This window comes from Pongo pygmaeus, chromosome 8, assembly GCF_028885625.2.
Source record: "Pongo pygmaeus isolate AG05252 chromosome 8, NHGRI_mPonPyg2-v2.0_pri, whole genome shotgun sequence".
NCBI classification, from domain to species: Eukaryota; Metazoa; Chordata; class Mammalia; order Primates; family Hominidae; genus Pongo; species Pongo pygmaeus.
In genome coordinates this window covers 31,321,524-31,443,354 of record NC_072381.2, presented here as the reverse complement: position 1 = coordinate 31,443,354, position 121,831 = coordinate 31,321,524, and the positions used below count along the sequence as shown (strand labels likewise).

The window sequence follows — 121,831 nt, the reverse complement described above, 5'->3', positions numbered from 1 at the left end:
CAGGCTGGGGTGCAATGGAGCAATCTGGGCTCACCACAACCTCCGCCTTCCTGGTTCAAGCGATTCTCCTGCCTCAGCCTCCCGAGTAGCTGGGTTTACAGGCATGCGCCACCACGCCCGGCTAATTTTGTATTTTTAGTAGAGATGGGGTTTCTCCATGTTGGTCAGGCTGGTCTCAAACTCCCGACCTCAGGTGATTCGCCCGCCTTGGCCTCCCAAAGTGCTGGGATTACAGGCGTGAGCCACCGCGGCCGACCAAAAATAAAATTAAAAAAAAAAATTTGCCTTGGACCTTCTCTAGAGCCCTCCACATTTCTGCTATGGAAAATGAATTACAATTCCAACCCGAGGATGTATTGAGAGAATTGCTGGAGGAGATTGGTTAGCTGAGGTGACAAGCCAGGGGCTTTTTGCAGGACCTTAACTCACAGACAACAAGCCCAGGTAGCAAATCCAACGTCGAGGGCCGATTGACTGACTGGGCACTGTCATCCCTCAAGTTATTTTAAATACGAGAGCGATTTAATTTATATTCATTCACCTCATGAAGCAGGGCGTTTGCCATTCCCTCTAAATATCCAGGCAGTCCCTTGCACCTAGAGGAGAACCCCTTCCTGAAGCCTCCACCTTTCTGATCTTGGAGGGAGGGAAGGCAGCTTCCACCAACCCGGCAGCACTGACCCGGCAGAAGCAGCCTGCGCCGAGGTTGGGGAGGAGAAGCCCCGCTCGCTTGCGCGCCGGATGGGTGGAATTTGGCATTGGCTCAAGCGGGTTATCCCAGTCTCAGCTGAAGCCGAAGTTATCAGTACACTTTTGGCCTTTTCGCTGAAAACCAGGTTAGCACAAGTTGTTACCTCTGATTGTAAACGTGAGAAACAGAGACGTCTCTTTCTCTACTGCCGTGTTTAGACAACAAAGGAAGATCTTTACACGAGTTTTAAAAATAGAACCATGGAACCACTCCCCTCCCCCGCCCCGCCTTGAGTGAGCTCATTAAAACCACACCTAATCTTCTGGGAACTGCATTATTAGCCTTACTTCCTACATAGAAGTCTCCCAAATATAGCTGCATTTTAGGGAGCTGGTGAAATGGCTGGTCTAGCAGGGTTCTCTCTTGCTTCTGGCTTAAGCCAGAGCAGGTTCATCTGTTGGGGTAAATTAGAAGGTTTTACTTGAAAACATTTGTAAAGTTTTTAACAAAGAGACCAAAAGGGAGAGAGCAACTGAAAAGAAAGAAAAAGTTTGTGGACTCCCTGTATGTATGTATGTATGTATGTATGTATGTATGTATGTATGTATTTGAGACAGGTTCTGGATCTGTCGCCCTGGCTGGAGTGCAGTGGGGCGATCTCAGCTCACTGCAACCTCCACCTCCCTGGCTCAAGTGATCCTCCCACCTCAGCCTCCCAGAAAGCTGGAACTACGGGCGCATGCTACCACACTCGGCTAATTTTTGTATTTTGGGTAGGGTTAGAGATGCGGTTTTGCCATGTTGCCCAGGCTGGTCTCAAATTTCTGAGCTCAAGCGATCTGCCCGCCTCAGCCTCCCAAAGTACTGGGATTACGGGCGTGAGCCACCTTACCTGGACTCTTTGCATTTTTCTGGTCTGGCTTTTCGTTTTCTATGCAGGCTTACAAAAACAATCCTGGTCTTCTAGGGGCAAGCTAAGTGAGTTTTAAACCTACCAATGAGAAGTCCCTTGAGCCACAGTGCACACAACCATAGAGGGTTATTCTAGAAGTGATCCTAAAGCACATTACGAAACAGCTCTCTAGAAGCTGATTGAAGCAAGCAAAATGCATTTGCAAATGAGGTTGTAACCAATTGCAGTTTACCTGAAGAGGCTTGCTCCAACTCACAGGTTGGGACATTAATGGGTTTGTAATTTGTAGTTTGGAAATCCAAATTATTTTACTCACAGAAACAAAATTATTAACAATGGGTAGGTAACCCTGTTGGCCCATTAACCGATGTAACCATAATTGTGCTCTAGACTAATTAATATGATATGGGGCATTGTTTCTCAGTTTTTTGTATTCATAAAATATGGAATTTTGTGAATAAAATAACTGCAATAAATTGGGAGCATAGCTATAGGTCACTTGCTGAAAATATGTTGATTTTTGTAAAAAAAAAAACCCAATAAAATACAAAGTATTGAAGGTAGATAATTTGAATAAAGCTTTAAATGAGATATTTTTAAAGTTAAGAGGAACTTGAGCCTGATTTCATGATCATAACTTTTTCTTTATGGTTTCATGTTGAAACAGCTATACAGATTAAGATGTTTCCATAACAACTTCTTTATACTTTTGATAATAACTTTCAGGTGAGAAGCTGTACAGACATATAGGTAATAAATTTACAACTATTATTACTGTCTTAAATTGTAAACAATTTGAAATTGGATTTTAAAAATCCAGTATCTTTTTTTTTTCATTGATCTGTGTAAGTTTCTTATGATAATGTGAGTGGATTTCAGATATAATTGAAGTTTTTCTGGCCAGGCGTGGTGGCTCATGCCTGTAAGCCCAACACTTTGCGAGGCGAGGCAGGTGGGAACACCTGAGGTCGGGAGTTCGAGACCAGCCTGACCAACATGGTGAAACCCCGTCACTACTAAAAATACAAAAACTAGCCGGGTGTGGTGGCTCATGCCTGTACTCCCACCTACTTGGGAGGCTGAGGCAGGAGACTCACTTGAACCTGGGAGGCAGAGGTTGCAGTGAGCTGAGATCGTGCCATTGCACTTCAGCCTCGGTGACAAGAGCGAAACTCCATTTCAAAAATAAAAAATAAAATAAAAATAATTAAAGTTTTTCTGGTGTTTTTTTTTCCTTTTCTTTCTTTTTTTTCCAGACACAGTCTCACTCTGTCGCCCAGGCTGGAGTGCAGTGGCACGATCTCAGCTCACTGCAAGATCTGCCTCCCAGGTTCAAGGATTCTCCTGCCTCAGCCTCCTGAGGAGCTGAGATTACAGGTGCATGCCACCATGCCAGGCTAATTTTTGTATTTTTAGTAGAGATGGGGTTTCACCGTGTTGGCCAGGCTGGTCTCAAACTCCTGACCTCAAGTGATCCACCCACGTCAGCCTCCCAAAGTGCTGAGATTACAGGTGTGAGCCACCACACCCGGCAAATTGTTTCATATTAATGGTTTCAAGCAGGACATGGTGGCTCACACCTGTAATCCCAGCACTTTTGGGGGCCAGGGGAGGATTTCTTGAGCCCAGGAGTTCAAGACCAGGTTGGGCAACATGGCAAAATCCTCTCTTTACAAAAAAAAAATTAAAAAATTAACTGGGCATGGTGGCACACACCTGTAGTCCAAGCTACTCGGAAGGCTGAGGTGAGGCAGAAATTTAAAAATAAATATGCATTCATTCACTGTAAGAAAAGTAACAGGCAAGGCAAAGGTTAAAAAGAAAAGAACAAGTTTTAAGTTTCCTCTGCCTAGCAAGCTCACTTCAAGGACAGTTATAAGATAATGCTGTCCACAAAGCCAAGGACAAAGGAATGGGCTCCAGACAACACCCCCCTCCAGAGAAAGGTTGAAGGAAAAAAAAAAAAGAAGAAAAAGACAAATTCTTTTACTGTTACTCCTTTCCCTGGTTTCTTAAGCATGATTATGTTTTACAAATCTCTGTATTTAGCCAGTTCTTATTTTTCTTTTGACGCAGCTATAAGGTCACTAGCTATGCAAGGCTACAAGTTATGCTAAGTCAACAGTTATGCTATAGATTATGTGACCTGTCACTGTATGATTAATTGCTTTTGTTTGGCTTTTGTAGGTTTGCTTATAAAAACCCCACTCAGTCTTTGTTCAATGCTCAGCTTTTTGGATGTGAATCCACTGAGCCAGTGCATACCTAAAATAAACAATCCTCCTGTTCTCCATATCGGTCTCTCTGGTCCTCAGTTTCTTGAGCCCAGGATGTTGAGGCTGCAGTGAGCTATGATCATGTCACTGGCTGCAGCCTAAGTGACAGAGTGAGACTCTGTCTCAAAAAAAAAAAAAAAAAAAAAGGAGGGGCGGGATTTTCAAAATGACAAAGTAACAGGCAGAAAATGCATGCCTCCTTAGAGCAGTTAGCTTGGATACCACTGAAAAGGCACATTGGCCCGAAGAATGAAGGATCCAATGGAGGTAGAGATTTAGGGTTGCCTTTTCCACTGTGGGAACCAACAGCTCCACCCCATGCCCCACCCCTGCCACTGACTGCTCCTTGGACTATGGCCATCTGCTCCAATACCTAAAACATAAACTCCTTCCTCTAGCACAGGCTAGGCCCTCTATTCATGACCATGCAGTCATGAGAATCTGTTCAGCCTCAGTTAGCATCTTGAGGTGGAGCAGAGCCATCCATCAGACCTGTGGGGACCACAGGGTGCTTCATTAGATTCTGCTGTCCCCCAGCAGCCCTCTAAGACAACCCAGGTGAGACTGGAAAGACACCAGGCCCTGGAGCCGCAGGCCCACCTGCCTGCCTTAAGGAATAGAGATGAGTATCTATAATGCATTCATGGTACAGCAATAGGCAAGGCTATGCCCTCAGCTCTTACAACCCTCTTCCCTTCCCATCCACCTTAGGACTATGGGAGAGGAATGCAGACAAGGTTGAAAGGGACAGTCTTCTCCATCCTCCTCCTTCCGTTTTCTTTCTCCTCCCCTTTGGGAGGTAGCTCACCAGCTTTTGCCTTTACTGTGTAAAGTGAAAATAGCAACTGAGCAAGGGAAATGGGGCCCCAGGCAGAGATGAGGTCCTCCCATGGGGGAAGGGGAGAGAAGTCCCCGGTAACCCTGGGAAGGGAAGGGGAGTTCCTAAATTCACTCAGCTGTGGCTGTTGTTTATCTTGAAGGCTGGGTGTAAATTGGGCCTGTATATGAACCAAGACCATCTGTTCTCATGTGCAGAAAACTAAAATGTAGGTCTCTCAAAGGGCCTAAATAGCATTATTCTGTATGCTAAGTGTTAAGAATTTTATTACTTACTTAGTGTTGTGGCTTCTCCAGATTTGAGGTTCTTGAACTGCACTGTAAAAACAGAACTATTGGTCTGTGCTCCTCTGTTCCACCTCCCAAATGGAAACTCCTTGTGCAGTGTTTCTTGATCGTGGCCTTCCGAAATGACCACACGGCATAGGACTGCTAGCACCCAGAACTGTGCAAGGCTGTGTCCTCATGTGCGTGCAGTAGCTTTCACTTGCCACACTTTTTTTTTTCTGAGACAGAGTCTTGCTCTGTCATCCAGGCTGGAGTGCAGTGGTGTGATCTCAGCTCACTGCAACCTCTGCCCCCCAAGTTTCAAGCGATTATCCTGCCTCAGCCTCCCGAGTAGCTGAGATTACAGGTATGTGCCACCACGCCTGGCTAATTTTTTGTGTTTTTAGTAGAGATGGGGTTTCACCAAGTTGGCCAGGTTGGTCTCGAACTCCTGACCTCAAATGATCCGCTTGCCTCGGCCTCCCAAAGTGCTAGGATTACAGGCATGAGCCACAATACCTGGCCTCACTTGCTAAACTTTTAAAGGGGGAGAAAGGCTCAGCAATCATGCTCCCTGCAACTCCCTATCTCCTTAAACTGCCTATGGCTAAATACTATGGTGTAGCCCCAATTGAGTTGGTGGAGATTTCCCATATGCAATCTTAAGTGCCTCCTCTCACTCCTTTACATATTAACCTCACAGTCCTCTCTCCCCCCAGTACAATGCAGGGCCTGAAAATACTGCATGCGAAGGCTCTGCCTGTGAAGGGAGGGAGCTACTGTCAACATGTTGTTTGGGCAGGGGGAGGAATTGGTTAAAAATATAGATATATACAGTCTGATCCCCATCCTGCACATGCAAGTATAAATGCATAAAAAAAGAAAAAAAGGGCTGGGCATGGTGGCTCACCCTGTAATCTCACAGTTTGGGAGGCTGAGCTGGGAGAATTACCTGAGCCCAGGAGACCAGCCTGGGCGACATAGTGACACCCCACCTCTAAAAAAAATTTGTTTTTTAATTAGCCTATGTGGTGGGGGTGCCTGTACTCCCATCTAATCAAGAGGTTGAGGTGAGAGGAGTGATTGAGCTGAGGAGGTCGAGACTGCAGTGAGCTGTGATCAGGCCACTGCACTCCAGCTTGGGTGACAGAGCAGGACTCTGTCCTAAAAAAAAAGAACATGCGTGACCAGGTGTGATGGCTCATACCTGTAATCCCAGCACTTTGGGAGACTGAGGCAGGCAGATCACTTGAGGTCAGGAGTTTAAGACCAGCCTGGCCAACACAGTGAAACCCTGTCTTTACTAAAAATATAAAAATTAGCCGGGTGTGGGGGTGTGCGCCTGTAATCCCAGCTGCTTGGGAGGCTGAGGAAAGAGAATTGCTTGAACCTGGGAGGCAGAGGTTGCAGTGAGCCAAGATTACACCACTGCATTTCAGTCTGGGCAACAGAATAAGACTCTATCAAAAAAAAAAAAAAAAAAAAAGAACAAAATAAAAGTAGAATATTATACCCTTCAAAAATAATTTATTAGTCTTTTTGAAATGGTGTTTTCCCCATGCAATGGCTTGGGAAATGGATTTTAAAGGTTGTGGCGTGCTTATCTTCATGTGAGACTTTGTTTTAAGCTGAGCTAAACACATTTTGTTCCTTGGCTTTTCCTTTCTTAGTCCCTTTTTGTGCTGCTATAACAAAATACCTGAGACTAGGTAATTTATAAAGAGGAGAATGTATAAAGAACAGTTCTAGAGGCAGGGAAGTACAAGATCAGGGCACTGGCAGGTTGGGCATATTTGGTTGTCTGGTGATGGCTGCTCTCCCCTGCCGTGATGGTGCCTTGTTGCATGATGGAATGTCAAAGGGCAATGGAGTCACTGCTCCCTGAAGCCTCTTTTATAAGGGCTTTAATCCCATTCCCAAAGGAAGAGCCCTCATGGCTTAATCACCTCTTAAAGGTCCCACCTCTTAATCCTGTTGTCAGAAGCTTTTGAACCAGAGCGACTCCATCTTGAATACAGCTGGGTAAAATAATGCTGAGACCTACTGGGCTACATTCACAGGTTAGGCATTCTAAGTTCCAGGATGAGATAGGAGGTCAGCACAAGACCTTGCTGATAAAATAGGTTGCAATAATGAAGCTGAATAAAATCCACCAAAACCAAGATGGTGACAAAAGTGACCTCTAGTCGTCCTCACCGCTCATTATATGCAAATTATGCATTCACATGTTAAGAGCACCATGTGACCAGCACCGTGACAGTTTACAGATGCCATGGCAATGGCAGGAAGTTATCCTATATGATCTAAATGGCAGAGGAACCCTCAGTTATGGAATTGCCCACCCCTTTCCCCGAAAACTCATGAATAATCCACCCCTTGTTTACCATATAATCAAGAAATAACTATAGGTATCCTTTGCAGAGCCCCTACCCTGCCTATGGAGTAGCCATTCTTTATTTCTTTATTTTTTATTTTTATTTTTTTTTTGAGACAGAGTCTCATCCTCCAGGCTGGGGTGCAGTGACGTGATCTCAATTCACTGCAACCTCTGCCTCCCAGGTTCAAGCGATTCTCGTGCCTCAGCCTCCAGAGTAGTTGGGATTACAGTCATGCATCACCATGCCAGGCTAATTTTTGTATTTTTAGTGGAGACAGGTTTCACCATGTTGGCCAGGCTGGTCTTGAACTCCTGACCTCAGATGATCCGTCCACCTCGACCTCCCAAAGTGCTGGGATTACTGACGTGAGCCACCATGCCTGGCCCCTTTACTTTCTTAATAAACTTGCTTTCGCTTTACTCTATGAACTTGTCCCGAATTCTTTCTTGCATGAGATCCAACAACCCTCTCTTGGGGTCTGGACTGGGACCTCTTTCCAGCAACACTATCACATTGGCAACACCTGAATCTTGGAGGGGACATATCCAAACCATAGCAGTTATGCTGCAGTACTAAAAGCAATTGCCAGCAAATTCAGTTTCTTTAGTGTGGTGAGGGGAGATTGCTTGCCTTTTTAAATTAAATCTATGGAGTAATGCCCATCAGAACTTTTTTCCTTTTTAAAACAATATTTTAAATTTTTATTTTATTTTTTAAAGACAGGGGTCTCACTATGTTGGCTAGGCTGGTCTGGAACTCCCAGCCTCTGGCAATCCTCCTGCTTGGCCTCCCAAAATGCTGAGATTTCAGCCATGAGCCACCCTGCACCCAGCCCAGAAGGATTTTTTCCTTAATACTTAGATGCTTTGATTGATCAATTTCGTAATAATGAAGCATCATCATACACTCTGACTGTATTAGAAACAATATTAAGTCTGGACGTGGTAGCTCATGCCTGTAATCCCAGCACTTTGGGAGGCCCAGGTGGGCGGATCCCCTGAGGTCAGGAGTTTGAGACCAGCCTGGCTAACATGGTGAAACCCCATCTCTACTAAAAACACAAAAATTAGCCGGGTGTGGTGCAGGCGCCTGTAATCCCAGCTACTCAAGAGGCTGAGGCAAGAGAATCGCTTGAACCCAAGAGGCAGAGGTTATAGTGAGCTGAGATTGCATCATTGCACTTCAGCCTGGGCAACAAGAGTGAGACTCCATCTAAAAAATAAATAAATAAATACAATTTTTTTGAAAACCATTAATAACAACTGCATTTTGAGCACATACTATGTTCCAGGGACTCTGCTAAGCCCTGTAGATGGATTATCTCCTTTGACTGTCACGACAGTCCTGAGGTGGGTCCTATTCTCTCCATTTACGCGTGGGATTTACATGAGTTTAAAGAGGTTAAGTGTCCAGGGAAACCCGATTCTAATCCATGTCTGGCTGACTCTAAACTCAAATAAACAACTTCCTGCATCTACAGGCAGGGGCTCTGCCTCCTGCAGCAAAGGCAACTCTGTGTGCAGCTGGTGTTTGTTGGTGCCCGTTGGAGGAAAACAGGGTTGCCATGCGCCGGTTGTGAAATGCCTCAGCCTGCTCTCCCAGCCCAGCTTCTTTCCTATGCGGGCTGAAGACGTGAATGAGTTTCAGGCAGTTTGCAGGTCTAATGTTTTAATCTTTGATCTCTAATTCAGGGGAGGGGCTGTCAAGGAATTTCAGCTATTTCCTGGGAGTAGGGATGTGAGGCAGGGCTGAGCTCAAGACACCTTCGAAATAGGACACTAGTTTGCTCACCCTTAAAGTAGTTCTGCCTTAATTTCTCCAGGTTTGCAGGAACACAGAGAGACGTGCTGCCTCCTCTCATCCAGAGATGCTGAAGAAGTTCTGGATGGGACAATAGGAGGTGGGAGGAGGTATTGCTGGGGCTTCAGGCCTGTTTCTACAGTGTTCCCAAGAATGTTTGAGGGAGAGGGAGGCATCTTTCCCATTTGCCCAGCCAGCTCTAGCACAAATCCCAGTCTTCCAGGCCAACACTTTCCCTACAACAACAGTTCCCTGCCCAGAGACTCCTAAAGGCAGTGGCCTGCTGCAATCCCTTGTTAAGGCCTTAACCAAAGCCAGCATTAAACTTTTCAGGGAACTGTGAGAACGAGTTGTTAAACATAGCCATTATTAAAAATAAAATTCCTGGCTGGGTGCACTTTGGGAGGCGAAGGTGGGTGGATCACTTGAGCTCAGGAGTTTGAGACCAGCCTGGGCAACATGGTGAAAACCCGTCTTTACAAAAAATACAAAAATTAGCCAGGCGTGGTGGCTCATGCCTATGGTCCCAGCTACTTGGAAGGCTAAGGTAAGAGGATTGCTTGAGCCCAGGAGGCAGAGGTTGCAGTAAGCTGAGATCTCACCACTGCACTCCAGCGTGGGCAACACGGTGAGAACCCGTCTCAGAAATAAATAAAATAAAATTTAAAAATTCCGAGAAAGTAAAGTATATATTAAAGACAAAGATAATAAATACAAAAAACTCACCACTTCCTGATAATTGTGTTACATTTGCCCCTTCTTGAGGCTCTCCAGGTTAGTTAGGTCTGTCATATCTGTGTGGTGGAAACACTGCATAATGATGTACTTCTCTTTCCAACATTGCATTCTGCAGCCTCGCATTGGTAACTTGAAATATGTCGTGGTGGGAGAATTTACATCACAGAAATCAGCAAATACTACACATCGGGGCAGGGCTTTCAGAAAGCTGATTCTTAAATATTTACTAGCACACTACTGCCAATGGGCAGAGTTTGTATTTTCTAGTACTTTTGACTTACTTTATGTTTTCTAATATTTATTTATTTATTTATTTATTTATTTATTTAAGACAAGGCCTCACTCTGTCACCCAGACTGGAGTGCTGTGGTGATCATAGCTCACTGCAGCCTGAAACTCCTGGGCTTAAGCAATCAGCTGTCTTCAGCCTCCCAAGCAGCTAGGACTACTGGCACGTACCACCACGCTCTGCTATTTTTTTTTTTTTTTTTACAGTTTTTTTACAGAAGAGGATCTCACTCCATTGCCCAGTCTTGTCTCAAACTCCTGGCCTCAAGCGCTCCTCCTGCCTCCCAAAGCGTGGCCCTTTTTTTTGAGACAGAAAAAAAAAGTGTGATCTCGGTTCATGGCAACCTCCGCCTTCTGGATTCAAGCAATTCTCCTGCCTTAACCTCCCAAGTAGCTGGGATTACAGGCGCCCGCCGCCATGTCCGACTAATTTTTGTATTTTTTGTTTTAGTAGAGATGGGATTTCACCATGTTGGCCAGGCTGGTCTCAAACTCCTGACCTCATGATCCACCCACCTTGGCCTTCCAAAGTGTTGGGATTACAGGCATGAGCCACCGCACCCGGTTAATTTTTGTATTTTTAGTAGAGACGGAGTTTCACCATGTTGGCCAGGCTGGTCTCCAATTCCTGACCTCAGGTGATCCATCTGCCTTAGCCTCCAGAAGTGCTGGGATTACAGGCGTGAGCTACCATGCCCAGCCACCTGGCCCTTTTCTAATGTTTAATAGCACATCTGTCTATCTTACTTCTATCTGTGTAGCAAAATCACAGGCAATAAATGGTGACTGTGGCCTCAATTCATTAGCTGTTACTGTAGCTCCATCCTTATTCCAACAACATAATCAAGGGAAGAGGAGATTATCTGTCACCTGTCTTGAGGGGCAGGCTGTCGCCTTAGGATAGTCCCTCATGGGCATGGCCAGCCTGTCACGGGGGGTCAGTGAAGGGGCACATTCACTCAGAAGCTTGAAACTCCATGCTGATGATGGCTTGGTTTTAGGACCAGTGATTCCCATTTGCCTTATAAGTATCACCTAGGAAATTCTCATTCAGTAGGGGTAGGCTTGGGCCCCTGAAATCTGAACTTCAGAAAGCAAGAAGGGACTGTTCCTGGGAAATACTAACCAAGTGAAAAGAACACTTTTTAAATTCAAATCTCTGCTTCCCCATTTTCTGTCCATGTGACCTTGGGCAAGTCACTTAAACTCATAGAGCTTTGGTTTCTTTATTATATAACGGAAAAAAGAAAAGCTATCTTGTTTTCATTTTACTTTTCATAATATCAAAACCTCTTAACCTACAGCTCTAACCATAGGAGAAAAGTGAAATCATGCATTGCATGTATTTATACTGTACTAAAATGTTTTTGAAAAACATACTTTCATTTACTCAGTTAATATCCCTGATGCAGTGACCCTGAAAGTTGCTGTTACAAGGCTTGTTTTGTATTTGAGGGATCTGAAATTTGGAGATTAGTAACTTGTCCAAGATCGCTCAGATAATACACATGGCCAAAATTCTAACTCAAATATATTGCCTTCAAAATTATATAGCCATTAGGTTATTATATTCTTGGACTTCGCAGGTGCTAAGTCACCCACTCACTCAAGAGACACTTATGCACGTCAGTGGGCCCAAGGGATTGCTATAGGTATTGGAGGTACAGCCCACATTATTCGGCTGCTGTCAACCATGAAGCCACTGGCCAGCCCTCCTCACTTCTGCATGCAGCCCTCAGTTGACACCAGGTTGCCTCCCACATCCTTGTTTGTCTGAAACCCATCACCATGAGTGGTTCTAGCTAAGTAAACTGCTGCCCAGTCGGATCCCCCAGTTTTATCCCTCAGATCCAAGATTCACAGAGCATCGTCTGGGTGCAGAGACATCCTGGCAGAAGGAGATACTGGAATATTGAGATGTATCTTCTTGGCTCTAGTTCAAGCAATTCTCCTGCCTTAGCCTCCCAAGTAGCTGGGATTACAGGCGTCTGCCACCACATCCAGCTAATTTTTGTATATTTATTTATTTATTTTTATTTAATTTGGGGAAACTTCAGATGCTTCCCATCCTGATGCACAGATTATAGCTCTAACTGCTCTCAGAAGAACAGCAAATTAGAGAGCATACCAAGAGTTTATACTTTTTAAAAGCTTAAATCTGATTTCAAAACAATTCCTGTTTGCTAAAGACTTGCTAGAAAATAGGGATAATGAAATTTACCCACCAATCCCAACACTCAGATCAACAATAATTGCTGTCAACATTTTAGTGAACATCGTTCTCATTTTGTAAAGCACAGATATTAAGATTTTGTAACCTTTATCTCTGGCACCTGCTTCTAAAATCAGCTTTGCAAGTGAGAAGAAAAGAATAACCACTATATCGTTTTAAAGACAATTCTGCTCCTTTATCCATTCATTCAACAAATATTTGAGTGTGTAGTATATGCCAGTCACAGTTTTAGGTGCTGGGGAGCAGCAGTGCACAAAACTCAATGGACTTCATGGAGTCTAGAGTTTAGTCAGGGAGAGAGAGAGAGACACTGGACAAATAAATAAATACACATAAGTGCACAATTTATGACACGTTTCAAGAGGAAATGAACAAGGTGAAGGAAGTGAATGGGATGGGGAGAGATACTTTGGGACTATAACTTACTTAGGTCAGGGAGAATATTTCTGAGACTGTGACGCTCACATAAGCATAATGTTCTGGATTATAGCAACCTGGTATAAGTCAAAAGTCACTGTGGATGAATAAACATTTGTCACTTAAGTCCGTGTTTCAATTTTGTTATTAATTGATATGGATATATCTTGCCCCTGCATTCTAGCCTGGGCAACAGAGCAAGACTCGGTCTCAAAAAAAAAAGAAAAGAAAAGAATATTATAAAGAAATGTTGCTTTGCATAGTTCCCATAAATACACCATAATCAAATACAATCAATTCCACAGTATTTGAACCTGTTTTAGTCCAAATATAATCAATTACACAGTATTTGAACCTGTTTTAGTCCCTGGTGGAAAGTCTGAGGTAAAAGAAAAAAATATGGGCTTTAGTGTTATATAACATCCAGATGCCAATTTTTTTCTTTTTTGCCCTGATACTAGCTGTTGATTTAGAAAAGCTATTTAATCCCTTTGAGCTTTACTTTCCTTGATTATAGGAAAAAAAAAAAAAGGCATAAATAGAGTGAAAAAAATTAACCTCCTTGATGCCAGAGAAATAGAGTAGCGCTTGGTGGTGGATGGGTTTTTCTTTCAACTCAATAGGGCTCTGTTAGTAACAGAAACCCCGCATGGAGGTTTCTCCAGTTCCTGGAGAAACCTGGGTAACCGACTCAGCAGGTTGAAGCCTTATCACTGTGGCTTTTCTTTTTAAGATATGGAAACTTCCGGTTTCCTTCTGTGCCTCTTTTATTTCACTTACTTCATTGCATCACAAGCTATGTGGCAGTGGTTTCATTTTTACCATGTGAACTGGATTATCCCACTGCAAATCTCCCTTGAGTTCTTGGAAAAATATCTAACATTGATAAGAAACAGGAAAATTTTAAGAAAATACCCAACTAAGGAACTATTGAATGTTTGACATAGTTTGCAGAGGCTTTAGGAGATCTTAACAGGTTCTTTTTTTTTTCTTTTCTTTTCTTTTGGGACAGGGTCTCCCTCTGTCATCCAGGCTGGAGTGTAGTGGCACAATCCCGGGTCACTGCAACCTCCAGCTCCAGGGTTCAAGTGATTCTCCCGCCTCAGCCTCCTGAGTAGCTGAAATTACAGGTGTGCGCCACCACAGCCTGGCTAATTCTTGTACTTTTAGTAGAGACCGGGTTTCACCATTTTGGTCAGGCTGATCTCAAACTGCTGACCTCAGGTGATCTGCCTGCCTTGGCCTCCCAAAGTGCTGGGATTACAGGCCTGAGTCACCTCCCCTGGCAACAGTTTCTTTCTTTCTTTCTTTTCTTTCTTTCTTTCTTTCTTTCTTTCTTTCTTTCTTTCTTTCTTTCTTTCTTTCTTTCTTTCTTTCTTTCTTTCTTTCTTTCTTTCTTTCTCTTTCTTTCTTTTTCTTTCTTTCCTTCCTTCCTTCCTTCCTTCCTTCCTCTTTCTTTTCTTCTCTCTTTCTTTCCCTCCCTCTCTTCCTTCCTTCCTTCCTTCTTTTTTTTTTTGAGACAGAGTTTAGCTCTGTCACCCAGGTTGGAGTGCAGTGGTGTGATCTTGGCTCACTGCACCTTCTGGATTCAAGCAATTCTCCTACCTCAGCCTCCTGAGTAGCTCGGATTGCATGCGCCTGCCACCATGCCCCGCTAATTTTTTTTTTTTTTTTTTTTTTTTTTTTAGTAGAGATGGGGTTTCACCATGTTGGACAGGTTGGTCTTGGACTCCTGACCTCTGGTGATCCGCCTGTCTCGGCCTCCCAAAGTGCTGGAATTACAGGTGTGAGCCACCGTGCCCAGCTAACAGTTTCTTAAGAAAGGTCAGTTTAAAGGCCTGTTTTTGTGTCTTAGGGAACTACATGGAGTGTTCGTTTTTTAATACACTGGGACAAAGAAGAGCAAGCCTAGTGTTTAATGTCCTGAGCCTTTAGCTATGCGGCTGCCCAGGTGGACTTTTCTTTCCCTAACCCAGCTGGTTGCCATAAACCAACGAGAAGTAGCTTGACCCAGGAAGAAAACATGGGTTCTATCCCCAGGAGTGGAGTCAGAGTATTTCCCAGATGCTGGTCCCCATCTAACTAGAGGCTGTTTCCTCTGCCTTGCAACCACTGGCAGGTACAGGCACTTCTGCCCGCAAGACAGTCTGGCAGCAGTAGCATTTCCTAAGGGAGCCAGTGACAGATGGCTCTGACAGGGTACAACAGCCTGCAGAGGAAAGAAACATGGGACTGCAATCTCTCTTCACTCATGTCTCTTCCAAGGACACTTCCTTTCTTCCTTTCTTATTTTGAAGAAAAGAAGACATGAGTTAGTATTAAATGTGGCAGGAATAGTGGGCCAGGCATGGTGGCTCACTCCTGTAGTCCCAGCACTTTGAGAGGCCAAGAGGGGGAGGATTGCTTGAGCCCAGGAGTTCAAGACCAGCCTGGGCAACATAGGGAGATGCTGTATCTATAAATAAATAAATAAATAAAATTAGCTGGGCACGGTGGCGCCCACCTGTAGTGCCAACTACTCTTGAGACCGAGATGAGGGGATCACTTAAGCCTGGGAGTTCCAGACTGCACTGCACTCCATCCAGCCTGGGCAACAGAGTCAGACCCCAACTCAAACAAACAAAATAATAGAAATGAGTAATGCTGTACTTGTACGGGTGACTGTGCATCTGAACTCATGGAATTATTGGGGTCTAAGTTCATAGAACTCATTATTAAAGAGGGGATCACAGTTGAAAATCACATGTAAGTAAATTAATAAAACTCTCTGAAACCTAAGTCAAAAATTAATATGGAAGCAAACATAGATAAAAAGCATTCACTTGGTCTGCATGGAGAAAAGTGCTTAACTCTAGCAATAACTGGATTTGATGAGATGTTTTTCATGTGATAAAACATACTCTTTAGCACTGTGCGTTATGGCTCATGCCTGTAATTTTAGCACATTGGGAGGCTGAGGCAGAAAGGTCCCTTGAGCCCAGGAGTTCGAGACCAGCCTGGGCAACATAGGTAGACCTTGTCTCTATAAAAATAAAATAATAAAATAAAATGAAATAAAATGAAAAAAGAAAACCACATCCTTTTCAGAAAATTAAATACAAAGAGTGGGCGTAGTGGATCATGCCTATAATCCCAGCACTTTGGGAAGCCAAGACTGGAAGATCTCTTGAGCTCTAGAGTTTGATACCAGCCTGGGAAACGTGGAGACAATCTGTCTCCACATAAAATACAAAAATTAGCCAGGCATGGAGGCTTGCTACTTGGGAGGCTGACGGGGGAGGACCGCTTGAACCCATGAGTTCAAAGCTGCAGTGAGCTGTGTTCACACCACTGCACTCCAGCCTGGGTGACAGAGTGAAACTCTGTTTCAAAAAAAGAAAGAAAGAAAAGTAAATTAAAAAGTAAATCTAGAATTCCATGAATTATTGGCACACATCTAGTGATGGTCTTCAGTAATGGTTCTCATGCTTTAGCTAAAACCATTTATAAATGCTAAACCTTGTTTTTAAAAAAATACAGATTCCTGAATCCCACTTCTAGATATTCTGATGAAGTAATTCTAAGGGTGCAGCCCAGAATCTATATTTTGGTAAGCTCACCAAATACTTCTGACTCACGAATCAGTTCCCTGGACCAACTTTAGAAACTATAGTCTCCCAAAAACAGAAAGAAAACTTACTTGGGAATATGGAAAGCCAAACTGCAAGAACATTAGTGTCAGATTCCAAAATCCAATGTTCACACTTTAAAACATTTGCCTATGGGCACTGGTACATGACTTTCAGTCTCACTGATCCTTCCTGATCTCCATAGCAACAATGGCTTAGAAAAAGAAATCACAGAGGAAATAAGAAAATTGTTAATGCTACTTCTTTTTTTTTTTTTTTGAGATGGAGTCTCGCTCTGTCGCCCAAGCTGGAGTGCAGTGGCATGATCTTGGTTCACTGCAACCTCCGCCTCCTGGGTTTAAGTGATTCTCGTGCCTCAGACTCCCAAGTAGCTGGGATTACAGGTGTGTACCACCACACCTGGCTAATTTTTGTATTTTCAGTACAGACAGGGTTTTGCCATGTTGGCCAGGCTGGTCTCGAACTCCTGGCCTCAAGTGATCCCCCTGGCTTAGCCTCCCAAAGTGCTGAGATTACAGACAGGTGTGAGCCACCACACCTGGTCAAAATAATGAAGTGTTTCATAATGATGATTTCTTACACTAGATAAAATATTCTATTAATACCTGTATCCTAGGGTTTTGTGGGTGTTAACTGAGCCAATATACCTAAAATGCTTAGACTATAAGTGGCTAATATTAATAACTTAATAAATGTAATATGTTAGCTGGGCATGGTGGCATGTATGTAGTTCCAGCTACTCTGGAGGCTATGGCGGGAGGATCAGTTAAGCCCAAGAGTCTTAGGCCACAGTGACCTATGATTGTGCTTGTAAACAACCACTGCACTCCAGCCTGGGCATCATAGTAGACCCTGTCTCTAAAATATATATATGTGTGTGTGTGTGTTTGTGTGTGTGTGTATATATGTATGTATACATATGTGTGTATATATGTATGTATACATGTATGTGTGTATGTATGTATGCATGTATGTGTGTACATATGTATGCATGCATGTATGTGTGTATATGTATGTATGCATGTATGTGTGTATATATGTATGCATGCATGTATGTGTGTATATGTATGTATGCATGTATGTGTGTATATATGTATGTATGCATGTATGTGTGTATATATGTATGCATGCATGTATGTGTGTATATGTATGCATGCATGTATGTGTGTATATATGTATGCATGCATGTATGTGTGTATATGTATGTATGCATGTATGTGTGTATATATGTATGTATGCATGTATGTGTGTATATATGTATGCATGCATGTATGTGTATATATGTATGCATGCATGTGTGTATATATGTATGCATGCATGTATGTGTGTATATGTATGTATGCATGTATGTGTGTATATGTATGTATGCATGTATGTGTGTATATGTATGTATGCATGTATGTGTGTATATGTATGTATGCATGTATGTGTGTATATGTATGTATACACGTATGTGTGATATATGTATAAACAGATCTCTTCAATATGTTACGTACAATGTAATATTATATATGTGTTATATATAATATACATGTTCACATATTACACATGTTTATATATTGTTACATAAAATATATATCAGATGTAACATATAAATATGATATAACATGTAACATAGAAATATGATATATACATACGATATATACATATATGTAACATATATAGAGATCTATATTTATATATATTACATATAAATTATATTATATAATATAAATATGTAGTATAATACATACATATAATACATATATAACATGTAATATAAATTATATGTAACGTGTATAAATAGAGATCTATATTTATAATCTATGAGTATTCTAATCTGTGGATAGATTACAAATTAGCTAGTCCCCTCCTCACATTGAAACTGTAGATTGCTTCTAACTTTCCTACATGTACGGCATTGAATATTCCTGTATGTACCTTCATGTGCGTCTCTAATTCAGATAGATTTCTAGTAAAGGAATTACTAGATCAAAAAGAATGAACAAGTTTAAGGGATGGACCTATAATCATAATGATTAGCAAGTCAGTCAAATCTGTGTTGGAATCACCACTTATTCTATGACCTTAGTCATTTTGTTTAATTTTCTCAATTTTCATGTCCATAAAATGGGGATAATAACAACATTCACAGGCATATTGTGATGTAATTAGACAAAACACAATACTGTCACACAGTATGTTCAAAGTAAATGTAAGCTATTTTTATGAGGACATTTGAAACAGCAGGGCATTGCTTCATCCTAGCATTGGGTGAGAAAGCATTGGACAGTTTTCAACAGTGACTCCATGTGGCCGTAATAGAAATAGCAGTGGCAGAAAACACGTGTTGTCAGAAATCACCAGATTTATCAGTTCTTTCTTTGGTGTTTGTTTACAGGACTGTCCATTTGAATGGCCAAAGCCTGTGCCTGAGATTCTTTTTTTTTTTTTTTTTTTTTTTTGACACGGAGTTTTGCTCTTGTCACCCGGCCTGGAGTGCAACAGTGAAATCTCGGCTCACCTCAACTTCTGCCTCCCAGGTTCAAGCGATTCTCCTGCGTCAGCCTCCCAAGTAGCTGGGATTACAGGCATGCACCATCACACCTGGCTAATTTTGTATTTTTAGTAGAGATGGGGTTTCTCCATGTTGGTCAGGCTGGTTGCCAACCCCCAACCTCAGGTGATCCGCCTGCCCTGGCCTCCTAAAGTGCTGGGATTACAGGTGTGAGCCACCTTGACAGGCCATGAGATTCTTGAATAATCTGATACAGACAAAGTTCAGGAAAGAGATAATGGGCCCTGCCAATCTTTTTTTTTTTTTTTTTTGAGATGGGTCTCTTTCTGTTGCCCAGGCTGGAGTGCAGTGGTGTGATTTCAGCTCACTACAAACTTTGCCTTCCATTTTCAAGCGATTCTCTTGCCTCAGCCTCCCAAGTAGCTGGGATTACAGGCGCTCGCCACCACACATGGCTAATTTTTGTATTTTTAGTAGAGATGGGGTTTCGCCATGTTGGCCAGGCTGGTCTTGAACTCCTGACCTCAGGTGATCCACCCGCCTCAGCCTCCCAAAGTGCTGGGATTACAGCATGAGCCACAGTGACTGACCTGTATCTTTTAATATATTGCATATATAATATATTGCACATGTAATATATTGTGACACACACACAAATGAAGCAGCTTGTAATGATTTCTAAGGAAACAACATAAGAACAGTTTATCTCTCTGCATGATATAACCATGAGGAGTCACTTTGGCAATTTTATTTGTATCTTATATTTTCCAGCAAAATCTAAGAGTGAATCTTAGTGAATGGTTGGGATTGGCATCCTGATGTAGTTCATGAGATGTAGTTCATGAAAGGCCTCCTGGCTTGACCTGCTAGAGAAGTTAGGAGGCCCAGAATTTAGAAATACAACCAGAAGTGATTACATAACAAGTATGTTGAATATATTAAACAACTGGCTTGTCAGATGATGAATATACACATTTCACTCATTTTAGTTCAGAAAACATGTCAATCTTAAGCAATTCCATGGTTTCTACAATCCACTCATAAAGATTAAATGAAAGAAAATATGATTTTAAAATAAGCTTTTGGCTAGGCATGGTGCCTTCTGCTTATAATTCCACCACTTTGGGAGGCCGAGGCAGGTGGACTGCTTGAGGCCAGGAGTTCCAGACCAGCCTGGCCAACATGGTGAAACCCTGCCTTTACTAAAAATGCAAAAATTAGCTAGGTGTGATGGTGCACACCTGTAGTCCAGGTATTTGGGTGGCTGAGGGACGAGAATCACTTGAGCCCAGGGAGCAGGGGTTACAGTGAGCCGAGATTGTGCCACTGCACTCCAGCCTGGGCAACAGAGCATGACACCATCTCAAAAAAAAAGAAAGAAAAAAGAAAAATACATTAAATTTCTTTCCTAATGACAGGTGGTAGGCTCCTAGTAGAGGAAGGACTAGAACCCAGTTCTTCCGATTCCCTTCTTCTGATTCCCAAGCCAGTGCCTTTTATACTATACCTTGAAGATCCTCGATCTTTACTTAATACTTAGGGATTATCCTTTTTCAAGATGCTAGGCTGAGCCACAAGGAACAGAACTATGAAATTTTCTCCTTGGACTTAAGCAATGAATAAATGAATGCAATTAATATAAACATATATTTTGGCTTCCCTAATATATGAGTAAATCTTTCTACATGTATTTATCTAAAGCCAGTGAAAGAAGTTTGTGAGCTTTCCTTTTAAGTGTGAACTGAATGGCTGTGTGAAGTCAACTGTTTGGTTACTAAGGGCAATTCATCCATAGGAGTTTCTCCTTATTTAGACAACATAATGTTCATGGAAGTTGATCATACAAATTGGATCATCCTTGTCACATCCAATTAAGGGTGGAGAAGCAAGGAATAAAAAAGCACTCAGGTTACAAAACATTGCTCCAAGAATGCAATTCTCTGCAGACCTGGCTGCTGTAACTGCCTGTTTTTCAAATTGAAGGCCAACCCGGTCTGTGTGCTCGAATTGCAATTTTTGCTTCCCAAATAAGACTTTTTAAATGTAGAAATTCATCTCTATATTTTATTTGACTTTGACATGTTCAATCATTCATTGAACACTCAGGCATTTGACAAAGGAGATCAAGAAGTCCTGGCTGGGTGCGGTGACTCATGCCTCTAGTCCCAGCCCTGTGGGAGGCCGAGGATGGCGTTCGAGACCAGCCTGACCAACATGGTGAAACCCCATCTCTACTAAAAATACAAAAATTAGCTGGGTGTGGTGGCATGCACCTGTAATCCCAGCTACTTGGGAGGCTGAGGCAGGAGAACTGCTTGAACCCGGGAGGCAGAGGTTGCAGTGAGCCAAGATCGAGCCATTGCATTCCAGCCTGAGTGACAAGAGCAAAAATCTGTCTAAAAACAAAAACAAAAACAAAATAGAAGAAGCCCCCAGCAGTAGAGCTGTGCATCTCACATAAGAGCTTAGAAATCTCTGGCAGTCAGGGCTGGGGGAAGGCACAAGAGTGGAGGACTTTCAATTTTACTCAGCCAATTTGAGGAGAAACGTAAAGTAATTTAACTGTATAGTTAGGGAAAGTGTCATTGTTATACTGTAACAAACATAGAAGTAATGGAGAAAATGCAAAACTTTCATGATTTTAAAAATAAAAGACACAGTTTCATAGAATTTGCAAGATTGTGATAGTTCATGTGTTTCAAAACTGTCCTGTAGCTGGGACGACAGGCATGTGCCACCACTCCTGGCTAATTTTTGTCTTTTTTGTAGAAAGACGAGGTTTTCCCATGTTGCCCAGCCTGATCTCAAACTCCTGGGCCCAAGCAATTGACCTGCTTTTGCCTCCCAAAGTGCTGGGATTACAGGCGTGAGCTACTATGCCTGGCCCAATATATTTACTTATTTATGTATTTAGCTTTTATTTTTATTTATTTATTTTGGAGACAGGGCCTCACTCTGTCATCCAGGCTGGAGTGCAGTGGCTCAATCTCAGCTCACTGCAACCTTCGCCTCTGGGGCTCAAGTGATTCTCCTGTCTCAGCCTCCCAAGTAGCTTAGACTACAGATGTGTGCCACCACACCTGGCTAATTTTTGCATTTTCAATAGAGATGAGGTTTCACCATGTTGACCAAGCTGGGCTCAAACTCTTGACCTGAAGTGATCTGCCTGCCTCAGCCTCCCAAAGTGTTGGGATTGCAGGCATGAGCCACTGCACCTGGCCCAATATATTTATGTATTTATTTATTTTTGTTTTTGAGGCAGAGTCTTGCTGTGTTGCCCAGGCTGTAGTGCAGTGGCACGACCTCAGCTCACTGCAACCTCCATCTTCCGGGTTCAAGCGATTCTCCCGCCTCAGCCTCCTGAGTAGCTGGGATTACAGGCACATGCCACGATGCCCAGCTATTTTTTGTATTTTTAGTAGATACAGAGTTTCACCATGTTGGCCAGGCTGGTTTCAAACTCCTGACCTCAAGTGATCCACCCTCCTCTGCGTCCCAAAGTGCCGGGATTCCAGCTGTGAGCCACTGCGTCCGGCCTTATATTTATTTTTAATGGCAAAAATATACTGATACATGCTCATTATAAAATATTTATAATTCAGACTTATATGGAGTAAAAAATTTAAAGTCTTCCCACACCACAAGTACTCTCTAGACAAGTGCATCCCTCCTTAGAATAGGGAAGAGAGTTCTGTAATATGTCTTTATGAAAGTTTATGTAGTGAATCACTTATGTTTAAGTTGTTTCCATTCTTCTGCCATCACAAAAAAATGCTGCAGTGAACATCCTTCTACATGTGACATTGCATGCTTGCGAAAGTCTGTCTATAAGGTGAATTCCTAGAAATGGAAATGTTAGATAAAAGGCATGAATATGCATTTAAAATTTATACGATTTAGAGGCCGGGTGAGGTGGCTCACACCTGTAATCTCAGCACCTTCGGAGGCCGAGATGGGAGGATTGCTTGAGCCCAGGAGTTCAAGACCAGCCTGGACAACGTGGGCGAAACCCCATCTTTACCAAAAATGCGAAAATTAGCCAGATGTGGTGGCCTGTGCCTGTAGTCCCAGCTACTCAGGAGGCTGAAGTGGGAGGATCACTTGAGTCCGGGTTGGGGAGGTTGTAGTGAGCCGAGATTGTGCCGCTGCACTTCAGCCTGGGGACAGAGGCAGACCCTGTCTTAAAAAAAAACCTAGCTGAGCGTGGTGGCAGGCACCTGTAATCCCAGCTACTTGGGAGGCTGAGGCAGGAGAATTGCTTGAACCCAGGAGGAGAAGGTTGCAGTGAGCCAAGATTGTGCCGCTGCACTCCAGCCTGGGTGACAGAGCAAAACACTCTCAAAAAAACAAAACAAAAACAAAATTTACATGATTTTCAGTTGGCTTCCTAGTATATCACATTAAAAATGGTCCCGAGTAGGCCATGCGCAATGGCTCATGCCTGTAATCCCAGCATTCTGGGAGGCTGAGGCGGGTGGATCACCGGAGGTCAGGAGTTCGAGACCAGCCTGGCCAACATGGTGAAACTCCATCTATACTAAAAATACAAAAATTAGCTGGGCATGGTGGCAGGTGCCTGTAATACCAGCTACTTGGGAGGCTGAGGCAGGATAATTGCTTGAACCCAGGAGGTGGAGGTTGCATGAGCCAAGATCACACCACTGCACTCCAGCCTGGGCAACAGAGCAAGACACCGTCTCAAAAAAAAAAAAAAAATGGTCCCAAGTAAAATAACCATTGCAATAGTCTTCATGGAATCATAGCAAGTCAGCAGTTGAACCTGAACTTTAATTTTTTATTATAGACTACAACCCTGTTGAGTATGTGCCATACAAAAACGGACTCTGTTTAAAAAGAAGATGAGGGGAAGTCCTATGATGCTATGCCATCAGGTGGAATTTCCTTGGGCAAATACTTTACTATTATGATGAACTGTCAGTGATTCATTTAACAAATATACCACCTGCCTACATCATCCCATTTAGGCCTTATACCAAGTCCATTTCCTCTACTTGGGAACTAGACTCCATCCCTCTCCAAGACTTACACAAGGACATAGCTCAGCAGCTTTCTCTTCTCTTTTCCATATCACTTATTTTCTGTGTATCCTGGATAATTTTGATCAACATACAAACATGGTGTTTCTTCACACCCCATTTCTCTATTCACTTTTATAGTAAAATCCCTAAAATCATTTTCAGTGCTCTGTTTTAATTTCTGTCCTTTCATTTGTATTTGAATCTACTCCAGTAAGGTTTAAATGCCTATTTCTCCATTGAAAGTTCTTATTAAGAACATCGCATCCAGGAACTGACTCAGAGCAAGAGGACAGCTTCAATTCCCTATGATTTCATCTCCTACTTAGCCAATCAGCACTCCTGGCCCGCTGGCTTCCCCCCACCCAGCAAGTTGCCCTTAAAATCTCTGATCCCCAAATGCTCGGGGAGACTGATTTGAGTAATAATAAAACTTCAGTCTCCTGCACAACAAAAACAAACAAACAAACAAAACATCAGAGGCTGCGGGTGGTGGCTCATAACTGTAATCCCAGCACTTCGGGAGGCTGAGGCGGGAAGATCACCTGAAGCCAGGAGTTGGAGACCAGCCTGGGCAACATGGTGAGACCCATCTCTACAAAAAATTTATTTATCTTTTAAAAAGAACATCAGTGACCTCTATATTTCTTTTTTTTCAGATAAATTTTATTGTGTATATTTAAAGTTTACAACATGATGTTATAGGATACATATAGACAGTGAAATGGTTACTATAGTGAAGCAAATTAACATACCTACCATCTCACAGTTACTTTTTTTGTGACAAGAGCAGCTAAAATCTGCTTATTTAACAAAAGTCCCTAATACAATACAATTTTACTAACTGCAGTGTTTGTTGTACATTAGATCTCTAGTTCATCCTACATATCTGCTTGTTTGTATCTTTTTTTTTTTTTTTTTTTTTGAGATGGAGTCTTTTTCTCTGTCGCCCAGGCTGGAGTGCAGTGGTGCAATCTCGGCTCACGGCAACCTCCACCTCCTGGGTTCAAGCGATTCTCCTGCCTCAGTCTCCCAAGTAACTGGGACTACAGGCACATGCCACCATGCCTGGCTAATTTTTTGTATTTTTAGTCAAGACGGGGTTTCACCAGTTGACCAGGCTGGTCTTGAACTCCTCACTTCAAGTGATCCACCCACCTCAGCTTTCCAAAGTTCTGGGATTACAGGCATTAGCCACTGCCCCCCCGGCCTGCTTGTTTGTATCTTTTGACCTACATCTCCCCATTTCCTCCCCACCCCAATCTCTACATTTCTTGCATCAATTTCTCTATAGCACTTATCACTACTGACATACTATATATTTTACTTGGATTTGTTTATTGAATTTCTCTCTTCACTATAGGTTAAGTTCTATAAAAGGAAGGATTTTATTGTTTTTTTTTTTTTTTGTCATCATTGTATTCCCAGAATCTACAGCATTGCCAATAGTAATAAATTTGTCATTGTTGTTGAGACAGGGTCTCGCCCTGTTGCCCAGGCTGAAGCGCAGTTCCGTGATCTTGTCTCACTGCAACCTTCACCTTCCTGGCTCAAGTGATTTTCTTGCCTCAGCTTCCTGAGTAGCTGGGACCAGAAGTGTGCACCATCATGCTGGGCTAATTTTTGTAGTTTTGATAGAGACGAGGTTTCATCACCATGTTGCCCAGGCCAGTCTCAAACACCTGGGCTCAAGTGATCTACCCAATGTGGCTTCCCAAAGTGCCTGGGTTACAGGCATAAGCCACCATGCCTGGCTTATAAATGAGTAATAGTTGTCCAATATATAGTTAAATGAATTAATTTATGCTTATATTCTACTTGAGGAAAGACAAACTAAAGAGCTTCTGCACAGCAAAAGAAACTACCATCAGAGTGAACAGGCAACCTACAGAATGGGAGAAAATTTTTGCAATCTACTCATCTGACAAAGGGCTAATATCCAGAATCTACAATGAACTCAGACAAATTTACAAGAAAAAAACAAACAACCCCATCAAAAAGTGGGCAAAGGATATGAACAGACACTTCTCAAAAGAAGACATTTATGCAGCCAACAGACACATGAAAAAATGCTCATCATCACTGGCCATCAGAGAAATGCAAATCAAAACCACAATGAGATACCATCTCACACCAGTTAGAATGGTGATCATTAAAAAGTCAGGAAACAACAGGTGTTGGAGAGGATGTGGAGAAATAGGAACACTTTTACACTGTTGGTGGGACTGTAAACTAGTTCAACCCTTGTGGAAGTCAGTGTGGCGATTCCTCAGGGATCTAGAACTAGAAATTCCATTTGACCCAGCCATCCCATTACTAGGTACATACCCAAAGGACTATAAATCATGCTGCTATAAAGACACATGCACATGTATGTTTATTGTGGCAGTATTCACAATAGCAAAGACTTGGAACCAACCCAAATGTCTAGCAATGATAGACTGGATTAAGAAAATGTGGCACATATACACCATGGAATACTATGCAGCCATAAAAAATGATAGTTCATGTCCTTTGTAGGGACATGGATGAAGCTGGAAACCATCATTCTCAGCAAACTATCACAAGGACAAAAAAACCAAACACTGCATGTTCTCACTCATAGGTGGGAATTGAACAATGAGAACACATGGACACAGGAAGGGGAACATCACACACCGGGGCCTGTTGTGGGGTGGGGGGAAGGGGGAGGGATAGCAATAGGAGATATACTTAATGTTAAATGACAAGTTACTGGGTGCAGCACACCAACATGGCACATGTATACATATGTAACTGACCTGCACGTTGTGCACATGTACCCTAAAACTTAAAGTATAATAATAATAAAAAATATATATATATATAGAATGTCATAGTAACACATTCTATGGAAAAAGAACAGTTAGGAGAATGGAGAATATCATGCCATGCTTAGAGGTAAAAGGGTTGCTATTTTATAGGGTGATCAGAAAATGCTTCTCTAATAAGGCAACATTTGAACAGAAGCCTGAAGGAAGAAAGGGAGTAAGCCATATAGGAGAGTACACGTCCAGGAAGGGAATACAGTAAGTGCTAATATCCTGACATGGAAATTTTCTTGGATGTTTGAGAAATAGAAAGGAGATTAGTATAGCAAAAGCAAAGTAGTTGAGGCAGACAGTGCCAGGAAACGTGCTAGAAAGGACATAGGAAGCGTGTTCACATTTGGTCTTGCAAGCATTTAGCTTTTAAGCCTGGGTAACATGACAAGACCCCATCTCTACAAAAAATTCAAAAATTAGCTGAGTGTGGTGGTGCACATCTGTAGTTCCAGCTACTCGGGAGGCTGAGGTGGGAGAATTGCATGAGCCCAGTAGCTGGAGGCTGCAGTGAGCCAAGATTGCACCGCTGCACTCCAGCTTGGGTGACAGGGGGAAACACTGTCTCAAAAAAGTATATATATAGAATTTATCTTTTACTCAAGTGGGGAAGAAGCCCCTGGAAGGTATGAAAAAGAAGTGTGGCATGATCACAACACTCTAGCCAGTGTGCTGAGACTAGAATGTAAGGAGTTTGGAATAGAGATGCAAACCAGTTAAGAGGTTATGGCAAAAGTATAAGTAAGCTGAATGCAGCAACATATAAAAAGGTCATATATCATAACCAATTGGGATTAATCCCAGGAAGGCAAGGTTGGTTTAACATCTGAAAATTAACCAATATAATACATTTTATTAACAGAATAAAGGACAAAACCATATGATCATCTCAATGTAAGTTGAAAATATTGACAAAATTTCATGATAAAAATTCTTAACAAACAGAATGGAAGGAACTTCTTCAACCTGGCAAAGGGCATCTACAGATCATCCCAGCTAACATTATGCATAATGGTGAAAGGCTGAATGCTTTTCTTTTAAGGTCAGGTACAATACAAGGAGCTGCATTCCAACCACTTCTATTCAACATTGTACTAGAGGTCCTAGCCAAGGTAATTAGGCAAGAAAGTGAAACAAAAGCTTCCAGATTAGAAAAGAAAAAATAAAACTATCTTTATTTGCAGATGACATGATCATTGTATTAGTCCGTTCTCATGCTGCTTATAAAGACATACCCAAGACTGGATAATTTATAAAGGAAAGAGGTTTGACTCACAGTTCCCCATGGCTGGGGAGGCCTCACAATCATGGAGGAAGAGCAAGAAGCATCTCACATGGTGTCAGGCAAGAAAAGAATGAGAGCCACGCCAGAGGGAAACCCGTTATAAAATCATCAGATCTCGAGAGACTTCTTCACTACCAGGAGAACAGTATGGAGGAAACGCCCTTATGATTCAATTATCTCCCACCGTGTTCCTCCCACAACACATGGGAATTATGGGAGCTACAATTCAAGATGAGATTTGGGTGGAGACACAGCCAAACCATATCAATCTTTTTTTTCTTATTCTTTTTTTTTTTTTTTTGAGATGGAGTCCCACTCTGTTATCTAGGCTGGAGTGCAGTGGTGTGTGATCTCGGCCCACTGCAACGTCAGACTCCTGAATAGCTGAAATTACAGGCACTTGCCACTATGCCTGGCAAATTTTTTTTTTTTTTTTTTTTTTGAGACAGAGTCTCTCTCTGTCGCCCAGGCTGGAGTGCAGTGGCGTGATCTTGGCTCACTGCAAACTCCGCCTCCCGGGTTCAAGCCATTCTCCTGCCTCAGCCTCCCGAGTAGCTGGGACTACAGGCGCCCACCACCACGCCCGGCTAATTTTTTGTATTTTTAGTAGAGACGGGGTTTCACCGTGTTAGCCAGGATGGTCTCAATCTCCTGACCTCGTGATCCACCCACCTCGGCCTCCCAAAGTGCTGGGATTACAGGCGTGAGCCACTATGCCCAACCATATCAATCTTGTATATAGAAAAACCTAAGGAATCTACAAAAAAAAAACCCTATTAGAACTAATATAATAATAATCAGCAAGGTTGTAGACTATGAGATCAATATACAAAAATTAACTCAATTTCTTTACATGTACAATGAATAACCCCAAAACAAAACTGGAAATATAATTCTATTTAAAATAGTATCACAAAGAATGACAATACTTAGAAACAAATGATGAGCACTAGCCTGCACTCCTGCCCTGCCTGTGCGCTGCCCGAGTGTGGAGCTGCTGTGCTGCGAAGGCTCGAGGACCCGCAGCCGCCAGGGGATCAGCGCGTCCTGCAGAGCTTGCTCCCCTTGGAGTAGCGCTACCTGCACTGCGCCTCCTACTTCCAGTGCGTGCAAAGAGAGAGCAAGCCGCACATGCGGAAGATGCTGGTTTACTGGATGCTGGAGGTGTGAGAGGAGCAGTGCTGTGAGGAGGAGCAGTGCTGTGAGGAGGAAGTCTTTCCCCTTGCCATGAACCACCTACATGCTACCTGTCCCGCGTCCCCACCCACCCCAAAGGCACAGTTGCAGCTCTTGGTTGCGGTCTCCATGCGGCTGGCCTCCAAGCTGCCTAAGACTGGGCCCATGACCGTTGAGAAAATGTGCATCTACACCGACCACGCTGTCTCTCCCTGCCAGTTGCGGGACTGGGAGGTGATGGTCCTGGGGAAGCTCAAATGGGACTTGGCCGCTGTGATTGCTCATGACTTCTTGGCCCTAATTCTGCACCTACAGACAGGCCTTGGTCAAAAAGCATGCCAAGATCATTTTGGCTCTCTGTGCTACAGATTACACCTTTGCCATGTACCCACCATCCAGTTTTGAAAACAACCCAAATGCCTGTTAACTGATGAACAGATAACCATATGTGATATATATCAATACAATGGAATATGGCCTGGCATGCTGGCTGATGCCTGTAATCCTGCACTTTGGGAGGCCAAAGTGGGAGGATCACTTGAGCCCAGGAGTTCAAGGCCAGCCTGGGTGACAAAGTGAGACTCCTTCTAAAAAAAATAAAATAAAATAAAAAATAAAAACAATGGAATATTATTCAGCCATAGAAAGGAATAAAGTACTAAACACACTATAACATGGATGAACCTTGAAACTATTATGCTAAATGAAAGACGCCAATCATGAACGACCACATATGGTATGATTTCAATTATATGAGATGTCCAAAATAGGTAATTCCATGGAGACAGAGAGTAGATAAGCAGTTGCTCAGGGCTGGAGGGAATGGGGTCATTGTGGGTGGGTGGTAACAGCTAAAGGACACAGGGTTTCTTTTGGAGTTGTTGAAAATGTCTTAAAAATGATTGTGGTGGCTTTTGCACAACTCTGAATATACTAAAAACCACTGCATGTAGTACACCTGGGGACCCTGGTTCTCTGCCCTTTGTCTGGCCACTCCTTCCCTGTGTGCCATCCCTCCTGCAGTCTGCAGCCTCTGCTGCTCCTCAGTCCACTGTTCTTGGCCATCTCTTCCACCTGTGACCACTCTCTCCTCATTCCCTCTGGGATGAGCTCACTCCTTCCTTTGGTACCAATTACTGTCTATGGCAGTGGATCTTGACTTTGGACAGACCCTCTAGAGACTCTGAGTGATTGGTCTGGGTGCAGCCTGGCCATAGAGCATTCTGAAAGCTCCTCAGGGCATTCTAATATAGACCACTGGACAGTAAAGCATTAGTTTGCTCAGCAGCCTTGGGTCACTCCAACCCTGCACATTCCAAAAAAACGACTGGCCCTTGACCACCTCTGGGGAGATAACTTCTGAGCACTTCGAATCTTCTGCCTTCATTTTTATTTTTTCTGAGGTGGAGTCTTGCTCTATCGCCCAGGCTGGAGTGCAGTGGCACGATCTCAGCTCACTGCAACCTCCGCCTCCCTGGTTCAAGTGACTCTCCTGCCTCAGCCTCCCGAGTAGCTGGGATTACAGGCACCCGCCACCACTCCCAGCTAATTTTTCTCTATTTTCAGTAGAGATGGGCTTTTGCCATGTTGGCCAGGCTGGTCTCAAACTCCTGACCTCAGTTGATCCACCCGCCTCGGCCTCCCAAAGTGCTGGGATTACAGGCATGAGCTGCTGCTCCTGGCCAAATATTCTGCCTTGTAAGAATGTTTTTGTATGCCTGAGGCTTTGGGCTTTGCTGTATCAATATGACCTCTCTAGGGACTGAAGCCTGAGTAGCTGGGGTCAATCACCTAGGAGCTGCATGCCTGCACGACTGACCCCCAAGAAAAACCCTGAGCACTAAGGGTTGCTTGGGTGGGCTTCCCTGGTAGAAAACCCTTAGCATGTGCTGCCACACATCATTGCTGGGAGAATTAACCACTGCATTTCCAACTCCAGATTGGAGGCCTTCCTTTAGCATTTCTTGTAGCACAGGTCTGGTGTTGATGAAATCCCCCAACTTTTGTTCGTCTGGGAAACTCTTTATTTCTCCTTTAGGTATGAAGGGTATTTTTGCTGGATATATTATTCTAGGGTAAAAGATTTTTTTCTTCAGCACTCAAAATATGTTATGACACTCTCTCCTGGCCTGTAAGGTTTCCACTGAAAGTCTGCTGCGAGACATATTAGAGCTCCATTGTATGTTATTTGTTGCTTTTCTCCTGCTGCTTTAGGACCCTTTCTTTATACTTGACCTTTGGGAGCTTGAGTATTAAATGCCTTGAGGTAGTTTTCTTTAGGTTAAATCTGCTTGGTGTTCTATAACCTTCTTGTACTTGAATATTTATATCTTTCTCCAGGTTTGAAAAGTTCTCTGTTATCCCTTTGAATAAACTTTCTACCTCTATTTCTGTACTTTCTCTTTAAGGCCAATAACTTTTAGCTTTGCCCTTTTGGGGCTATTTTCTAGATCTCATAGGCATGCTTCATTCTTTTTTAATTTTTTTGTCTCCTCTAACTGTGTATTTTCAAATAGCTTGTCTTCAAGCTCACTAATTTTTTCTTCTGCTTGATCAATTTCACTATTAAGAGACTCTGATGCATTCTTCATTATGTCATTTGCATTTTTCAACTACAGAATTTCTGCTTGATTCTAAATATTTCAATCTTGTTGTTAAATTTATCTGATAGAATTTTGAATCCTTTCTCTGTGTTATCTTGAATTTCTTTGAGTTTCCTCAAAACCACTATTTTGAATTCTCTGTCTGGAAGGTTTCATATCTCTGTTTCTCTAGGGTTGGTCCCTGGTGCCTTAATTAGTTTGTTTGATGAGGTCACATTTTCCTGGATGGGCTCGATGCTTGTGGATGTTCTTTAGTGCCTGGGCATTGAAGAGTTAGGTATTTATTGTAGTCTTCTCAGTCTGGGCTTGTTTGTACTCATCCTTGGGAAGGTTTTCCAGGTATTTGAAAGGATGTGGGTGTTGTGATCTAAACTGTATCTGATTAGGGGACACTCCAAGCCCAGTGATGCTGTGGTGCTTGCAGACTCATAGAGGTACTGCCTTGGCGGTCTTAGATAATATCTGGAAGAATTCGCTGGACTATGAGGCAGAGACTTTTACTCTTTACCTGTAATTTCTCCCAAACAGTCTCAGTCTCTCTTTTTGTTTTTCTCTCTCTCTCTCTCTGTGCTGAGCCACTTGGAGGTGCAGGTGGGCTGACACAACATCCCTATGGCTACCACCACTTAGACTACACTGGGTCAGACCTAAAGCCAGCAAAGCACTGGGTCTCATTCAAGGCCCCCTGTAAACATTACCTGGCTATCACCGATGTTCATTCAAGGCCCTAGGGCTCTGCAGTCTGCAGGTGGCAAAGCCAGCCAGGCTTGTGTCTTTCCCTTCAGGGCAACAAGTTTCTTCAGGCGCTAGCAGGTCCAGAGATGCTGTGTGGGAGCCAGGGACTGGAGTAAAAATCCTTAGAAATTTACCTGATGCTTTATTCTAAGGCAGCTGAGCTGACACTGAAACCATGAGACAAAGTCCTTTCCACTCTGCCTTTCCCTTTCCACAGGCAGAGGAAACTCACCCTGTGGCCACCACCACAGGCCCACAGGGAATATTGCCACGCTATGGTCGATGTTCATTTAGGGCCCAAGGGCTCTTAAATCACTTGTGGTGACTGTTTCCAGGCCTGGGACTCACCCTTTAGGGCAGTGGGCTCCCCTTTGGCCCAGGGCATGTGCACATCCAGAAATGCTATCTAAGAGCCAAGGCCTAGAATCAGTGACCACAAGAGCCCATTTGGTGCTCTACCCCATGGTAGCCAGGCAGGTACCTAAGCTGCATGACAAAGTCCCTTTTACCTTTCCTGCTGCTTTTCTGAAGCAGAAGAAGTCTCTCACCACAGCCACCATAGCTGGGAATGTGCTGGATCTCATCTGAAGCCAGCATGTCTCAGTTTCAGAATCTTACTCCAGGCCCATAGCATACTACCTGGGTATCACTGTTGGCTATTCAGGGCCCAAGGGCTCTTGAGTCAGCAGGTGATGAATCCTGCCAGGACTGTGTTCTTTTCTTTAAGGCAGCAGATTCCCTTCTGGCCCAGGGTATATCTAGAAATGACATTCAAGAGCTAGATCCTGGAATGGGGGTTTCTTGACTCTGACTGGTGCTCTATCCTGCTGTGGCTGAGCTGGTATCCAAGATGTAAGACAAAGTCCTCTTTACTCTTTCCTCTCCTCTCCTCAAGCAAAAGGAAGAAGCCACTTTTGTTGCTGCATGCTGCACTGCTTGGGTTGGGAAAGGGGTGGTGCAAACACTCCCTTGGCTGCCCTGCCTGCTGTCTCTCTAGGTCGTGTGCCCCCTGAGTCCACTGGCTCTAAGCCTAGCATGGCATTAGGACTTGTCTGGGAATTGAAGTCTTTATGGTCTAGACTGCCTTTCAAGTTTACTTACAGCCCCAGAGCACAATAGCTTGCCATGGCAAGGCTTATCAAAACTCAAGCCTCAAGCCTTCTAACTGCTAGAATGGATAAACCCCTCTGGGTAGGGCTGGTTTAAATGCTCCCTCTATGGGCAGGTGTCATCTGAGTTCCCCCTGGTTTTGCTTTCTGCTGTGACAGGGCAGTACTGAGTTCAATGCAAAGTCCCACAATCGCTGCACTCTCCTTCCCCCAAATGCACAGATTCTCTCTCAGCACCACAGTGGCCACTGCTGGGGGATGGGAGAGGAGTGACCTTGGTGTTTCAAGACTGTCTTTCCTATCCTCCTCAGTGCCTCTTTCAGTGTTATGAAGTTAGAGCCAGGTACTATGAGTCCTCACCTGATTTTTGATTCTTATGGAGATGGCTTTTTGGTGTAGAGAGTTGTTAAATTTGATTTTCCTGCAAGGAGAATCATTGATGGAGGCTGCTATTCAGCCATCTTGCTCTGCCCCTCCTACCTCACTTAACTTTAATTATCTCCTAAGAGTCCTATTTCAAAATGCAATCACATAAGGGATTAGGGCTCCAACATATGAATTTGGGGGAGACACAATTCAGTCCATAGCATTTGGACTTGGGGAGAGGGAGAAACAGAACATTCAGAGGAAGGACTCAGTGCAAGCAACAGCTTGGAGGTGGGAAAGTTCAGCTCATGGATAGAAAAAATTGATCCAGTTTGGCAGGGCCCACGGGAAGATGTGGCGGAGTGGTGAGAGGTGGGCTACATCAGAAAGAACCTTGAATGCCAGGCTGAGGTTGGAGACATTTCCTGTTGTGTAGAAGGTGCCATGAGGTGGTGGGGAGAGTAACATGATGAAAAGGATATTTGGGAGGATGGATCTGGCATCAGTGATGGGTAGGGGTAAGGAGTGAACAAAGCTGGAGGCCAGGAAACTGGACACACAGCCCAGAGTTCAGGTTTAGGCTGTTCAAAGGCAGTTTCCACACTGAGTTCCAATGTGGATCAAAGCATGCAGGGGGTGGATGATTTGGAAAAGCAAAACCATCTCTCTGCATTACCACACAATTTCCCAGCTGAGATCATCACCAGAGTCCTACAAATCAGACAGTCAACTTGCCCCAAACTCTGTTCCTTGAAGCTGTGACCCAGAGGGAGCCCTTGTCCAGCTATAGCCCAGGGACACTGCACCCTGGAGAGGACTGCACCTGTTCCCTCCCAGGAGCCTCATCTCTGTCTGGCCTGGCTTTGGCTTCAAATACCCTCAGCTTTGGAGCTTTGGCTTCAAAATCTGTTGGATCAGATTCATGAGAGCTCTGGCCTTCTTTGGTTTAGGAATTTTAAAATAGTTTTTTCAGCAGGCAGTAGATGAACTCAGCTTGCTTACCTCTAAGAACTGGCTAGAACTCACAGAAAACTGTTTTACTCACAGTTATGGCTTGATTATAGGGAAAATACATAGATTAAAATCAGCTAGGGGAAGAAAGGCATAGGGCTGAGTCCAGGAGGTCACCAGACATGGAATGTCCATTATCCCTTCCCCATGCAGTCAGAGTGCATTACCCTCCTGGCTTCGATATGTGCCAATACACATGGAGTATTCCAGCCAATGAGGCTCCCTCAAGCCTCAGTGTTCAGGGTTTTTACTGGAACTTCATCACGGAAGCATGCTTGATTGTCCATGTGGCTGCTCTCAGTTTCCAGTCTCCAGTCCTTTCAGGGGTGACCTAAAGCCAGGACTCTAAATCACATAGTTGGTTTTCCTGGCCTGGCTAGTCCCCACCCTAAATCTTATTATTAGACTATCCATCCTGACCCAAGATCCCCAGGCAAAAATATTCCTATCAGGCATTACGTGTAGGAGATAAGGAGTCAAGGACAAAGGCCAGACCTCTTTTTGGTCGTTAATTTTTTTTTTTTTTTTTTTTTACTATACAACATGCCATCATTCTGTTATCCTTCCTTTCTGTTTTATCTTCAAAATAACCCTAATTGATGGGTAAGGATGTTTATTATTATAAATGAGATCTCAAAAGGAAAGGCACTTGGGCAAAGTTGCATAGTCTATCTTTGACTCGTGGTGCAATACTCTTTCCACTCTCTGAGAACCCTGAGTCCTGAGAAGAAGATGGAAGGTGTGTATATGTGTGTGTGTACGTGTGTGTGTGTGTAAATGTATATCTGATAAGTATGTGTAGATGTGTATATGTCTCTTTGTGTTTGTGTATACATGTGGATGTCTGGGTGTCTGTATTCATGTTTGTGTGTATGTGTACACATGCTCAGGGGTAAGGTTAAAGAGAAAATCAGCAGGGTGCTGTGGTGCACACCTGTAACGCCAGCTACACAGGAAGCAGATGGGGGAGGATCACTTGAGCCTGGCAGTTTGAGAAAGAGAGAAAATTTCAATAATCTTCCTCTTGCAGTTAGAAGGAAAAACCTGGGGCTGGGCATAAAGAGAAATAAAGCACAGCATAGAGAGGCAGAAAAATGTCTAATGAAAAACAAGTGGCCAAGAATCTAAAAAGAAATATAGCACATTAGCAGCAGAATAAAACTGGGAGATAATTTCCTCTAGAACCCTGATAATCTTTGTGAGAAAACTGTTGGTCACATATGTTAACTGCTGAAACTTGCAGGACCCTGTGCAACAGAACTGGCAAGTAAAACCATGTTTCTTAAACTCAGTATGCTACAACTGTCATTCAACTCTTTCGCAACGAAGGTTTCACAAACCTATCTCCAGCTTCCGGATGGTGAGGGAAAGTGGGATGAGATTTTATGATAAATTGTGCCCGTCTCTGAGTCCCTCTTCTCCTATTGAAGAGAAGGAAAATGAGGCTAGCACATTACAGCCCTGCCTGACAAAAGTCACAAGATAAGCAAATAATTATTATTTAAAACTGGAGTGTCCTATCATGTATTCATGAATGCCACACATTCTATATTGGATCGTCCATTTCAATTTACTTATATTCTTTGAAGCAAATTTATAAGATTTGAATTATTCAGAAAATGCCCCCAAGCTAATAGAAGAAAATACTTTAACCACATGAAGTATCATGCTACACAGTATGGTGTGGTGGTGATGTGTGCAAGCTCTAAAACAAGAAAACACAGTTTCAAGTCCTGGCCCTACCCCCTTGGGAAAGTTACGTGGTCTCTCTCTGCCTCAATTTCCCCATCTAAAGTGTGGGGATGACAATAATACTATCTATTTCACGGGGTTGTTTTGAGGAAAAGAATATATGTAAAGCACTTTGAACAGCAATTAGTGCTATGTAAGTGTTTGTTATTCTTATTTTAACATTTCAGATTATAAATATCTACCTGTTATTCAGATGGCAAGCATCCCTAAGCTGATAACATGATGAAGAGCTTTTTGGTTCCTCGATTTTCCATCAGCTTTGTGAGGAAAAAAATACCACATGAAGAAGAGCAACTGAAGCAGGTGTGAGAAGGAAACTTGGCTTAAGATTGGGGGGCTTGGGTTTATTAGGCTTCTGTCTTCTAAAAATTTCCTGAGCTCCATTGAGAAGAAGATTTTTAATATCAATCTAGCTAAAAAGGACCAATAGACCCCACAAGACACTGAGTTAGATATAAAAATAAAAGGGTAATATATAGCCGGGTGCAATGGCTCATGCCTGTAATCCCAGCACTTTGAGAGGCCGAGGCGGGTGAATCATGAGGTCAGGAGTTCGGCCAGCATGGTGAAACTCCATCTCTACTAAAAATACAAAAATTAGCTGGGCATGCTGGCACACACCTGTAATCCCAGCTACTCAGGAGGCTGAGGCAGGAGAATTGCTTGACCCTAGGTGGTGGAGGCTGCAGTGAGCCGAGATCGTGCCACTGCATTCCAGCCTGGGTGACAGAGAGAGACTCTGTCTCAAAAAAAAAAAAAAAAAAAAAAAGGAAAGAAAGAAAAAAAGGGTAAGAAATGAAATATGGAATACTACACAACCAGAAAAATAAACAACTACAGTACCCAAAACATGGTTAAATCTCATAGGATTATGTTAAATGAAAGAAGGCAGCCACAAACGTGCACATACTGTATGAATCCATTTATATTCATAATTAATCCAGGGTGACAGAGGTCAGGATCGTGGTTAACTTTGAGGAGGACAGCAACTGAGAAGGGGCAAGAGGGAGCCCTCTGTGGTGATGGAAGCATTCTGTATCTTGAGCTGAGTGGTGGACACACGACTGTGCACATATGTAAATAGTATGGGGTTGTAATTTAAGGTATATGCACCTCACTGTATGTAAGGTACTGTCTTAGTCCATTCGTGCTGCTATAACAAAATATCTGAGACTGGGTAATGTGTAAAGAACAAAAATTTATTCCTCACAGTTCTGGTAGGTGGGAAGTCCAAGATCAAGGTGCCAGCAAGTTTGTAGTCTAGTGAGGGCTGCTGTCTGCTTCCAAGATGGCACTTTAAATGCTGAGTCCTCCAGAGATGAGGAATGCTGTGTCCCAACATGGTGGAAAGGACAGAAAAGCAAAAGAAGGAAACCGAGCTAGGCAGCTCCCTCAAGCCCTTTCATAAGGTCACTAATCCCATTCAAGAGGGGGCTCTTCCCTCATGACTTAATTATCTCCTAAAGACTCTACCTGGGCCAGGCGCAGTGGCTCATGCCTGTAATCCCAGCACTTTGGGAGGCCAAGGCAGGCAGATCATGAGGTCAGGAGATTGAGACCATCCTGGCCAACAAGGTGAAACCCCGTCTCTACTAAAATACAAAAAATCAGCTGGGTGTGGCACACCTGTAGTCCCAGCTACTCGGGAGGCTGAGGCAGGGGAATCTCTTGAACCCGGGAGGCAGAGGCTGCAGTGAGTCGAAATCATGCCACTGCACTCCAACAGCCTGGCAACAGAGCAAGACTCCGTCTCAAAAAAAAAAAAAAAAAAAAGACTCCACTTCTTAACACTATCACATTGGGGTTTGATTTCCAACATGAATTTTGGAGGACACACAAGCATTCCAACCATAGCAAATTTACTTTATTAAAAAAGAAAAAAAAAAGGAAAATCCTGTCTCTAAACATGGTATTTTAAGAGTTTATATATTTACAGCCCAATTTTCCACTTGCTTACATACATATTTGTGATGATCATTCTTAGCTGAGAAAAGTTTCAGTAAATTAAAAAAAAATCTCATATTATCTATTAATATCTTATTCAGATAAGATCAAATTTCTAACCTAGATTTTAGGTTAAGACATAGTCATTTGTTGTAATGTGAGAATGACAGAGAGAGAGAGATATTAACTAGCAGAATCCAACTATAAAAATAAATTTAAGGGCACAATTCTCTACTAGTGACTCCCCCAGACAAATCATTACTTGGATAGCAATGAATCAACTAAAAATGGAAGCGAGAACAGTTTGAGTCCTTTTTGCAATGGATGGATGTTTATGAGACTATTAAGTGAAGAGGGTTCAGAAACAAGGGGATAAATGGCACGCTAATTTGGGGTTGAATGGAGTAATGGGATGATCTTGGAAATATAAGAATCTTGCTTAATGGGGCTTGTCTACTTGCAATTCAATAAACTAATATATGTAAATTAAAAGTGATAAAGGACATGAGCACTCAGAACAAAATTACAGGAATGAATTTAGCAAAGAGGCACCAAAGTTGAGAGAAGGGCCACTGTTCCATGTCCGACATCTTTAATTCTTGAGTCATGGGGATGGTAAGCCAGGGAACAGATTCTTCTGTCTGGAAGCTAAAACCAGCCTTTGGGGTGGCTTCAGAGAGACTGTTCAGACTCAAGATGCAAAAGTAGATGTTGCATGGTCGAAAATATCCCGAATGCAAAGGCATTTTCAAAGACAATGGTGCGCAGGGAAAAAAATGCTGTGTGTTTTAAAAGGAAAAAAAAATTAAAAGAAAGAATGGAAACAAGAAAGAAGAAGTGACCAGAGGGTGCGGTGACCATATGTTCTGGTTTGCAAAGCACAGGTAAGGTTATGTCTGCTGTCCCAGTGCAATTATAATAGTGCCCCTTTCACTCTCTGAATGTCCGTATTTGGAGGATAAATCATATGACCACCCTACCAAAGAGAGGAAATTAGCCAGAAGACCCATATGTCGATTTCAAACGGTGTAGACTGATCCGCAGCCACGCTCATGCCGCTGCCCAGCTGAGCGGTGTGCACCATCTCTGCCTCGCCCTACCTCGCCCTACCTCGCCCTGCCTGGGTGAGTCTCCGGGAAGGCTAGAGCGGAACCCTCGGCTCCCACGTTGCTCTGGTGCCACCTGCAGGTTATATGGGGGAACTGCTTCTCTCTACCCCACTACCCACCACCCCGCCTCCCCACCCTGATCCTGGACAGCCTTGGACTTGGCCAAAAGACATTCAGAGCACGCGAAGCCCTGGGTGGGGAATGGGCTGGTCCCCGCAGTGAAGCCTGCGTTACAGAATCAGACGGGCCCAGCTTAAACCAACAAAGCCAAGCTCTTCCTCTTCCTACTCACTCCTGTCCTGTCTCATTTTGTAGAGAGGAAACTGAAGCCTAATTCAGAATTTTCATTGGTAGGATTGTGAAGCATACAGCTGGAACCTCCCAGGTGCCATTCCCCACATCTCTGTCTTTCCCCTAATACATTAGGATAGTGGGGAAGCAAGAGAACTTAAGTTTACTAAGCTCCTACTGTGTACTGGGGAGAGTAGGCACTTTTATCTCCAGTCTCACAATTGATGGGAAATAGGTGATTATACAACCGGGATATAGGATCAGAGTGGGCTAGTGATGTGCTCACAGTATCTCAGCTGAAATTGGAAACTAGGGGTCTTTGACTCTAAAGCTAGTGCTCTTTTTGGGTCTCCAGTTTGAGCAATAGTTGCAAAATGCAAAGAACACCATGAAAATCTTATATTGATCCATATAAGACTGTATTGCAAACAAAAACATGGAGTGTCTTCGTGGGGGTGACGGTGAGGCAGGGAGATTATCTCAATTCTATGCAACCTGGGAACTCTCTGAGGAAAATGAAAGAAGCCCGACTGAGTGCAATTTTTCTGATAAACAAAATCTGTCAGAATGTGGGGCCTTGTGGGTGCTAAGTGAAGGTAAGAAACCATGGTGCTGGACATTTTCTAAGGTGTTCTTTATGAAATTACTCAGGGCCTCAGTGCCTTCACCTTCGTCATGACCCTAGGCAGTTTCCCCATCTGTCTTCATCCTACTGCCTGACATCCTATCTATCAAACTGCTTTTGGAGTTATGACCCAATAAAATAAAAATCATGGTGGGAGTCATTTACACCCTAGTGAGAGTCATCTAAAATTCCCTTTTCTTCTCAGAACTTTTAGCTGAAGTTGGTTATGAGAGAGGTTGGGGAGTAGGAAAAGGGTTGGGGCGAGCAATCTTGGAGCTTGCACTGTTTCTTGCGGACGACCTGGCACAGTGTGAAAATGTCAATCTAAAAGGAGAGTTCTATGCATGTTCCTCTCTATTCCCTTTGTCACCAATACCAATCCCCAAAGCAGAGCCCTGGGAGGGCTGGACTGAAAAACCTGGAGGTAATAGAAAATGCTTGGCTTTTGATTTCAGGTCAAGTTCTTCCAGTGACTTGCTGTGTAAGATTAGACAAGTCAGTTCACCTCTTTGCACTTCAGTGACCTCATCTGTAAAAGGCTGGTCTGGACTAGATTAAAGATTTTCTTTAGGTTTTGCAATTTTTTTTGTTGTTGTTGATGGGGGGGTGTGTGTGTGTGTTTAAACAGAGTCTCACTCTGTTGCCCAGTTGGAGTGCAGTGGCGTGAACTCGGCTTACTGCAAATTCTCCTGCCTCAGCCTCCCGAGTAGCTAGGATTACAGATGTGCGCCACCACACCCAGATAACTTTTGTATTTTTCGTAGTGATGGGGTTTCACCATTTTGGCCAGGCTGGTCTTGAACTCCCGACCTCAGGTGATCTGCCTGCCTCAGCCTCCCAAAGTGCTGGGATTACAGACGTGAGCCACTGCACCCGGCCTGCAATTGTTTTTTGTTTTAATGTGATATTCAATTCTTCCTCCATCTTTATTAAAGTATAATTGATAAATAAAAATTGTGTATATTTACAGTGTTCAATGTGATGTTTTGATATATGCATACATTATGAAATGATTAAATCAAGTTAATTAACATTTTCATCATCTCACATACTTTTATTATTATTATTATTATTATTATTATTGTGGTAAGAATATATAAGATCTATTTGCTTAGAGTAGTGTTTACTAGAGGAGAGGAAGGGTAAGGGGGAGGGGGTAGCCAAAGGTTGGTTAACAGGTTAACAGATACAAGAGTACATGGCTGAGTTTGGTGGCTCACACCTGTAATCCTAGCACTTTAGGAGACTGAGGTGGGAGGATCACTTGAACTCAGGAGTTTGAGGCCAGCCTGGGCAACATAGGGAGACCCCATCTCTTTAAAAAATTTTAAAAATTAGCCAGGCATGTTGGTGCATGCCTGCGGTCCCAGCTACTCTGGAGGCTGAGGTGGGAGGATTGCTTGGGTCTGAGAGGTCAAGAGTGCAGTGAGTTGTGATTGTACCACTGCACTTTAGCCTGGGGGGCAGAGTGAGACCCTGCCTGGAAATAAAACAAAACAGCTAAATAGGAGGAGTAGTTCTAGTGTTATTTAGCATTATAGGGTGATGATAATTTATGACGATTTATTATATATTTTCAAATAGCTAGAAGAGTGCATTTTGAATACTCCCAGAACAAAGAAAAGATAAATGTTTGAGGTGGTGGAGATGCTAATTACCCTGATTGGTTCATTACACATTGTATAAAAATATTATACTGTACCCCAAAAATATGGACAATTCTTGTGTCAATTAAAAATAATAATAAAAGCAAAAAAATCTCTCTTAGCAATTTTCAAGTATACATTATTATTAACTGTAGTCATCATTCAGTACAACAGATCTCCAGAACTTATAACATATTTAATTCTGATCAAAGTACTAGACACACAGAGTTAAGAACAAAATGGTATCTGGAGCAAGAAATCCTCAGTAAGACAAAAAAAAAGAAGAAAAAAAGAACAAAATGGTAACGAAAGGCTTATATCAGAGAGCATTTCCTCTGCCCTTTCCTTTCTTGCCTTTGAGTCCTAATTCCCAGAGGCCATCACTTTAAACTCATTTTGCTACTTCCTCTGGTATAATCATATTTCTAAATAATGCTTATGTTGCTATTTCTTGATTTGTTTTCCTTAGTATCTGTCGACTTCCTGGCATAACAGAGTATAGGGCTTACCTCCCTTACAAGTGAGGGAGCCTCCATTCTACCAATTTGACTAGATCACATCTTATGAAATCAAATGCATTTACACTCTTGTAGATATCTAAATTTTGTTTCCTAAGCCAAGTCCTGCACTGAAATTGTTTCATTTGTTTCCTTTTTTTCCCCTGGAGTTGATCATTGCTTCAGATTTTTTCCTTTCATTTGTTTATATGTTTTTGTATCTATTAACGACCTTTTTTTTCCCCCAGATGCTCCAACTGATCTATGAAATGCCTAGTAATAATTATCCAAAAACTAAGATACACCAGCTACTCTATCAGCCCTGTTATTTTCCAGGAGGCATCCCTTTCTCCCTTGCCCCTCCATCCTTATGCTCCAAACTGGACTCAGATCTCTCAGCCCATGGCATGGCTGGCATCCTGGCATTTCTCTGAATTTTCTGCTGCCTCTTCTGTGTGCATCTCCTGTTCCCTGGCCCCGTATCTTCTTTTTCCTTGGTTTACCCTTGCATCGTGTTGCAATACATGTTCCAGTGACTTCCTGAGAATGAGTGAATGGAAGCCAAGCTTTCTGACCCCCACATACTTTAAAATGTCATTATTCTATCCCAACTCCTGATTAATAGTTTGGCTGGATATAAAGCTCTAATTTAAATGTAACTTCTCCTCACATTGGGAAATATTGCTCTATTATTTTCCAGCTCCCAGTGTTGCTGGGAAGAAGGCAGAGTCATGCAGAGTCTTGGCTCTTTATATATGACCTGTCTTTTCTCTCTGGAAGATTTTAGGATTTTCTCTCTATCCTTGGTTTTCTGGAATTTCCCAGTGATGTGCCTTGTTGTAGGTCTTTCTTCGTTCACTGTGCTTGTCACTTGATAGACTCTTTTGAACTAGAAAATTATGTCCTTCTATTATGGGAAGCCACTAGCAGGTTTGTATGAGCTGGGTAATCACATTCTTTTCTTCCAAGGACAGAGGTATCAAGGCCCTGGGAACCTCATAAGTGGATTAGGGGTAAGGAGGCCTGAGGTGAACCCAACAAAGCTGCAGCACCACCTGAGCTCATGTCCCAGGGCTAGGCTGTGCCTGAGGACAATAGACATGGGTGATACCTACTTCCTGCCCGGTCCCATGGTGGGGCTCAGAACACACATGGTCTAGGAGGACCATGTAGTCTCGGGCTACATTTACATGCACCTACCTGTTTGTAGCATTCAGTGAGCAACAGGACAACTTAGGGGAAGGGGCAGCTCCAGAGAGCAGGATAGGAGGGAGGTAAATAAACATGGGGTAGGGAGTGGCCTTGTGGGGAAGGGGCAAAGGCAGGGCTGTGTGTGTGTGTGTGTGTGTGTGTTATGTATTGGGGGAAATGGGGAGAGCATCTATAGTTTCATCTGCCCCCTTTTCTGGCCACTGCATCCCTTTTTTCGTGAATAGTTTTTCTTCCCATCATGGACTGAATGTCTCTGTCTCCTCCAAATTCATATGTTGAAGCCCTAAACATCTGTGTGGCTGTATTTGGAGATGAGGCCTCTCAGGGAATCATTAAGGTTAAATGAGGTCCTAAGGGTGGGGACCTGATTCCATAGAATTAGTGTCCTTATAAGAGGAGACACCAGAGAGTGCACTCACTCTCTCTCTGCACAAATACAAAGAAGAAGTCATGTGAGCACACAATATGGCAGCCACCTACAGGCCAAGAGAAGAGGCCTCAGAATGAAACCTACCTTGGTGGCAATTTGATCTTGGATTTCCCAGCCTCCAGAACTGTGAGAAATAAATATTTGTGGTTTAAGCCACCCAGTCTGTAGTATTTTGGCATGGCACCCTGAACTGACTAATACATCTCCCCACCTTACTTCAACCACATGCCGCTAGAGGGCTTGGCAGGTTTAGTGTCCCAGCTACCCAGCCAACCCAGACCAGACCAAGCAGAAGCTTTCTTCTGGAATTTTCCAAATAGGAACTAATGGAGGGGAGCCCCATCCTTTCTTGGGGGCAAAGCCAGGAAGACGGAAGCCTCGTGCTGCCAACAGTCTGATTCCAACCTTGTGGGGAAAGTTACTCTGAGAGCACAAAACTGATCTGCAGGCTGAGATGGAGACAGAGACAAGGGAAGGAGCCTGCAAATCCTGACAGTGTTGGTGACCCTGAGTCCAGGTATTCCTGAGGCTCAACTGTTCCGTGCCCTGCCTGTGGCTAACTTAATGACCAATGAACTTCCCTTCTTGCCTAAGCCAACTCGAGTGAATTTTCTGTTACTCACCCTAAAGAGCCCTGACTGCAATGGCAGGGCATGACGGGGCTGGGCTGGCTGGGGCAGAGGACGGTGTGGGTGAAATCAGCTATGACAGGAAATGCAGTTATTGAGTGGCCTCCATGAGGTCTTCCTCCAGCCCCGACTGTGAGCAAGGCTGGGCTTATATGTTCAGTGGGTCAGAGTGAGGGATTTAGTCAGAGGTGCCATGCTCAGGGCCATCTCTCTATGGGCCAGACTCTTCAGCATCAAAGGCTTTGCCATCAGAGACAGTTTTAATTACATCTTGGATTCATTTGATCAATTGCTCTTCTCCTACTTTCAGGATCTTTACACTAGACTGCCCCACATAGGTGTTAGGAAGCCATAGGCATCCTGGCCAGAAGCCCAGACCACAAAAAGGGCTTCTGCCAGCCTGCCCAGGGTTCCAGAGGGTAGGACCGAGGGGTAGTGGGAAGAGCTCAGCTTGGGCAGCCATGGCATGTACACCACTCTTGATCTGTCTCCTGGAACTTTTCAGCCCTCAAGTTTGGGCCCCAGTGGGGCACACATGGGAAAAACAATGAATGCCCATGTCTCTGACTAGTTTCCCCATCAGAAGTGGTCATTGCATCAAGCACCCTCCTCCATTAAAACTGGACAGACCAAGGGCCACTTTCCTAATGGTTGGATCTTATTGGTCCATCTCATGTTCCCAACAGAGCTCCCTCCCTGAGATGGGAATGTGCCATTCCAGGAGAGCCCTTTTGACCCTGTCTCCAGCCAAAGCCAGTCCCCCTGCTTTCTCAAAAGCAGGTGAATGAGACCCTTTCTCAAAAACAAAACAAGAAAAGTGTTGTTATAATGGCACCAACTGCATATGAAGTTCCTGAAATTCTGAGTTCCACTAATATTATTTGTATGATTTAAAAAAAAATACATACTTAAAAGCAACACCCCAATAGAGGCAAGCAAACCATGTTTTGCACAAAACAACTATCAATGGTGATAGCACGTGGATCTCCCCTTTCAGAACCCTGAGATTCTCAGTGCCCTTACTCTAAGGGCTTTCTGCAGACAAGGTAACTATCAGAAACACATAGAGAAGATCAGAGCGTGGAAGAAAACTTGAGATTTTTTGAGATAGGGTCTTGCTCTGTCACCCAGGCTGGAGTGTAGTGGTGTGATCTCTGATCTCGGCTCACTGCAAGCTCTGCCTCCTGGATTCACACCATTCTCTTGTCTCAGCCTCCTGAGTAGCTGGGACTACAGGTGCCTGCCACCACACCCAGCTAATTTTTTTGTATTTTTAGTAGAGACAGGATTTCACCATATTAGCCAGGATGGTCTTGATCTCACGACCTTGTGATCTGCCTGCCTCAGCCTCCCAAAGTGCTGGGATTACAGGCGTGAGCCACCATACCCGGCCAAGAATTTTTTATTTCAACCTTCTTCATTTTACACAGAGACAAAACTGAAATTCAGAGACTTCTGGTTTCTCAAGGCACACCACTAGTCAATAAACACACAGAGCCAGAAGCTAGATCTAGCTCAGTGTTCTTTTAAAACCTTCAAAATTCCCCTCTGCTAGTAAAGCTTACAACCTGACAATAACTTAATATATACACACAAATACAGCTATTTCCAAAATAGATTGGTGGGGGGCACAGATGCTGCAGTTTTACAACTTATTTTATATTTTTAAGAATTGCAAAATATGTCTCCAGTACTCATAACAGGATGTCATTAACCCATTCCCATAGTGGGTTGGACATCTAGGTTGTTTCCAACTATTTGCTTTTATAATTATCCATTATAATGGTGAAAAATTGGAAACAACCTAAATGTCCAACAATACAGGCATTAATTCTCTATAAAGTGAATATCAAATAGCCATAGAAAAGACATTAAAGACCCAAAAGTTTTGCTAATTGAGCAAAAATACACCATTTCAGGTCAGATGCAGTGGCTCACACCTGTAATCTCAGCCCTTTGGGAGGCTGAAGCGGGCAGATCATTTGAGTCCAGGAGTTTGAGACCAGCCTGGCCAACATGGCAAAACCACATTATAAGGAACATGGATGTGCTTCGGTCAAGGAATAGACCAAGGCGTATATCCAAGCTTGTGTGACTCATGAGTTTGGCGGGCAAGCGCACACCTCCACTTGTAATATAACCTGTTTGTGTAAGTTCATACTTGGCTTTATGCCACTATTGTCTCTAAAAGGTATAACTGCCCTGTTGATGCCGTGCATAAGATATATGGCTTTTGGGGGCTCGGCTCGGCTCCACTCCACATGGTTTGACATGTGGGTGCACTGGCGCCCAGAGAAAGAGAGAGGGAGCCAAAGCTGTCCATCTTGCAGGTGAAAGGGAGGGACCCAGGACACAGCTGGGCTTGCTCATGCCCAGAGAGAGAAAGAGTTAAGCTGCTGACCCTGAAGGCAAGGGAGAGCCAGCTGCGCAGCTATGTCGGGGGGCAGCTAGCTCAGACAGCCGATACACGGTGAACAGTGGAAGAGTAAGCTGCTAATAAGAAAACCAGTGTAAGAAAGTTGTTAATGAGAGCTGCTGCTGAATAAAGCTGTCTTTCATCTGCCTATGGCCCCCGAGTGTTCTTTCTGATCACCCACCCACTCCCCTCAGACTTCAGCATGGGCTGGACCTGGACCCTGGGACCTGACACACATCTCTACCAAAACTACAAGAATTAGCCAGTGTGGTCGCACATGCCTGTAATTCCAGCTACTAGGGTGGCTGAGGCATGATGATCACTTGAACCCAGGAGGCAGAGGTTGCAGTGAGCCAAGACCGCACCACTGCACTCCAGCCTGTGCAACAGAGCGTGACCCTGTCTCAAAAAAAAAGAAAAAAAAATTAAAGACCATTTGTCCAGTATAAACTCTTTCAAAATATATATTAAAGCATGGAAAAGTCTAGAAATGTCATCAATGGTAATTTCAGGGAAGAATTCTAAGGTGACTTTTTTTGGTTATCTACATTTTTTTTTCTTTTTCTTTTTTGAGATAGGGTCTTGGTCTGTCACCCAGGCTGGAGTGCAGTGATGCGATCAGGGCTCACTGCAGCCTCAACCTCCCAGGCTTAAGTGATCTTCCCACCTCAGTCTCCTGAGTAGCTGAGACTACAGGTGCACACCACCACACCTGCTTAATTTCTGTATTATTGTATTTTTTGCAAAGATGGGGTTTTGCCACATTGCCCAAGCTGTTCTTAAGCGATCTGCCTACCTCGGCCTCGCAGAGTGCTGGGATTACAAGTGTGAGCCATGTGTGTCGGGCCTACATTTTCTTTTCTATAATGACCATGACCATGGATTTCATGTACCAACATTTTTCTAACAATAATACTTACAAAGTATACTATGAAAAATATTCAGAGAAAATGAAGAATACAAAATTGTAAAAATCTTATATAACTAGTTTTTTTTTTCTTTTTTTTTTAAAGGCAAGAAAGAAACAAAGTAGTTTGTCCAGGAAGATAGTTTTTTCCCTTTATATTTCTCTGGTGAACTCATTAGGAATTCTAAAAAGTTCCAGGAGTAGAATCATGGGGTCAAAGTACCCTGGCTTTAACTTCTGGTTCAGAGAATCCTAACAACTTACATTGTCACCAGCAAGGTCTTTGACTACATAAGCAACTCTCACCTTAAAGCAATTCTCATCTGACATTAGCTGTTCAGCTTTCTGCTGATACGTTGACTCCAGGAGGCTCCTTGAGTTCTGTGTGTTTGGCTGGGCTCCGGTGGCCCCATTATTATTTTCTGCCAGGTAAAGGTCAGTCACCCGCACACGGATCTCATCACTCACGATATGCTGCAGCTGGAATCAAACAAAGGCAAGCTGTTAGTGAACACAGAAAACATTTCTCCATTATACAGTCAACGTTCCTTTGATCCAATCACTCAACTCAAAAAAGATTTTGTTTTCTTTTTTTTTGGCTGGCAATTTTATAAAATTAATCACACAAACCACTGTATCATTTCCTTGGAGAATAATCAAGCCAAGATTTTCAACCGTATCAGTGGTCCATCGTAAAACTTTCATATCTATTTAAAATAAAAACCATAGAGAACTCAGGTTAATGTACTGTGTATTTAAAATTCTAAGGATCTTTAAATAATTTTTCATGGGCCATATTTTTATTGCATTTTAAAATCATTTAAAATCTGCTTTCACACATATCCTCCCTCATTTGATCTGCACAACTGCCCTTGGAAGCCGGTTGGAGAGAGAGTTGGGGACTGTTAGGAGACAAATTTACACAATGCATAAGAAGGCTCACAGTGAGCTGGGGTGAGAAAGGGAGGCTTGGAGAATCATGAATGCATGATTGTCTATATTCCCAGCCCAACTACAAAGTCTGAAACTCATTAGGTATTTAAGAAATAGCTGCTGAATTACTGTCTAGGGGTGCTCAGCTGAAGAAACAGGGTTGGGACCAACAGTCAAGCTTCCTGACTCCTAGCCCAATACTTTTCCAAACACACCACCTATTTTTCTATATCTGATAGAAAGTATATGCATACGTTGTACGTAATGTCAACTCACTTTCAATACAGGCCAATCATGATTGACTACCGTAGCTTTTGTGAAAATCTTAGGAAACTAATGACTAGAAAGTTGAACCTTTCAGAGTTCCCATTCTCATGTCATACGCTGTTTCTATTTTGAAATAAAAACCCTTCCAAATGAAATTTTATCCATCAAAATGACAGAGAAGTGAAGAATAGATACAAGAAGAAAGCAAAATGTTAATTTCAATATCAATTTATCTATTTATCTTTAAAATTATCTTAACCACCAAGTCATTCTATTTTTAGGAAGACACATTCTTTTTGAAATGTTAGGAACTATGATAACTATTTATTCTTAACTTTAACTCCTAAATGACCAGTATGTGTATTAGCAGATAACTGGACACAGAGCAAGGTCAGTCAAGGTGACTGAGTGTGGCAGAAAGGGCAGTATCTCCAGCAACTGCAGATGGATAAATGATAATGAGTCCAGATAATAGATTCTGATACAACTGTTAAAATAATGCTTATGAGTACTTAATAACATAGGGAAAAGCTTAAGATACAGTGTTTTAGACAGAAAAAAGGCAAAGTGGAAAAAAATATATGGAAAGCATGACTTCAATCATGCATACAGATGCTTCCACTTTATACTTTTTTTTTTTTTTGAGACAAGGTCTTGCTCTGTCACTCAGACTGGAGTGCAGCGGCATCGTGATCTTAGCTCACTGCAGCCTCGACTTCCTGGGTTCAAGCAATCCTCCCACCTCAGCCTCCTAAGTAGCTGGGACTACAGGTATGTGCCACCACGCCCAGCTAATTTTTTGTATTTTTAGTAGAGATGGGGTTTTGCCATGTTGCCCAGTCTGGTCTCGAACTCCTGAGCTCAAGTGATCCACCCACTTGGGTTTCCTAAAGTGCTGGGATTATAGGTGTGAGCCACCGCCTCTACTTTATACTTTCTTGTTGAAGTAGACTGTATTACTGATTCCCAACCCATACCCTCTTTTTGGATATCCGGCCCCTCCTCGAGTCTTTGGAAAGGGCAGCACTACAAATCCAGGGACAACCAGGGAACTCCCACCTCTGCTGCTAGACAGATCAGATTCTCTATCCTGCTAATTGGAAATGACACAGAGAGTGTTTGATAGATTTTTTTGCGGAGGAGCATGTGTAAGGAAAGGTCCAGTAACACTGGGACCACGGGTACTGCCAGGGCAGGCCAAAGCCTCAGAGACTGGAGAAGCCTGGAGCACATGCTGAACGTCCATCTGCAGAGCAAAGCACAAGCATGGAGCAGAAGTCCAGAGTGAAGCCATGCAGGAGAGAAAAATCACCTTCCAGCCCAGTCCTTCCATGGTGGGGTCATATTTTGAGTTCTGTTCTTAGATGTCTGTGAGATTGCCTATTGTATTCTTAATACAAATCTCTCATAAGCCAGCCTAGAACAGGTTAAGATACATGTAATGACTTGACTTGGCTGGAGTGCAGTGCAGCGATCATGGCTCACTGCAGCCTCAACTTCCTGGGCTCAGGTGATCCTCTCACTTCAGCCTCCCAAGTAGCTGAGACTACAGGCATGAGCCACCATGCCCAGCTAATTTTTTGTATTTTTTATCACAAAAATATTATATTTTTCAAAAGAAATATTATATATAATACATTGAAAATCACTGATTGCTTTTTCTTCATCTTTTTTTCTGTGAATGTGTAGGTATTTGAGTCTCTTGTATTTCTTCTTTTACACAGGATATGGGCTGTTTGAAAACTATTTCATTATCTTCATCATCATCATTCATTTCAGCCACTTCAGATTTTCATCTCTTCAAAAACGTTGATTTACAAACCGGTGTGGGGCCCTGGCTATCCACAGTCTTCTCAGGAGTGTCAGGAGGGCCTAAAACCTTTTTCTTCTTCTTATGTAAAACCTGGCCTTTTGTAGACATCGATGATTCATTTTTGAAATATTTTCCATTTTCTGTAAAATCAAAGAAGGAATATCATAGTCAATTCCTTTTTAAGCTAATTTCTTCCCGAGTAATCTTTCTTTCTTTCTTTCTTTCTTTCTTTTAAATCGCTCCTCCATCCGTAGTTTTTGTGTAAGTGCCGATTCTGATTATACCGTTTCACTGATGGATATGATGGCTGCTTAAATGGAATATTCCAGTCTTTAAAAGAGTTCTTTCTGTACTTTTTCAGGTGGCATAAAATGACACTCCAAGAGTCTTTCACCAAATAGGTAGTTGTTCATTGTTTCAGCAACTATCTTTGCAACATCCTCAGACTCAAACTCCACAAATTCATAGCCTTTGCTATTTCCAGTCCTTTTCTTTCTGGACAGTCTGAACCTTGTAACAGTGCCACACTGGGAGAAATAGGAAAGGATCTGGGTTTCATTAAGTAGATTAGGTAGGTGGCGCACATAGACTACTCCAGGAGAAAGTTGTTCTTGTTTTTTTTCCACCTGGTTATGCGCTTGTGAACCTGAGCCACTTCCTTCTTCAACTGGGCATCTTCCTGCGGTTTCAGAGACAGGATTGGCTGAGCCAGGCCGGAAAAGGCCACCATGCCAAAAGGGGCCCACCAACTCCCGGTGGCGCTCCCAGGAACTCCCAATTTTTTGTATTTTTAATACAAAGAGGGTTTCGCCATGTTGCCCAGGCTGGTCTAGAACTCCTGGACTCAAGCGATCTGCCTGCCCTGGACTCTCAAAGTGCTGGGATTATAGGCGTGAGCCACTGCACCCAGCCTTGACTTTGAAATATATGTTGTACATCCCAGTCAGCAGTGAACTCGGGGGAACACCAAAGATGAGGAGAATGAGAGAAGAGATACCTCCAATTAAAAGAGTTCAGATGAGATGCTTGAACTTATGTTTTAAAAAGTCCTTTCAGGCCGGGCACAGTGGCTCATGCCTGTAGTCACAGCACTTTTGGAGGCTGAAGTGAGCGAACGGCTTGAGCCTAGAAGTTTGAGACCAGCCTGGGCAACATGGCAAAACCCCATCTCTACAAAAAATGCAATAAATTAGCTGGGCGCGGTGGTGCCTGTGGTCCCAGCTACTCCGGAGGCTGAGGTGGGAGGTCAAGGCTTCAGTAAGGTGAGATCTACCACTCCACTCCAGCCTGGGTGACAGAGTGAGACCCTGCCTTACCAAAAAAAAAAAAAAAAAAAGTCACTGTTTTGGGGTTTTCTGGATGAAAACTTTGTTTCCATAAAAAAACAAAGGTGGAGACAATATGTATTACTGATTCAAAATTATAACCAGATGCTTAGAGTAAATAATTGTATCTATTGTTTCAAAAACCAACCTCAGGATTATTAAAAGTTAGTTTTATTGGATTTTTTTTTTAAGCAGTCCTGATTCACTCAGGTCTGTCACTTCCAAGCCCATGTTTTACTACTTTGTAACCCTATTTGGAAGGAAAATTGCAACTAAGATTATGATCCATCCTGAGATGAAAAGTTTCACACATATACACCACACATACCCCCCACCACAGTATGATGACGCAGTGACCTGACCTTAGGCAAAAGGGTACCACTGCCAGCAAATGCATTTTTTAATTTATTTCTTCTAAAAGCAGCATATGCATTTAACATTTCATTGAGATTCTCAACAGCTGCCATTTGGTTTGTTTAGCAAATTGTTTACAAAGTAACCTTTTTCCATTTTTGATATTTTAATGAAAATTATGTTCTTCAGTTTTAAAGTCCTGTCCCTGTCCCAAAGAAAGATTAATAACTAACTACCAAGTAATGATTATTTAGGAAAATAACAAAAGCAAAAACAGCTTTTAAACACTTGTGAAACAGGGGTAAGGTTCGAATCAAGACCTTCTGGGCACACTGGAGATGCTAGACTGCCTCAGGACACCATCAGCACCTCACCATCCACAACATCCTCAACAGCTGGGAGCCAAACGCAGACCCGGGGTTGGGGGGGGTGGGCTTCCTGTTCCACAAGCTGCACTCTCTTTTTCCTCTCCATCCTTGCTATTGGGCCTTCCCTCCAAATCTGCCTAACAAAGGCAGCAGGATCTTTAATACTGTTAAGCTTTGTAAATGGAGACAGGATACTGTAGAAAGTTGAGAAATTCCCTGGTCCAGTCTGGGGGAGGAAAAAATATGCAATGTATCACGGATGGTTTCACTTTCTTGTCCACTCAGACACATGCTCATACTTATTAAATGGATGTATCAGATGCTTCAAAAGTCCTGATGTGTAGTAGCACAAAAGTTCCTTGTAAAAAAGAAGTCGCAAAATAATAAAAATTTCTGCAGCAGTTCAGGGTCCTGATGACAAAGCTGGTTCTGATAAGTAGCTATTTTGACATGCACAGCAGCTTCCCCTATAAGTCCTGTGTTTGGAGGGTTTCATTTAGATCACAGGAAGTTGGAATCCAAGTTTAAAAGGCTCTCTGCTGACAAAATGTGATATATCCATCAATGGATTTCTACTCAGTAATGAAAGGAACAAACTACCAAAACATGTTATATGTCATAGAATAACCTCAAAAACATCAGCTAAGTAAAAGAGCCAGACACGAGACCACATATTGTATAATTCCATTGATTTGAAATGTTCAAAAAAGGCAAATTTATAGAGACAGAAATGGGCTGATTTATCTCAAAAGGCAGGGATTCAAGCTCTCTAGATGACACGTGATATATACATGAGAAAAAATAAGGAAAAGAAAAGAAACTTAAATATAAATAAATGAAAATAACACTTCTCCCTGATTATAATGAAAATCACATTCTTTTTGTAATAATTTGGAAGATAAAATGTAAAGAAAAGTCTTTAATTTTGCCACTCAAAACATTCTGGTTTGTTGTTTTTTATACTTTTTTATGCATATAAACATTTTAAAAAGTAGAATCATAATATATGGTCTTTTGTCACTTGCTATGTTTTGGGCATATTTCTATGGCAGTCAATACATCCTTGGCATCATCATTATAATAGCTGGATGTATATTAAGTTAATCATTGCCACCCCAGAGGTAAATTTTCTTCTGTATACATTTTAACGGACTCGAGCAAGCATTTTTGGACTAAATTCATAGAAGTAGAATTTCTGGAGGAAAATAACATAAAACAGTTTTAGGGTTTTTAATAGAAATTTTCAAATCATCCCGCAGGAAAATTGGTTCAGTTTATACTCCCACCAGCAAGGACAGAGCTCCAGTTTCCCCCTTCCATTTGTCCTCTATGCTGGTCTCTAAGCAGAAAATCTCATTGTTTTCATTACATTTCTTTGGTTTCCAGTGCTTTTGAACCTTTTTTATGTGCTTATTTGCCATTTTTATTCTTGTGGCAAGTGTCTGTTTCTCCATTGCCTATTTTCTGGCCAAACTCCAAAGTCACATTTCACTTAATTTTTATCCTGCTGATTGAAAGCATTTTAACTTAGTGATTTTAATGTAAACAGGAGCAGGACAGACTATAATTATCTAGGTCTCGCTCTGTCACCCAGCCTGGAGTGCAGTGGCACGATCATAGCTACCGTAGCCTCAAACTCCTGAGCTCAAGCAATTTTCCTACTTCAGCCTCCCAAGTAGCTACAACTACAGGTGTGTGCCACCACGCCCAGCTAATTTTTTACATTTTTTGTAGAGATGTGAATTCGCTATGCTGCCCAGGCTGGTCTTGAACTCCTGACTTGAGGTAATCCTCTCACCTTGGCTTGGCAAAGTGCTGGGATTACAGGCATGAACTACTGCTCCCAGCTGAGAGCTCACTTCTGTTTGCTAGTGGTGATCTTGGTATCTTTTCATATTTGAGGCTTTGGTGCTAGTGCTAAAGTATTACACTCACTATCCGAGGTTTACAGGACTTTTGTTTTAATATTGAACAGATGGAACTGTTTAGTTCTTCATCTTTGCAGTCATACAAAAATGTGCCTACCAGGACTCTGCTTTATATCCATTGAAAGCAAGAAGTAATACAGTAAAACTTTGCCTGGCTAGAGGCTTTGAAAGAATGGAGTATTCTGGTTTAATTCTATTAACTTGGAAGTATGAAGGTGAAAATAATTCAAAACTTACATTTCCTGTTGAATGCAATTTGAAAATATAGCCAATGATTCCACTTTTCTTCTCTAGTAAGTTTGGACATTCTGATCTACTTGGTGTTTTATTTTATTTTATTTTTTGAGATGGAATTTTGCTCTTGTTGCCCAGGTTGGAGTGCAATGGTGTGATCTCGGCTCACCACAACCTCCGTTTCCCAGGTTCAAGCGATTCTTCTGCCTCAGCCTCCCAAGTAGCTGGGATTACAGGCATGTGCCACCATGCCCGGCTAATTTTGTATTTTTAGTGGAGACAGGGTTTCTCCATGTTGGTCAGGCTGGCCTCAAACTCCTGACCTCAGGTGATCCACCCGCCTTGGCCTCCCAAAGTGCTGGGATTACAGGTGTGAGCGACCGTGCCCAGCCTTGGTGTTTTATTATAGAACTCCTAGTGTACCTGAGACTTACATTGTGAAGACACTTTTTTAAAACTTGAGATGTAAGAGGATATAAATGGTATTGTGTAAGATCAGGTTGGATAAGAACTGATACTTGTAAATATACTTTTTAGATGAAATCTCTGGTTGCCACTTGTTTTCTTATTTAACTCATAAAAATAAAACACATTGGATGGAGGATGGGAGTAGGAAGGAGATTTATGTCTTTTAATTGCATGTCATTGTTTCACATCAAGACAGAACATATAGTATCCCTGGCTTTGAACCTACAGAAGGAAACACATTTTTCTACCTCCTGTATGCCAGAGGTTCTTGAACACCTGGAGGGATTACTGCAGCACAGTTTGCTGAGCCCTACTCCAGAGTTTTTGATCCATCAAGTCCAGGGTGAAGCCTGAGAATTTGCACTTATAAAAAGTTCTCAGGTACTGCTGGTCCTGCTAGTCCAGAGACTACATCTTTGAGTACCACTCTTGTCTACTAACTGTAAATTGTAGAACTCTAGAAAAAAGCTTAGTTCAGTCTGGGATAAGAAGCACAGGTTATGGAACAAATCATGAAAGATTCAACCCTTGATCCCAGCCTACTATGGAATTCAGGTAATAAGCAATACACAGTGACATAACACAATTCTTGGTTTTCATGATTCCAAATCATAGCCAAGTATCAAGTGAGAAATTCAGTATCATTTGTAAGGCTTAGAGAGGCCAGGTGATTCTAGAAAAATGAGCCTCATATTTGTCTTAAACTGGTAAAGAGCTTTGAGTGCTTTTTAAATTGAAAGCTTTGTGTTTTTATTTATTTTTTATTTTATTTTATTTTTTGAGATGGAGTCTTGCTCTGTCACCCAGGCTGGAGTACAGTGGCGTGATCTTGGCTCACTACAACTTCCACCTCCCAGGTTCAAGTAATTCTCCTGCCTCAGCCTTGTGAGTGGCTGGGATTACAGGCACCCACTATCATGCCTGGATAGTTTTTGTATATTTAGTAGAGATGGGGTTTCACCATGTTGGCCAGGCTGGTCTTGAAGTCCTGACCTCAGGTGATCCACCCCCTCGGCCTCTCAAAGTGCTGGGATTACAAGGATGAGCCACCACACCAGGCCCAAAAGCTTAGTGCTTTTTAAGATATTAGACATGTTTCTTGTTTAAAAAATATCTTAACAATAATGTAGGAGAATAAGAGAAATATTTTTCTAAAAAAGGGAAATCACTGTGATTATTTTATCTTATTGGAATGTTGAATAATATAGTCTGCTTTATTAATCATCAGGCATGCTATGGATTTTCCATTTTTATAGAATTTGTATCTTAATTGAGGTAATACTGGTAATTCTTGCACTCCATTTGAAGATGAAAAATATAGGCCAAACTCATAGACCTTGCATAGAAGCTGGATAATGAAGACAGCTCTGGAGGAACATATAGATACACACACACAGACACACACATATATATATATATATATATATATATATAAAGTATACACACTTTTTAAAAAATTTTCTTTTTTAAAGTTTTAAAGCTTTTAAAGCAAAAGCTGACCCCTCCCCTCTCCTGGAGTGGTCGGCCCCTCCCCTCTCCCAGAGTGCGCGGGGACAGCAGTTGCATGGACAGCTTTCCTTGTGACACAACAGGTCCCTCTGGACGTGCTGCTGCCTGGCCACACCTCCTTTCACATTCATTGTTCTCATCGACCAATGGGCTTGGATCATTAAGGCCACGCCTCTATTCTGAGTTCTAGTGGGACCCTGGTTACACCTCCTCTGGCTCAGTCGCACAGCTGCCTGGTATGTGACTGGAGGTATTTTGCAGTCATTGCTGGAATTTCACTGATGTGGCCCCAATGCTGCTTCCCTCTCCACCCCACGATGTTGGAAGAAACTCGACAGAGTAAATTGGCTGTGGCCAAGAAAAAGGTAAAATAAACCAGGACATGGCCCCCCAACCCAGCTACAAATCCCCTCCAATGACAAGACCATTACCAGAGTCCATACCACTCCAAAGGCACACCAGGCTGGGGCCCCCAGCCCCAGCACCTCTGGGGTCCCTCAACCAAAGTCTTGTCAGTCATCCCTGCCCCTTCAGTAAGCAGCCCAGCCCCTGCCCTCGCCAGTCACCCCTGGATGATTTTGGGTGGGTGACTTCTGGGGCTCCCTGGTCCATACTCAGCCCTCACCTGCTGCTCTTTGAGCCTCTCTTCTCATATCTGTAAAATAGAAGTGGCATTTCTTGCCTTCCATTTGTGAAGTTTAAATGAGATTTGTAATTGCTGTTGTTTTTATGTTAATCCCTAGTACATGGCCTGCTGTAAACACCCAGGACAGCCAGGAAATGGTTGTTGTTGTCTGATTTTCCTCATCCCCAGTCTCAACAGGAAGTCAGGCCAATGAGAACAGCCACTTGTCATCAGGCTGTCCCTTTAGGAGTCACTGAAAGGGCCCCAGGATGTGGTGAGGAGGGCCCCAGGCACTAGAATTAAGAGAAGATCTGACTTGCCACCAGATTGCTGGGTGACCACAGAAAAATCACTTCTTCCCCTGGGCCTCAGTTTTCTCCTCTGTAAGATGATACTGGATAAGATCAGTGTCTTTAAAACTTGTTTTTTAGCTGAAGTCCCCTTTGTTCCAATGAACCCTTACTCAGAAGTCTGTTTTTTTTAAATGGAGATGGTGGTCTGGAGCTCTACTAGATTCATTGCCCATATCCTGGGCCTGAGGAGAGGGGTCCAATGAGCAGATTAAGAGCTGCATTGGTCAGGGGACTCCACTCTGTGACTGCATTGCTCAGGAGACTCTTCTATTTGTTCCTGCCCCTGGCAAGGCAGCAGGTGGCCATTTGGAAGAATGGCACAGGCCATGGTTTTCATCTCTGCTGTTCCTCAGCATTTTGTTTCCCTGAATCCACATTTTCCTCCTTCCCTGACTTTCTTGCTTCTCTCTAAGCCACTTCTGTCTCTCCCCCTGCCCTTGTTTTTCTCTTTTTGCCTCCTGTAGATTCAGGACATTCTGAAGGTGCTGGTGTCCAGCCTTAACCATTCCAATGGGGTAGTGCTCTCCCATTGGACAAATGGAAGGTGAAGCAGTGCTGAGACCCCTCTCTGGCTTGCTCTCTCCAGCTGTGCATGCCCCTGAGGCTTCTCTGGTTTGGGGGATACTTTGGCTTATTTTATGTTGCTGCCATTAACCTTCAGCCTGTTTATGTCTGCTTCTTCACCTGCTTGATTAATTGAGTTTTTTTCTTCCCTGCATGTTTTATCATCTTGGAGAAGTGAGACATACCTTAAAGTTTAAAAGTAATTTGGGAATAATGTACAGAGCAGGCATGTGGGATCTGGGGCTTTTTGTTGTTGTCGTTGTTGAGACAGGGTCTCACTCTGTCACCCAGACTGGAGTGCCGTGGTGTGATCTCAGCTTACTTCAATCTCTGCCTCCCGGATTCAAGTGATTCTCTTGCCTTAGCCTCCTGAGTAGCTGGGATTACAGGCATCTGCCACCATGCCCGACTAATCTTTCTATTTTTAGTAGAGACAGGATTTCTCCATGTTGGCCAGGTTGGTCTTGAACTCTTGACTTCAAGTGAGCCACCTGCCCCCACCTCCCAAGGTGCTGGGATTACAGGCATGAGCCATCGTGCTTGGCCTGGGACTTGGGCTTTTGAATGCCCAGTGTGGAACTCTTAGACTAAGAGAGATGAAAAAAATAAAAATAAAAATAAACAAAAATAAAAAACGACCTTTAGGTTTTGCCCTAAAGGCAAAGGTCTATAGACCCCATAAAAGTTTGAGCTTATTTTGGATTAATTCACTTTGGTTTAAGAGTAGGGAACATAGGGTTAAGATAAAATGAGTTCACATTAAAGCTGGAAGGGTTGAAGCTATTTTTTCAGAGGAACTAACTGTAAATGATGTGAGGTTAACCAAACAGATGAGTGACTAAGACCCTCATCTCTTGAAAATCAAATGGACACTTAGCATATTTATTGGGCTTTTGACAACAAAGGCACTTTGCTAAATAAACAGTGGAGGGAATAGCTGAACAAGCTAGGGTGCAGACTGAAGGAAGCAGACTCCTCTGAAGGAGGCAAGAAAGAAGTTTGGAACATTCCAAATGCTCAGCCTAGTGGGAGGTTGGTTCTGAATGGACTCGAGGGTGGAGGAGGTGACATTTGAGGTTGGCTGGAAGATTAAAGGTGGGTAACATTCATCCATATGGGGACTGGGGGAGGCAGGGGGAGCAGTGAGGTCATGGCCATCATTATGAACTCATAGAGCACCTTTCAGGAGCACAAAGAGCCTGGTGGGAGGCAGGGCATAGGGACACATGAGCTTGGAGACGACCTCCTCTGGCTGTGATTTGGCATTTCCTCCATGTCTAACTTGCCTGGGAGACTTCCGCCAAGCCAAAGCAGCAAGGCATGAATGGAGGCAGATCATGCTGGAGATGGGCATGGGGAGGGGCACTGACAGAGCTCCTTTGGCTGCTGTTAGAGAGTTGTTCAGTCATCACACCTGTTACCCCCAGTTGGTCAGGTCTATCCAGGTGCTGTGACTCACCTTGCTGGCTCAGAAGAGACATTGAATGATACTGTGGGGAGCACAGGCCTAGGGGAATCCTGCAGCTGTGCCCAGCCCAGGTCTCTCTGTTCTGGAAACAAAGGCCCAGATCTCCATATTTCCTTCTTGCTATTTTGTTTTTGTTTTTGAGATAGAGTCTCGCTCTCTCTCCTGGAGTGCAGTGTTGCGATTTTGGCTCCCTGCAGCCTCTGCCTCCCAGGTTCAAGTGATGCTCGTGCCTCAGCCTTCCACTAGCTCAGATTACAGACATGCACCATCATGCCTTGCAATTTTTTTTTTGTATTTTTAGTGGAGACGGGGTTTCGCCATGTTGCCCAGGCTGGTCTCAAACTCCTGGCCTCAAGTGATTCACCTGCCTCAGCCTCCCAAAGTGCTGGGATTACATGCATGAGCCACTGTGCCCAGCCCCTTGCAGTTTTTATACTTTCTCTATAGCCATAACTTTCTCCCATGTAAGTTTTGTTTATTTGAATTTCTTATCTTTATTACCCGTGCATCATCTGCTACCCTGAAGGATCCACAGGTAAGAGGCCCTGGGCCAAGGTGCAGTGACCATGTAGGCCAGCCCCCCAACCTCCTCCCACGTGGGGGCTGGGTGCCCCTCTGCCAGCTGAGACAGCTCATACACACCCCAGCCCTAATGATTATTCTCTCTACCTCTCCCCACAATCCTCCTCCAATTCCTCCTCTCTGCATGTGCCTCAGAGCCAGTACCAAGAACTAGCAGTAGCCCTGGGCTCGAGCTCCACAACAATCAGTCAACTCAATGAAAACACCGAGTCATTGCTAAGAGTCCAGTGGGGTCCCCTGATACCACGCTGCCAATCCTGGGCTTCAGTTTCCCTTTGGGGCCCTGAAGAAAGGGTCTGGGAGCCTCTGGTACCAAGGGTAAATGGGGAGCTGGGGTGCCCAGGCCTCACCTGGAGGGACCGCAGAGCATGGAGCGTGCAGCATGGCTCTTCTGTTACTGCCCTCTTTGCTGCAGGGTGGACTGTCCTGCCCAGAAGGCAGCATGGCCATTTCTTGCTGCTTTTGTGTGTGGTTGTTAGAGGCAGCCTGGGGCTGAGTCAGCTGCTGTGGGTTAGTTGGGGGGCACTGTGGGGAGTGAGCACTGGATGCAGAGCTTGGAGCCCAAATGCCCACCCTGCCGTTACCTGGCTGTGGCCTCGACCAAGTGCTAGGTGGGGGATTGAGTACTGGTACTGTGAAGGTACAGAAGAGTACCTTTAGTATGTTACCATTTGTGTAGAGAGGGGGAACGTGTGTGTGTGTGTGTGTGTGTGTGTGTACGTACTATGATAATATACATAAAACATGTCTGCAAGGATTTGTAAAAAATTCAGCAGAGAGCAACAGGGTGGCTGGGAGATACTTCCCGTCTGTACCTTCTGAGTTTTGGACTATGTGAATGTATCATCCTTTCAAAAAGTGAATAAAAGATTAATTTCCCCCTTCCTATCTGTGCCCCCACCCCCAGCAAGAAAAATGAGCTTAGAGAATAGGATATACCTGGGTATTCAAATCCCAGCTCTGTCTAAGTGATCTTAGGCAAGCACTTAACCTCTAATACTAATAATAGAAACTCTAATACTCTAATAGTAACTCTAATACTAGTAATAGAGGTAATCATAGTAACTGTCTCATATGGTGGTTATGAGGATTCAATGGGATCGTTAGCATGGTAACTGGTGAAGCACTCAATAAAGGTTCAAATAGTGGCAGTAATAAGAGTAATAACAACAGCAATATTATCTGATCTCTCTGGACCTCGGTTAGCCAGCTGTAAATTTAATCTTTTTCCTTGTCCCTTCCAACCTTACTGAGTTCTTTTAAAAACCAGACCACGGGCTTAGAAATGCCTTGACCTTTACTGACCGAGTTGTATATTGAGCCTAGCCCTAGCCCTTTTAAGGGGCACTGTGTGGAATGGCCCGGGCTCCCCAGATCGAAACTTCTCACTCTTCACCATCCAGTCCTCCAGCAGCTGTGAAGCAGTCCTCGAGCAGCAGTTACAGCAGTCCATAAAGGCTCGGGCACAGCTGGAAGCACACGTGACACAGGTGAGGCTTTGTAGAGGGAGGGATGTGGAAGGAAGATGACCCCAGGTGGCCAGGAGCAGGTGAGGACCAGTGACAGCCCTTCCTAACTTCTCTGCCCATTCTTGCAGATGATGGAATCACTTAAGACCAGCTAGAGAGAGATGAATATGTTCAACATCTAAAAGGAGAGAGGGCCTCGTGGCAGCAGAGGGTGTGGAAAATGTCAGAGGAGGTGAGACCTGACCTTTAAGCCCTCCACCTTAGATAGGTCACTGGATCTTTCTAGGCATCTGTAAAATGGGAATAGTACAGCCAGAGGTGGTCATGGGTCTGGGCTTTGTGGAGGTGGAGGCAGAGAGGGAGATGGTAGCCTGTCCAGCCACCAGCCCCTCTCTCCAGGGCCCTTTCCCCCGTGCTTTGGGCAGGTTTGCACATTGAAGGAGGAGAAGAAGCATGACATGCATCGGGTACAGGAGATGGAGAGGATCTTGGCTGAACTCAAAAGCTAGATGGGTAAGATGGGGCTTGCATGGCCTGGGAGCAAGACTGGCATCAGAGGGCTGAGAGGGTGGCTTAGAATGCCCCAGGGAGGTGGGTAGATGGAAGGGCTTTGAGGCAGAGGGAAAGAGGTCTGTGCCAGGAGACGGCAAGTCTTGTAACCTCCATGAACCTCAGTGTCCCCATCAACAAAGAGGGAGAAGTGCTCATTGTCAGCCACCCACAGTGCTCTCTATCTGAAAGTGGCTTGGAGGATTGGCTACCATCCAAGAGTGAGGAATCGTTAGCAGTGAGGCCAAGTTTGGGGAGCCTGAGAGGAGCTGTGCACCAAGAGAAGGGCTTTTATTTGTTGTTTTGTTTTGTTAACCCAGAGGCCCTTGTTGTCTGCTTCCTTTCTCAGCTGAACCCCTGCCCCCAGAGCCCCCAGCAGGGCCCTCTGAGGTGGAACAGCAGCTACAAGCTGAGGCCGAGCACCTGAGGAAGGAGCTGGAGAGTCTGGCAGGACAGCTCCAAGCTCAGGTGCAAAACAATCAAGGCTTGAGTCACTTGAACTGGGAGCAGGAGGAGAGGCTGCTGGAACAGGAGACTCTGCGGGAGCAGGAGAGGCTGCAGGAGCTGGAGGAGAAGCTGCAGGAGCAGGAGAGGCTGGGAGAGCGGGAGGAGAGTCTGCGGGAGCGGGAGGTGAGGCTGCGGGAGCGGGAGGAGAGGCTGCGGGAGCGGGAGGAGAGGCTGCGGGAGCGGGAGGAGAGGCTGCGGGAGTGGGAGGAGATGCTGCGGAGCGGGAGGACAAGCTGCTGGAGCTGGGGCGGAAAGCCAAGCTCTGGGAGGAGCAGGCAGAGATGCGCATGCAGACCCCGCGGAACCGCACCACCATCAACCGCGCGCTCTCTCAGAACCGGGAGCTGGACTAGCAGCTGGCTGGGCCACAGAGCTGCTTAGAGGAGCTGGTGCGTTGCCCTGCCTGGTGAGCTTGCCCTCCTCCCTTGCCCCCCAGGCCTTTGATTCCCCACCTGTAAAATGGGGCAGTGTAGCCCTCACATGAAATGGTACTTCTAAAGGCACCTGTGAGCCAGAGCCCTGCTCTGATGGCTGTGGGAGAGAGGGGATGATTTTTCTAACCTGCCTCCACCCTTCCTGGTGCCATGGGAGGCAGACACCAAGTTCTGGGGTCTCCAGCTGCAGTGGGTGGCCACTGATTGCTTCTCTCTGTCCAGAACAATGAGAATAAGAGTGCACTGCAGTTGGAGCAGCAAGTAAAGGAGCTGCAGGAGAAGCTGGGCAAGCTGAAGGAGACCGTAACCTCTGCCCATCTAAGAAGGGCTGGGAGGTGAGCACCAGTCTCTGGGGAGGGGAGGTTTGAGGCCAAAAGCAGCTCCAGCCTGGTGGCAGGTGACCCCAGCTCCCTCCAGGGCAGTCCTGTGACTGTTTCTTGCTTCCTGCCCTCTGACTTTTAGAGGTGGGTAGCCCTGGGCTCCTCCCAGGTGTGGACATCATCATCCCAGCTAGAGGCATGGAGCCCCCCAATCACAAGGGAAGAGTCGTGGTATAAGAAGCTCCTTATGCCAGGCATGGTGGCTCACGCCTATAATCCCAGCACTTTAGGAGGCTGAGGCAGGAGAATCACTTGGGGTCTAGAGTTTGAGACCAGTCTGGACAACATGGCAAAACCTCATCTCTACTAATATCTCACACACACACACACACACACACACACACATTAGCTGGGCATGGTGGCGCATGCCTGTAATCCCAGCTACTCAGGAGGTTAAGGTATGAGAATCGCTTGAGCCCAGGAGGTGGAGGTTGCAGTGAGCTGACATTGCACCACTGCACTCTAGTCTGGGCCACAGAGTGACACTCTGTCTCAAAACGAAACAAAACAAAATAAAAACAAAATAGGCTCCTTAGATTCAAACTAGATTCCAGCCTCAGTTCCACTGGTCACCATTCAACCACTTTGCATCTCTAAGTCTCTGTTCCTTTAACTTCAAAAGGAAGTTAGCATTTTCCTTGCAGAGGTGCTGAGGATTAAAAGAGATAATACATGGAAAGTATTAGTCATATAGCACACTTAGCAGATGGTGGTTGGCTCCCTCTGCTTTTCCACCAGCCTGTGGCCTACAGTTTAAATGGTGGGAAAAAGGGTGTAAGAATTGAGGCTGGGGAAGGAGGCATGGGGTTCTAGGAAAGGGAGGCAGTCACTTAGGCCTGGAGCAAGGGGCCAGGGGCCTGGGCGGGCAACAGAGCCCCACAGTGCCCTCAATACTCTATTAATGGGCCCAGAATCTGGAAGCCAGCCACCACATGCCCTCAAGCCCAGGGTCTTCCTGCAGGTGGAGCTGAAGAGCCAAGAGGCTTAGAGTCTGCAGCAGCAGGGAGAGCAGTCCCTGGGTCACCTGCAGCAGTAAGTGGCTCCCTATCAGCGGCTGACCTCTGAGAAGGAGGCGCAGCATAGGCAGTTACTGCTGCACACCCAGCTCATGGACCAGCTGCAGCAGCAGGAAGCTCAGGGCAAAGCAGTGGCTGAGGTGGCCCACTAAAATTTGCAGGAGACCCAGGGGAGGGAATTGCTGAGGACGGAGCCTTGAGGGGGATGACCTGGCAACCTCTGTGCCTTCTCACTCTCTTTCCTGGCCCCTTAGGAGCGCCTGGAAGGTACCAGCCAGCAGAACCAGCAGCTACAGGCCCAGTTGAGCCTCATGGCACTCCCTAGGCAAGGTACAGGAGATCTCTCAGAGGAGGAGGAGAGAGCCCCAGAAGGAAAGGGGGACTGTTAGCAGCATAGGATTGAGGAGTTGGAAGAGACCTTTTGAACAGCTGGTCAATATGCTGACCAGGTGTCTGCACTAAGTTTGACATCAGTATGGTGACCTCCTGGGGCTGGGGGGCCACCAGGTTGCCTAAGGATGGGTGAACTGGCCCAGGTCAGAAAGGGAGCAGGTCGGAACTCCTTCACCAACTGGTAGTGGGACTGTGCCTGGGCAATATAGCAAGACCTTGGTTCTCAAAAGTAAAAATAAAGAACAGCAGCTCATTCCCCTCTGGGGAGGGGCTGGCTCAGGATTACACAGTGAGGGTGAAGGCAGAGGTGGGCCTGTAGTACCTTCCTTGTTGGGTGGTCTGAGGACCCCTCTGGCCACCCCCCACAGGAGATGGAGGAGAACATCTGGACAACGAGGAAGAGGAGGTGCCTTGGCCCATGCTGAGCATCCCAGAGGACCTGGAAAGCAGGGAGGTAATGGTGAGCCTGACTCCCCCTGCCCCTGCTTTGCCACCTTCCTCTGTGGTCCCCGCCTTCTGATTTCTGTGGACCCTCACCCCTTCTGGGAGCCAGTGGTCGGACATCATTTCACCTGTGCATTTCACCAACAGGTGCACTCTCTGAGGCCCCAAGGGAAGGGGCTGCGCTCTACCTCCCTGCCCCATTTGTTCTGTATATGCCTCTATAAGAATACTCACCTCTTGCCTTCAGGTGGCATTTTTCAACTCCACTGGAGCCAGTGCCCAGGAGGAGCAGGCATGGCTATGTGGGAAGCTGAAGGAGCTGAAGGAGCCAGTGCCCAGGTGCAGGCATGGCTATGTGGTGCCAGCACCTGACTCACCCGGGTGACCTTGGCCCAGAAGGAGCCAGAGGCAGTGGAACCCGCCCCAGGGACTGGGGATGAGTCTGTGTGTGGGTAGACCCATCAGGCCCTGCAGGGGGCCATGGAGAAGTTGCAGGTGAGTGAGTCCTGGCATGCGCCAAGAAGGTTGGGGGCAGAGCAGGGCAGGGCAGGGCAGGTCGCTCTCAAGATGTGACTCCATTATTTTGGGTCCAGAGCGGCTTTATGGACCTCCTGAAGGAGAAGGTGGACCTGAAGGAGCGGGTGGAGAAACTGGAGCTTCTACCCATCCACCTCTCAGGAGAGACAGACACCATCAGTGAGTGAGAGGCCAGGGAAGGCAGGGGGAGCTGCAGGGCCATCGGAGGGGCTCCGGCATCTGAGGCCTGTCCTTCCACAGGAAAGTACATCACAACATATTAGAGCCAGAAGGCAGCGCCAAAGACGCGGCACCAGGAGGAGGAGGACATCATCAGGCTGGCATCATCAGAGGACATCAGAGGACATCAGAGGACATCATCAGTACAAAGAGATGAAGGTAGGGGTGTGCAGCATCTCTGCAGGGGTGGGGGTGGGCGTGAGCATGGGCAGGGGCACTGGCACCAGCGTGGCAGCTGAGCACCCCTCCCTTCAGGTGAAACTGCTGGAGCTGCAGGAGCTGGTGTTGCAGCTTGCAGGCGATCACAACGAGGGGCATGGCAAATTCCTGGCCGCTGCCCAGAACCCTGCTGATGATCCTGCTCCAGGGGCCCCAGCCCCTCAGAAGCTTGGGGCTGCTGACAAGCAGGGTGGTGAGTAGAGCCCTCAGGTGGGGTGGGTAGGCAGGAGCAGGGGAGGCTTGCACTGTGCTCAGATCCACCCCCCCCAAAGATTTTTGTGAGGTGAGCCGACAGCCTGGAGCCTGCCCCAGGAGAGGCCAGGGAGGGTTGTCCCCATGACAGCCCCACTGCACAGCAGCTCATGCAGCTGCTTCCTGAGATGCGGGACCCCCAGGAGTACCCAGGCTTGGGCAGCAGCCCCTGCATGCCATTCTTTTACCAGGCTGCCAAGAACAGGGAGCTAAACACCACCGTCATCTAAGAGCTGGTCAAGAAATTAAAAAAGAAGAAAAAAAAGTTATGGGGTTAATCTCCTACACAATTCATTTACTTCATTTGAATGTTAGAGTCACTCATGATTATTTGTGTTTCTAATTTATAGTTTACATTTATTTGTAAAAAGTTAAAGGAGAATGGGTCTTTCCCTGATGTTCACTCTGGCATCCCTTAGCATTTTTCTTTTTTAATTTCATAATTGTAGGTCATTAGAATGCGTATTGAGTTCGCCCTTACGTGGTGGGAATTCAAACACACAAAGACTCACTATTTGCACAAAACTATTCTTTCTGGTTTGGAGTAGGCCGCCATGCTTTTTTAATGTTCTTGCAGCATGTATATTCATTACAGAATTCAGATAAAATTTGCTTATGTTCTGCTATTATGTTTGATCCAATTCTAATCACGGTGAGCTCATTAGCTCAATATGTGGTTTGCCCTCAAGTGCACACTGTTTATTACTTTGTAATATGCCATTGTGAGTACTGACATTTAGAGTTGTTTGAAGGCCAAGACTGGAAACAGCCCTGCCCTTATTTTCCATGTATTGGGGATGGGAGTAATAACATTTTGGGGAGCTTTTTAAATCTCACAGAAGAGGAAAATGGCCTGCTGTGGCAGGTGTGTGCAGAATAGAGTATGTTTCATTTGTTCCTGTGCCAAGAATGAGCACTGTACTATGGTAGTTCCCTTAGGATTTGTATGTGCTCTGGGCTCATGAAGATATTGCATCATGAGTTGTGGCCTTGTACCCTTTTTTGATTACCTAAAAAGGGATTATTTCTGAGACATGAAAGCCTCCCATCGTTGACTGAGGATGTGGAAAACCTTTCCTAGCTTAGAGCATTTATATCTAGAATACATTTTAAAGTTAGAGTTCATGTTCCCTGTTTTAATCACATGACTACATGTCCCAGTACACAAAAGGGCACTTGTTGGCATTCTTCTTAAGGTATTTAGTAAAGATCATAAGAAATCCTTTAAGAGTTTTAATGTCTGGGATGTGAGGAGCGCCTCTGCCCGGCCGCCCCGTCTGGGAGGTGTACCCAACAGCTCCAAAGAGACAGCGACCATCGAGAACGGGCCATGATGATGATGGCGGTTTTGTTGAAAAGAAAAAGGGGAAATGTGGGGAAAAGAAAGAGAGATCAGATTGTTACTGTGTCTGTGTAGAAAGAAGTAGGCATACGAGACTCCATTTTGTTCTGTACTAGGAGAAATTCTTCTGCCTCGGGATGCTGTTGATCTATGGCCTTGCCCCCAGCCCCGTGCTCTCTGCAACATGTGCTGTGTCAAGTCAGGGTTAAATGGATTAAGGGCGGTGCAAGATGTGCTTTGTTAAACAGATGCTTGAAGGCAGCATGCTCCTTGAGAGTCATCACCACTCCCTAATCTCAAGTACCCAGGGTCACAAACACTGCAGAAGGCCACAGGGACTTCTGCCTAGGAAAACCAGAGACCTTTGCTCATGTGTTTATCTGCTGACCTTCTCTCCACTATTATCCTATGACCCTGCCATATCCCCCTCTCTGAGAAACACCCAAGAATGATCAATAAACACTTAAAAAAAAAAAAGAGTTTAAATGTCCCAGAAAGGCATACAGGCTCTAGTTAAGTATGAATTAGTGTGAAGGAAAGCTGTGTGACACCTGGCATTCTTCTCTGTTCATGGAGCTTCTTTGAGGCTAGAAGATTGATTTTACCATCTCTGGCTAATACCTGTTCTTCAACCACATTGGTTACTCTGACATAGGAATTTACTTCTTTTACTTGAATGGAAAACACTTTAAAAAATAATAACAAACATTATTATAAACTAATATATGTGAGAGTACTTGGTTGAAACAAAAAAGAGTTTTAGTAGACAGTATTATACTGTATTTGAAAATCAAGGAGAAGTTTATGCAACTTAAAATGTTTACAAACTGCAGTGCAATCTACTGTTTGTGAATGTTTAAGTATTATCAAGAAAAGCATCTATACAAACACAGAGTTATATTTCCTCTCAAAGTTCTTTATGAAGAGTGAAATATGTTTTCATACTTCTCATTTTCAGTTAGAGGCATATTTTGTGCAATATTTATGTTAATGTGCCTATGCATTATGAATGAATTATTTCAGTCATACATTGTCTAAATGTGTGACTTTATGATGCTTGGGAAAGAATCAACAGTTAAACTTATGAAGTTCTAATGTCTGTGTTCCAAAATACGTCACATTATTAGGATATAGGGAGATATGTATGTGTGCTCCCTGGGGTGGGGATTTCTAGTTACTAGACCATCTCCATTTTTAGCATTCGGCATCCTCATGATACTTTTATAAATATGACATTAATAGGAGAGCAATAATATGATTTTATAGATGGAATTACAGATTTGCCTGCATTCACTGAAAGAGTGCAAATATTGGGTCCTTTTGACTTCAACTGACTCTTCCAAATTATGTGAATGTATCAATGTATTAGATAAACCCAGTTTCAGAATTATAAAGAAAAAATGTTAGACCAAATAATGTGGCCAATTAACAGTGGTGTGATTACTAGCCCAAGGGTTTAAAATGGACTTAAAGTCCTGTTCTTGCCTTTTGTTTTCTGAACTTGCCACTTTTGCATTCTTTGAGTTCAGTTTAAAGACAGTTAATTTAAGTCCATTTTAAACCCTCGGGCTGGAAATTGTACCACTGTTAATTACACATTATTTGGTCTAACATTTTTTCTTTATAATTCTGAAACTAGGTTTATCTAATACATTGATAAATTATTTCAAAGGTATTTTTATAGTTCAAATCACTTCACTTCTACCCTGATAAATATAAATGACTGGGAATGACCCTCAGATACCATTTGGCATCTGTAACCAATCTGACAATAATTTGTTCACCAGGTACCTATGGATTAAATCACATACTGGCATATTTAAGCTGGATGTCAGTGTGGAAAATAAATTTACTATATTAACAGAAATACCACTCTGTGTAGGTATTTTGTTGTAAATTTAAGAAAAAGCTAAAGAGAATGAAAATCGTATGACAATAACAGGTCTTTCTTCAAAGTGCATGCAGTCTTTTGCAATACCTCATTCAGCCAAGTATTCTTTTCCTCATTCAGTATAAGGCAGATTTCAATTTCCTTAGATGGCAACATTAGAAGGTTAGAGTTCATCAGAAACATAGAATTTTAAAATGTGAGTTCAATTGAAAAAAACTGAATTTCTGTGGGAAGTAAAGAATCAAAATACCTATTTAAAGATTGCAATATGTGATAATCATTTTTAAAGTGTATGATTAAACCTGATAGGTTTTCCAGAAATGAAAAAAATCAGTTCTAAAACCAAAGCTGATTTTTAGAAAATTTGAAAATGTAAATCAGCCCTATCCATAATATAGTTTCTCTAAAACTTTACCTTAAAGAGTCATTTTAAAATAATATAACTATTAAAAAATGTAACTGCTATCTTAATGTTTTGAAATTAAAACATTTTAAAATATGAATACTGGGTTTAAAAGAAACAAACAGGTGGGGGAGGAGGAGTAGAGAAAGAAATGCCAATTCCAGTCCAAAGCTTTATTTGCCAAGTTTTCTTAGAATGACTTTTACCAACTTACAAATTCTTGTAAACAGAATGTATAATGGAAATACTGAAAGACGTTTGCCTTAATTGGTATTATTGACTGCTGCTGTGATGCTACTGTAATATAATAAATTATTAAATTATTGCAAAGTGCTGGTTTTGCCTTAAAATTTTATTTTGTATGTCTTGAAAACTATAGTGTTAAAGGAATTGAGACTGCAAATGCTGGGCAGGCTTGGCATGAGATAATCTGTTTTTATTTTTACAAAATTGTAATATAACTATGCAAGTGTGTTTATTAAAAGAACACAAACTAAAAAACAGTTACAGGATTTAAAAACTTATGGGATGAAAAAGTTATGGGATAAAAAATGTTGTGGAAAAGTTGTGGCAAAAAAATTGTGGAAAAAAAGTAGAAAAAAGTTTTGCGAAAAGTTATAAAAAAAGTTATGAAAAAGAAGTTAAGGGATTAAAAAACAAGTCGTGGGATAAAAATAAAAATCAATAAAAGCAGGCCCCTGTCAGCAAAGCCTGGAGAAGTGGGGCTGGAGTCTCCACCCCCACCATGTCCCTAACACCCCTTCCCAGTCACCCCTTTACCATTAGGGTAGCAAGACAAGACCCCTGTTTAATGGGGGCAGACAAACAGATCCTTTGCCACCTTGACCAGGGCTGAGTCCTTAAATTTCTGGATGATGATGTTTGTTATTTACGAGCCAGAGGCTGGTGGAGTTGGTTTGTTTGGAGGAGGCCTAATGGCCTTCTTATTCACACTGAAGCAACTTTTCCCTCTGGGGGGCTCCCATCTTCCTATTCAGAGGCACAGCTGAGGCAGGTCAGTGGGTCTAACTGTAGACTAGGTGAGGGCATAGGCTGCTGGGGTGGCCCCCCTTCCCCAGTGTACATATTGTATCTGTGTAACATTTTGTATATTCTGGGGGGTAGGGCCGCCCCCCTGTATTGTACCTAGCAGAGGTTGGAGCTGGTATACAGGGAGGAAGTTCTAATAATTATTTGTGGCTGAGAAACTTATTTATTGATAGCATAGGACAGAAGAAGGAGGTGGGGATGGGGTCGTGGCTCCCTGGTGATGTGACTCCTGTTTATTTTGCTTTTTATTTTGGAATAAATGGATTTAGCCATACTGCTTGGCCTGGAGTGTTGCTGTTTCCCTCACTGGGTCCTGGAGTTTGTGCCACTGAACAAAACCCCCAGAGTGTCTGAGTATGTCCAGCTGGGCTATTGGGACCTTCCAGGCCTGTTACCTGTATGCTGCCTGGTGACACCTGGGGGATTCCACAGGGATTACCATGACACCTATGGGGCAGAGTCCCACCCTGACAGCCAACAGGCTCAGAAGCCTGATCTAGTAGTGACTGGGAAGGCAGGTACCAGCATCCAAGGGCACTGACTTCCATCCACCCCAGGCGTCTTCCATTTTGTCCCCTTGCCTCCATCTCTTGTCTGCACCTGGTGGCCTGTCCTGTCTGTCCCTCCAGAGTGCCAGCTGCCCCACAGGCTCCCTCCAGGCTGAGTTCATGGCCCTGCCCTCTAGTGGCCAGAGCCAGCTTCACAGGATAAGAGCCAGCTAAGTTCCAGGGGCTTTCCAGGAAAAGTGTCCCTTGGAAAGGGTGTGGCCTTTTCACCACTCCCAACAGCACCCTAGAAATGGCTTGAACTTTCCCCTCCCCAGAGCTCCGCAGAGAACACAGCCAGCAGAGGACACATTCCCTGTCATCCAGAAATGGGTTTTATTCTCAGCTGAGGTAGAGACTGGTAGAACTGGTAGAGACTGTCAGGCCACACAGCTTCCTGTACAGCAACCCCATGCTTGGTGGGGGACAGGAGGGATGGTGGGGGCTGGCTGTCCACATGCCGGGCATGACAGCGAGGCTCACTGGAGGTGGTGCACTGTGGAGGGGCAATGTCAGGGGACAGCTTTCTTTTGTTGGGCCACAAGACTCCACAAGGACAGCACAGTGACTGATTCCCAGCACTAGAGGAGAGGCAGTTGGCCAAGTGTGTGTGTGTGTGTGTGTGTGTGTGTGTGTGTGTGTAATCTATAAATATATATATATATATGCATATGAGTATTTATAAATTTTTTCTTTTTTCTTTTTTTTTTTTTTTTGAGCCAGAGTCTCGCTCTGTTGCCCAGGCTGGAGTGCAGTGGCATGACCTCGGCTCAGTGCAACTTCTGCCTCTCGGGTTCAAGCAATTCTCCTGCCTCAGCCTGTGAGTGGCTGGGACTACAAGCACCTGCCACCATGCCCGGCTAATTTTTGTAACTTTAGTAGAGATGAGGTTTCACCATATTGGCCAGGCTCGTCTCAAACTCCTGACCTTGTGATCTGCCTGCCTCGGCCTCCCAAAGTGCTAGGATCACAGGCGTGAGCCACCGCACTCAGCCTACTTATACACATTTATAGAACAGGGCAGGGGCATACCACAGAGGGGCACAAGTTTTCAGCAACAGTCACAGCTGGATGTGTCAGCTCTCCACTACAACAGGCTAAGTCACAGATGAAGGGGGCTGGCTTTGGGGCTGGGAGAGCCACTGTCAAGTCACAGAACAGCCGCCCAGGCAGGCTTGGAAAGGGAGGTCTCTGAGAAGAGGAGGGATCTGTTTAGAGGTCGAAGTGGGGCCTGAGGCTCTCAGGATGAGATGGATTTGCCTGACCCGATCGATTGGCTGGCAGTTGGAGAGAAAGCAGAGAGAAAACAGGAGACAGAAAAGTGGGCAGAGAGCTGGTGAGGCAAGCACAGAGCAGGGGCAAGCCGCAGCAGCTGTGGGAGGGCCGGGGAGGGGAGGGCGCAGGTGTGGGTGTGGCAAGGTTCCTGGAAAAGAGGGGCTGGAAGGGAAAGGGGAGGAAGATGGAGGGAGGAGCCGGAGCTTCACAGGTAGGTCCTGGGGGCTGTGGTGGCCCTCCACACCCTACACACACTGGCCTCTCCCACGGCACCCAGGCAGTGTACCCACAGTTCAGACCAATGCTCAGCCCCCTCGGGCTTCCCTCTTCTCTGGTCACCCTGTCTTCCAACCCACTGGCCCAGGGCCGCCTCTCGCCTCGGGGAGCCCCACACAACAGCCACCAGGCCTGATAGAGAAAGAACACTGCTTGAATCAGGGTGGCGAAGCTAAAAGGGATGGATGGCTGGAGGGTGCGCCTGAGGCCCATCTGGGTGGTCAGAAAGCCCAGGACCCTCTGAAGGGACCCTGGGGGAGGCAGGGAGAGCAGGCAGCCGGATGCCACTGGCCATACACTTATAAGTCTAAGAGGGGAGCCTCAGCTGGTTGGGGGGCTGCAGGTTGATAGGTGAGGCTGGGCACTTCCTGCTGGGAAAAGCAGAAGAGGGAGAGTCCATGGCAAGGAAGGCAGGCGGGCTCACTGGGAGGAGCTCAGCTGGGCCAGCAGGTACTGTGGTCCCGTTGGCTGAACAGCATAGGCAATCTCTAGGAGCAACAGGCCAAGGTGCATGAGCCCGCTGGCTGGTGGTAGTGCTTCAGCGGGGGCCAGGGACCCTGCCTTCAGCCACATGCTAGCAGCTATGATGGTACCTGGGAGGGAGAGAAGGGGGCTGTGTGTCCCTGCCTGGCCTGTGAGGTGTGTTGTGGGAAGACCGTGTGCATGGGACTCTCAAGATTTTATCCTAGATCACCACTGGATTGCCAACAGATAGAGGAGGTGGGACCCTATCACCCCTGCTCTGCACTCCCAGGCTGGGAGTTGGATGTCCTGCCCTGCCAGCATGACTCAGACTGTACAACAGGTGTGCCCAAAATGACGTTCATAGGTCTCTGGCCACCTCAGAGTCCAGCCCCGCACATAACCCCCTCCAAGTTCCCAGCCCCTACACTATAAACCACGAGCTCTCTGCCCTCTCTGATAGTTCCAGAAAGCACCCGTGCCTGCCAGCTTGGGCACGGAGTCTGTTCCAAGAGCCCCCAGGCTCAGCCACGGAGGTTGGTGGGCTTTGGGGCTGTGGGGGCCAGCCCTGGTACCTGCGTCCAGCTGGGACGCTCTGCACCTCCAGCCAGGAGTCGTCCATGGGCCCCCATGACCGTGCTGACAGTGTTTGTGCTGATGTCACTGATGACACTGAGCGCCGCCTTCAGCACGTGGTGCATGCGCAGCATCTAGTCACGCCACCGTGCCTGCTCTGCCGACTCCTCCATCAGCGTGTTTTGGTCCCCACGCAAGTACAGGTTGGCCAGCAGCTCCGAGAACATGAACTCCTTGGTTTGAGAGTGGGCAAAAAGGTTGGGACCTGGCCGCCCAGTCAGGCCCTGCTGGGACTGTGTACTGGACTTGGAGCCCCAAGTATGGCTTTTTAGATGTAGCTTCCACATCGCTTAGACTTGAAGATCTGCCTCCCCACCGCCTTTACTCATTCAGATGGGGACACTGAGGTCCAGAGGAAAAGTCACCTGTCCAAGGTCACAGATATGGGAGGGGACCTAGGACCTATCATACCACCAGGACACCTGTCTACTCAGTTTTTCCTAAATTGTTTTTGGAGATAGGATCTCACTCTGTCGCCAGGCTGGAGTACAGTGGGTGAGATCACCACTCACTGCACCCTCAAACTCCTGGGCTCAAAGTGATCCTCCAATGTCAGCCTGTCGAGTAACTAGGAATACAGGCACATGCCACCACTGAGCCCAGCTATTTTTAAGACTTTTGTGTAGGTACCAGGTCTCACTATGTTGCCTAGGCTGGTCTCAAACTCTTGGGCTCGAGCGATCCTCCCACCTTGGCCTTCCAAAGTGCTGGGATTACAGGCATGGGCCACTGTGCCCAGTCCCATGTTATATTTCTATGGGAGCTCTAGTCTGGATGGTGCCTCCCTCCCTGGACCTGGTCCCATAGGGCTGGTCCGCATCTCCCCCAGGCCAACATGGCCACCTGCACCCCTAGTACCACAGGAGCCCCCTGCCCCCATGAGGCGGTGCATGCATGTTGTTGATCATAAGGTGCATGATGGTCTCGGGCATGAGACCAACCACGAGGTCCAGCAAGGTCTTGTTGACAATGGCCATGTAGGAGTCCACCAGGTTCTGGGTGGTCTCCATTTGCTGCTCCAGCTGTGAGTCCATGAAGTGCATGAGGCTGTCGGAGGCATTCTCCTCAGCTTTGCTGGCCTGCCGTGGAGAACACAAGGGCATCAGAGTGGCCAGGCCATGCAGCCAGGCCCCAGGAATCCCCAGGATCTCAGCCCCTCCAACGGTACCAGGAACATTGAGGCACAGAAAGAAGCAACTGGTCTGAACACACACCCAGCTCCCCACACACTCTAGAGCCCCAGCCCCACCCTAGAGATTCTGAGCTAATTGGTTGGGGGACAGCCTGGGCACCAAGAGTTTTCAGAGCTCACCTGATGATGGCAACATGTAGCCAAAGTTGAGAAACACTGCCCTTTGCTGTCTCCACATTGTGTCTGCCTTGGTTTCCCCATATTCCCCCAGGCTCCAGGCTCTGGAAAAACTACAAGAATTGAGAATTAGCCCTCCCACCCAGCCACTTTCCTCCACTGCTGGGGAGTCTCTGAGCCCTCCTTTTGGCTATAGGCCTCGATGTAAACTCATCAGCCCAGGGATCAGGCGGCAGGAGTGGGGCTTTTGGAAGAGAGGAAAGTGTGAGCTTTACAGTTACACAGACCTGCGTTCATGTCCCAGCTCTGTGATTTTAGGAAAGGATCTGATTTGACTACCCGGCAAAGTGGGAAAATTTCCCCCTAGCAGGTGGGATCCTTTTGAGACTGAAATGAGAGAAAGCTGGGCAACAAGTGAGTCCCTTCTGCCCCACCTCTGTGAGCCTGCCCTGTAGCATCTCATTGGTCCTTTGAGTTCTCAGCTTTAGCTCTCTTGCTCCTGCTCCTTCTCCTCACACTCTCTCTCTTTTCCATCCTGGTTAAGAGCCCTGCTTCTCTCCACAGTTTAACCACCCTCCCCCGTGCCCAGTGGGTGATGAAAGTCTTCCCTGGCTGTGCCAGCATCTCCCTGATACCTCATTTCTCTCCTGCATTCAACCATGATGAAGCCCAACACAGTCTCCCTCTCTCCTGCCCCATTTCCACCACTATGTCACTGTCACGTCTTACAGAGACCTCCCCAGTAGCTTCCACTTTGGCCTCTTCCAACCACCCATTCTGGTATTGCAGCCATATTCATCTTTAAAAGCCCAATATTACTAAGTGACTCTCTTGCTACATTCTGCAATGGCCTTGACTCACCACTGGCCTGCAGGATCTGGCCCCTGCCTGCCTCTGCAGCTTCCTCTTGCTTCGTTCTCTCTCTCTCACTCACCTCAGATCCCTGAGGCACCCTTCCTCCTACTTCAGGACCTTTGCACATGCAGTTTTCTCTGCCAGAAGCATTTCTCTTTGACAGTGAACGCCCTCTCAAATAGTCCTCATTTGGCGTGCTGACTACCCACCCCATCAGATTAGGTCCTTCACTATACGCTCTTATATCTCCTTATACTTTTTAAATTAAAAAAATTTTGATCACGTGATTTATGGCCATCTCCCCAACTAGATCATAAGCCCCATGATGTCAAGGGCCAGGTTGGTTTTCGTTCACCATTGTAACCCCAATGCTTAGCACTGTGCCTGACACAAACTAGGGGCCATTTGGACCAAGTGCATAGGTTGTGTAGGCTTGCAGCCCCTGTGGAAATGTATGGATAAACATGAAAAATAGGGCTGGGTGCGGTGGCTCATGCCTGTAAATCCCAGCACTTTGGGAGGCCAAGGCTGGTGTATCACCTGAGGTCAGGAGTTCGAGACCAACCTGGCCAACATGGTGAAACCCCATCTCTACTAAAAATACAAAAAGTTAGCCAGGAATGGTGGTGGGTGCCTATAATCGCAACTACTTGGGAGGCTGAGGCAGGAGAATTGCTTGAACTCGGAAGGTGGAGGTTTCAGTGAGTCAAGATCGCACCATTGCACTCCAGCCTGGGTGAGAGAGTGAGACTCTGTCTCAAAAACAAACAACCACCACCACCAACAAAAAACCACGAGAAACAGAATGACTGCATCCCCAGCATGGCTTGAGTGCCTACTGGGTGTGTCCAGGCAGGTGTCACATGCTGGGTAACAACAGAGGACAGCCCTGTTTTTCTTTTATACGAGAAGGAAAGATTAGAGACTATGAACAGTCAGCTGTAGGATCATACAGTGTCTGCCCTGCCCCACTCAGGTCAGGGCCCCTGGGGACCAGGGACATGGGGCAGGGTGCAGGGGGTTGGGGGAGAGGCTTTTGGAGGAACAGCAGTGAGTCAGTTCATTCTTGGCCTGTGACGCTGCCTCTGCAAGCGTGGAAGGTCATATTTCCCACTCTCATCCTCAGCCTATTGGGTGCCTCTAACTTGAGCCTGTGTCACTTGTGGCATTTGGCATGTAAAAGATGCATTCCTGGTTTTTCAGCTTGGATCTCATGGTAGGTGGAGGTTTGAGGTCTGAGGAGGATGAGTGTTTCAGTGGAGATGTCTGGAAAACTTTTAGGATAAGTATATCCCAAACATTACATAGCACATACTCATACAAAAAACTATTTGTGGTTTATCTGATACTGTAGGTTAACTGCCTATTTTATTTGCTCAATCTGGCAACCGTAATCCTGGCGCTTCCTCATTTCCCCATGTGCTGTTTTGCCCTCCCTTCATTACACCACACTCGGCTCTCGGGGTACAAAGAGGAGTGAGACCTCCCTTCCCTCAGGGAACTCAGGGTCACAGGGAGAGTTCCCATTCCTCAGGGAACTCACGGTCTAACATAAGAGATAAGAATATGAACAGAGATCACCAAAGCAATGCAAACTCTATTTCTGAGAATTTGGGAGCCCTTGTTGGAATACGGACAGCTTTAGAATTTAGAAAAGATCACAGATCATGGAAAAGAATACGAAGTCCAGAAACAAATCTGAATTTTTATAAGAACATACTTTTTAGCATGTGATAAAGGTGGAGTTAAGACCCTGTGAGCAAAGAAGAATTATTCAATAAGTTTTGTTAGGGCAATTAATTAACTTCCTGGGAAAAAATCAAGCTAAAATTACTACTGCTTTAAACTTCATGCCAGAAACTAATTCCAGTTGTTGTAAAGATGTTAACAAATAAAACTATAAACATACTAACAAACTAAGAGATAACAAAAAAATGAATATTTACATGATCTTGGGGATTATGAAGGACTTTCTAAGCGTGATGCTCAGTACTGTACAGAAGGTATAAAGAAAAATTGTTCTATTCATTGTAAATTTTTTTTCTCAATAATTTCTTCTGTCTTTTCATTTGTTTTTCTGGTGTTTTGTAACATACAGAAGTTTCGATTTTTATATAATGAAGTATATCAGTGTGGGTATTCCCACTATGTGAAGGTACTCATCAACAAACGGGAAAAAGACAAACACAGTAATAGAAAAAAATGAGTCAAGGAAATACACCGGCAATTCAGAAAAGAAGAAATACAAATGGGCAATGAATATATAAAATAATATTCATCTAGTAATAATAAAAAAGAAAAAGCAAACTCAGAGTTAGTGAGTGTTAGTGAGTATTATAACGAAATATCTGAGACTGGGGAATTTCTAAAGAAAAGAAGTTTAACTGGCTCACAGTTCCACAGGCTGTACAGGAACCATGACGCTGGCATCTGCTCAGCTTCTGGGAAGGCCTCAGGAAACTTACAGTCACGGTGCAAGGCGAAGGGGGAGCGAGACATCTCACAAGGTGCAGGAGCCAGAGAGAGTGAGGGGGCAGGTGCCACACTTTTAAATGACCAGATCTCATGAGAACTCACTCACAATCGTGTGGACAGTGCCAAGGGGATGGTACTAAACCATTCATGGGAAATCTGCCCCTGTGATCCAATTACTTCCCAGCCCCATCTCCAACATTAGGGATTAGAATTCAACATGAGATTTAGTGGGGACACATGAGATTTGGAAACCATGAATATAGTTTCCAAACCATGAGGGTTTGGAAAAATGAGACTTTTGTAACTGCTGTCTGAAGGTAAACTGGAGCAATTTTTCTAAAGAGCAATTTGTATTGAACATCTTAAATCTGAACCAGTAACTTCTAGTATTTCATTATAAGGAAATAAAGTTGTATATCAGCTATGACTTAACTGGGGATATTGGCTACAATGTAGCTGATCATATTTTAAAAGCTGAAAACGATACAGATGTCTACAAATAAGGTATTAGTTGAATGCATCAAGCACCATTCCCATTGTGAAACCCCATATGCAGGAGAGCCCAGGCTTGAAGCCATAGAGTATTATTCCTCCCTTTGCTGGGCTTACAGTATCCCCCAGTTTCTGATATCCCTCAAATTTGTAATAAGGCATAAACAATATACCTTAGCTTGAAAACAAAACAAAACAGTACACCTTTGCATTAGGCCCTTCCTGCATCACTATAAAAAAATATCTGAGGCTGGGTAATTTACAAAGAAAAGAGGTTTAATTGGCTCATGGTTCTGCAGGCTGTACAGGAAGCATGGCACTGGCGTCTGCTTCTGAGGAAGCCTCAGGGAGCTTACAATCATGGCAGAAGGCAAAGGGGGAGCAGGCACACCACATGGAGCGAGCAGGAGCAAAATTGAGGGGAGGTGCCACACACTATTAAACAACCAGGTTTCCGAGAACACGTCCAATTATCACCAAGGGGATGGCGCTAAGCCAGTGATAAGGGATCCACCCCCATGATCCAAACACCTCCCACCAGGCCGCACGGCCAGCACTGGGGATTATATCTCAACATGGATTTGGTGGGGACACAGATGCAAACCATATCAACCTTATAAAAATAAGCATTTATTTCATTTTAAACATTAAATGCAAAGTTTTCTTTTCTGGAAGATGCAGGCCAGTGAGCTAGAAGTAATACCTTACAACAGAATAGTTCTATAAAAATAGCTACTTTCGACTGGGTGCAGTGGCTCACGTCTGTAATCCCAACATTTTGGGAGGCCGAGGTGGGTGGATCACCTGAGTTCAGGAGGTCAAGACCAGCCTGGGCAACATGGTGAAAACCCGTCTCTACAAAAATACAAAAATTAGCCAGGCTTAATGGCAGGTGCCTGTAATCTCAACTACTTGGGAGGCTGAGGCAGGAGAATTGCTTGAATCCAGGAGAAGGAGGATGCAGTGGGCCGAGACTGCACTAATGCATTCTAGCCTGAGCGACAGAGCAAGACTCTGTCTCAAAAAAAAAAAAAAAAAAAAAGTAGCTACTGCCAAGTGGCTGGAGAACATTTTATTCTGCTAAAGGGATTAAATATCCCCCACAAAAATTAAAAAGGCTTCACATCCATCCCCAAACTCATTGCTTACTTACGCAGGACTTTCCTTGGAAGTGTCAAAATAAAATATACTTCTATCTAACTTTGAGATTCTTCAACATCCATGTGGGAGTGGCAGGACTCTGTGTGGCCTGAGGGTGGCCTTGAGTGTGTGTCCCAGTGGAAGGCCCAGGATCTGGGGACCGACCTGGGGTCAAATGGCACAGCCAACTTTTTTTTTGAGACAGAGTCTTACTCTGTTGCCAGGCTGGAGTGCAGTGGCACAATCTTGGCTCACTGAAACCTCCGCCTCCTGGGTTCAAGTGATTCTCCTGCCTCAGCCTCCCAAGTAGCTGGGATTACAGGTGCCCACCACCACACCTGGCTAATGTTTGTATTTTTAGTAGAGACAGGGTTTCACTATGTTGGCCAGGCTGGTCTCGAACTCCTGACCTCAGGTGATCCTCCTGCCTTGGCCTCCCAAAGTTCTGGGATTACAGGCGTGAGCCACCACACCCAGCCAGCACAGCCAACTTCTAATGAGGCCACCTTAGACAAGTTACTTACTGTCTCTGAGCCTCCGTGTTCTCATCCATGAAATGGGTTTAATCACTCAGATTTGTTGAGATGATTAAAAAGGAAAATACCTGCAAGGCAATAGCACCATGCTAACACAGAGCTGGCTAGTCAGTTCCAGTGCTGGTTTGTCCTCTCTCACGCTCCGATTGCGAGGCCCCTTGCTTTACTTTCGCCTCCAGCAGCAGTGTGTCCCCCTGGGAGCCTCCCCTTGGGAGGCTACCTTCAGTTGCAGGCTTCTTTGCACTGTTTTCCTTTTCCCAGGCACCCGAGCAAGGGCCACTCGTTATGACACGGGCACTGAGGAAGAGCCTTGAATCAAGGGCAGAGCTCTGACTTTAAGCTTTGACTCCCCAGGTGTGACCTATAGCCAGTCCTTGTCTGATCTGTGCCCCACTTTCTCATGTCCAAAATGAGAAGACTGAACCAGTCCTCTCCAATGCCTTTCGTATGGCTTTAAGATGAGGTATGTACTTCTCACTTGGAGGAGGGGCTGGCAAAACCACTTGAATTTTAATTTGAATTGAGGCATATTGGCAGAGGTTGTAAAATGTCCTCACACGGTTCAAGGAAGAAGATGATGCCCTGCCTGCTCCTGGTGCCCCTTTCAGAGGTTAAAAGCCTTTCCATTATTTTAACTTTTTTTTTTTTGAGACAGGGTCACGCTCTGTTGCACAGGCTTAAGTGCAGTGGCGCGATCTCTTAAGTGCAGTGGTGTGATCTCGGCTCACTGCAACCTTCGCCTCCCGGGTTCAAGTGATTCTCGTGCCTCAGCCTCCCAAGTAGCTGGGATTACAGGCATGTCATCACGCCCAGCTAATTTTTTTGTATTTTTTAGTAGAGACAAGGTTTCGCCATGTTAGCCAGGCTGGTCTCGAACCCCTGACATCAGGAGATCCACCTGCCTCAGCCTCTCAAAGTGCTGGGATTACAGGCATGAGCCACCGCGCCCGGGCTCTGGTTCTATTTTCATGATGCTATTTACAAGAGTAGGTGGCGCGCTCCTTCTATGGAGCTTTTCATTTGGGAAACTGTGTGACTGTGGAAGTAAACCATGTCTGAAAGCTCAGGTATCTTCTTTCCGGCCTCAATTTCCTTTCTTCCTCTAAAAGCGAACTTCTTTCGCCTAGTTTGACCCTCGAGGCTTCCCATGTCTTTTGCCCCGCCCACCCCCAACCCCCGACGCATGCGCGAAAACGCGCTGACCTTTCAGCTTTGCGCTAGTGCTGTTTTTTTTTTTTTTAACAATGGCGGTTCCCGGCGTGGGGCTCTTGACCCGTTTGAACCTGTGTGCCCAGAGAAGAACTCGAGTCCAGCGGCCTATCGTCAGGCTTTTGAGTTGCCCAGGAACTGTGGCCAAAGACCTCAGGAGAGACGAGCAGCCTTCAGGGAGCGTGGAGACAGGTGATGGCGCCGGTTTGCCCTGTAGTTCCGTCCCACAGCGGGCGAGGAGTCTGGGATCACTGGGAAACACGTGGGCTGTGGAAATGGCTGTGGACCCTTTGGCAAGAGGGTGGGGCTGTGTCCTGTCCTCCTCTCCTCTGATCTCTGTAGGGGAACCCAGGATCGCCGCCGTTGCTGAGGCAGAAGTGAGATGTGTGATGTTTCTTTGGGGCGACTCCTGTGTACAGTAATGGAGTTGTTTAGACTTCCATGAAATTCAGGTCAGGAACCCAGTTTGCTAGCACTTTACAGTTTGACGAAATAGTGTTCCCAATGATAGTAATGCTACACACCTGAGCCAGTCGCTGCATCATGTACGTATATTTCTGATTTTGATACGTTAAGTTGTTGCTGGAGGCCGAGTTATATTGTAGCCTGATGAATCAAGGGGATTCTTGGTTCCTAGACATAGGGTTCAGCCTATGAAATGTACTGCCTTTTACTTTATTCTTTTTGGCCATTTTGAACCAAATCAATATGGTAACAGATTTGAATTCACTGCAACAGGCTGTTGTCCAGCGTTCGTTCTACATTTATATGCTTCTTTGTGTATTGAGAAGCCAGTGTTATTGAACCTCTCTTGTGACTCAAGAGCTTGTGTATTCTATTTACAGTTCGTAAAACAGTCTTGCAAGAAATGTATCCCTGTGTCCATTTTACAGATGTAGAAAATGGCTCAAAGAGGTAAATAACTTAGGCAAGGTCACTAGCTCAGTTAATTTAGACTTTTAGTCAAATTATTAAACAAAATGTATTGATTTCTACGATTCCTTGGAGCTATTTTTTCCCTAAAATAAGCTGGTGTCTTTATCAGACTGTATAAAAGACTTCCATTGGCAGGCAGTGAGAAATCTTTATGTATTTCATTCAAATATTGATTGGATTGTATTTAGTGGAAGCTACTTCTGTTGAAAATTTCTAAGTAACGCCGAAAATTTGAGTAAGGATTCTGCCAAAAAAGCTATTGTAATTTAACATTTGTATGGGTGTTTAAATTTGAGAGTATGTTCATATGCTCTTTGATATATGAAACAACCCTGTAGCGTAGGTGTGGAAGGAAATACTGTTACTCCATTTTGTAGATGAGGGAACAGGGTGGTCCAAGGGTAGCTTGAGTAGTTCAAGCTAAACTCAGCTATTCGGTGGCAAAAATAAAAAAACCCACTGTTTTTCTTTTTTCTTTTCCGGGACGGAGTCTTGCTCTGTCACCCAGGCTGGAGTGCAATGGCACGATCTTGGCTCACGGCAACCTTGGTCTCCCGGGTTTAAGTGATTCTCCTGCCTCAGCCTCCCCAGTAGCTGGGATTACAGGCACGTGGCACTACGGCCTGGCTAATTTTTGTGTTATTAGTAGAGATGGGGTTTCACCATGTTGGCCAGGCTGATCTTGAACTCCAGACTCAGGTGATCTGCCTGCCTTGGCCTCCCAAAGTGCTGGGATTACAGGCGTGAGCCACCTCGCCCAGGCAGTAAAACCCACTTCTAATTCCAAGACTATACTCTTCATTTACTTTAGCTTTGCTGTTTTTCTTTTTTAAGGAAGTGTTTCATTTTGTGTCATTAGAATAATACGACTAAATATTCAGGGATTCTTGCAGGAAATAACAAAATCCTCATTTGGATGTCTTTACCATTTTAAAAAAGGACAGGTAAGTACACCTTATACTCACTTAGAAGCATGTGATTTTATAATTGGAAGGAACTTGAGAAATATCCAATTCAGTTTTTCATTCAGTGTGAGGATTCATTACCAGTTTATAGCAATAAGGAACATTGTTGCATAAATCAGTCAATTCCATTTTTGGTCAGGCTCTAATTGTTGAAAAATATAGTGAGCTAAAATCTGTTAATTTCCCATTTCCACGTTGGTCTTAGTTTTGACATAGGTTTCATGTTAGTAGTGGAAAGAGCTGTAGTAGAAAGACAATAAGAGTACGTGGTGTATTATTCGGGATTCTTTCTGATACAGGTAACAGAAACTAACTCAAAATAGCTTAAGTAGAAAAGGGAGACTATACCAATCTGTGTAACCAAACTCCAGAAAGAGACATATATCATACTTTAAGGTCAACTGGATTGACGTGGTCAGTGTGAGATATTTTCATTTTCCTTAGCTATTTTTTGGTGGCCTTATAATCTTGGGCTCTTCTACATGGGATGTTGTTGGTGGGGGTGATGGTCACCAGCAGCTCCACGTGCACATGCTTGCAGCTTCCGATTGATCACATGCCCACCCTTTGGATGAAGAGGAGGTGTCCAAAATAGCCTGATAATCCCTATCTCATGGGGTGGGGGATAAGTGTGACAGTTCCACCACAACCACATAGAGTGGTTTTTTACTAGCAGGGGTGTGCTGTTACCAGAACTGTTACCTGAACAGGTTTAGCGGTTGTTTGGATGCCAGCAGCCAAACCAACAACAGCTAAACTGCAAGAGGCTACCCAGCTTATTAGGTATTTGACTTTGGGCAGTTTTTTTCACCTGCAGTGATACCTACCCTGTCTATCTTAAAAGGTTATTGTGAGTTTCAGAAGAGTGTGTATGTGACAGTGCTTGGAAAACTATTAAGAGAAGGTGCTATATTATGTTTAAAGCCAGTGCTCAGCTCTCAGATTCTTATAGTTTTTTTCTTTTTTTTCCCCAGGCTGTAAATCCTCTCTTTATCTGTAGTAATTGTATATTAGAGTTTCTAGACTTTTTGTTATTCCTCTCTGGATGCTCTCTGGCTTATTAATATCTTTCATATCTATTACGTCCAGAGCAGAACATATACTCCATATGTGGCCTGATTAGTAAGTAGCAAAGAAGTGTTATTACCCCTTAAATTTGGATTTTTAAAAACATTTGTCTCAATAAGGCCTGAAGTTCTATATATGAATTCATTCTCTTCCTATCCTCAATCCAGAAGTTAAGACATTCCTATGATGCATCAGACTTTCAGGCCTCTTTTATAAAACTGTGCTAGGTTAATTTTTCCCCCATTATGTGCATGCATCTTTATTTTGTTTTTAATTCTAAATACAGGATAGTATTCTTTTTTTTTTTTTTCTTTTGAGAAGGAGTCTCTCAGTCGCCCAGGCTGGAGTGCAGTGGCGCTATCTCGGCTCAGTGCAACCTCCGCCTTCAAGCGATTCTCCCGCCTCAGCCTCCTGAGTAGCTGGGATTACAGGCACGCGTTACCACACTTGGTTAATTTTTTGTATTTTTAGTAGAGATGGGATTTCACCATGTTGGCTAGGCTGGTTTCGAACTTCTGACCTCAAGCGATCCACCCTCCCTGGCCTCCCAAAGTGCTGGGATTACAGGCATGAGCCACTGCACCTGGCCTATTCAGTCATTTCTTAATGTTAGTTTGTGCTTACCATATTGTATTATCAAGACCATTGCACATTTCAATCTGTCATAAAATATTAGCACTTATTAGTTCTTCCTTTTAATTTGTTATAGATTTGATAAACCTTTGGTGAGGCAATAAATTACCTCAACTTTCTGTTCCCGCCTTCACAACTTTGTCATCGTGTCTACATCATTCTTAACCTACTGTTGTTTACGGCTTTAGATTCTACCTTTTTCATCTTCTCAAGCACATTGCTCCATTTTTTTAATCAAACTTTTCTATCTCATTCTCAAATGTAATCCCTGCTCTTTGCCAGCAGTCCACCTGCAGGGATATATTTGCATAAATGTGCAAAGACATTGCATACAGATGACATTGCAGCATTGTTTGTAATAGTGAAAAAATGGTAAACCACCTAAATATTTATCAATAGAGATTTGGCTAAACTATGATAAATACATATTTAAGAGTATATACTTTTTAAAAGAAATAAAGTAAATGTGTATCTTCTGATATGGGAAAATGTCCCCAATATATTAAATATCTTACAGCATGTTACAGAATATATAGTAAGATTTCAGTAAATTTCAGTTGTGTAAAAGAGAATATGTTTACATATACCTTGAAAATGTCTGAAAAGGTAAGAACCACAACTTAATGGTTGGCTGTTAGGGTAAGAGGACTGGGAGAGGACTTATGCTTCTACCTGAGAAAATTCTACACTGTTTGGGCCAGGCGCCATGGCTCACACTTGTAATCCCGGCACTTTGGGAGGCCGAGGCAGGAGGATCACCTGAGGTCAGGAGTTCAAGACCAGCCGGGCCAACATGGTGAAACCCCTTCTCTACTAAAAATATAAAAATTAGCCTGGCGCAGTGGCAGGTCCTGTAATCCCAGCCACTCGGGAGGCTGAGCAGGAGAATTGCTTGAACCCCGGAGGTGGAGATTGCGGTGAGCCGAGATCACACCACTGCACTCCAGCCTGGGCAACAGAGTGAGACTCTGTCTGAAAAATAAAAAAGAAAATTCTATGCTGTTTGACTTTACTTTTGCAATATGCAGTTGGACACCAGTTTAGACTCAGTAAAAATCAGAGACAAGTGTGTTTAGGTGGCATTCACAACTGAAAAGGTGGTAAGGTGGTCTAGGCAGAGCCTGTAGCATAAGAGAAGGAAATAAGGACCACTTGGAGGAAGGACAGTTGGTAGACTGAGATCTAATTGAAAAGAATAGCCTCTGCCCTCAATATGGAAGAAAGTATTCTTCCATATTGTTGAATAAATATAACACTATGAATTACATTCCTTCATAGTTGTTAAAGTAAGGTAATACAGAGGTGGAAGAGATTCTGCCATGGAGAGTCAGAAGTCTTCACAGACCTGAGCAAGATTTGGAGGGTGAATGGGAGTTTGCCAGACAGAAAATGAGAAGGTGGACATTCCAACCAGAAGGAAGAAGACATAGATAGTTCATAGCATGTGATAGTATTGTGTGTATAGAGTACCATATGTGAAAAGTACAACAGAAAGAAATGGCATAAGTGACATGAAAGAGGAGAGATGGGACATGGTGCAAGCACTTTATACCCATGCTATGGAGTTGAGATGTGATCTTAAAGGCAGTGGGGAAGCCATTAAAGGATTTAAGCAGGTAAGCCAAAGAATAAGACTTAAAAAAAAAGACCATTTTTTAAAGAACACTTTGGCAGTTATGTGGAGGATAGCTTGAGAAAAACAAAACGAGGGTGAATGAGACTAGTTTAGGAGTCAGATTACTGTGATACAGGCCTGAAATAAGAGATTGATGTTAAAGAATTGTCATTGGGAATGGAGGCGAAGGCACATAGTTAAAAGCTGTATTTTCAGGCTTGGCATGGTGGCGTCATGCCTGTAATTTCAGCACTTTGGGAGTCCAAGGAGGGAGGATTGCTTGAGGTCAGGAGTTCAAGACCAGCCTGACCAACGTAGTGAAACCCCGTCTCTACTAAACATACAAAAATTAGCTGGGCGTGGTGGCGCACGCCTGTAATCCCAGCTACTGGGGAGGTTGAGGCTTGAGAATCGCTTGAACCTGGGAGGCAGAGATTGCAGTGAGGTGGGATTGTGCCACTGCACTCCAGCCTGGGTGACAGAGGGAGACCTTGTCTCTTTAAAAAAAAAAAAAAAAGAAAAAGAAAAAAGATAGTAAGATAGTGGGTTTGGAGTATTTCCTTGATCCATCAGTTTCATAGCCTTTTGGAAGAAAATGAGGCTAAAAGTTTCTGCTGATTTCTATACATCATTTACATTTTCTGTTCTGTTTAATTTCTTTGGAATTTTAAGTTTTTTTTTTTTTTTTTTGAGACATTCTCCCTCTGTCACTCAGGTTGGAGTGCAATGGTGCAATCTCGGATCACTGCAACCTCCTGGGTTGAAGTGATTCTCCTGCCTCAGCCTCCCAAGTAACTGGGACTACAGACACATGCCACCACGCCTGGCTAATTTGGCCAGGCTGGTCTCAAACTCCTGGCCTCAGGTGATCCGCCCACCTCCGCCTCTCAAAGTGCTGGGATTACAGGTGTGAGCCACCGCGTCTGGCCTTGTTAAGGGTATTGATATCAGACTTGGTGGTTTATGATCTCTAGAGTCTACCATTCCAGACTTTTTAAAGAAACACCTTAAACTACTTAACTGGAAGTTAAAATCTTGGGGGAAAAAAATTAGTTGTTAACATTCAGGTTTGTGCTTTAATACTCCCTTAGAACTTGAATAATTTTTTTCTCTCTATACTTAGTTCATTTGTTGACCTTCCCATTGTGGCTAGTGGGTTATTAATATTTAATTCTGGACTGTCACAATTCTTGTCTTGATTCCCTTGATTGTAAAACTCCTAGCCTCTTTCTTTCCTTAGTAAAATTATCAATGAGCTCTTCATGGGCAGCAACGAGGTTTTAAATTCTTTGATTTCCCTGATACAGAGCACATGATAGTTGGTAACTCATTGTTAATTGAGCCAGATCAAGACCCTTGAGAAAGAAAAATGCCTTAATAGCTTACTTCAAAACACCGAATTTCCAAACTCATTGTCTCATTACACTCAGGCTTGTAATAATTTCTTTTAGGCTTTGGAATGTTACAATTTACACAATTTTGTATGTGCATATTTGTGCAAGTATTAAATAAGTGATTTTACTTTCCTGGTTTTGTTTTGTTTTTTTTTTTGTTGTTTTGTGGAACTCCGTTTTCAGCACTTTGCATCAAGCATAGTAAATCAAAACAGAGAAAGTGCGCAGTTTTAATAGTAGTCATGGGAGAGTAGTCAAACGAACACTGAAAGTGCAGTAATTCCACCTCATCCATGTTTTCATTGTCCACAGTTTCAGTTCCTCACAGTCAACTGTGGTCTACAAATAGGTGAGCACAGTGCAATATGATATTTTGAGAGAGAGAGAGACCACATTCATATAACTTTCATTACAGTATATTGTTAGAATTGTTCTATTTCATTATTAGTTGTTGTTAATCTCTCTCTCTCTCTTTTTTGAGACAGAGTCTCACTCTGTTGCCCAGGCTGGAGTGCAGTGGTGTAATCTCAGCTCACTGCAACGTCTGCCGCCTGGTTTCAAGTGATTCTCTTGTTTCAGCCTCCCAAGTAGCTGGGACTACAGGCGCGCGCCACCATGCCTGGCTAATTTTTGTATTTTTAGTACAGATGAGGTTTCACCATGGTCAGGCTGATCTCGAACTCCTGACCTCAGGTGATCCACCCACCTCAGCCTCCCAAAGTTCTGGTATTACAGGCATGAGCCACCAAGCCCGGCCCATTGTTGTTAATCTCTTACTGTGCCTAATTTATAAATTAAGCCTTATCATAGCAATGTATGTGTAGGATAAAACATTATATATATAGGGCTTGGTAATATCTGAGGTTTTAGGCATTTACAGGCATCTTGGATCATAACCCCTGTGGGTAATGGGGAGACTACTGTAGTATAGTTTAACCCTTATAAAGGAAGAGAAAAAATAGATTAGGTGAAGTTGGTTTTAGTCATATATAAAGTCTTTAAACACCTTATCAAAATATTTTTAAAATTTTGTGTGTGTGCGTGTGGTGGAAATGTTTGTGTCTCGTTCATAGGCTTTGAAGACAAGATTCCCAAAAGGAGATTCTCTGAGATGCAAAATGAAAGACGAGAACAGGCACAGCGGACTGTTTTAATACATTGCCCAGAGAAAATCAGTGAAAACAAGTTCCTTAAATATTTATCCCAATTTGGACCTATTAATAATCATTTCTTCTATGAAAGCCTTGTAAGTATTTGAAAAACAATCTAACTTAACGTTTATGCTTTTCAAGGGTGGAGGTCTCCATTAGTTGTTTTTTGCTGTTGCTTTTTGCAATATGGTAGGTAGGTTCTCTTTGATATACTGCATCTTCCTTATCTAGATTTCTTTAATGAGTTTTGTTTTTGATATAGGACCAGAAATTCTTATAGCGGTATTTTAGGATTATAAGTCATTTATGACTGATTTCATTATTTGAATGCTTAATTTTATTTTTTAAGAGACGGGGTCCAACTATGTTGCCTATGCTGGAGTGCAGTGGCTGTTGGCAGGTATGATCACAGTGCACTACAGCCTCGACTCCTAGGCTCAGGTGATCCTTCTGCCTCTGGAGTAGCTGGGACCACAGTCCTGCACCACCACACCCAGTTTGAATACTTTAGATAGTCCCTTTAACTTGCGGATGAAGGCCAGTGGGAGGGGATCTTTGTTTTGCCTTTGGATTTTTCTGCTTCAGCATTCTTTTCAGTCTTTTCAGCTTCTCTTAACTAACATTGTTTTAAGGTTCTGTTTCTTTTTTTTTTGACATGGAGTCTCACTCTGTTACCCAGGCTGGAGTGCAGTGGCATGATCTCAGGTCATTGCAACCTCCGTCTCCTGGGTTCAAGAGATTCTCCTGCCTCAGCCTCCCAAGTAGCTGGACTTACAGACACCCGCCACCACGCCTGTCTAGTTTTTGTATTTTTAGTAGAGGCAGGGTTTCACCATGTTGGCCAGGCTGGTCTTGAACTCTTGATCTCAGGTGATCTGCTCATCTCCACGTCCCAAAGTGCTGGGATTACAAGCGTGAGCCACTGCGCCCGGCCCAGTGTTCCTTTTCTTAATCTACTTAAATTGAATAAAATTAATGCTATGTTAGAATCATATCATTTGTAAATTTTAAAAACTTGATATTTTGTAGCATTATGATAATTGTTTTAATATATGAGCTAAACTAGTATGTTAGATATATTGTGAAATGTGTTCTGTTTTTTCTTGTTTTTGGTATAGGGTCTCTATGCTGTCGTAGAATTTTGCCAAAAGGAAAGCATAGGTTCACTGCAGAATGGGACTCATACTCCAAGGACGGCCATGGAGGCTGCAATTCCATTCAGATCACGTTTCTTCAATCTGAAGTTGAAAAACCCGACTTCTGAACGGTCACGCATACGGTCAAGTAATCAGTTGCCACGTTCAAACAAGCAGCTTTTTGAATTACTTTGTTATACAGAAAGTGTAAGTTTTTAGGTGTACTTCAACTTTTAGAACTATGTATTTTTTTATGAACAATAAAGATTCCTCTAAAATGTTCAAGCTACATTATTGTTTAATGGGTATAGGTCTTCAGTTTTACAAGGTGAAAAGAGTTATGGAGATGAATCGTGGTAGATGCATAATGAGATGAAGGAAAGTTTTTTTCTATTTCTAGCTTTCTAAGAATGTCATCATGCTCAACACATTGAGTAGATGTTGAGTTTTGACATTTCAGATTGTATTGATGACTGGCATATGATCTTGACATTGTATATGGTTTTTCTCCTAATGTCTTTTTCTTTCCCCTCCTAATGTCTTAATGTAGTGAATTGTAGATTCATTGTAGATTTCCTCATGTCAAGTCATTCTTGCATTCACAGAATAAACCCTACTTAGTCAAGGTGTATTTACAAAAATGCATTATTACATTTGTTGTGCTAATATTTTTATTACAATTTTAATATCTCTATAAATAAATGGGATTGCTTTTTAAAAATTCAAACTACAGGATATGTTGAATGAAAAGTGTTAGTAATCCTTGTCTACTCCTTCCCTGCCATGCCCCATTTGTACTTACAGGTAACCACATTCTTCTGAAGTTTTCGGCCTTTTGAACAATTTAGGTTTTCTTTCTCTTTCCAGCATAATGACATAAAATTGTACATGGTTTTCTGTCAATTTTAAAATGTCTTCTTTCTGATTCTATCTCTCTCTCTTTTCTTTTTTTTTTGAGATGGAGTTTCGCTCTTGCCCAGGCTGGAGTGCAGTGGCATGATCTTGGCTTACTGCAACCGCTCCCCGATTCAAGCCATTCTCATGCCTCAGCTGCCCAAGTAGCTGGGACTATAGGTGTGCACCATCATGGCCAGCTAACTTTCATATTTTTAGTAGTGACGGAGTTTCGCCACTTTGGCCAGGCTGGTCTCGAACTCCTGACCTCAGGTGATGTGCCCACTAGGGCCTTCCAAAGTGCTGGGATTATAGGTGTGAGCCACCACGCCCGGCCCAAGATTCTGTCTCTTCTGTGTTCAAATATTGTTTGTATTTGTCTTGCTGGTTTTTTGTTTGTTTTTGTTTTTGTTTTTGTTTTTGTTTTTTGAGACGGACTCTTGCTCTGTCGCCCAGGCTGGAGTGCAGTGGCGTGACCTCAGCTTACTTCAAGCTCCACCTCCCGGGTTCACGCCATTCTCTTGCCTCAGCCTCCCGAGTAGCTGGGACTACAGGCGCCCACCACCATGCCCGGCTAATTTTTTGTGTTTTTATTAGAGACGGGGTTTCACTGAGTTAGCCAGGATGGTCTCGATCTCCTGACCTTGTGATCCGCCCGCCTCGGCCTCCCAAAGTGCTGGGATTATAGGCGTGAGCCACCGCACGTGGCCTGTCTTGGTGTTTCTTACTCAGACTTGCCAGACCTTGCTAGTCTTTCCAAAGAATCAACTCATGGCTTTATTTATCAAAATACTATTTTCAAGGTTTAATTTTCTAATAAGAAAATTTTTGCTTCTAATCTATTTCCTTTACTTTTATTATTATTATTATTATTTTGAGACAGAGTTTCGCTCTTGTTCCGCAGGCTGGAGTGCAATGGCCTGATCGTGGCTCGCTGCAACCTCCGCCTCCCAGGTTCAAGCAATTCTCTTGCCTCAGCCTCCCAAGTAGCAGGGATTACAGGCATGTGCCACCACACCTGGCTAATTTTTTGTATTTTTAGTAGATTCGGGGTTTCACCATGTTGGCCAGGCTGGCCTCTAACTCCTGATCTCATGTGATCTGCCTGCCTTGGCCTCCCAAAGTGCTGGGATTACAGGCATGAGCCACCAAGCCCGGCCTCTTTTATTATTTTTGAGTTGAATGCTTAGCTCAGTTATGTTATGTTGTGTTGTGTTGTGATGTGATGTGATGTGATGTGATGTGATGTGATGTGATGATGTGATGTGATGTGATGTGATGTGATGTGATGTTATTTTTTGAGATGGAGTCTTGCTCTGTTGCCCAGGCTGGAGTGCAGTGGTGCAATCTCAGCTCACTGTAGCTGCAAACTCCTGGACTCAAGTGACCCACCTCAGCCTCCTGAGTAGCTGGGACTACAGATGCATTCCACCATGCCCAGTTAGTTTTTGTATTTTTTTTTTTTTGGTAGAATCAGGGTTTCATCACGTTGCCCAGGCTGGTCTCACTCCTGAGCTCAAGCGATCCTCCCGCCTTGGCCTCCCAATAGTTTACAGGTGTGAGCCACTGTGCCCAGCCAGTTGATATTTTCAATGTTGGTTTCAAATAAGAGCATTTGAAGTTATGATTTTTTTTCACTTCAGATACTCCAGTACACAATTTCAGTATGTGATCATTTTAATGCCAGTCTTCTAGTGGATAGACAGGATTGTTATTCTGAGAAACTGAGAGGTCTTGGGCCTTCATTACTTGAGTATTTCTAGTTTTTCTTGCCCTTTAACAATTGGCCTCATCCCTTTGAGTTTAAAATGTCTAACGTAGTTGTTTTAACCTCTTCTGGAGTACTTTACTACTTTCATTTTCTTAAAACAATACTTTATACTCATTGCTTACAAAGTTTTAATTCTAGCCAACTTTCATTTTGCTAGTGGCATGCCTCAGAGCTTTTTAAAAATTTTAAAATATTATATAATTTATTTCTTCAGTGAAATAGAGACGAGGTCCTGCTGTGTTGTTGCTCAGACTGGTCTCAAACTCCTGGCCTCATGTGATCTGCCTTGGCCTCCCAAAGTATTGGGATTACAGGCATGAGCCACCATGCCTGGCCTCCTCAGTGGTTTTTAAAGAATATTTTTTTTTTGAGACGGAGTCTTGTTCTTGTTGCTCAGGCTGGAGTGCAATGGTGCGATCTTGGCTCACCACAACCTCTGCCTCCTGGGTTCAAGCGATTCTCCTGCCTCAGCCTCCTGAGTAGCTGGGATTACAGGCATGCGTCACCACGCCCGGCTTATTTTGTATTTTTAGTAGAGATTGGGTTTCTCCATGTTGGTCAGGCTGGTCGTGAAATTCCGGCCTCAGGTGATCCACCTGCCTCGGCCTCCCAAAGTGCTGGGATTACAGGCGTGAGCCACCGCGCCAGGCTTTGCATATTTCTAAGGTAGGTCTCCAAAGCCACCAAATCTTTGAAAGTAAAATGGTAATTCTTTTATATGACCTGTACTTTTTCTCTATTTTGTTGGTTTTGTTTCGGCTAGCTAGATAGACGATCAGCTGAACACTCTCTTGAAGGAGTTCCAGCTAACAGAGGAGAACACTAAGCTCCGATATCTCACCTGTTCTCTTATTGAAGACATAGCCGCTGCATATTTTCCGGACTGCATAATCAGACCCTTTGGCTCCTCGGTCAACACTTTTGGGAAGTTAGGATGTGATTTGGACATGTTTTTGGATCTAGATGAAACCAGAAACCTCGGCGCTCACAAGGTAAGTCTATTTCTTTTGACCACTATAATCATTTAAAGTTAAGAAAGTATAAAAAGAAAAATCTTTGAACTTAATAAAATAAAACTGTTGATTTCTAAACTTATTAAACATTGTGGTTAAAGCATAAGGTATATTTGTTATTGATTCTCTGGTGAAGTCTTTCTTTGTATTATTCTACTACTGATCATTTTTGTGAATATTCTGTACATATGCAATCAAATAGTTAATTGTTTTCAAGCGTTCAGAAATTTTTCAGTTAAGTGAAAGTTGCCTATTGTGTTATTCAAATTATGTATCTTAACTGATTTTTTGTTTTTAACCTTGTGATCTAGTTACTGAGATGTTTTTACATCTCATGATTCTTGGTTTTGTTAATTTCTCTTTAAAAATTTCTCTTTAAAATTCTTTAGATTTTTGTTTTATCCAAAGGCTATATTAGCTACATATAGGTATATGATCATTGTATTTCCTTATTAGATTGTTTTATTATTATATCCCTCATACATGCTTTATTCATCTCTATAAAAACTTTTTTCTTAAGTTCTATTTTATTTGTTAATATGGCCGCTTGATAGTTGTCTTACATGTCTTCTGTTTCTTTATTTTCAGCCTTTATATATGTTATTTTAGTTTGGGTGTATCTCTTATAAATAGCAGTATGCTTTTACTCCAGTCTATCAGTCTTTGAGTTCAATATGTTTATTGTTACTGCTGATAATTCTTGGACTAATTTCTCCTGTTTTATTTTTTATTTCTTATTTTCTGTGCTTTTGCTTTTCACTTTCTTTTTTGAGGCTGAGTCTCGCTCTGTCGCCCGGGCTGGAGTGCAATGGTGCAATCTCGGCTCACTGCAACCTCCGCCTCCCGGGTTCAAGTGATTTCTCCTGCCTCAGCCTCCTGAGTAGCTGGGATTACAGGAGCCTGCTACCATGCCCAGCTGATTTTTGTGTTTTAGTAGAGACGGGGGTTTTACCTCCTTGGTCAGGCTGGTTTCGAACTCCTGACCTCAGGTGATCCACACCCCTCGGCCTCCTAAAGTGCTGGGATTACAGGCATGGGCCACTGCCCGGCAGCTTTTCACTTTCTTTCTTCCTTTTATTGGATTACTCCTACTTTATTCCTGTACTTCCTCCTTACTCTTTTTTTCTCTTTCAAGTTTGGATATTATTTCTTCCATTTATGTTCTCTTTAACATGATGTCTAACAGTAAAATTAACCAGTGTCTCTTCCATCCTCCCAAACAATATAAATGATGTCTTAATTTAATTACAGTGTTGAAAAGGCTATTTATTTTTATTTTTATTTTTTTGTTGGAGACAGAGTCTCTTGCTCTGTTGCCCAGTCTGGAGTACAGTGACGTGATCTCGGCTCACTGCAACTTCTGCCTCCCGAGTTCAAACAATTCTCCTGTCTCAGCCTCCCAAGTAGCTGGGACTGCAGGCAGGGGCCACAATGCCTGGCTAATTTTTTTGTTTTAGTAGAGACAGGGTTTCACGTATTGGTCAGGCTGGTCTTGAACTCCTGACCTCAGGTGATCCACCCACCTCAGCCTCCCAAAAGTGCTGGGATTACAGGCATGCGTCACCATACCCGGCCAAGGCTATGTGTTTTTATAAAATGTTTAGTTTCTATGGCTGTATCTTTCCTTACATCTTTCAGACTAGTAATGAACATTAGTCTTTATGTGGATGTCCAGTTGATACTTCAAACAATATTTTGAGACAACTTATATTCATCTTCCTACAAATGTTCTTTCTAAGTTCTTACAAAAGTTCTATATGTTTCACATGTTAATTAGTGGCATTTTAGCTTTGCTAACCATCTTTTAATTCTGCTTCTAAGTTGTTATCTTTTGTATTCATAGTTTCACAGTCCCTTATAAACTCTCACTTAGATTATTGTAACTACATTCTGTTTCCACTTCTTATTCCTTGTGTCATGCATTGGTATTTTAACCTTCAGTCTTTGTTGGAGTTAACCTTCACTCACAGTTTGAATTTTCCCGCAACCTTAGAATGCTTCTTTTCTTTAGCATAGTATTGAAATCCTCTGTCTCTTAATTAATTTTAGTCATCATTTCCCATTATATATTGTTACATACCCAGTTTTCCAACTATATTGTTTTTATTTTTCTTTTCTTAAGACGGAGCCTCGCTCTGTCACCTAGGCTGGAGTGCAGTGGCATGATCTTGGCCCGCTGCAGCCTCAGCCTCCTGGGTTCAAGTGATTCTCCTGCCTCAGCCTCCTGTGTAGCTGGGACTTCAGTCACGCCCCACCACGCCCGGCTAATTTTTGTGTTTCTAATAGAGATGGGATTTCGCCATTTTGGCCAGGCTGGTCTGGAACTCCTGACCTCAGGTGATCCACACACCTTGGCCTCCCAGAGTGCTGGGATTACAGGCTTGAGCCACCATGCCCAGCCCCAACCACATTGTTTAATTACCATTTCCAGTAATAGAAGGCACTTGTAAATATCATAATGATCAAACAGTTGTTCTGTGCCTTCACTCAGGAGTGCACTTTCCCTCCATTCCTCGACTCATTCCTAACGCAGCTTTCAAGGTCTGGTTCTAATTCTACCTTCTTGAAACCACTCTTGATTTTTTTCTCCACTCTAGCCAAAATTAATCACTCCTTTTTTGTAGTATCTTGCTGGTATTTCTATCTGTCTCCAAATTTCTTCCGTCATGTTTAGTGAGTAGCTGATGTGTGTATCTCCTACTATATAATAAACTTGGGCAGATAGGAATCATGTCTGTTCATATACTTATTCCACAGTACTGTGTACTTAATTTGCTCACCATATGCTTATTGAGTTGAAGCTAGCCAGGCATAGGAAACAGATAAAAATTAAATGGGTCAGTTTTATTATTATTATTATTATTATTATTACTATTTTGAGATGAGGTCTCACTTTTTCGCCCAGGCTAGAGTGCAATGGTACGATCTCAGCTCACTGTAACCTCTGCCTCCTGGGCTCAAGCAGTTCTCCTGCCTCACCCGAGTAATTGAGACTTCAGGCTTACACCGCTGCTTCTGGCTAATTTTTTTAGAGATAGTGTTTCACCATGTTGCCCAGGGTGGTCTCGGACTCCTGAGTTCAGGTGATCACCCACCTCGGCCTCCCCAAGTGCTGGGATTACAGGCGTAAGCCACCGCATCTGGCCTGGATCAGTTTTATTAAGACTAACATGTACTTGAAAATGTATTAAGTTCCTGGCAATGGCACTTAAATTACATTAGGCTGTCTTCAATAAAGGATTGTAACTGAATAATCAAGGAGCATAACAGTGTGTTGTAATGGTTTAAAAAGCCTGGGCTCTGGCACCAAGCTGCAGAATTTTAATTCTACTTACTAGTAATGTGATCCCAGGCAAGTTATTTACCTTCTCTCTGCCTCAATTGTCCTAACTATAAAATTGGAATGGTGTTATAGCACATATCTCATACAATGTTTGAGAGGATTTATTGAGTTAATATGTGTGAAACATTTAGAACAGTGCTTATGACACATAGTAAGTGTTCAAATGTTGGCCACCATCAACAGCAATATAATTTTACTGTTATGTAAGTGGGAGGCAAAATTTTTTTCTTTGGTGGAAACAGGGAGGAGTTAGAAACTTTCTTCTTCTTTTTTTGAAATTTATTTTTAATTAATTAATTTTTTTTTTTTTTTGAGACAGAGTCTTGCTCTGTCTCCCAGGCTGGAGTGCAGTGGTGCCATCTCGGCTCACTGCGAGCTCTGCCTCCCGGGTTCACACCATTCTCCTGCCTCAGCCTCCCGAGTAGCTGGGATTACAGGCACCTGCCACCACGCCCAGCTAATTTTTTGTATTTTTAGTAGAGATGGGGTTTCACCGTGTTAGCCAAGATGGTCTTGATCTCCTGACCTCGTGATCTGCCTGCCTCTGCCTCCCGAAGTGCTGGGATTACAGGCATGAGCCACTGCGCCCAGCCATTTTTAATTTTTGTTTTTTTGTTGACATGTTGTTTCACCACGGTACCCAGGATAGTCTTGAACACCTGGGCTAACAATCCTCCTGCCTCAGCCTCCCAAAGTGCTGAGATTATAGGTGTGAGCCACTGCACCTGGCCTAGAAACTTCTAGTTGAGTCTTACTCTTAGATTTCTGAGGTATAGAGATATTTAGAAAAAGATGTTTTAAAGACAGTGCTCCAGTCTTACTAAACAATTTGGCATTTTGGGCCGGGCACAGTGGCCAAAGCCTGTAATCCTAGCACTTTGGGAGGCCAAGGCGGGTGGATCACTTGAGGTCAGGAGTTCGAGACCAGCCTGGCCAATGTGGTGAAATACCGTCTCTACTAAAAATACAAAAATTAGCTGGGTGTGGTGGTGGGAGCCTGTAATCCCAGCTACTCGGAAGGCTGAGACAGGAGAATTGCTTGAATCCGGTGGGGCAGAGGTTGCAGTGAGCCGAGATCACGCCACCTCACTCCAGCCTGGGCGAAATAGCAAGACTCTGTCATACATACACAGAAATAACCAGAACTTGGCATTTTGTATGTCAGTTTAAATTAGGAAAGTGTTGTTATAAACATACATGTGCTTATTTAAGGTTTTTTTGGAAATATGTTTTTGTTCAAGATTATGATAGCTTTGCTAGTAAAAATATTAAAAATAAAATACAATAAAAAATATAAGCACCCTTACATTCATCAGATTCATAAAACCTTCTTTGACTACTTTCTGCATTCATGAGCTCTTCTCTTACCTTTTGGTTCTTTGATATCTTTTCGCACTACACCTTGCTTTATAATTCTTTGTGTGTGTGTTTTATTCCTCAGCTCAATCTGAGAGGAGTTAGGAAGAGTGTGTTAGACTTTTTTGCGTGTCCTATGACACTGTGTATGATATCCTATGCATGATAGGGACTAAAATTATTTGCTAATGAATAAATAAAAGTTACTTACGGCTAGGCGTGGTGGCTCACGCCTGTAATCCCAGCACTTTGGGAGGCCAAGGTGGGTGGATCACCTGAGGTCAGGAGTTCAAGGCCAGCCTGGCCAACATGGTGAAACCCCGTCTCTACGAAGATACAAAAATTAGCCGGGCATGATGGCGGGTGCCTGTAATCCCAGCTGTTCAGGAGGCTGAGGCAGGAGAATCGCTTGAACCCAGGAGGCAGAGGTTGTAGTGAGCCGAGATTGCACCACTACACTCCAGCCTGGGCGACAGAGCAAGACTAAAAAAGAAGGAAAGTTATTTACTAACTGAAATAGTAGATTTTAATATTCATAAATTTTTTAGTGTGTGTAAAAGTTGGTTACATGTGAAATATGTCACCTGACTTATCACAAAGATCATGTTAGCACAAAATCCTAAACTAAAATCTGCCTTTGGTCTTTCCTTCAGTTTTGCTTTTTCTTACAGGGTTGTGTATCTTAGAGGACTTAGGTAATAAAAGGAAGAATTAGTGGCTAAGTCTTGAGTACTGCTTTCTGTTGTCTGAATGATTGCTGTGGATAGTGTGCTTAACTTCTGTTTTTTCTTTATTAGATGATTTGCTAATAAATAGATAGTGCTATAGGAATAGCACACATTAATGGGAAGTATTTATGGATCTAACTGTCTCTGAAGAGTTTTTTAGTTTTTATTTATTTAATAGAGGACAGTCATTTTTGAGAATATCTTTCCTTTGCTCATAATAAGTATAATTTTCATCTAAATTTTCCCTAAAAGCAGTGTTTTATTTCTGTACTGAGTCCATTGTGATTCTTCGTGGCTTGCATTTTTGGTCAGTCAGGTTAGGCTAGGTGATGCTTTGGTAACAAACAACCCCCATATCTCAAAGATCTCAGTGGCTTAACGCATCACCTGTTTATCTGTTGCTGAGGTTATGTGTCACAGCAGGTCAGCAGGGGCACTCTAAGCATTGTAGTAGCTCAAGCACCCAGGCTGACCGGTGTTTCATCTCCACTTGCGCTACCGTCACTGAATAGTGGAAAGGCAAAGTGAAGAATTGAGCATCGGCTCTTGAAGTTTCTGCCTGGAAGTGACACTTAAAACCTCTGCTCACATTTCACTGGCCAAAGCAAATCACATGAGTTTGCTTAACCTTAGAGGGGCAAGAACATGAGATCTTCCAAATGCCAGAAAGGTGATACAGAACATTTGGTGAGCAGCTTCAATAACTACCACACTCCTGCTCATGGTTCACAGTTCACCAGTTTCCTGCACCCAGTTGCATTAATCAGAGCTATTTTTTATTGTCATTTTCACTTCTGTTACCTCAAGGATTTTATTCTCTCATTTATAGTACTTAATTTAAAAAATCTCTATCACCTTTCTTCTGGGTGATTCTAATCCTTCTGTTGCTTCTGAGATTGAGTCCACCATGACTCCTCCCTGATGTACTCTAATACTGCTTTCTCACTTGACCTCTTTTTGCCATCCTGAGATAGACCCCCAATCTGTCTGCTTTTGTTTGGATTCCTATTCCTAACATAAATTGTGTGTGTTTGTATTTTAAAAGAGAATGGACAGAGAAATAGGTTATGAAGGTAAATTATAACAAAATGGCTAAGGAAGAATCTTGAAATTTTAATTTTTTAAAGTAAATTTAATTTTAGTCCTTTTAATATAAAAATATCTAAATGACAGATCAGTAGAGAAAATGCCACATGTTTATTTGTAGGGATTGTATACAGTGATTTATTTAATCTATTTTTTTCTGATTATAAAATGATAGATATACAAATACATAACATAAGTATCTCTGGTGGTCCCACTGCCTCCAGAGATAACCCGGTGAATAATTTAATATATTCTGGATTTTTTTTCCTGTGCGTATAGAAATGCTTTTTTTTTAAAAAGAAAAAACCCAGAACATAATCTTTACAGATAATAGCTTTAATTATAACTCATTTTTTTCCCCGTTAGTAGTGTCTTGGCAGTTCAATCTACTGTATTGCCGTCAGTGGCTGCAAAATACTCCATTGAATGGATGTACCATAATTTATTTAACCAGTCCTCTTTTTGTTGGATAATGAGAGTGGTATCTTTTTTTTTCCTCTTTCAGTGAAAGTGCCAAATCCTAGGCACTGGACCACTAGGGAACTTTTCCCCTCTTTATTGCCAGCTATATATTAGTTAATATTCTTTGATTATACATAAGAGAAATAACACGAACTAACTTAAACAATTAAAGAAGTAGAGGAGGCATCATAGAACCCAGGGCCAGGAATATGGATGAGTCTTAGGAAAGGACTAGAAGTAAGAAGTGTAAACCATCAAGAACCCAGGAAGTAGCTGGGCCCAGTGCTTCATGCCTGTAATGACAGCACTTTGGGAGGCTGCAGCGGGAGGATCACTTGAGCTCAGGAGTTTGAGACCAGCCTGGGCAACATAGGCTTGGGGAGACCGCATCTCTAATAAAAATTAAAAAATTAGCGAGGTGTGGTGGTATGTACCTGTAGTTCCAGGTACTCTGAAGGTCAAGGCTGGAGGATTGCTTGAGTCTAGGAGGTTGAGGCTGCAGTGAGCTATGGTTGCACCACTGCACTCCAGCCTGGGTGGCAGAGTGATACCTTCTTTTTTTTTTTGGATTCTCACTCTGTCACCCAGGCTGGAGTGCAGGGGCACAATCTCGGCTCACTGCAACCTTGGCCTCCTGGGTTCAAGCTGTTCTCCTGCTTCAGCCTCCTGAGTAGCTGGGATTACAGGCTTGCACCACCATACCTGGCTAATTTTTTTTGTATTTTTAGTAGAGATGGGGTTTCACCATGTTGGCCAGGCTGGTCTCAAACTCCTGACCTCAAGTGATCCGCCTGCCTCAGCCTCCCAAAGAGTTGGGATTACAGCCACCACAGGCAGCCTGTGATACCCTGTTTCAAAAACAACAACAAAACAACCTAGGACGTGTTCTGTTTCTGTCTACATGTTTTTCCTTCATTTATTGCGCTCTCTCTCTGTCCTTAACTCCTTCCTCCCTACCCCCACTGATTTCTTTTATTTTTCATGCTTATATAAATATGGCTGCCCCAAAGCTTCTGAGTTAGATATTTTAGCCACATGGTTGCCTCTGAACCTTACTTAGTTCCTGTTCCCAGTAACCAGTTCCCAGTAGAGATCTCCAAATAAATGTGGGGTACACTCCTACAGTGCTTAGATCAGCTGTCTTTGCCCAGTCCATTCAGCTGAAAGGAAGGGGGTAGATGTCCATGATAAACATTGTTGGAGCCTTCATCCTTTTAGGAGGAATGAATTCTAGAAGAGGGAATAGTTGTTGATAGGGAACCTTATTAAACTAGATACAGCTCCCAAAAAGTGTATACCACATGAATAGTACTGCAGTGAGTAAACATCTTTGTAAATTGGCTCATTTATGCAAATATTCCTTTGACATAGTTTCTAACCATTTTAATAGTTAGCCAACGTATACAAGTTTCAGTAGATATGGACAAGTTCTACAAGAAGTATGTCCCTTGTTTACACTCCTGTCAACAGTGTAGACATGTTTTCCCATACCCGTTAGTTCTGGTCACCAACCTGTTTGTCTTTACCAGGCTGAAAAATAAAAAATCTCATTGCTGTTTTAATTTCTGTTTAGTTTCTAGAAAACATGCACAACTTTTACCATGGTTTTTAGCCATTTTTATTTTTTCTGTTAATTTTTTTCTCTTTTTTGCCCATTTTTAAAATTTGATGGGTTTCTCCCTTTCATTTGCCTAAAACTGTAATAAATTACCCGTCTGTATGATGTGTGTTATTTGCTTTGTTCTTTAGTAGTGAATGGATGCTTTGCCCTAAGGTGGTTTTAATTTTTTATGCAATCATATTCTTTTGTGTCTTCTCTAATTTTATGTCATGCTTACAGAATCCTTCGCTATTCTAAGATCGTAAAAGCATTCACTCATTGTCTTGTAGTACTTTACTGATGCACCTTTTACATTTTAGTCTTTGATCCATGTTGAATTTACTTCAGTTTTTTTTTTTTTTTTTTGAGATGGAGTCTTGCTTTGTCACCCAGGCTGGAGTGCAATGGTGTGATCTCGACTCACTGCAACCTCCACCTTCCGGGTTCAGGTGATTCTCCTGCCTCAGCCTCCCAAGTAGCTTGGTTTACAGGTGCACGCCACCATGCCTGGCTAATTTTTGTATTTTTAGTAGAGACGGGGTTTCCCCGTGTTGGCCAGGCTGGTCTAGAACTCCTGACCTCAAGTTATCTGCCTGTTTCCGCTTCCCAAAGTGCTGGGATTGCAGGCGTGAGCCACCATGCCCAGAGAATTTACTTGACTTTAGTAATTTGGTAATAAATTAGTAAAATAAATTTAGTAATTTATTTAAAAATTAGTAAAATAAATTTAGTAATTTATTTAAAAATTAGTAAAATAAATTAGTAATTTATTTAAAAATTAGTAAAATAAATTTAGTAATTTATTTAAAAATTAGTAAAATAAATTTAGTAATTTATTTAAAAATTAGTAAAATAAATTTAGTAATTTATTTAAAAATTAGTAAAATAAATTAGTAATTTATTTAAAAATTAGTAAAATAAATTTAGTAATTTATTTAAAAATTAGTAAAATAAATTTAGTAATTTATTTAAAAATTAGTAAAATAAATTTAGTAATTTATTTAAAAATTAGTAAAATAAATTTAGTAATTTATTTAAAAATTAGTAAAATAAATTTAGTAATTTATTTAAAAATTAGTAAAATAAATTTAGTAATTTATTTAAAAATTACTAAAATAAATTTAGTAATTTATTTAAAAATTAGTAAAATAAATTTAGTAATTTATTTAAAAATTAGTAAAATAAATTTAGTAATTTATTTAAAAATTAGTAAAATAAATTTAGTAATTTATTTAAAAATTACTAAAATAAATTTAGTAATTTATTTAAAAATTAGTAAAATAAATTTAGTAATTTATTTAAAAATTAGTAAAATAAATTTAGTAATTTATTTAAAAATTACTAAAATAAATTTAGTAATTTATTTAAAAATTACTAAAATAAATTTAGTAATTTATTTAAAAATTACTAAAATAAATTTAGTAATTTATTTAAAAATTACTAAAATAAATTTAGTAATTTATTTAAAAATTACTAAATAAATTTAGTAATTTATTTAGTAATTTAGTATTTATTTAGTAATTTATTTAGTAATTTAGTAATTTATTTATTTATTTATTTTGAAATGGAGTCTCGCTCAGTTGCCCAGGCTGGAGTGCAGTAGTGTGATCTTGGCTCACTGCAACCTCCACCTCCTGGGTTCAAGTAACTCTCCTGCCTCAGCCTCCCAGGTAGCTGGGATTACAGGCATCTGCCACCACACTCGGCTAATTTTTTTTTTGTTATTTTTAATAGAGATGGGGTTTCACCATGTTGGCCAGGCTGGTTTTGAACTCCTGACCTCAAGTGATCCACCCGCCTTGGCCTTCCAAAATGCTAGGATTACAGGCATGAGCCACTGCACCTGGCGAGTTTTAGTATTAAACAAAGGATCTGGTTTATTTTTTTTTGATGGCCACTTAACTCATTTGTTGAATAGAAATTTTCCCCTAGTAATATGCGGCCTTAAATATGAAATTCCTATGTACAAGCCTGTTTACACCATCTAGTCTACTTTCTTCTACTGATAAGCTCTTCTTGTGCCTGTACTTCCCTACTACTGTGGGTTTACGTAGATTAAAATATAATGGTCAACTAGGAAGGGGCAAGTATATGTTCACTGAATTTATAGAGTGAATGGTTCTATGCATAGTATTACTTTATGATTCATATTATACTGTAGTTCATAAGTTAATTACAAAAACCAGTGATCGTTCAAGTTATTGCTTTGTATTTCTCTATATTCTGGAGAAACAAAAGGCAGCTGGGGATCTTTTAAGTTTGCTTTTGGCTGTGATTTCTTGAAGAGTTTTTATTTTGTGGGTTGTTTTTTTCTTATTTTGTTTTGCTTTGCCAGCAGTGATTTAGAGCATCCTTTTACAAAAGCTTATTAAAAAATTGTTTTTTTACCAAAAGCTCCAATTTAGAAATGTGTTTATTTTTCAGACCTCAGGAAATTTTCTGATGGAATTTCAAGTGAAAACTGTTCCTTCAGAAAGAATTGCAACTCAGAAGATCCTGTCTGTGTTAGGAGAGTGCCTTGACCACTTAGGCCCTGGTTGTGTGGGTGTGCAAAAAATATTAAATGCCCGGTGTCCACTCGTGAGGTTCTCACACCAGGCCTCTGGATTTCAGTGTGATTTGACTACGAACAATAGGTATGATCTCTTACATTTATTATTTTATATATGAATATTCTGATGTATTAGCTTAGTTTTTCTCACACAGAAACAGTGGCTTTGTAATCTTAAACATGCTTGAATAATAATTTTTAAAAAATTTATCACTTGGATTGAAAAGTAAGTAATCTTTTCTCTTACATTATACCTGTTGATAATTTGGTGTTCCTAAACAGTGTTAGGATATTGTGTTAAAATGTTCACATATCTAACCTCTGAGAAGAAATGTATTTCATTATTCTTACTTGTGCAGCCTGGTAGTGTGTAGTGTGAAAGATGCCTATTTTTTAGGAGAAATTTCTGATGGCAAAAATAGAAAAAAGTAAAATAAGAAAGAAAGATGCCTATTTATAGTACAAGTCTTCTAAGAATACTTAGAAAATAAAATACCAACTTGAAGTTGACCTTTGAATTGCCTCCAGATATATAGTCAACTTTGTGTACTAGACAAATGTCCTCTTTACTTAGGTCCAAAAGTGGTTGGAAGAGCTTAAGACTGGATGGCGTTTGTTCAGCCTACGTGCATTGTATTATCCTAGTGATTTGTTTGCTTAAAAAAGTGGGGTGGGAAAAGTTCTTTTGTAATGATGACTTTTCCTGGTTTCACAACAGGGAAAATTTCTTTATTTCATTTTTTTATTATTATTACTTTTGAGACGGAATCTTGCTCTGTTGCCTAGGCTGGAGTGCAGTGTGGCTCACGATCTCGGCTCACTGCAACCTCCACCTACTGGGTTCAAGCGATTCTTGTGCCTCAGCCTCCCAAGTAGCTGGGATTATAGATGCATGCCATCACACTGGCTAATTTTTGTTTTTTTAGTGGAGACGGGGTTTCACCCTGTTGGCCAGGCTGGTCTTGAACTCCTGACCTGAAGTGATCTGCCTGCTTTGGCCTCCTAGAGTGCTGGGATTACAGGCGTGAGCCACTGACCCTGGCCCACAGTAGGGAAAATTTCTTAATTGAGAAGTTTATTTCTTAACTTCTCATTGCATGAGTTCAGTTTCACTATGTTATTTGTTGGCTAAATAATCATTACTGAAAATAGATTCAGAAAATCAAGGCTAGAGCAGTTTTGATTAAACTCGAATCTTCACCCACAAGCCAATCCTAAGTACTTGCAGCTTTCTCTCAAGTAAAACTCATGGAGTAAAGTCTGTGATTTCTTGCCAAATTTTAATATAAAAATATAATACTGTACTTTCTATCATTATTATATTTTCTTTATAGTATGTAAAATAGGACAAAATTACATTTATCTTTGTAATTATGTTATTTTCTTTATATCAGATACCTTATACTTTTTGATATTTATTTTTAGCTTAATTTAGCTTCATTTTCATACATAAAACACTTAATCACCATGAATTTCTAAGTTGCTGTTTCTTCTTTTTCTTTTTTTTTTTTTTTTTTTTTGAGACGTCTTGCTCTGTCGCATAGGCTAGAGTACAGTGCCGCGATGTTGGCTCACTGCAATGCAACCTCCGCCTCCTGGCTTCAATCAATTCTCCTGCCTCAGACTTCCGAGCTGGGACAGACACATGTGATCATGCTGGCTAATTTTTGTAGAGACAGGGTTTCATCCTGTTGGCCAGGCTGGTCTTGAACTCCAGACCTCAGGTGATCTGACCACCTCGGCCTCCCAAGTGCTGGATTACAGGTGTAAGCCACCACGCCTGGCCTTGTTTCTTCTATTCTTTTTAAAGACAGTTTTAGAGACAGTTTTAACTTGATGCTGTTAAATATTTTTTTTGTGCCATCTGTTGGTTCTTGTAGAAATTACAAGACACGTTTTGATCAGTAGGAACTTAATATTTTTAATTTAATTTAATTCTATTTTTACTTTTTTAGAGTCAGTGTCTCTCTCTGTTGCCCAGGCTGAAGTGCAGTGGTGTGATCATAGCTTACTGTAGCCTCGAACTCTTGGGCTCAAACAATCCTCCTTTTTCAACCTCCTGAGTAGCTAGGATTACAGGTGCGTGCCACCATGCCTGACTATTTTTTTAAATTAAATTTTTAAAATTTTGTTTTTTTTCTATATATACATTTTTTATTTTTATAGAGACAGGGTCTTACTATGTTACCTAGGGTGGTCTCAAACTCTTGGGCTCAAGTCATCCTCCTGCTTTGAAATGCTGGGACTACAGGCGTGAGCCACAGTGCCCAGCCAATAAAAGCCTTTTTGTCTTTATTGATTTTATATATATATATGTGTGTGTGTGTGTTTGAGATGATGCCTTACTCTGTCGCCGAGACTGAAGCCCAGTGGCTTAATTTTGGCACACTGCAGCCTCGACCTCCCTGGGCTTAGGTGATCCTCCCACGTCAGCCTCCCAAGTAGCTAGGCCTACAGGTGTGCGACACCACACCCAGCTAACTTTTGTATTTTTTGTAGAGACAGGGTCTTGTCATGTTTCCCAGGCCGGTCTTGAACTCCTCGGCTCAAGCTATCTGCCCATCTCAGCTTCCCAAAGTTCTGAGATCACAGGTGTGAGCTACTGTGCCCAGCCATTTATTAATAATTATAAAGAGCCTTTGTATGTTTTACGTATTATTTAAATCATGTTTAGAAACTTTGATTTAAAAATTCTAAGTTCTAGGCTGGGCGCAGTGGCTCACACCTGTAATCCCAGAATTTTGGGAGGCCGAGGCGAGTGGATCACGAGGTCAGGAGATTGAGACCATCCTGGCTAACACGGTGAAACCCTGTCTCTACTAAAAATACAAAAAAATTAGCCGGGCGTGGTGGTGGGCGCCTGTAGTCCCAGCTACTTGGGAGGCTGAGGCAGGAGAATGGCGTGAACCCGGGAGGCGGAGCTTGCAGTGAGCCAAGATCGCGCCATTGCGCTCTAGCCTGGGCGACAGAGCGAGACTCTGTCTCAAATAAATAAATAAATAAATAAATAAATAAATAAATATTCTAAGTTCTAGATCTACATTTTCTTTCTTTCTTTCTTTCTTTCTTTCTTTCTGTCTTTCTGTCTTTCTTTATTTCTTTGTTTCTTTCTTTCTTTCTTTTCTTTCTTTTCTTTCTTTTCTTCTTTCTTCTTTTTTTTTGCTTTTTTTGAGGCAGGGTCTTGCTCTGACACCCAGGCTGGAGTGCAATAACGCTTTCTCGGCTGACTGCAGCCTCCGCCTCCCGGGTTCAAGTGACTCTCCTGCCTCAGCCCCCCAAGTAGCTAGAATTACAGGCATGCGCCACCACACCCAGCTAATTTTTGTATTTTTGTTTAAGACAGGGTTTCACCATGTTGGCCAGGCTGGTCTCGAATCCTGACCTCAGGTGATCCGCCCGCCTCGGCCTTCCAAAGTGCTGGGATTACAGGCATGAGCCACTACGCCTGGCCCTAGAGCTATGTTTTCTTTTTGGTTTTTTTGTTTTGTTTTTTTTTTGAAACAGAGTCTTGCTCTGTCTCCCAGACTGGATTACAGTGGCGTGATCTCGGCTCACTGCAACCTCTGCCTCCCGGGTTCAAGCAATTCTCATGCCTCAGCCTCCTGAGTAGCTGGGATTACAGGGGCACGCCACTACGCCCAGCTGAATTATTGTATTTTTAGTAGAGAAGGGGTTTCACCTAGTTGTCCTTGAACTCCTGGTCTCAAGTGATCCGCCCACCTCGGCCTCCCAGAGTGCTAGGATTACAGGCATGAGCCACCGAGCCTGGCTTACATTTTAATTATCAATTTTAAGAGGATGTTTTAATGGGAATGAATGTATTTGATATTCAGCCATTCATATGAAATTTTATATTGCAAATTCATAATGCTTTTGATTACCTAATCATGATGTTCTGAATACATTCAGATATAGTAGGATATTTAGATATGTTTCTTGGTATAAGTTTAATTTTATCCTTGGTTTATAATTTGGGGATTTGAAAATTTTTCTTGTTTTTATTTTTTGAAGGATTGCCTTGACAAGTTCCGAACTCCTTTATATATATGGTGCCCTAGACTCAAGAGTGAGAGCCTTGGTGTTCAGTATACGGTGCTGGGCTCGAGCACATTCACTAACAAGTAGTATTCCTGGTGCATGGATTACAAATTTCTCCCTTACAATGATGGTCATCTTTTTTCTCCAGAGAAGATCACCCCCTATTCTTCCAACACTAGATTCCTTAAAAACCCTAGCAGGTAAGACTAGAAAGAAACTTCTCCATTTTCTTTTTTCCGATGTTATGAGTAAATATAATTACCATGTGTTACCAAAGTCCTGTCTATTTGTTTATTAGTCATAAAATTTGTCTTGACTTTTTCTTAAAGCCTACTGGAGTCACAAGAGCAGATGATTTGGGAAGCTAGGGCCTTTAGCATTTTTTGAGAGTTCTGTTTTCTTTGTATCAGTTGGCAAGGTTGTTTACAGCAGTTGTGAGATAGCTGGAGCTTTTCCCCTAGTTGACCAAGTCTAGAATGACCTTTTTCAGATACAACTTGTTCAGATACAACTTTTGATTGGATCACAGTCTCAGAGATGACTTTCAAATCTGAACTTATGTTTAGACTTGTATTAGAGATACTAAAACTGTTTCGTGATGTTTCAAAGATTCTAAATGTGTTTTTAATGAAAAGCATATAAGCAGTCTTAGGTGCATTATTTTAAATTTGACATACTATATTGTTTGTATTATAAATGATTTTATAAATGCCTCCCAGGTTCAAGTGATTCTTGTGCCCCAGCCTTGCTGAGGTCTGCTGGAGAAGTTATGTTATAAAATCTTGAAATTGTAAATGCTAAAGGGAAGATAATTAAGGGGTACATACACACAAATGCACACTGTCTTCTACCCATCTTACATAATTGCTGCCTGATAATTCAATTAAGTGCTTTCTTGAATCTTCCTGTTTAAAATGACCTTAAAAGGCAAACTATTTATGTAGCTTGGTGTTTAAAATCTTTAGCTCTCTAGACATGGCCCAGTTTTCCATCCTCTTCCCTGCTCCTCTTTATGTGTCCCACATTCCAGCCAGTGCTGTGATTACCCTTGGAACATTTCATCTTAGCTCTTTGTTCACACTGTTTTTCTGCCTGGAATCTGCTTTCTCTTCTCTCAGTCTAAATTATTTCTTCCATGCTACCTTCCCTTATCCATATTAGAAGTGATCTCTTCCTGTTAACACTGTAAGTGTTGATAGTTTGAAATTGACTTTAAAAAAAGCTTGATTTGTGTTTACAACTAATTGATCACAACCAGTTACAAATTTCTCTGTTCCTTCTCCACTCTCACTGCTTCACTTGACTAGCCTAGAGAAATAAAGTAAAATGAAATAAAATAAAATAAAGCTAGATTTGATAGGTTGAGGGAAAATGGGAAGTTTTCAGTGCAGTAGAGTGGTGGTCACTTATCTCACTTTTGAGATTAAAATAAAGGGCAGCGTCAATATCTGTGCTCATTTCATCCCTTAGTGTCATTCATTCAGTATTTACTGATTACTTCCTACGCGTCAGGTGTTACTGGAGTAGTGGGGGTATGAACAGTGTCCCAGATAACTCACAGTCTAATGGAGAGGTAAGCCATACATAAGATATGGGCAGATCTTCACCACTAAACTACCTGTAAGTAGCACTTCCTTTTCCACTCCTGCTGTGTGCAGTGATGCTTAATGCTACTCTCATAGAAACCATTGTGGGGAAAAATCACGGAACTTTGGGAGTTCAGAAACTAAGAAACAGTAGAAGCTGTAAAAGGAGGAGCAGAAAAAAGTTGAACTTTCTTCTGCTAAGAAAGTAGACTACTTTCTAAGCATCTTAGACTACTCCTAAGCATCTTGATTGCTCCCTTCAGTCTTACAAGTACTGGTACCCCTGCCCATGTTAAGGCCCTGTTGTCCTCTGCCTGGGAAGGCTTATATTGTCTTTCCTCCTTATCTCCAGTTTGGTTCCCACCAATCTATTCTTAGTTAAGAGAGTGATTTTCACAAATACATATGATAGTATTACCCTCTTTTGTAATAGAGAAATAGAAAGTCCTTCAGTAACTTTCTATTATCTTTTTTAAAAATGGCCACTATTTTTTTTTTTTTAATTTTATTTATTATTTATTTATTTATTTTAAGACAGGGTCTTGCTCTGTTGCCCAGGCTGGATTACAGTGGCACAATCTCGGCTCACTATAGCCTCGACCTCCCGGGCTCACGTAATCTCACTTCAGCCTCCTGAGTAGCTGGGACTATAGGCATGCACCACCATACCTGGCTAATTTTTTAATTTTTTGTTGAAACGGGGTCTCGCCATGTTTCCCAGACTGGACTTGAACTGGGCTCAGGGGATCCTCCCACCTTGGTCTCCCAGAGTGTTGGGATTACAGGCGTGAGCCACTGTGCTCTACCTTGTAGGCAGGCTGGAGTGCAGTGGTGCAATCTTGGCTCACTGCAACCTCTGCCTCCCAGGCTTAAGTGATCCTCCCACCTCAGCCTCCTCAATAGCTGGGGTATACAGGCTTGTGCCACCACTCACTCAGCTAATTTTTTAAAAAACTTTTTGTAGACATGGTGTCTTACTGTATTGCCCAGGCTGGTCTCAAACTCCTAGGCTCAAGCGATCCTTCTCAGCCTCCCAAAGTGCTGGGATTATAGATGTAAGCCACTGTGCCTAGCCTCCACTAATTATTTTAGGAAAAGAATACAATATGTGGACAAATTTTAAATGACCTGTTGAGTTTTTAATTCCAAATCTACATTAAAATACATTTAAATATGTTCACATCGTATAGCATCAAAACAGGCAAAACTAGCTTGGAATTCCTTAATATTTCACTTGAAACATCAAATTTGGTTGTTTTAAAATTTTTGCAGTAGTTTTTAAATATGGTAAAAGAATTTTTCAGGCTAGTGTTTGCAATTGCTTCTCGGCATATAGCACACTGTAGATGCGAATTGCCAATAAATGCCAAGCAAAATTTGATACACTTTTTGCCTTCCATCACCTATGGTTTTTGAAGTTGCTATAAAAGAACTTGTCTTAGATTAATGTATATTAAGAATTTGGTGAAGATCATTTTGAGGAGAATTTATCAATATTTTCCTTTTCCTTTTTTTTTCCCCCCCCAAAATCCATGGTTTTTATACTTTCTAATTTTGACGAGTAGTTCAACTTTGGTGGACATTAAACCTAAGGAAGAAAACAATTTTAAACTGTGAAACAAGCAAAACCATCTTGAGTACTCGGTGTTTAATCATCTAAGTGACTTGAATCTTGTGTACAATCATTTCATTTCTTCTAAATTTCTTCTAATTTGTACCTCTCATTTGATACACAAATAAAGTATCAATTTGTTCTTTTTTAAAAGAAAAAAATATTTTGTTTGCTTCCTTGCTTGTTTATTAATAGAAGGCAACGTGAATTCCTAGAATACCTTCCAGAACTTCTAGGATTTTGTAAACTACTATTTAGAACCTAAGCTAAGGTAAAGACCAAACTTTTTCACATTGTATGCAGGGCCCTTTATCAGCTTCCTTTTTATCCTCTTCTCTTACGTTGATTCCTGTATACCAGTCGTTGATTCCTGTATACCAGTCGTTGATTCCTGTATACCAGTCGGGAGCTTTAGCCACTCTTGAACTCCTTGATGATCCCTGATGTTTTGTGTTTTTTTCATTGCTCCATGCTTTTGCCTGAAATGGCCTTCTCCCGGCCTCCCCCTCCCCCCGACCCTGCTTTTTTTAATGGAGAATCTCAAGATTAAGCCAGAGAAGACAGACAAACCAAGTACAGGATCTCATTTGTTAGGTCTTTTCTTGCCATCCTCTCTGCCTCCCAGTGGGTAGTGCTTTGTTGGTTTCCAAGCTCTTGGTACACACTTGTAACAACTGTTAGATTGTTGTAGTTCTTTTATGTGCCTGCCTCAGCACTGTCAAGCTTTTCTAGGGCTGGCTGTTTTTGTTTCATCTCTGCGTCTTCTGTTCCTGGCATAGTATTGGGTTCATAGTAGGAGTTCACTATGTAGATTTCAAAATGATTAGATAACATTTTAAAGTTGAGGGCTGTTTTTACTGGGCAAGATGGACCATATATTAACTTTCATATTTGGTTCCTCTTGAATTGCCCTGTTTCTTTGTGTTTTCTTATAATCGCCACTATGTTCTCTCATATGTCTCATTTTCTTGTGTTTTCCATGCTTTCTGGCTTTGCTACTTTTGTTACATTTACTTCTGTGCTTAGTGCTTTAATTGAAGAGTCATTCCTGAAAAAAGACACAGCAGCTAAAAGAGCATCAATATATGTGACTGACACTGCATCACAAAAAAACATAAACTGTTAATTACTTGAAATAGTAAAACATGTGCCCAGGTTCCTTAAAAATAGATCTAAGTAGAAATATATATACATACATACATTTTATATAGCTCCTTCAACATATTATAAATTGTATAGTAGAGCACATAAAATGTGCTATTAAAATGTTAAAACCTAGAATAATTTTTGAGAAATGATGCAAGTAACTAGGTCTTGACAAAAAAATAACAAAAAAAACCACAAAAAATGGGAGATAAATTTATAGGAGGCTTATTTATCTCTCTGGTGATTATAGGCATTTAAAATCAAATATCAGGGCCGGGCACGGTGGCTCACGCCTGTAATCCTAGCATTTTGGGAGGCCGAGGTGGGTGGATCACTTAAGGTCAGGAGTTTGAGACCAGCCTGGCCAACATAGTGAAACCCTGTCTCTAACTAAAAATATAAAAATTAGCCGGGTGTGGTGGTGTTCGCCTGTAGTTCTGGCTACTCAGGAGGCTGGGGCAGGAGAATCACTTGAAGCCGGGAGGCGGAAGTTGCAGTGAGCCAAGATCACGCCACTGCACTTCAGCCTGGGTGACAGAGCCAGATTCCATCTCAAAAAAAAAAAAAAAATTAAAATTAAAAATTAAAATATCAGCAATCATCCAGATTATTGATTATATACCTGCTATATGCTAGATGCTCATTGGGGACAGGTTGGTGGTGGGGAGTTGGGCAATAATGAATAGGACAGTGGCCTTTGTAATTCCTGACCAGGGCAGAGGAGTGGACAGCATACAAACAGTCACAATGCAGTCAGATAAGTCAAATGGTGAATGGAACAAAAAGGATGGAGAACCAGTTTGGAATTATGAAATGCTTTCAGATAGGAAGTAGCCATTGATGAGATTTCTGAAGAGTGGGAATTTGCTCTTGAAAACAGCATATTATCTGTTGCAGATAGTGTGGGCCAGGGATTTCATGGTGGTTGTATATTTATGAAAATGATTACCTCTTAAGTTATAAATACTTGTAGAAAAGGTGAATATCCGAGTCTAACGTGCTGTTATTGAGTTTGTTTTGCTGAATTACTGAATTCCAGTTAGTCTAGAGTGCTACATTTTAGAAATTACCTGAAGCTTTTTTAGTTAGCATTCAGTTTGTGTCATGTATGAAGATGGTAAGAATGGAATTGGAGATGTAATAGAGGTAGTGCTGAAATTTGGTTTGGTGAAAGATGGGGGAACTCCCTACATTTCCATCTACTATTAGAAAACTGATTACCTCAAAAATTGATTAGGAATCATTGGGTTGTTGAAAGACAATAATTCTAGTATGCTAAATTAAATGTAATGTTAATTTCACTGTGGCATAACTAGTCTCAAATCTTTTTTTTAAAATTTAACTCCATTAAAAGAAGATAAAAAGAATTGAGATTAGTTATACCATAGTGAAATTAACATCATTAAATCATAGACAAGAAATTATGGATTAAATCGTTATTAAATCTTTCAATCATAATTATTCAATCATTTATAAAATCTATGATTTAAATAAAGAATAGAGTAGAAATTTACTTAAATTTATTTGTTTTGTTTTGTTTTGTTTTTTGAGATGGAGTCTTGCTCTGTTGCCCAGGTTGGAGTGTGGTGATGTGATCTCAGCTCATTGCAACCTCCACCTCCTGGGTTCAAGCAATTCTCGTGCCTTAGCCTCTTCAGTAGCTAGGATTACAGGAGCAAGCCACCATGCCTGGCTAATTTTTGTATTTTTAGTAGAGACAGGGTTTCACCAAGTTGGCCAGGCTGGTCTCGAACTCCTGACCTCAGGTGATCTGCCCACCTCAGCCTTCCAAAGTGCTGGAATTACAGGTGTGAGCCACCACGCCTGGCCTTAAATTTATTTAAATCGTAGATTTGTATTCTGAGGTAGGGAATATCTTTGAAATATGTGAAATAGGCCGGGCGCGGTGGCTCACGCCTGTAATCCCCGCACTTTGGGAGGATGAGGTGGGTGGGTCACCTGAGGTCAGGAGTTCGAGACCAGCCTGGCCAACATGGTAAAACCCCATCCCTATTAAAAATACAAAAATGAGCTGAGCGTGGGGGCATGTGCCTATAATCCCAGCTACCCGGGAGGCTGAGGCAGGAGAATTGCTGGAACCTGGGAGGTGGAGGCTGCATTGAGCTGAGATCATGCCGCTACACTCTAGCCTGGATGACAGAGCGAGACTCCATCTCAGGCAAAAAAAAAAAAAAAAAAAAAAAAAAAGTGAAATATTTTTTGTTTGTGTTTAAGATGCAGAAGATAAATGTATAATAGAAGGCAACAACTGCACATTTGTTCGTGACTTGAATAGAATTAAACCTTCACGGAACACAGAAACATTAGGTAAGTGTCTTTCTGTTTACTTGATCCTTTCGGGATTGAAACAGGCTTCCCTCTGATTGTCCTTGTTTTATTTTGTTACAGAATTACTACTGAAGGAATTTTTTGAGTATTTCGGCAGTTTTGCTTTTGATAAAAATTCCATAAATATTCGACAGGTAAATAATGTTTTACTATTTAGTTATTAGTATCTGGTCTTCCACTGTACTAATATTTAATTAACTGTTTTCAAAACACTGTAATAAATGTTATTTATTTCTTTTCTATAGTAATTTGTAGTAACAAGGAGGTTGATGTCCAGAGAAGTTACATGACTTGACTAAGATCAGTCATCCCTTTACGCCAAATAGCAAAAGCTAGCTCTTTAGCATCTGCCTTGTTATTATGTCATGGGACTTCTGTCCTCACTTAGTGTAATACTGTATCCCTCATGATATGGAATATATTCCAGAAAGTTTCTTGAAAAATATTATTTACATACAGCTGTTTTTAAACTGGGTTTGTGTCTATGGAATAAACTGAAGTCCCAAAGATAGATTTCAGTGATTCCCTCAATTTGAGCCCTTAGGATTTAGTTTTTTTTTTTTTTTTTTTTTTGAGCAAATGAACTTATGATTTGGATTCCCCTGAGCAGCTGGGATGAAAGACATTTTTTCTTTTCAAAAAGAAACTCAGTCAGGCAGAAGTCTAGACAAAATTTGTTTACAAGTGGGAGATAACTTGGGATAGCCCTCTGTTTGGGTTTATTCTGTTTAGCATTTGGCTACTTGATTACAAACCTTACAAGATTGGCTTCATAAAACACAAACCCAGATATACTTTCTCCTTATTTCTTCACCTCTCCTTTTTTCATCCTTCCCTCTTACCCTGCTCATGGACTCTTTGTTAAAATAAAAGATTGGGGAGAGGAGAGAGAAAGGATTCATTCAGAAAGCTTTGCAAATGCAATCTAGAAGGAAAAAGTCATAAGCATACAAAGTTCGTCACCTTTTTTGTACTCCAAAGCTCAGAGATGCCAAGCATGAAATAAGTTAGGGAATATAACAGCTGCTGCTCACATCGGGGGATTTTGACCATTGGCTTTGTAATAGTTAATTAAGTAAATTTATGGTATCATTTGAAAGAAGAAAAGATATATAGACTAATGGCTTATGTTGGTCATATGATTCATAGCTTTAGCTTTTCTTTTTTTCTTTTCTTTTTTTTTTTGTTTTTTGAGACAGAGTCTCACTGTATTGCCCAGATTGGAGTGCAGTGGCATGATCTTGGCTCACTGCAGCCTCCGCCTCCTGGGTTCAAGTGATTCTCCTGCCTCAGTCTCCTGAGTAGCTGGGATTACAGGCATGCGCCACCATACCTGGCTAATTTTGTATTTTTAGTAGAGATGGGATTTCACCATGTTGGTCAGGCCTGTCTTGAACTCCTGACCTCAGGTGTTCCACCTGCCTCGGCCTCCCAAAATGCTTGGATTACAGGTATCTTTTTTATTTCTGTGAGATACTGTCTTATGTGGCAGAGCCCTTTTGTTGGATCTATAGGAAGATAATGGAAACTTTTTAGTGTTTTAAATAATAATAAAACACTAAATAAATAATCCTTTGTTCCTCCTCTTTTTTTCCTCATCTCATACTTGGGAAACATTAATTAATATATTTAATTTAAGGGTTCTAATTTTGTGTGTTCCTGTTTCTACCATAATAGGTATGCTTTTAGCAAGTCTCAGAAATAAACGTATCTGCATCTTACTTTCTGCGTTTTTAATCATTTTTTCCCCTTTCATGCTCTACCTTGTTAGGTAAAAGTTATATTATTTTAAAAATACTTTTGTCGGTTGACTTAGTCCAGATACCTCTTCTCTGAGCAATGACATCATCATCCATAGATGATAAGCCCTAAGTTATTTCTCCAAAGAACACTCATAAAACTTACAACAGGGGAAAAAAAAAACAAAAAATGAGAAGTACACACACCCACCATGCATACATACTCAATCCCCTGAGAAAGAAATTCTTTGCTGTTGAAAGTTAATGCTGGTGTTTTATGTGTTTTGACATTTTATTGAGTTAACTGTTTTTATATTTAAGCCCTTCATGTACTTACTCATTTTTTCTTCTGTGTAATAATCTATAGGGAAGTGAGCAAAACAAACCTGATTCTTCTCCTCTGTACATTCAGAATCCATTTGAAACTTCTCTCAACATAAGCAAAAATGTAAGTCAAAGCCAGCTGCAAAAATTTGTAGATTTGGCCCGACAAAGTGCCTGGATTTTACAACAGGAAGATAGAGATCGACCTTCCATATCAAGTAATCGGCCCTGGGGGCTGGCATCCCTATTGCTACCATCTGTAAACAGAAAGTCCTTTACCAAGAAGAAAAGCAATAAGTTTGCATTTGAAACAGTCAAAAACTTGTTAGAATCTTTAAAAGGTAACGGAACAGAAAATTTCACAAAAACCAGTGGGAAGAGAACAATTAGTACTCAGGCATGATGGCTGCTACATTGTGTAAAGAACTGGGCTTACCCTATCAAATGGTCTGTGGACTTACTTGGAAAAACTGGTTTGAAGCTTTCACAGATCTCAGCTTTCATCTGATGTCACTTTTCATGATTTTCTCATTGGCCCCCTTAACCTGGTCTGAAGTTCTGGGATGTTTTCAGTCTGATCAGTCTGATAGTCAGTGGGACTTTATTAAAACATCAGCTGTGGAGTGTGGCGGTGCACACCTGTAGTCCCAACTGCTCAGGAGGCTGAGGCAGGAGGATCTCTTGAGCCCAGGATTTTGAATCCATCGTGGACAACATAGCAGGATTCCCTCTCTGAAAAAAATGAAAATAAACATAAGCCACAAGGAATGGGTGAAAGATTATTGTGATGTGCTTTAACTAAATAGGTAAATATACTATACAAATGCTAAAACTCAGTTTTAGGATGAAACCATTTTTGATATCCACATCAGTCCCTGTTTAGAAAACATTTAAAATGACTTTTAGTTATGTACAATACGTTGGCAATGAATACATTAAGCTTCAAAATTTGGTAGTGCTCTTGAATATGTATATTTGTATTTTTCAAGTGAAGTTCTCTTATTCACACATAAATTAAAGTGGGTTGGTACTGATATCAAAAAATGTTTATGTTTTTAGAACAGATATTTCAGTCACTGCATTCTTAGGTATTCCAAACCAAATATGATGACATCAATAGATTGCATTTTAAAAATATTGTTTGATTTTTCTATTTTCAAAAATAAAATTCTGTTTCTAACTAAAATGTGATATTCCCAGTATTCCTTCGCATCTCTTTTGAGAACTCCCCTCTTCCTGCAGGAAAGAGACATACTTGTCTCTCAGTATATGCAGAAAATTGGTTCCAGGACCATCCACGTATACACCCAAATCTTCACACACTGAACTCCTTCAGTCCTGTGGAGCCCGTGCATGGGAGAATTCCACCTTGCACATAAGCAGATTTTGCTTCCTGTGAAAATACTGTATTTTCTTTTTTCTTTTTCTTTTTTTTTTTTTTTTTTTTGAGACAGAGTCTCACTCTGTCGCCCAGGCTGGAGTGCAGTGTTGCGATCTTGGCTCACTGCAAGCTCTGCCTCCCAGGTTCACGCCATTCTCCTGCCTCAGCCTCTCTGAGTAGCTGGGACTACAGGCACCCGCCACCACGCCTGGACAATTTTTTTGTATTTTTAGTAGAGACAGGGTTTCACCATGGTGTCGATCTC

At 42.7% G+C, this 121,831-nt stretch overlaps 1 protein-coding gene and 4 pseudogenes across 4 annotated transcripts; 3 read left to right on the top strand and 2 right to left on the bottom strand.

The window, feature by feature from the left end:
* The first annotated feature begins 29,148 nt into the window (after positions 1-29,148).
* On the top strand, positions 29,149-29,728 carry LOC129044985 (G1/S-specific cyclin-D3-like; annotated as a pseudogene).
* A 21,700-nt stretch (positions 29,729-51,428) lies between these two features.
* Positions 51,429-52,326, bottom strand: LOC129044914 (MKI67 FHA domain-interacting nucleolar phosphoprotein-like; annotated as a pseudogene).
* Positions 52,327-57,999: 5,673 nt separating this feature from the next.
* Positions 58,000-62,827, bottom strand: LOC129044984 (uncharacterized; annotated as a pseudogene).
* Positions 62,828-62,886: 59 nt separating this feature from the next.
* LOC129044983 (golgin subfamily A member 2-like) lies at positions 62,887-68,023 on the top strand (annotated as a pseudogene). Its single transcript, XR_008504876.1, has 15 exons — positions 62,887-62,923; positions 62,990-63,075; positions 63,269-63,356; positions 63,742-63,925; positions 64,147-64,288; positions 64,556-64,636; positions 65,675-65,897; positions 65,982-66,059; positions 66,491-66,582; positions 66,814-66,921; positions 66,963-67,061; positions 67,160-67,262; positions 67,344-67,419; positions 67,550-67,734; positions 67,814-68,023. The product of XR_008504876.1 is annotated as a golgin subfamily A member 2-like (transcript).
* Positions 68,024-83,645: 15,622 nt separating this feature from the next.
* On the top strand, positions 83,646-121,371 carry MTPAP (mitochondrial poly(A) polymerase). Of its 3 annotated transcripts, none has more exons than XM_054503142.2 (9): positions 83,646-83,881; positions 91,374-91,546; positions 92,570-92,794; positions 96,020-96,244; positions 107,265-107,476; positions 111,403-111,629; positions 118,009-118,101; positions 118,183-118,256; positions 120,229-121,371. In XM_054503142.2, the coding sequence occupies exons 1-9, from the start codon at positions 83,725-83,727 to the stop codon at positions 120,586-120,588; spliced, it is 1,746 nt and encodes a 581-aa protein (XP_054359117.1). In that variant the 5' UTR covers positions 83,646-83,724; the 3' UTR covers positions 120,589-121,371. The 3 variants fall into 3 exon arrangements, with proteins under 3 accessions (XP_054359117.1, XP_054359118.1, XP_063525798.1); XM_054503143.2 differs by lacking the exon at positions 83,646-83,881 and adding an exon at positions 83,934-84,141; XM_063669728.1 differs by lacking the exon at positions 83,646-83,881 and adding an exon at positions 84,212-84,234.
* Positions 121,372-121,831: the final 460 nt, after the last annotated feature.

Excerpts from the sequence above, each read along its gene's own strand:
- MTPAP (XM_054503142.2), top strand. The coding sequence starts at position 83,725 with ATGGCGGTTCCCGGCGTGGGGCTCTTGACCCGTTTGAACCTGTGTGCC. Across the intron at positions 91,547-92,569 it reads ATTTCTTCTATGAAAGCCTT|GGTCTCTATGCTGTCGTAGA; the intron begins GTAAGTATTTGA and ends TTTTTGGTATAG. Across the intron at positions 111,630-118,008 it reads TTCCTTAAAAACCCTAGCAG|ATGCAGAAGATAAATGTATA; the intron begins GTAAGACTAGAA and ends TTTGTGTTTAAG.